We start from the raw sequence: 144,179 nt of genomic DNA on the forward strand, positions 1-144,179 counted from the left end.
TGGTAGTGGTACAGAAGTGATTTCCCACTGTCGTCTTTGTGGATTTTTAAAAATCTTAATAGAAACATCCCTGGGATGTTCTGGTGGTTTCTATCAAGGCCCAGTCTTGTTGATTTATTTTATGACAGCATCAACTGTCAGGACAGGTGGTGCCCTCAGTAGGATAGTGTGTACAGCATTATGATAATTTTAGTACCACTGATCAACAACTACACAATTTGTTCATTAGAGCTAACATTGGCTGGCTGATTCACTCATTCAGATATAAACCCCCAAATTAGGAATGCTTTTCCATTGCCCCAAATCTGATACTATTTTAGGGATGGGCAATCAAGGACCATGGGGTGAATGTAGCCACATCTCCTTCTTTATGAACTCCACCTACTCTCCCTTCAAAATACCATGTTGCATTTCCCTTTCCTGTCATTTTCAAGCAGGAACTACACATAGAAATAATCATTATAGTACAAAGCTAAAATAATTAAATTACATCTATTAAACTTATATGCCACCCAAAACTCCAGTGACTCTGGGCAGTTTAAAAATTCTTAAAACATTGGAAAACAAGAAAATAACACAAATTAAAAAGGAACAAAGTTGGCAGAGATAAGAAACTCAGATGGGAACAAAGAAAAAAAGAAGAAAAGGGGGCTTCAAACATGCTTGCCAAAAGCTTGGGCAAAGAGCCAGATCTTCAGGGCCTTTCAAAACACTAGTAGGGTGGGGGTTGTTTGAATCTTGGGTGGGTGGGGAACCTCATTCCAGAGGGCATAAACTTGTGTGTATGTGTCTATGTGTGTATTGAGCTTAATGTAGTTAAAACATGAGGAAGAAAATAACTTAACACCCCCCATGGGAAAGAGAGAAAGAGACGGAAAGAGGGAGGGAGGGAGAGATTAAAACTGAAAAACATGGGGAAGGAGAATAGAGAAGGCAGCCTTCTGTTCATCCCTCAGTTGTCATCTAGTAATTGTTGCCTAATAACCTCAGTTTCAATGACTGCATCCTACAGCTGTTCCCAAGCAAGGCCTATAAAGTTAGAGAAAGTGTTTTTCAAGCATTCTGTGTCGCTCAATTATTGAATTCCAACCTTTTCTCCCTCTTTTGTTGATTAGAGGCTTCAATTTCCATTTCTCTTGAATATAGCATTTTTTTTTTGGTTTGCTTGCTCCCTATCCCTCCCCCTGTTAAATAAATCCTAGTTATACTTTTTATATCCAATAATTTTTTCCCCCTGATTTGGAAGACAGTGGCTTGGAAAGCACATTTATATTTTTTATACATATAATATTTATATAATGTAACTCAAATGATGAAACACAGCAACATTCTTTGAAAAAATGTGGGGAAAAACGGGAGAAGGAGAGAAGGAGGGAGGGAGGGAGGGAGGAGGAGAAGGAGGAGAGAGAGAGAGAGAGAGAAGGAGGGATTAAAAGTAGTTCAGTATTTGGCCCCATTATCTTCCCACTGAGATGAGAATGTAGGTGATATTGTTCCTTCCACAAGACAGAATCACTTTGGCAAAATTGAACATATGTAATTTTTATTTGAGTGGTAACACTCAGAAAAAATGGGGAGGAATCAAAACCAGGATAAAATTATATTTCTTTTCAACATGTTCCTTTTCATCACGTGCCTTACCAAGAGAGACATTTCGCTGAGGTCTCCGAATACAGTGGAAAGTTACAATAAAAGAAGAAAAGAAAATATATACATATATTGGCAACCTCTGAAGATGCCTTACCTCATCTATACTCAAATACAGGGCCTAGGTATGAGTAAAAGGTTAGACCAAGTGGTTTAGGATCAATTTAGAAGGAAAACAAAATGACACGAATAAAAAGGGTGGTAGAGAAAAATTAGAGACTTAGCTTTGCCTCAACTCCTCATGCAATTCTTCAAATGTGACATGCATAATTACTGTTATTATGACAAACATCTGTCTGAGTTGCACCCACCACTGTATTCTGCCTTGTGTGGCTTAGTATAGGTAGAATCCAGCATGCTGGCTGGGCAATTCTGGGATTCCACACATCTTGAAACTGTTGAGGTCGAGACACACTGACCTAAAGACTCATACTGTCTCCCAATTAAAGAAATTTAATGGACAATGGGAGTTCCAACATGCTTGGACTCTTTCAAAGGATTTGCATCACTGCTGATTACATGTTTTTTTCTCAAGGTGTGTGCAAACACCCTCTCTCCCTTGGGAAGATCCCTTCTTTGAGACCGAAGGTTTTGTTTCAAGCCTAAGAGATTATGAACTAATTCTTACTAGGCCACTAAGTTGAAAAAGATTCATAAAGAGGCAGACATGCCTCACATCAGTTTCCAAGATGTAGGAATTTTCCAGCCTGTTTTTTTTTAGACAGTAAGGATTCTATTCAGGATATAAGTGCTCAAAGGCGATGTTGGCAGCTCTCCTTCCCACAGCTGGTACTAATGTTGGAAGAAGTCATAATTCTATATATGCTTTCCTACAATTTGGTGAAGATGAGGAAACCATTTATTGTGAAATTTTATGTTTAGGATAATAATAGCAGTTTTCCTTCTCTCTTGTGAGTCTTAGAGAGATATTTTTACCTGCTTGGAGTGTTTCATACCCAAGCACAATATTGACAAAGTTCAGACATTTTCTGAGCTGGGGAGAAAATTCAGAATGTTTATCTGGATCTCCCAAACTTGGATGAGAAGTGAGGATGTTTCACTTCTCATCTAAGAAGCTTCTTCAGTTCTGACTCAGAACCTCCAAGAAAAAACAAAGTCCAATTGCTTTTTGAAAACTGTTGTAGAGCGATGGTAAGGACGAGGCATGAAACCAGAGCATACAAGTAACAGGCTTTATTGCGATGAATAAAGGGTTGTCGCGTCCGCTAGCTAACTTGCAGACCAGCGGGCGACAACAGGCTGGCTCTGCCCGACAGCCGGCTTATAGAGCCGGCTGTCAAACGGAGCCAACCAATGGGAGCTGCTGGTGCTCCCGCTCAAACAGCGGACCTGGTTGGGAACTCCAACCAGTTCCACAGACATAACAAAAACCTTTTGGACAACCATGATCTGGATGACTGAGAATCTCCATATACATTTACATGGATCAGTGCTGGTATTCAAATAAAGTTGCCACCGGTTCGGTGGGTGTGGCTTGGTGGCCATGCTTCACGCGCCTGCACACTTTGTGTGCACGCGTGTGCTGGACATGCACTTTGCACAGGCGCAGAGGCATTCTAACTTACCTCCTGCAAGCCTGCACGATGCTGGTCGCTGCAGCAGCTACCACACGGCGCTATTCTGCGCCGTGCCAAGCAGCTGCGCTTTGAATTCTGGCCATAAAAGTGAGTATGGGAGCCCATGTGGGTGGGTGGGCCAAACACAGAGCAACGAAGAGAACCGGTTCAGTCCCCACTGCTCATCGCCGCTACCAGCTCTCCAGAACCGGACAGAACCAGTCGAATACCACCACTGACCTGAATCAAGGATAGAAGCAACCTGGAATTAAGGAGAAACTTCCTAACAGTGAGGACAATTACCTTCAGAAGTTATGGGTGCTTCATCAGTTTTTTAAAGAAGAGATTAGACTGTCACTTTTCTGAAATGGTATAGGGTCTCCTGCTTGAGCAGTGGGGCTGGTCTAGAAGACCTCCAAGATCCCTTCCAGCCCTATTCTGATTGGATCCTAAATTGGCCAAAAGAGTATCAGTGCTGCAAACTAAAAGAATGGAAAAGAAGGACGGGGATGAAAATGATGAGTTGCCCTCAGAGAGAAGCTGCAACACTTTTTTTTTCAAATGAAAGAATGCAAAGCAATAAATGTCTGCACGGGAAGGTGTGGGTTTTTTTTTTTAAAGCATTTTCTCCGAAATCCACTATATTCAAGAAAATGAAAAAAAACCAATTGTCTATTTTGGCTCTTGATTATTTTCCCTTAGTGAGTCCAAAATAATTTATGTCAGGATCACTCATTTCCACATTTTCATTTCACTGATTACCTTAAATGGTATTTCGGATTGCTGGTTGAAGAATTTTTATTGTAGCTAATTTTCCACCCACAGGAAATGAACAGTTAAAATCAAACAGGGAGTAAGTAGTTAGGAAATATGGTACATTACGCCATCCATGATTACTTAGCTATGCTCCATAGAAAACTGTTCACATTTTTCCTTCAAGCACGTGGGTTTTACCTGTAAAATGAAAATCATTACTAATTAAACAATTCATTACTAAGAAAATAGGAAAGCATTTCTGAGCTTCTTGACAGATTAGAAAATTAGGAAATGCAGTATTTTTTTACAACCCAGACCTTCAGCCTATAGAAAACTGTCCTGATGCCATTTATTTTTTCACTGACACAAAAGCTATTTCCCAAATTTTGAGAGGAGCTTTAGCATCCATTCACTCAAATTAAAAGTCCTCTCTGCTATAGAGAAGAGGGATGACTTGAGCAGTTCCTCCCTCTAGTTTCCCTCTTGCTTCTGAATAACTTATTGAACATTTCAGGTCTGTCATCAGATAGATTCCAATGGGATGCCAGTATGGATTCTTTTGAACAAGTCAGATTATAGCCCTAGGACCACATGCATGGACCATAGATTATAAAATTGGAAGGGATCACAGGATAATCTGGTCCAGGAAAACCAATCAAACAATCAGTGAAAGATGGCTGTTCACCCTTTCCTTAAAATTCTCCAATTAATGTATACACAGTATTTTTGATAGTAACACAGGAAAGAAATTTGACAATCCCTTTCAGTGTCAGTGGAAAGAACAATATGGGTCATTTCCAAGTCTACACAAGCTTATAAGCTTTGATACACTGCACAGGATATTGCTCCAAAACTTTGAGAAATATTTGTTGACTTTATAGTACATACCAAATAGGATGAGGTGGGCTATCAAAATCATCCAAAAATTATGCTGATTTTTTTCCCCCCTCATGAGCCAGAAAATTAACTTCCAGGAATGGTACATGACAGAAGCAAATGAAATAAAATGTAATGAAACATCTAATCAAGCCGGACAATAGTAATATATTTCCTTGCAAGCTGCTAATTTTTTAAAATCTGTTTTTCTTCCTTCTCTCTCCTTTTACAATATTTTTTACTTTTACAATGCAACAAAATTACAATGTTAATTTCATAGCACCTGTGTCCTTTGACAACGGATCATCTAGCTCTCAGCTTTCTGAGTCATTTCTACTGCTCCTGAAAGGTCAACGCTTTTAGGAGTGGGTGTAACATGTAGCATCCTCATTCTCTTCTATCGGTGGGGCTAACTGAGATCTGCGGGTCACTCACCTTCTGCAGTCTCCTTCTCCATGCAATGCAGAACATTCTCACAAAAGAGGGTTTCTTTGCTGTTCTAATGGAGAAAGTGTGTTTTCTGACCTAGATTCAGCCTGCCTTCGTTGAACAATGGCTTTGAGATGACCCCTCCATGTGAAGGCCTGTTCTCAAAATTATAAACAGACCAAGTGCGTGTCAAGGAGGGTTTGCCCTGCTTGCAAAATGATTTTCAATTAAGATTGTTCATGTAATAAAATACAATAGACTAGACTGCAATAACTGATGGCTTAAGATAGAGACTGATATTTCTCAGGTTCACTTTTTCTACTGTAGAGGCTCCATAAAACAAAAGGAAACCAAAGCCCCATCAAGATATGTGGGCTTTATATAAACCATGATTTTTGTCTATGCATTTATTATTGGTAAAGCCGTCCATCTCATAAGATAAGGCAGGGCCTCCCAAACTTGGCAACTTTGAGACTTGTGGACTTCAACTCCCAGAACTCTGGCTGGAGAATTATGGGAGTTAAAGTCCTTAAAGTTGCCAAGTTTGGAGACCTCTGAGATAAGGCGATTACTGAATTGCTGAAGACCGGATTGCTTTGTGCTTCCAGGGGATAGGCAAGATAGGAACTGACCTAAGATCCTTTAAGCACACAGAGCAATCTACTAAGTGCCAGACAAATTTTTAAAACAAAACTCTGGCTACTTTCTTTGTTGTGGAAGCTCTGGAAAGCATTTTTGGCTTGACAGCACCCTTACACAAGCTTCTGTAATGCAAAAGTTGGATGAGGTATTACAATGAAATTTCCAAGAAAATAGGTCTTCTAAGCCATCCAAAGGTCTTTCTAACGCCACAAATGGTCTTTCTTCTCTGTGACTATGATTTCATGGAAATGATTGGTGCATACCAAATATCTGACTTATCAGTAAGCTACTGGCTTTCTTGAAAACTGCTACTGGGGATGGTATTTTGGTCACCATAAGCACTGATGAGATCTAGCTTTTACTCACAGAAGAGAAGGGACTAACACACCATACATCTGGCAGCAGATCTAACTCAGAGTGACTCTAAAAATACTTCTGACTTTTGATTTGTTTATGTCTATGGATCTTTCCATAGTTCCCCAGATTGAACTATGTTTATGTCCCAGTGCCAACTGATTCAAAAGTGCAGTGTGTGGTTTGGTATGTATCACTCAGCCATTGCTTCAGATCCACAGAGTGAATCCACACAGCTCCCCCCAGTGTGAAGATGTGCCATTGTGAGAGATTCTGGGAAAGCCTAGAGTGAGTCAGTTGAATGTTTATCACAGAAACGAAAACTCAGACCAGGTAGGTGAAATTTAGGAAAGAAGAAAAAAGTTCAAAGCAACTTCTCCTTAATTATCTCACTATAATTAAGGTTGAGAAATTGCTATTATAGTTTTCAAGATTCTGTATTTACTTCAGGCTAACATAAAAATTGGTGCTCTTTTGGTTTCTTTGGTCTTGCTAGCTTCATCGGCCTTGACATCAAGCTACCATCTGCTGAGGAGATGTCCTCATGGCGTCACCCCTGTATCATTGACAGCACCTTAAGGCACCTTGAAGACAGATTTAGGTATTTTGGTGTGGAAATGGTATTTTCCATGCAAACCCAACACAACATGTTTCGTGCAGTTGGAGTAGAAGGATTGAAATGATACTGTGGGGTTGCCAATCTGTTCAGCTTCAAGAGGTCTGGCTGGTCTGTTTTGGGACTACCTCCCTTCATCTGGTCACTGGGCCCTGTGTCTTCTCAACCTTGCTATATTAGCTGCAAGGGAGACCAGAATTCCAATTCTGTAGCCCCTTTTTTTTAAATTTTCAAATTACTAGGTCACCTAAAACAGTTGCTTGGACAGGAACACAATCCTAAGTAACAAATGGATGACTACTGTCAACGCACCTTTTCTGCTCTAAAATACAAAATAGTAGTAGTGTTGTATTGTTGTTTCTGAGGGGATTTCTTCATGTATTGGAAATGGAGGTTGGCAATCCTCCCAGGTAAACCAGACAGAAAACACATGATGAATTAAGTCTACTTCATTGTAAGTCTACCTTAGCAGAATTTTGCAAGTCTTGAAGGCACAAACTTCCTGCCTCCATTTTTATTTATTTCTTTGTTTATTAAATGTATATGCTGTCCACTTCCCTGACAAGAAACCCTTAGCTGATTGATCCATAAGGGTTAGTCCTTCCTAATTTTCTTCCTCTAATCATTAAGCCACTGGGAGCTCCTGCCTCTCTTATCTGATTGTTTCCTTAGATTAGTGTTAAGATATCTTAGTGAAGCCCACGCAATGCTTGCTGCCTTGATCCCGGCCCAGCTGTAGGAGGCTTGACACAATTCTCACACACACACCAAATTCTCAATACGGTGATGATATCTAGATAGCACATATGAGGGTGGCTTCTATGTGGCAAGTAAGGGAAATGAACTTTTTGCTGCCATCTGCTGGTCATTAGTTTGATAGATTGTTAGCCCTTTGGCCCTTAGAACCTTGGGGCCTCATGAGGTTAGGATGCTGGGCTGATGATCAGCAGGCCTGCATTCAAGACTCAGTTGCTGCTACAGGACAGGGTGAGCTCCTGTCACATGCTTGCAAGCGACTGCAAGTAGATAAATAGGTATTATTTTAGTGGGCAACTTAACAAGGGTGTGAAAGGAGCCCCCCCCCCCCAATTGGGTATCTCTGGGCAATGGTGATGTCACCGTCCAAACCTTTCAACTCGGAAGTGCTTAAATGCTCTGAACACAACTGTAGTAGTAGTAGGCCCTTAGAAAAACATTTGATTCCAATAGATGAGAATCATTTGTAGCTCAGAGTTGAAGTGTAGGGTCCTGTCAGTGTTGGTGGGAATTGTGGTGTGCATGATTAGTGAACTGGTTGTTACACTGGCAGCATCCCACCACAGGATTTAGGATAACCAGGTGTGTGTGTGTGGGGGGGAAGGGGCTACAGAATTGGAATCCTGGTCTCCCTTGCAACTAAAATAGCAAAGTTCAGCAGAGACAGACCTGCCAGACCACTTGAAGCTGAATAGATTGGCAACCCCGCAATATCATTTCAATCCTTCTACTCTAATTGCATGGAATATGTATTAGCATTAGACCAACAATCAAGAGGAAGGGAGTGCCCAATTAGGAAACTACCAACTCAGATAAATGGGCTCAGGCAATAACCCAGTCAAGGAATCACCAAGACCACTGCCACCAACACTGACAGTTCAAGCCAGTAGTATATAAAATGAGAGCAAACCCTACTCCCTACTAGTACAGATGATGTTATCTAGTTTAGTACTGAAATGTCTGCAAGAAAACAACCAAGCTCATAGAGGACCACAAACATTTGACTGGCCAAACATTTGTACAAGCCCCATTCCAGCAAACATTCTGTAGTGGGTGCGGGACAGAATACAATATTTGTACAGAATAATAATAAAAAAAATTATAGTCAAAACTACTGCTCAAACAGGAGACCCTATACCATTCCAGAAAGGGGTGGGATTCAATTTTTTAACAACCAGTTCTGTGGGCGTGGCTTAATTGGTGGGCATGGCTTGGTGACTGGGTGGACGTGGCTTGGTGGTCATGTTATTGGCTGGGCATGGCCAACTCAATGTCATTCACATAGAGGCACCATTTCCTTGCTTGACCTCTCATGATTGTAGGGATGCTGCAACAGTTCTAAGTGTGAAAAATGGTCATAAGTCACTTTTTCAGTGCCATTGTAACTTTAAATGGTCACTTCACACAAGCAAAGTACCAGCAAAGGAGGGGGAAAAAACTCCAGAGACATTCCTGAGACAGGAAGTCTAGTCCAGCCAAGAATGTAATAAGGGTTAACGGAGAGGCAATTTCTGTAAGCAACACCAGAATGTTTCCGTCCTGCCTTCCTTACAGGATTAGCCCAGTAATTTCTTCTCACAACCGGTTCTTCGAACTACTTAGAATGTTAACAACCGGTTCTAGCAAATAGGTGCAAACTGGTAGAATCCCACCCCTGATTCCAGACAACTGGCTGTCTAAACTCTTCTTAAAAGCTTCTAGTGATGGAGCACCCAGAAGTTCTGGGGGCAAGATCTTTCACTGATTAATTGTTCTTACCGTCAGGAAATTCCCCTTTAGTTCTAGTTTGAATCTCTCTTTGATAAGCTTCCATCTATTACTTCTTGTTCTACCTTCAGGTGGAGAATAGGTCAGCCTCCTTTCGCTGTGACAATCCCTTAAATATTAGAAGACTATCATGTCACGTCTAGTCTTTCCCTTCATTCGATTAGACATACACAGTTGCTGTAACCGTTCATTGTAGGTTTTAGCTTCCAGTTCCCGAATCATCTTTGTTGCTCTTCTCTGCACTCTTTCTAGAGTCTCAACATCTTTTTTGTATCATGGTGACCAAAACTGAATGCAGTATTCCAAGTTTGGCCTTACCAATGCAGTATAAAGTGGTACTAACACTTCACATGAGCTTGATACTATCCCTCTGTTGATGCAGGCTAGGACTGAATTGGGGTTTTTTGGGGGGAGGGGCAGCTTCAGCACACTGCTACCTCATATTTAAGTGGTTGTCCACTAGGACTCCTAAATCCCTCTCACAGTTACTGCTTTTGAGCCAGGTACCAGCTATTTTATACCTATGTATTTGGTTCTTCTAACTTCTTACACTGATAGTTTTTCTATTGTTAGTGATGACAGAACTTCATCTTGGGGAAACTATAATCACAGCCCTTAGTTTCTTGAATATTTTGTTATCCTTAAACCTGGGCACCTGCAGTTTATGTACAGTACTGTTGTCCATTTATTGCAAAGTCCGAGTTGGCCAAGAGCTAAGTGCAGAGGATGCAAGCCAGAGCTGCCAGTGTGAAATAGCAAGCAGCCCTTCTTTAAAAAGAAAAAAAAACCAACAGAAAAGCAAACAAGGAAAATAATCTCCAGCATCTCCCCGCTCTCCCCAGCAAGAATTTGTGTACTTTTCCTGGTGTGCATTAATGTGATGCTTTGCTAAACAATGGCAAGTGTTGTGCAGCCATTCTCTGCCATGGGATGCTTTCAAGGAAGACTCCATTGTGAAGCAATTAGCAAATCTGTTGAAATCGCCAGCAAAGGTTCCTCTCAACCCAATGCCAGATTAACTTCGCTGGCAGGGTTTGTTTCCCATAAGTAAAAGCCCAGTGACAGTTCCATGCTAGGAAAACAGCATTCCTGCTGTGGAGGTTCAAAACAGAGCCAAGAGGTAGGGAACACAGCTTGTACATCTTCCAATAAGAAAACATATCGACATAGCACCAGAATAGTTCTGTTTGCATATGACTTGCATCTTTCACTAAGGTGAGGGGGAACTGAAAAGAATGGATTTCACAAGAGTGAAAAACAAGTGAGCCAAATCATCTACAACAGAGCCCCCCAGCTTTTGGGCACCAGGGACTAGTTCTGTAGAGAGAGGTTTTTTCCAAGAGCTGGAGGGGGCGTGGTTTCGCATGCTGCCCGCATCCCATTGATGGGGCTTTGCTTGTTTGTGCAGCTCAGTTACTGGCATGCTATGGATCAGTGCTGGTCCATGGACAAGGGTTGGGGACCCCTGATCTACAACCTAGGATATATGGTAGGTGTGGTTCCTGTCACCAATACTGAACGCTGTGCATATATGATCGGTTGTCTTCAAGCAGGAGAAAAATATACCACTAATTTAGTTAGAATGATTATTTAGGGATATTTTTGTCTTAATCCTCTCTCTCTCTCTCTGCATGATTGTTTCCTGTCCTATTTTCCCCAGTTGTCTCCTGTTCTCAATCAACTCCTCTTTGCGTCTTGAGATTTTTTTATTTTGTTGGTTGAAAAGGACAGTTTCTCATTAAAGCCATCATTAGATGCAAGACTGCACCTATCTCACAGGCTACCAAGAAGTTCATAGGTGTTTGCACAAGAATATATTTCTTTTTCTTCTAAAGCTAGAAAACCACCCCTTATATGAGGGACAAGAACTCTAAAGTAGGATAAACTAGAGCAGGGGTCACCAACCTTTTGGACCTCAGGGACAACCAAACTTATAATTTTAAATCCCACGGACCAGAAACCCTGGGAAAATCCCCAAAAAATCTGCAGGAAAATTCCCCACCCCGTTTTCCTACCGATCAATCATTCATTATTTGGGATCACAGGATACCGGCTTCAGCTCCGTTCTCGGGGGTAGAGAGAGAGACTTTTAGCTTCGTGCAAGGAAAGCAGCAGAAGTCTTTCCTTCTCTCTCCCAAATTCCGCCAGAAATGAGTCTTTGTGAGACTTGTCACACTGGCGCAGCCTCTTGGAGCAGGATGCCTTGCAGGGTCCCAAAGACTCATTTCTGGTGGAGTTTGTGGGGTGGAAAGAAAAACTTTTGCTGCTTTCCTTGTGTGCAGCCAAAAGCAGAAGAAGAAAGAAGTAGAAAGAAGCAATCTGGTGGCCAGATGAGATGCATGGGGCAAGTGGGGCAAGTCCCCCCCACTTTTCCCCTTCCCTCAATACCTCATATTGTTCGCAATGCAAGCAACACAAGCCTTGTGTTTCCATGGGCCATGTGGGTGGCGCAGCCTTGTGTTCCCGCACAGCCTGGATTAATTGCTTTGGGGGTGACATTTCTCTGTGGACCACCAAAATTTTCTCGCGGACCACCAGTGGTCCCTGGCCACTGATTGGCAACCACTGAACTAGAGTATGTCAGGAGGTTTAGCTTGATTGAGGTGAGCCTCCTGTAATTAACTGTCACTGGGAACCCTTGAAGGTAGGAATTCACCAATTAGATTTCAGTTACTGCTTTCACTTTTAGATGAGAGCTATATAAAGTTGATTAATAAATAAACTGCTCTCCCAATTCAAAAGAAGTCAATGTTAAGTTGGACTTAGTTCTGGACAGTATATCAGAGCCCAACAGAAGTGATCTTGGATGAAATTTATGAGAATCCGAGCTTTGGTTCTTCACACAGTCCCATCGATGGTTTTCTGTCTGGAGAAAATGGAAAACAGGAGCATTATGTATGCTGTCTGGAGGTATACAAAAATAAATGTCTATAAATATTTAAAATAAACAATAATGCTTTTTTATTCATATATTAATAAAACTCTTAATCTGGAATGGTTTTTTGAGGGTATAATGCAGTAATATAGATTGTAATTTTTTTAATGTTAGCAAACATTTTTGGAGTCTAGAGGCCATAATTATTTTGTTGCCTACATTCATTATTAAATAAAAAGCCAATTTTCTGTAAGTGGAAAATAAAGTGGTAATTATTTTTCTATCCAAGCAAATATAGACTCTGAAATTATCTTCCACCCAACCCACTCCCTATTCCAGGCTTTCAACTTCTGTCCTAGACTAACTCTTGCCTTGGGCAAGATTTAAGATATGATTCCATCACAAATGTTGAAGTAAGTTTCAATTCAATAGGTAAAATGGGGATTGGGTACCCTCTTTTTGGGGGGATTGGATGACTCCGGAAGTAAAATGCCAGTGCTAATAGGACAGACTAGAGCATCACAAGATTATAGATCTCCCTGTTGCAATGTTCCAATAGCACTGATAGCAGTGTTCCAGTATACAAGGGTCTGCCACAAAGAAAACCTATTTGCTTAAGCTCCTAAAGTCAGAACAAGAAGCAATGGATGAAAACTAATCAAGGAGAGAACCAACCTAAAACTAAGGAGAAATTTCCTGACAGTTAAACAATTAATCAATGGAATGATTTGCCTCCAGAATTGTGGGTGCTCCATCACTAGAAGGTTTTAAGAAGAAATTAGATAACTACTTGTCTGAACTGGTTTAGGGTCTCCTGCTTCAGCAATGGGACAGACTAGAAAACCTCCATGGTCCCTTCCATCTCTGTTATTTTGTTGTTACAGTTTCTAATCCTTGACTAACAGTTTACCTACTATGAATTCCAGGAAAAAGAAATGAAAATATTTGTTTCCTAACCTAGGCCTGGTGTGGCTCTGATCAGTGGTGTAACAACCGGTTTGGCGAGCGCACGCTTTGTGCGCATGCTCTACATTTTAAAAAGCCCATTTTCAACTGAATTACTTACCTTCTACTACAGCCCCGGTGACTGAAACAGCTGAGGTGTGGCAAACTGCTTTGTCGCGCGAATCAGCTGTGCTAAAAATCCAGGAAATAAAGCAGAGGAAATCCCCTGAGATTAAAAAAAAGTGACGCAGCTGCAGAAAAAAATGAAGCTACTTTCTGCTAAGTTATGGTAGGAGAAGGTATCAATTATTGTAACTGAATGTAGCCTGTTGTCTCCACTTAGCAGAGGAAAAATCATGTAACAAAGGCATTGTGAACATAAGGCCTTGAATGATGAAAATTCTCCTGTTGAAACTTAAAATATAGCTTGGAACTTTCAGTTGCAATACAGATTCCATTCCAGCATTTTCCATGCTCACATGCAGCGCAAGCTTTCATAGCGGGAGACCATTTTTTATGATGTTCTAAATGTTTTGAAATACTTAGGTTTTGAACTATTCAGTGGAACATATTTAGGGGAAAAAAGTCTGACGGATTCCTAAATATGCTAAACAGGTGCTGAAGAAAATGGTGTTGGATGACGTGAAACACCTTAATTTTTGAGGTCCACGTCAAATGCAATTATCGCACAACATTTCTTTTGGAATGTAAAATTAAGCTTTCTGGGCAGCGTGTGCTTGTGTGTGTGTGTATGTCTGAGAAACTTCACACTAGTTGTTGAAATATACCACCTTTTCGTTATTCACAGTACAATGTACAAACAACATCAATAAACATTATTATGCTTTGGTCAATAATTTAGCTAAACAAAGTTCCATAACCATTGTCATTGTACTCTTCCTCATTGCCTTATCTCTGGTCTTAGATTAACCACAGATATGGAAAGGATTGGTCCTTCTCCAGCTTCTTCTTCATAAGGCTGGGATAATCATTTTCAAATATCTTCTCTCTCTCCTTCTCTCCCTCCCTCCCTCTCTCTCCCTGGTCCAAAAATTCCTTGATTTTTCAACTAAGTTTAAAATGACACCCAGCAATATTACATATATTGTTATTCCAATTAGGAATGCACCATACATTGCCATGTCTATTCTCAAGCCTCGGTCAGTAGATGATAGAGACATAGCAAAGACAGACTCATTCCAGGTCTCTCTGCTTGTTTTCTCTACTGAAAATATAGAAACATAGATGCTTCAAAACCTGGTTATTGTCCTCCTGGACCATATCACAAAATGTTTAGGGAGAAGGGAAGGCGTTCTTGTGGATTGTACTCTGACTAGTGGAGAGAAGGCAGCGCTCATCTTCATTTCGAGGCCATGAGCTAGCGATGTCTAAAGACATCTCTGCAGTCATGTGGCCAGCATGACATCACAGAGCACTGTTTCCTCCCCACTGAAGTGGTACATATTTAGTGGTTCTGTGGGCATGGCTTGGTGAGCGTGGCAGGGGAAGGATACTGTAAAATCTCCAGTCAGAGGTGGTATTTGCCAGTTCTTCAAACTACTCAAAATTTCCACTACCAGTTCTCCAGAACTGGTCAGAACCTGCTGAATACCACCTCTGAACTTGACATGATAATAGTTATGCTAACCATTGCTAATGCTTAGCATTTTGCTAATATTTCTGGTTTCCTGAATTCCGGCTGAGAGTCACTCCTTCAACACTTTATCATGTGGAAATAGCAGAAGGTATTTGTTTTTATGGTGCTGTTACTGGATGATGAGCTAACATTTTCTAACTATGTTGAGATTCGGGAATCTGAGGCTTTACAAGAATTCAGATTACTGTCTGACAAATTGCGAGAAACTCCTGGGGATGCTAGAAATAGAATGCTACTTTTTCTATGTCAGAAAAAGCCAAAAAAAAAAAAAAAACCACCTTGTGGGTTCTATTTTCTAGTTCTATTTTCCTAGTTCTATTTTCTTTCCTTTGCATTACAAGAGAAACTCAATGTTCATAGTACCCTAGCAAATCTACTTTACACTTCTCCATGACCAAACCCCAAAAACTTTAACCTTAGACTGTCTACTATTGACCTCACCCCCTTCCTAAGAGGCCTGTAGGGGGCGTGCATAAGCGCACCAATAGTGCCTACCGTCCCTGTCCTATTGTTTTTTATTTTTCTTATAAGTATCTATCTCATGTATTCAAAACTATATTTATTCTTATGCCTGTATCTTGTAAGCAATTGACAAATCAAATAAATACTAAAAAAAAAAAAGTCAACATGTAATATATTTTGTTTATTTGAAATATATCTATTCTAGGCTTTTCCACATATATGTCCAAGTTTGTTCATATCAATTCTTGAGAAATAATGTGAAACACAGTCATCAAATAAAACTCAGAGTACCAAAGTCCATTAATAATTAGGCAGCTGAAAAAGATTTTAGAAGATCTAGCATGATTTAGGAATGGACTCTGAACCACCGAATGCCATAGAATGGTACTCAACTGCATTGTCTTCCCTGTATCCTTTAAATCAGCCTATTGCTCTAATTTGTAAGAAAAGTCAAACTGCCAGCACAGTTAATTTTTTTTTATATTTACCTTGGCCTGGCCTGCAAGATCTTGACTGGACATGTGGGAAAATCAAGTCTGGCTTCTGAAACAGGCGCTCTGAAAGAGAAAGAGAATGAGACAATGAGAATAAAGTTAATGTAGGGAAAGTCACTAACTCCCAAACCTATAAGGCAGGGCTGGGCAACGATGGACCCTTTACAATCTGTGGACTTCAACTCCCAGAATTCCTGAGCCAGCAGGGGCCATGGTTTGTTGTCCATCCCTGCTCTAAGGGCTTTAAAAATCAAACCTAGTTCTTTGAACTGGGCTCAGAAACCAATGTAAAGGACAATCAAAACAGAACTATTAATAGCAATTAGCCTTAGTCACGCAATGAGTGTTACATGGAGTTATTTATTAAATTTGTTAATATTCCAACCACTTCTGTGCCATATTCAATTCAACAAAAAATTAAATTCCAGCTCATCATCTACGTTCCAAGCTAGCACAGAACAACATATTCTTTAGAGAATTTCAAAATCAGTTTTAGACTCAAGAATTTAAAAAACTCACAGGAAATGTGATAGTCGTCATAAATTAATATAGAATTGTTAAAACGCATAAAATACCCAGTTGAAGTTTGCCTAGTACTGAAAGCTTCCTTAGAGGGAAGTCAAATTTATTGAGGGAGACACTTCAAAGTGAAGCAGCATAATCCCAGACAACCATTAATCTTGTCGTCACTGTCTAAACTTCAGAAGTCCTTACTGACAAAAGATTTGGGTTGACATTTTGAGCTCTGATTACATCATTGGAAATATGATACCACCTACAGTTGCTAAGCTCACTTTGAAATCCATATATGACAATAATAATCCCCTCCTGATTTCTAAAACCTCGTTGATTCTGGAATGTACCATTTCAGGTTGCAATGTTCTGGGTGTCCCCGTGTCTCTGTGCTGTGAAATTCCTAGGAAATCATTTCTCAGCTTAGGGACCAATTGTGTCTTCATAGCACCTTCCAAACATGGTACAAGCCTGACCTTGTTGCTGTCATTTGGGCACAGCAATGATTGTATAACTGAAGTGGCTCTGCTATATGGTGGAGCATGACAGTGAGTTGTAGCATGATGGGACAAGGAATGAACACAAAATGTTCAACAGATGACCTATCTTGAACCATTAAAACCATCTCCTTTTCTCAGGACGGTAGAGAACGTGGTCCCATCACCAGTACAGAAAGAAACTCTGCCCTAGTTGTCAATTGCTAGTGGGAAGGAGACAGCATCATTCTTCTCAAACATCCCAAAGCCTTGGTCCTGTTCTGCTTGACATCAATTCAAAGATGAACAAGCATCTCCCTTGCATATTACAACAAAAACAATATTGCAGGGAATTCTATAGCCCTAAACCTCCCCATTATATATATATATATATTAGTTTTATGTTAAGGGATTATATGTTTTAAATTAAAAAAAGATCAGGTAGTGTCTTGATCCATCATCCACTATTCAAGGTTTGCTATACTTTGGCCTCCTTCTGCGGGGTGACCGTCTAATCTTCAGATTGGAGAAGATTGGCCTTCTTCTGTGGGATGTCCTTCTGATCTTCAGATTGGAGAAGATTGTTTTACTCAGTGGTGGGTTGCAAAGTAGGTTGCCAGTGGTTTGGTGGGTGTGACTTAGCGGGCGCGCTTTGCACATGCGCACTCACTTTGCCTGCGTGCACGTGCCGGATGCACACTTTGCACATGCACAGAGGCTTTCCTACTCACCTCCTACAACCCTGTACTCTCCCTGTAGCTTCAGCAGCTGAAGCGCAGCAATCTGCTTATGCCGCGCAATGCAGCTGCGTTTCAAGAGCAGGGAATAAAGATCAGTATGGGAGCCCAACAGCAGCTCTTCAGAGAGAACCGGTTTGGTCTCCGCTGATCTTTGGTATGCCAGAATCAGGCTGAACTGGTAGAATAGCACCACAGGTTGTTCTTCATAGAAATTCATCTCTACCCTGAGATCAGGAGCCAAACAAGGTTAGGAATACCATGTCTGGATCTCTAAGGTTATCATGCTGGCATATATGGAAAACTAATTTTTCCCCTTATACTTTTTGCTGGGCAGCTGGATGCCTCCTGAATGCTCTTGTTGCTTTATAGGTTGACGCAGCCGTCTTGCATTTGCATAAATGAACTTTCCAGCCCTTGACTCTCGTGCCGTCTTCCAAAATCTGTTGCTCCATGCTCTCTGTAGCTTACTCCCCGAAGGCAGCATCACCAGAAGGAAAATATGCAGCCCCTCTCCTCCAATTCTTTCTTTGTGCCTCCCATTTCTATATTCTGGTGCTGGAGTTGGAGAGGCAGAGAAGCCAGCAGCGGCTGCTGCTATCTGGCCTCGAGCCTTGAACCGACCCACTAATGAAGGCCAGGTTTATTTCCAAGCCTACAGCAGTTGCCAAGAAGACATCCTTACTACAAGACGGGAAAAGAAATCCACGTCAGGCACGACTTCCCCTGCCTTTTAAGTTCAGCGAGTAATCGTAGGGAAGTATGTGAATCACGTTTCTTTGCACCCATTTTTCTGCATCATCTGCTGTCTTTTTTCAAAAAAAGTAGTTCTTCAAGACTGGTCATAATTTGCCATGAAGCTGAGGTTTAGGCTTAATGCGCATTAGCCTGGCTGCGGGGGTCATTCAAATGTTTGCCAGTCTTAGTCACTGTTAGAAAGGGTTAGGAAGCAGCCCCCAGGGTTCTCTCTCTCTCTCTCTTTCCCTCTCCCTCTCTCTCTTTCACACGGAATATTTGACTTTTTCCCAGTAGAGGATTGGGAGCACTTTTTAATGAAAATCTTTCCAAAAGGAATAGCAAAACTAAAAAGGCACTTGTGCACTTTAAGAATAGATTTCTTACTGCATAAACTTTGGAAGATGAAGACCAACATCTGGCAGGAAAGCATTTAGAGAGAAGGAAACTGCTCAGCAGAGGTCAGAGATAACAGACGAGCAATTCTATGAGCCTATAGCGGGTTGCTGTCGGGCTTTAGAAAACTTAGTGATCCAGGTTTAAGAAATTCCTGCTCAGTGGCTTTGGCAGCTCACCTATCCCCAGCACTACTTTCCCTCATGGAGTTATTCTCCAAGACTAAATGAGAATAATTCCACACATAATATGTGCGACTCCAATGTTTTGCCATATGAGGGGATTCAGTTTGGCCTAGTGGTTAAGGGAGCAGGCTGTAGAGTAGAAGACTGTGTGAGTTCAAGTCTGACCTAGTTGGGTGACTTTGAACAAGCCTAACACACCTCACAGAGCTGATGCTGTGGAAGAAGCAGTACTAGTACTAATAGGAAGTTGTTTTGGATATATTCTCTGCCTTGTTTTTTAGAGTAATAAAAGTTAGATACAAACAAACAAAAGCATGTAAAGGTTTATAGGTAGGTAGGTAGGTAGGTAGGTAGGTAGGTAGATAGATAGATAGATAGATAGATAGATAGATAGAGACAGATAGATAGATAGACAGACAGACAGACACACACACACACCTTTCTTCCCCTAATTTTTCCTTGGATGATTGAGCAGGTGATTTTGTTTCTATTTTCCCTAGCAAACTTCCAGCTGCCAGTCCCTAAGCTGCTTCTTAACAGAAGCAGCAACTGCCCCAATTCAAACCCAAGCGATGCACCTGGAAGGAACTGGAAAGGAAGAAATTGTGGGCTTTTGAACTTTTTTTTTTACTTGAATGTTCCTTCTCTGAAATGAATATTGGTCAGAGATATCCGTTTCTTTCATACTTCCATGATTGTGTTGTTGCGTTTCCTTGGTGTGAAAAGAATTATGAATGCCTTGTAGGACCAATATGTGAGAGAGAAAAAAACCAACAGCCCAGGTTAGGATTGGCTTTACTCAGTTTAACACTTTTTAGTCTAACTAACCTAACCTACAAGATTGCTGGGAAGATTAATGGGCAAACAGAGCAAGGTTATTCAGTAATAACCTAGCACTAGTATATAAATATAAACCATGATGTGTTACTGGGCTTATTTCAAGGTATTGATACCATTGGTGTCCTAAAAGAGTTCCACAGGGGGCACGATGGCTCAGTGGTTAAAGACACTGAGCTTTTGTCAGCTGGAAGATTGACAACCCCGGTTTGAGACCTGAGTGCAGCATGACAGGGTGAGTTCCCATTACTTGCCCCAGCTCCTGCCCACCCAGCAGTTCAAAAGCATGCAAATGTAAGTAGATAAATAGATACCACTTTGGTGAGAAGGTAACAGCGTTCTGTGAGCTTCAGGGTATAGTTGTGCTGGCTACGTAACCACAGAAATTCTTCGGACAGCACTGGGTCCCTCAGCTAAGAAATGGAGTTGAATGTCACTCTCCTAGAGTCAGACATGAGTGGCAGGGAAAGCATTTATCTTTACCTTTAAAAGAATTTCAGCCAAAATGTTTACATGAATTACCTCCAGTACACATGAACTATACTTATAGGGAGATTCATGAGGCCTTCTCACTTTGAACATGGAACATTTCTCACATGAACATGCCTGTTTGGTAGGGCTTTCGCAATGGTGTGTAGGTTTATGTTGGATTATAGTTGCCAGTGGTTGTTGGTGCACTTTCTTCTTTTAGCTTTCTAAGAATGGTTTAATTCTTACCCACAACTGATATTTGTCTGTCTGTCTATCTTGTGGAGCACTTTAGATCTTTTTTTTTTCCTAGTAGAAAGCAGAAAACAGCAACGACAATAATGCCTCCTCTATTGTACTCCCTTTCATTTGTAGAAGGGTTTGTGGAAATGCTGCATAAACCAAGAGATTTAGAGACTATTCCTCATTTTCCTGGGAAGTTCTTTCACTAGGGACCATGGTTGCTCAGCCAGTGATAGCATCGGGCTCAAAGCTAAGTAGAGATAAACCCGATGAATACTTGGATAGCAGACATCAAGAAAGCCAAGGGCTGTAGATAAAATGGGAAATTCAACATCTTGAAAGCAGCCATGGGTACAGCACTTCCCTATTGTTGCCAAGAGTCAAAATAGTGCCATCAATGTGGTCACCAGGGTGAGTCACAACCTCTGACAGACTTAGCACCAGCCTTGTTGTGATAAATTAAGCAAGGTCAGTTCTATTTAGTTCATACTTGGATGGGAGACCACTCAGAAATCCAAGGTCTGTAGATTAAACTGAGAAGTGGAATGAAGTCCTGGAACCTCTGTGAAACAGTGACAAGAAAACTAATGGGCAGCCCGAATTTGGCTGGAGAAGTTATTTTTTTAATGCAGGATTCAGTACACACTACCACTGCTCGGCAAAGTTTTGGGGTCCAAGGCCCAGTAAACTGCCCCTTTCTTTCCTTTCAGAATAGAACAGAACAGAACAACAGAGTGACCTTGGAGATCTTCCAGTCCAACCTCCTGCTCAGGCAGGAAACCCTATAGCTATAAACGGTTGCCCAATCGCTTCTTAAAAACTTCCAGTGTTGGAGCATTTACAACTTCTGGAGGCAAGTTGTTCCTCCGAGTAATTGTTCTAACTGGAATTTTCTCCTTAGTTCTAGGTTGCTTCTCCCTTTGATTAGTTTCCACCCATTGCTTCTTGCCCTGCCTTCAGCTGCTTTGTAAAATACCTTGACCCACTCTTCTTTGTGGCAGCCTCTCAAATATTGGAACACTGCCATCACCCCTGGTCCTAATGAAAATTAAACTAGACAAACCGGATCCCAGCAAACCTTTCTTTGTATGTTTTAGCTTCCAGTCCCCTAATCATCTTTGTTGCTCTTCGCTGCACTCTTTCTAGAGTCTCAACATCTATCTATCTATCTATCTATCTATCTATCTATCTATCTATCTATCTATCTATCTATCTATCTATTCTCAAGTTTTTGTGGGTACTTACATGTATTGCATTCAGCTTTGTTCGGGTATTTTCCCACGTCATTGTAGTTGGGCTTCTAAAGTTGTAGCAACGTTTCGGCAGAATCTCATCTGCCATCATCAGGCTTCTGTATTGTGTCCATCTGTATCTATCTATCTATCTATCTATCTATCTATCTATCTATCTATCTATCTATCTATCTATCTATCTATCTATCTATCTATCTATCTATCTATCTATCTATCTATCTATCTATCTATCTATCTATCTATCTACATTGTAGAGACCAGAGTTGAATGCCCTATTATTCCAATCCTTTCCATCCATTATCCGGGTAGCTTCGGTCTGATCCAGGGCAACAGCAGACCAGCTCCCTAGCTTCCCCAGAATTAATAGGGACTTTTAATGCAAGAGAGGGGAGCAACAGCTGGGAACGGGTCTCTCCTTTTCCCGCCTGGCTCCACCCCTCCCCCGAAGGAAAGGCTGCCAATGCGCGGGGAGGGGGCCGGGAGAAGGAGTGCTTGCGGTTGAGCGTGTGGCTGGACTAGAGGAGGGTGGGGGGGAGGATCGCCTTCCAGGTAGACGGCTACAAATTGTCTGCTTGGAATTGTTTAGGTCGCGGCCGCGTTTCCTCTGTTGGCTGATTGACAGCCCGCGCCTGGCTATATAAAGCGGGCGAGCGAAAAGGCTGGGGAGTCACTTCAAAGGCATCCATCCCAGCGGCTGCTTGTTCCAGTGCACTCGGCCGAAGGATAGTGCTTGGAGGGAGCCGGGCTTCGCGCTTCCGTGCAACGGCCGGACACGTTGGTCTCTTTGGTCTTGGATTGGGCAGCAATTAAACCCCCGCAGGTTCGTGGGAACGTTCCTGGGCAGGTAGGACTTTGGAAGCCAACTGCTTCTCGGAGAGGCGCACAGGAGGGAGCAGGGGAAAAAAAAAAAACCAACTTCAGAAAGTTTCCTGGTCGGGAAACACCGACACGTGGCTTTGGCTAAGAGTCTCTTCCTTCCTCTGTCTGCCTCAACGAAACTCCGGGAGGTGGTAACGCGCGTGTTGGAGGAGGACAAAAAGTTCTTGGGTTCCGACAGGCATCTCTCGTGCATCTAATTCACCGAGCAACTGTTTCGGTTCCTGTCTATTCCGATGCAATTCTTCGGGACCTGTCCCAGGGATATTGGGCCAGAATTAAAGTTTCTGTCTGTGTCCAGATCCCTTCCCCCCCTCCCCCCCCACCCCAGTACGCCGACTTTCTAATGTTATTAGCGCAGACACTTAGCTTGGTAGTAAGAATGCATGCCTTCCCTAACACCTCTTGTAAAAACGAGCGAGCTTTTCAACTGAGATTTTTTTAAAAAATCTATCCTTTTTTTTTGAAATCTATCTTTAGAAGTCATTAAAACACACACACACACACACACACACAAATAAATCCAGCGCTGGGGCGTTTTTCTTGCCACACGTCCTTTTAGATGGGAGGAAATGGGGGGCTATATGCAGGAGGAGGTAGTTGTGGGGAAGTCTCCTACCCCAAACTGACGCATTAAGTCTTTGGTCAGAACTGTCCAGTATCTGGTGCTGCGTGTGCAGAAGTACGCAAGGCAAGTAGACAAGGCTATACGTGTCTCTCTCTCTCTCGAGTCCGGAGAGTGTTTATGAAGGGAAGAAAGCTGCGTTCTCCACCCAACACAAGCCACCAGAGCATCTTCGGGTCACAGCCTCTGAAACAAAAATATAAAAATAATCCCCCGCGGTAGTTCGGTATAAGAATTTCCATTTATTTGATGGTCCTTTCTATCTTGGGAGAGGGACTTGATAGTTTTCCGATGGACTTTTCAGGAATTGCTGCTGAAACATTAGCAAAGTTGATAGCGTTCAGATGGACTTTCAGCACAACCCTTATCCTTACTGCTGGTTTCCTAAAGACAAATCCATGGTCCATAAGCCTTCCTCTCAAAGTATAATCCGGGTACAGTGTAAAATGCAACCTTTGCAGGAACTTGTATCTATATTGCCTATTTGAATAGATGTAGAAACAATATTAAATCTCCCAATTGGCTGAAATAGTGCTTAACTTCATCTTGTACGGAGATTATACTTGTAGTGTATGTGTGTATGTATGTTAATATGCCATTTTCTCTGTTTGTCAATGGCTAGGCTACGTTGTGTAGCTTTTCATGTTTGTCCTATCAACATTTTTGACTTGGGAATTTATTTTTAACTGGCTCTGAATTTTCCTGCTTTGATGTGGAATAAACACCCAGTTATGAGCTCTATAGTACCATCTTAAACAGAAGTAGTAAACTTATGTTCTACTTTAAAAAACAAAACAAAACCCTGCAGATCATATTAAAATTTCAATGCTGGAGTTAACAGTTTAGTTGTGAAACATTCTGTTAGCAATTAATTATTCAATGAGACTTCCATGAACTCCATATAGAACTGCCGTTGAAAACATATATTTATGGTTAGATCACAAAATCTAAATATTTTTATGAGTGAAGAATGCTGGGAACATAGAACAGATCAAAATGAAGTGTTTTATGCCGATACAATAGATACTGAGAGAAATAAGCTGTCTGCTATTTCTCCGGTGGTCAGTGTGTGTGTGTGTGTGTGTGTGTATATATATATACTGTATGTATGCATAAGTGTTTGGTATAGGCGAGAGAAAGGAGAATTTGTTGCTGAAGCATTAGCACATGATTATATATATATATATATACAGTATAATATTATCTCCCTGCTGGAAATATCATTATCTTCTAAGAATGTAACTCTGCAGCTAACCAATAATGGCTTTAAGAGATTCAGTAGCTAATAGACAATCCAGCACCCAGACGTCTCACAGAAAACTTTTGAAGGAATTCTGTCCATATCGTATATCTGCCTCCTTGAATATATTAGGGAGGGTTTTTCCCTGACTACTTTCCTTGCATTTCAAATGAGCCTTTTAACTAATGTCATAATCAAGCCCAGATCAAGTGATTAATTATGCATGCATGGCCAAAGTAAACATATCCCATGTAGCAGCAGAGTATTATATATTCCCTATATACAACCATTGAGAAATGTTATATTCTGTCACACAGGGGAATTTTCTTAGCTGGTTTTTTGGGGGGTGGGGGTGGGGAATGAGTTAAGTGGTTAAAATTAAAGTGGGTTAAAGAAGCCTCAAAAATGGATGCATCTTGGTTTGTTCCTAGGCATGATGTTCCAGAGGAGTTGGTTACTGGGGCTAATGGTCTATCTAGCTTTGTGGCTTTCATCACAGGCTCAAGGTAGGTCTTTAAATTTCCCTATTGTGTATTGAAGTTCTGCATTGTTTGAACAATTTAAAGCGGACAGAAACTTTAGTAACAATAGCCATGTCTGATGAAACGGAGGCTGTGGTTGTGTGCCCAGGACTTTGGCTTGCCCTTAAGAGTTCTTACTCAAGTATGCCTTTCCACTGCATGGCTAAAATATGAAGTTGGAATAGGCCTGTCTCAAAAGCTGCGGAGGCAGAGGAGGAGGAGGAGGGGTGGGTGGGTCAAAGAGATGGAGACATGTAGATAAGGAAGCTTTCTCCACTCTTCCCTAACCCCACAGCACAGGCATGATGTAATTCAAAGGAAAATCTGCCCCGTCCCCATGACATTGCCTTCATCTGATCACCAGCTGATAAAAAGTAATTATAACTGTAAACAATAGCACATTTTTGTGTATATATAACAATCATAGTAAACGATATCTGCTTATTCCAAGTCCTTGGGAAAGATTTGAGAGATGGGCAAAAATGCCAAATTCAGTCTGAACAACTGGCTGACTGGGTGACCAAACCATAATTTTTATTTATTAGATTTCTATTGCTGCCTATTCGCCAGTCCTTGATTTATGACCACAGCTGAGCCCAAACTTTCTATGGCTAAGTTGTTATGTGAGTTTTGCCCCATTTATGATGTCTCTCATCCCAGTTATTAAGTGAATTGCAACAGCTGTTCAGTTAGTAACATAGTTGTTAAGTGAATCTAGCTTCTCCATTGACTTGCTTATTGTACCCTATGGCTATTATTAAGTGTTGTACCTGATGATTCTTGATGAATGTATGCATTTTTTCTTTTATGTACACTGAGAGCATTTGCACCAAGACAAATTCCTTGTGTGTCCAATCACACTTGGCCAATAAAGAATTCTATTCTATTCTATTTGCTTGTCAGAAGGTCTCAAAAGGGGATTACATGACTCCAGGATACAGCAACTGTCAAAAATACATGCCAGTTGCCAAGCACCTGAATTTTGATCACATGACCAGGGGGATGCAAAGGTCCCAAAAATGATCATGTCACTTTTTTCAAGGCCATTGCAACTTCAAACGGCCACTAAACAAATGGTTATAAGTCAAGGACTACCTGTAATTCACTAGACTTGTATGGCACGTGCTGCCTTAGCTAAACTGGTGTCAGAGTTGGGTTTTCCCTCTTCTTCTTACACTTCCCAAGACCAGCCTCAAAGTCTGTAAAATCTGCTAAGTTTCTTTTCCTAACTTTGGAGCAGGGGTTTTCAAACTGGACATCTTTAAGACTTGTGAACTTCAACTCCCAGAATTCCTCCTCCAGTCATGTTAGCTCAGGAATTCTGGGAGTTGAAGTCCACAAGTCTTAAACTTGCCAAATTTGAAGACCCCTTGCTTTGGAGGGAAATGTGGCTGCTGCAGTGGCTTGAGAAGAGTCCATAGAGGCAGATTAGAGACTGATTGCTGTCATGCTGATGCATTTTTCTGCCAGCTGAAAAACTGATAGAGGGCACTTCAATCTGGTACTGGGCAAAGGCCCAATGTTTAAAACAGGGAACAAACCTAGATCAAACAGGGAACAAACCTAGGTCAAACCTAGGTCAAACAGGGAACAAACCTAGCTCAATGCGAGGCTTTAGACATCACATTAATTCATGATTAAAAGATCGCACCTCTTCTTCTTTCCCTTGAATTATTTGGCTAGTACATGTATTTATAATTTGATTCTCTCTGAGAATGAAGGCTCGGCCAATTGTTTAAAAAAAACAGCTCTAAATCTACTGGGGTTACTAGGCATTGCTTATGGGCTGCTCTTCTTTGAGAAGCTCCCAGGGGTTGTCCTTCGCTTCAACAGATGCTGCAGTGTTGCATCTTTCCTGGCAAGCCAGTAGATTTGGCTTGCATTTTTATTCAGTTTCAATAAGCACATCTTTTTCATATAGTTTAGCAAGAGACAGAAGCAGCTAGACAAAACCACTTCATGCCAAACGGCAGCAATTATTCATAGTAAGTGGGTAAACATTCAAAGCAAGGATGTCAGGCATGTCTTGATGTTACCATGCAGATGGTAAAAATGATATCATGATGATATCATGACATGGGTGGGATATTTAAGCCCCTCCATTCACATGGGAACATCACGAAGTACGAGTTGTCCGTGGAAATATCCTGGGAGGTAAAGTCCACCTGAAACAATGCAAAGTTACTTTTTCACATGCTGGGAGGACTCACACAGTATCTTATACCATATGTTGACTATCTACATCTGGACTATTCAGTAAACCAACTATAGTTTAGTGTGTGTTTAATGTGTTTTAAGTCTGGAGCTTGAGATGCAGTATATATGAGTATGAGCCTGAGTTTAAATGATACCCACTGAGTAATTCCCTAATTATTTATCCAATGCTGGCCATTGATAAGAGAAGTAGGATAGTATCAGAAAGCTTTAATGAACATATTCGGTTTAGGTAGCTGAAGTTTAAAACAAATAAAACCTTCAGTCTAAATTTTCCAGTCTATAATGTTGAGATATATATGTTCTACCTTATAGTTTTTTTGTGTGTGAGAATAAATGAGAAAATGGCTGCAAATTGCACTCCAGGTCATCCTTGACTTACAACCATTCCTTGAATGACCATTCAAAGTTATAACAGCAGTGAAAAAGGTGACTCATGACTGTTTTTCATATATATAACCACTGCAGCATCCCCACAGTTGAGTGATCAACATTTGGATGCTTGACAATTGGTTCATGTTTATGACGGTTGCAATGTTTAGGGGTCATGTGATCACCTTTCACGACCTTCTGACAAGCAAAGTCAACGGGGAAGCCAGATTTGCTTAACAACCGTGTTACTAATTTAACAACTGCAGTGATTCACTTAACAACAGTGGCAAAAATGGGGCAAAACTCACTTAACCACTCTCTTGCTCAGCAATGGAAATGTAGGGTTTAATTGTGGTAGTAAGTTGAGGACAACCTGTATAACTTTTAAGAGTAATGATAACTAGTTATGCTAAAACTGTATCAGAGTGAAAGATATATTGGACAGATGATTGGTCATTCCTCTGTTGTAACCATGTCACTGTTTGGCGGTGGCTTTGCAGATGGTGAGAGAGAGGATGGGACCTCTTTTGACTTACTGAAAATCAGCAACATAAACAGAAAGACAATCGGAGCAAAACTATTTCGGGGCAACATTTCTAATGTCCCAGCATATCGCTTCATCCGGTTTGATCGCATCCCTCCTGTTAATTCAGAGAAATTAAGACAGATTATTAAACTGATGCAGCAAAATGAGGGCTTCATACTTTCAGTCACCATGAGGCAGGATAGGAATTCCAAGGGGACCATTCTTGCATTGGAAGGTCCTGGCGTCTTTCAGCGACAGTTTGAGATTGTTTCCAATGGTCAAGAAAATACGCTTGAACTTTCCTATTGGATTGATGGAGCCTGGAAACGGCATTCGTTGGAAGACGTGGAGTTGGCGGATGTGCAGTGGAAGAATATCACGGTGCAAGTTACAGGAGAAAGTTACAGCATCTATGTTGGTTGTGACCTCGTTGACAGTTTGACCCTGGAAGAACCTTTCTATGAATACCTGAAAGCAGAGAAAAGTAACATGTATGTGGTCAGGGGAGCTACACGAGAGAGCCACTTTCGGGTAGGTATCCTACAAGACAGATGATCTATGAAGTAAAGGACTGGAAGTTGAGTGTTATTTATGTCAACTACCACTCATGGAGTCTTTCTCCCAGGGAAGATGGCATAAAATGTTGACTTGGAATCTGAAAAGTATGGTAAGTACGCTGGAAGTTGTATTATTTAGATCGGGGTGTCAAACTCATGTCATCATGGCATCATCAGGTGATGTATTGGGACTTTTCCCCCCTTCGCTAAACCGGGCAAGGGCGTGGCCGGCACGTAACGCATCTAGCCCATGGGCCGGGAGTTTGACAGCTCTGATTTAGATCAGTTCATGGCATAGTGGTCACTGAAAACTGCAATCATCTCCTCCCCTTCCTTCCTCTCCTCCTCCTCTTTCTCCTCCTCCCAGGGGCAAAGCACTTAATCTATATGCAAACTAGAAGTCACAGTGACTGTCTCAAGATTACTAGTGGGCTTTGGGGAGGAAAGACTAGAGGGGAAGGTTCATCTCCATTGTTCACTGCTTCAATTCAACCTTCTCCATACTAGTGTCCTGGACTAAACTTCCAGAATTCACAGCTTGCATAACCAGAGAAAACAATCCAACTGTGTTACACTTTCTGAAGTAGCATGTAAAATAGAAAATGACATATCCAGTATTTCTAAATGCTTATCAGATGAGCGAAGAAATAAGGTAAGAGTGGCCAGTTTGACCAAGAATTTCCTGGATTGTATGATATCTTCTTCCAATCCTTCATGTCTGATCTTTTGAAGCAGAATCAGCTGTCAGTTCACCATTTCCAGATAGTCCTCATCAAGCCACAATTGGGATTGGCAATTCTGTTGCTAAGTTGAAAAAAAAAAAAATCACACGACTATGCCAGATTTATGATGTCATTTACATTTCCGTACTTAAATAAATCACTGGGGTCATTAAACAAAGACATTACACTACTATAACTTGCAATTTTAGTTCTGTGCTCTCTATTAATTCTACTTGTTGGAACTGGTTGTGAAGCTTGCAAATATTAGTCATGTGGCTGTGGGATGCTGCAATGAACTATGTGAGGATTTCTCGCAAAGCTATTTTTTCAACCATCGCAGGTTCAAAGGGTTGCTAAACAAGTCAGTTGATAAGCAAGAACTACATGTTCAGAAAGCTCTAGGATTGCTTTTCTTTCTCTGTACTGGTATTGGAGAAGTAATGGCTGTCCAAATATAATTAGACTTCCATTCTATCCTCTTATGCTGATTCATGTTAAGGGGACTTAATATATTACCATCTCAAGGGTCTTAAATTCTTTAATTAAATCTAAATTAGTTTCTCCAGCACTGAGAACTTAATAATGAGCTCCATTTCCTGCATACTTATAGTTTTAACTGCACAATATTTTGAAATACTTCTCATGCAATTAACTAAAATGTCAACCAGATGAATTTCTGAAAATCCATTAGCTTGTGTAAAATGTCTTTAGTGAACATAAAATAGCTATTTAAAAACTATTGAGGATTGCTGATCACATGTTGCATGACACCAGGAAGCAGGGAAAGGCAACTTTAGAAATTTGGAGCTAAGTAGGAGCTATTGAAACAATAGCTTGCAAGGATTCCTTTGTTTCTTTGAATTATGGTATCATCTTAGAGAAGCACTTAAGACAGAGTTGTCTTATAGGGCAATGGGTGGCATATACATTTAATAAAATAAGGGCCGCTCAACTAGGGATTCTCTTTTGCAAAACATGAGTCCAGTATACCCATCTGTAATTTATCTATATCTGACTTATTATCTTTGCTTATCAAGAACTTGGGGCAATATAAACAAAGGAATTAAGTCATACATACAAGGATTTAACAGCACATATCCACAGTCAAGATGCTATTGTAAAAAATCCCAACACCCATAAATAAGATAAAATTGGTTTTGTTGCCTGTGCCAGAAGAAGCAGTTAAAGGACTTAGTAGGCTTTTCTGTGGAGGCAAAAGCTGCTCCAGATTTCAATCCAATGAAAAATTGAAATCTTATTCTGTCTTTCAATCCATAGTATTTCTTTGGCCCAGCATTTATTTGTAAATAATTGATCGTACTAGTTTGATTTTAAATAAGAAACAATCAGTTGGACTTTAAAAGTTGGGGGAGAGGAATAGAAATATTTATTTAATAAATTTATAGGCCATCCTTCTCATCCCCATGACTCTGGGCAGCTAATAATAGTCCAGTGGGCCACAGTTTTTAGGAAGCAAGTCCCAATGAGTTGAATAGAACGCCAAAAAAAATTACCTAAAGGATTGTAATCTTAGTAATTCATAGCATTTCTATACTGTGAGAATTGGCCTATAGAGCATCTCGTCCTGGGGTGTGTGCTAATTGACGGATTAGCAACAATTGATGGATACAGATGCTAACAGCTGTAATTTTTTTTCACCACAACAGTAGATCTATCCAAACTTTCGAAAGATGTTGAATTACACATTCATTCCATGTTAGTCACACTGAGGAGGAGACATGTATATCTTTTTTTCGTCAGTCTGCATCTGAAAGGGGAAAAAGGAAAATTAGAAATGGCCTTCCTACTCTCTAGAACATGAGTAACGAATCTGTAGCCTTCCAGATGTCCTCGGATTTAAACTTTTATTACACAGATCACTTGTTGGGCTGTAGATACCTTATTGCACTAATGAAGGGTGCAGATTGGAGGTGAATCTTCCATGTCTATTTTGTTCTGCTCTTTTCTTAGCTCTAAAAACAGATGGAAAAGTAGTTAACCTACTTAGATCTCAACTATTCAGCAGGAATATAATGTAATTGGGCAAACACACATTATTAATTTACAACTTAGATTGCAAATCCATCTAGAAGAAAGCATGACTAAAACCATCAAAGATAACTTCTTACTAACCTCTTCCCAAGGAATTCTGGAAACTATGATTTCATGAGGTTGGTAAAGACTGTTATCAAATTGATATTAGAAAATTTTCTGCATCATCCCAGGATATGGGTGTTAGAAGCCAATATGAGCCAACTTCTATATTATGAATGTTATCATATTACTCTGTAGCAGGGTGTCAAACTCAAGGTCCACGGGCTGGATCCCACCTATGGGATGCTTAGATCTGGCTTGCAGGGTCATCCTAGAAACAGTGAGAGGCCAGTCCGTGGTGCCTCTGCCAGCAAAAAGGGAGCTCGGGAGGGCTGTGTGTGGACCTCCCAAGCTCCGTTTTCTTTGGCAAAAGGTTGCAGGAGGCCGTCACAGCCAGAAATGGAGTTTGGTAGCCTGTTTTTGCTGGCAGAGTGCTTGGGCTGCCACAGGCATCCCAACACGATTGATGTTGAGCTGTCCATGAGCACCCTGGCCATACCCACCCTGGCCCCCCGAGGTCAAACACAACCCTGATGTGGCCCTCTGTGAAATCAAATTTGATACCCCTGTTCCATAGCACAGAGTACTTTTTATCATCTCCCCCCCCCCCCGGAATTCCATCATCTTATCATGATTTGTTTGTGATCCAGTGATCTAGATTACACCAAGAAATAATCATTTGACCAAGATCGTCTGTTAAAGTCCACATTAAGAAAGTCTTTAAATATTCTAATTCTAATTGTTTATTTCTCCTTTATTACTGGGTTTATGTATCATCACGAATATTAGAATTTTTGAAAATATGTTATAAAGACAGCTGGGGGAATATTAACTCTGTGTCAAAGAAGCACCTCTTTACCCATGAAGCAATGTATTTGAGAAACATTTTTACCATTATAAAGGTTGCATTTGTTCATCTATTCATTGTTAAATTCAGTTTAAAAAAAACAGGCAACAACAAAATATCCCTAAAATATATGATAATAATGAAAAATATTTCTGTCTGTTTCCAGGGTCTCTTACAAAATCTTTATCTGGTTTTTGGAACTACAGTAGAGGATGTTTTGCGCAATAAAGGATGCCAGAGAAGTCAATCAGGTAAGAAGATGTGGTATTATTAATTCAGGATTTATGCACATTTTTCTTCTCTATTAGGCTGAATCCAAAAACCAGTATAATAAGAGGTAAAAGGGGGTGGGGGATGGAAGTGTGTATGAATAAAATGAAAAGTTTAGTATAGTTGATAATAAAATTAAGCATGAGCTGTTCTGTTTGCTATACTTCTCACTACAACTCCTACCAAGCATGGGCTTTTGCATTTATTTATTTATTTATTTATTATCTTACCTTTATTATTTTTATAATTAACTCAAGATGGTGAACATACTTATTACACCTTCCTCCTTCCATTTTCCCCACAACAACAACTTGGCTGAGTTTGACAGGTCCAAAGTCTCCCAGTCAGATTTCACACCTATAAAGAAAATTTATTTTTATTTTTATCTTTTGTGTTATAATTATGTAAGTAGTAAAGTGGTGAGTCAATTTTTTAAAAAATTTATACCTCCTAAATATAATACCACATATCTCAGGAAGAATGAGCTGCAGGTTTTAGAAACCTTGGTTTCCAACTCAGTACTTCATTGATTGATTGATTTTAGTCAATCCTATCTCCCCAATTCTAGTTTTCAAAAGAAGTATGTAGGATTGATAAACTTTCCCTTTCTAAATATTCTCAATGTTGTTGGATTCTAATCCACCAAAGCTAGTGTGTCAAGAAATCAGGGGTGAAAAAAACCCTGAAAAGTCATAAGTAATTATCCCATGTAAAATAGAACTGGCAATTGACTGAATATTAAAATGTACCTTAAAATCAGTGTACATACACCCAATATGTAATAAGTTGGCATGTGATCTAGGATCTATCTGATATCTTTAAAAGTTTAGATTTTGTATTAAGTACCATTAAAACAAAATTGAATAGAGATGACATCTCACGAAGATATCATTTACTTGGAATATACTGTATTTTTGCATTAAGAGCTAAAGACAAAGATATATGAAATAGCCTTATCTAAGTACATATAAAAATCTTATTAAATGGACCCTTTAGAATTATCTTATGCAAATGATCAGAAGGAGATTCTGATATTGTTTTTTCCTGGATGTCAATTGCCCACAGGATTTTGTTTTGTTTTGTTACTGTTTGGACTGCCTTTGGATCCATTATGATGATTGCAATCTTAATATGCTTGGTCAAAACCCATTGAGGTTGATGTCATAATCTCACATTAATTATGTTGGATGTGGACAGCCTATTATACTTTTCTGTCAACATGGTAGGAAGATGTCATTTTATTCCATCAAGTTGACCCTTAAGCATATACTGTGCCACTTCCTGATCAATTTTCCATTATGCAATGTTGCATTTTTAGGGTTTCTAGTCTGAAGTCTTAAAATAGCCAAGTAATTCAAATTTCTCAGTGCTGGGAAGAATTCATAATAGACTTTGGAAGAGCATTTAGTTAGCTGTTGACGCCACAATTAAATTGATTAGTATCATTAGCAGTAAGCTTTTCCTCTGCCAAACAGTTTTTCTTTGATGAAAGTTGTATTTCGGATTATTCACAGATCAAATATCCATTTTCCTCCTATTTAGCCACACTGGCACTGTGCTATTATTATATTTACATTCTGATTTTCTGATTTTCACTACTATAACTAAGCATAACATGGTCGTGTCAGTCTGTTGCCTTTTCTCTACAATTACAATCTACAAGTAATGCAATTGAAGAAATACCAGGGGATTTCTGATCATTTTAAACAGCAACTTCTAGAGGGCAATAGCAATAACCTTTGTTATTGCCTTAGTTCTTATAATTTGCACTTTGCTTAAGAAAGATACCATTAGATGTCTAGACATGGAACATGGCTTAAAAGTTTATGAAATAAAAATAATTAATTAAAATATTCTGAAACAAGAGTTCTAGGAATGCTGTTTTCATTTCTCTTTATTAAGATACGTAATGCTAAAATGGAATGGAATGTACATGTGTTAAATTTTTCAGACCATTCCAAAAATTAGACATATACAACAACACAAACAATGGGCTTCCAAATTTGTTTCAAGGGAAGTGATTGTGTAGAGTACAGAAATATTTTTTTGGGAAGGAGGTGCAACGGCAAGGAAACAGTTATCAACTAAATGTTTGAAGAATAATTCTGTGGAAAGAAAGGATCAGCTGAAGGATGGATTGTGCAGTGGATTGTTCTTTATTAGATTTGATCAATTCAAGAAAGACATGGGGATCAATGTCTATTAGCCTTGATGGCAAGGTGGTTACCTCTGAAGGCCCTCTGCTGAAAAGACCAGTGGGCTTCCTTATGCTGTTTTGGTTGACCATTGTGAGAACAGATAGCTGGATAAAATGGCCCAGGTCACTGCTTAGGTTTTTATGCTAAGAACCTGGTATGGGCCATGCCAAAGATACTGTGGTTGCAACAATCTTGCATGGAGCAGGAGATTGGCTCTGTGATCACAAAGGCTGTTTGTTCTCAAGTCTAAAATTCTTGAATCTTAGTCATATTGAGAACAAGTCTCTTCCCTTGTAACTTTCAAACTTATGCCAAGAATCTGGAATTTAGGACTTGTGTCTCTGAATTTATCTTTTTTTTAAAAAAAACAAAAAACCTGCATTTGTTCTTTTAGCAAAAGTGTTGCCAAGAAGCATTGTGCCAGCATTAGGCATGCTCTGACAGAAATGCGCAGTTTTCTGCCAACTCAGTTTAGAAAGACTGTTGTCTATCCAAAAGGAGTGAAATATACATTGAAATAGTAACACTTAGGGAATCTTCATTTCTTCAATTTTGTGGAGTGGAAAATAGGGTTTATAGGATAAAAGAAGAGCAGAAAATCCACACAATGCAATCCTAGACCTGTTCTGTCAAGATTACTCTGTGCTTTTGTTAGGGAGGTTTTCAGTACACTTAACAGTCCCCACCCTTAATCTTATTTTTTGTACCTCGAAAGAGCCAAAGATGGCAAGCATCACTCAGGGCAAAATGTGAGAACAGATTTCTCTTCTCATGGTGGAGGTACTCTTTCAAGCCCTTGAAATATGTTTCAGAAGACTCTTCATCCTGTCTCCCCATCCATTTGATTTTCAAAGAGCCTAGTAAACTGCAGGAAGAGAATGGCAGCCCCATTTTCCATCCCATTTATCTTCCATTCTCTCAGCCTCATCAATGAGAGAACAGTGGTGAGTTTGCTCTTCTCCATAGCCCACAACTGTATTTGATGTTCCTGGCTGGAACATCAAAAGATTTTGGAATCCAATCCAAATGATTGCACTACCATGGTAATTATGCCAAGTTCAAAATTGGGGCCAACTTTCCATACCACATTCATCTCATTGGTGGTATCATAATTTCTTGATCTCTCTTCCAAGGGTGTCTGCAGGGTATAATCAAAGACAAGATGATGGCTTTGGCCACACCTTGTGGACACCCAGCTCCCACCCTTTCATCACAAAAGAGGGTACAATTGGGCAATGCAGAATTATTTTCCTAAAGCTACATGCCTGCTACTCAACTTTGTTCAGTGATGCTAAGAAATGTCTCCAATAATTATCAAAAATCTAAGTTTGTTCAAGCAAGTTGTTTGGTCTTTTAAAAGTCCTTACAAAGGATGATTATGGTATCTTTAATGTCTGTGCTTTAGCATTCCTCCTGTGCAGTCATTTCTGAAGGAAAATGATTAAGACTCAAACATTTATTTTAACTACATTACTTCTTTGCTTCATTTTTAAAATAAAATTCTGTCAGGAACCAGAATGTTGAAAAGACTTCAGAAGGGCAATGTTGTGTATGATGCATGTTATGACTGTAACTGAATTGCACAAATTTAACAGCTATCTGTGGTATTTCTAAAGAACTTTTCCATTACCTTCTGAGATAGGAGAGGATACTTCTTAAATTTGGGGTCTAAACTGTGGAAAGCAATAATTAAAAAGAGCTGGTATCCAACCACTTTTCTCCCTTTGACATGATTTGAATTGAACCTGTTCCAGAAGACATCCTTTTGAAATCATTCTAATGCATTAATGTATAATTTTAATCAAAGGTTATAATCAGTGGGAAACGGTTTGGGGTATGCGCATTCTCATGTTGTTTTCTTTCTTTGCAGCTGAAGTGAACACTATTAATGAGAACACAGAGATCCTGCATCTCGGTCCTTCAATCATGACAGAGTATGTTGGAGAAAACACAGAGAAGAAAGCAGAATTCTGTGATCGCTCTTGTGAAGAGCTTGGGTCTATGTTTGCTGAACTCCATGGACTACGAGTTGTTATCAACAGCTTGTCTGATAAATTGAAAAGTGTGGTAGGTGACTCCAGTCATTCCCGTTCTGAGTGGTTTCCAAGCCTTGGGTTCCCAGGATATAGTTGGATTACAGTTCCAGAAATGGGTGGTGGAAATTCTAGTCTACCTTCTGGGTTCACATGACTAAAAACTTTCAATAAGTATGAGGGTTCTGTCTGTCTGTATCATACAAATGCACTTATTTATTTAAAACACTGATAAAGATCACTGAGAATATCCTGAGGTTTGTGCTTGATATTCAACTAGCATTCACGATTAGAATTCCAAAGCACAGGTTCTTTCCTGTCCTTAAGCCAGAATACATAATACCTCAGAAGTCCCTCTTTGCTGATTCTAAGCTGTAGACTATGTAACATATTGTTTAATGAATGCGTCATGCTTTTCACTGTAGACTGGTTCCAGACTTGGTCAGACTTGAATTCAATTCACTGAAATCAACATAATAACTTACTCCACAATTTTCTATGAGCTTAGCAACATGTAAATTAAATAGCCAAAATACCCAGACCTTTTCTCTTTCCTGTCTTTCATTCAATCAGTCATGTCAAAGTCTAGGAAGCTGTCTTGCCTCGTCTCTGCAGTTTCCTTGGCAAGATTTTTCAGAAGTGGTTTGCCATTGCTTAATTCTTAAGGCTATGAGAAAGTGATTGATCCAAGGTCACCTAGCTGATTTCGTGCCCAAGGCAGGACTAGAACTCACTGGCTTCCCCAGTTCCTAGCCTGATGCCTTAACCACTATACCAAACTGGCTCTCAAGACAACATGAGGGTGGCTGAATTAGATGTGGGTTTGTATGTGTCTGTAATGGAATTACAAACGAAAGATGATTGGAAGAACAATTCTGATTGGATTTGGAATATTGAAATGACTTAGAGTTATTATTATTTTTTCTTGTTTTTGCTTGGTCCTGTTGGAATTTGGTGAGATGCAGTTTAGTTCCTGTCTGCCTTGATTCTTATCTGTTCTTCTTTTGAGCTCTTCTGCTGGCCTATTTCTCTATTCATTTGGCATATACTTTGGAAACAGTTGATAGGAAAGTATTTCAGCTGTCAAATGTATACCAGTTTCAAAATGGTTCCATCTTTTTAGTTGAGATTATAGCCAACTCTGAGCTATTAATTAAAACCGCACATTTTTATTTGCTTGCTTGTTGACTTATTTCTTCTTTTCCTCTCATACCAGAAACTGTCTTGCTCTGCCTTGTTGCTCTAATAGTGACTCTTTGAAATAGATGAAAATGACTCAGGTCATCCACTTAGTTTCTGTGGCTGAAAGTGGACTTCCAGTTGGACCTCCCCAGTCCTCTTCCAGGACCACACTAACTCTCACCACACACTTGAAATAGATCTGAAGTGGTCTAATGTGTATTAGATGAGTGCAATTCAATACTGAATAAAATTCCACCGGAGGAATAGTTTTTCCACAAGAACCTATTGCTATCTGCATAAGCTTGAAAGGCATGAATTTTAATATTAATTCATATTTGTCCCCAAAAATATGGCAATTGAATTATTTGCTTCCTTTTTGACTGATGCATTATCTGGGTACAAATAATGTCCTTTCTAAGTATTCTGCATTTTTAAACTAACTGCAAAAGTTTCACATTTGTTTGTTTATGGTGTATTCACTTATAATGGTTTGTCCTTTTATTGTACAGTCAGAGGAGAATAACAAAATTGTATCAGAATTGCTTGGTCCCAATAAAACACTGAAGAACCAGACTGCTTGCTGGCAAGATGGCCGTGAATTTGCAAATAGCTCACATTGGGTTGTGGACAGCTGTACAAAATGTAGCTGTCAGGTATGCCTTTTAAGACTCTTTTCATACTATACACTGTTTCCTTATCTCAGTCATGATATGTTTTTAAAGTCTGCCTTGATGTTCAGGATGAATTAAAAACCATCAAAAGACGGTCTTAATAAACTTCCATTTCTGTTGCTTATATGATTGAATTTTGGTCTAAACTGTTATTTTCACACACAGGCAAAAGAATGTAAAAGGAATTCAATTGATGTATTTTAAAAAAAAATAATATGAGAAACTATTATAGTGTGCCAATGTAGGATCTTGAGCAACAATTGTTAATAGGGTAAAGATAGTCTGTAATTCTAAGTATGCTAACCATGCTCTAAATCCCATTGCATATAACGTAGCCAATTCCAAATTTGATATTTAGCTGATGGAGTGATAGATTGTTGTTTTAAATGTTAATCAAACGCTAAGGTACCATGAACAGGAACTTATTTATGGGACAACCTGTCCCAATTATACCTACCCATCTTATTAGATCAAGCAGAAGAGGAATGTTATGAGGCCCGTAGAGAGCCTTTCCTGTTATTGCATCTGCTATATGGAACATCATCCACCTGTTACTCAGGTTGGCCCCAACAATAGCTGGGCTTAGAAGTTGGGTTGCCATTACTCATGAGATGGTTATTCAAATCATAGTTTTATTGTCTTTTTTAAAACTGTGGCTGCTAGTTGTGTATTTTATTTTCATTGTGGTTGTGTTTTTAAATTGTTAGCCACCCAGAGTCACTATGGTGAGATGAGCTGTCATATAAATTGAATTCAGTAAACAAACAAATGGGAATTTATCACAGGGAGTAAAATGTTTAGTTATAAAATGGTGGTGAGTTCATAATCCAGGCCATGTGAAATCCTTTGAAGAATAATTGTAATAGATCCCAGTCTTAGGCCACTGGAATTACAGAGCATCTTAATGTTACTATGGTAAGATTAGCCAAATAGGGTTCTTTCTTGCTAGACTGTTTTCTTTTATATCCTCCTTTATATTAGGATGAAAACCTTCATAGTGAAGACCATCTCCTCACTCTCCTTATACTCTTCACCTTTTAGTAACCCAGCTCCTCCTCCTTTCCACAACACCCTCATGCTATAGAAGTGATGGAATCTGGTATCAACAAATGGTTCTTTATACTTGGGGCAATTACTATTATTGATAAAACACTTCAGATTTTAGTTTTATCATGCCTCCATACTACAGTAGTAGACATAGAAGTAGATCCCATTGCTCAGAAGCTCCAAAGTGAGGATGAAAGGAAACATTTTGTCTTCTTCGACTTCTTATAGTGGGCAGGCTGTGAAATTTTGTTTGCCATCTTCAGTGGCCTAATGTGCAACAGGGTCTTCACTTACAGAACATCCACTATGGAAAATGGTACATTGGGAACTGATAAGAAGAGTGTGTATACATTAGACCAAGCCCAGAGATGAGACAGTGAGATCCAATCAAGTTCCACCCTTTATTTGCTTACACCTAATGGACAGAATCTTGCCAAATTACAGCTATAACCTTATAACCTACTATATGCATAGTTTCTAGGGTAGGACTATCCTGAATCTCTTTCTCTGTTCCTCATCCAACTTATCCAACATGAGTGAGGAGATTTCAAAAAAGCAAGATGGTAGATGCAATTGAAGCCCTACCTCTTTTATACATCCATCCATCCATCCATCATATATATGAACAACCAAAGATCCATATATATATATATATATATATATAATTTTTTTTTCTGAGGTTCTCGTGGGTATTTGTATTTGGATCTTTGGTTATTCGGGTTTTCTCCTGCGTAAGATTGGAAGTATCTAGGCAACGTTTCGATGAAGTCTCATTCATCATCTTCAGGCTTGTGTCTTCGACTCTGTGCTTCTCAGAGTAATGTGAGCTTGCAGCTGCTTCTTCCTTTTAACTGCTAGTGAGGGTGTGACTTGATTGGGTGGGGGCTTGGCTGTGTTCTGATTGGGTGGGGGTGTGTTCTCATTGGTAGGGGGTTTGGCTGTGTTCTGATTGGTTGGGGGGGTTGGCCGTGTTCTGATTGGCTGGAGGCATGTTCTGTTCAGGTGGGAGCTTGGTTGTGCTCAGGTTAGTCTTAGTTGCTGGGGGATTTGAGTTGGTGAGCTGTGATCTTGCTGTTTGACTTCGAGTTCGTGGTTGTGCCGCATCTTCATGGTGGGTGTCGGTTTGCTTCATGTATGGCTTGGAGAGGTTTGAAGTGGGTAGTGATGCAGCTGCAGTGTGGCTTCTGGTCCATGGTCATGTCTCATCTTCTGTGTGGGTGTGAGTCTGTTTTCTATGTGGAAGTGTGGTGGTGGCATCTTGTGTGGCTCTCATGGGTGTGGGTCTGGTGTCATTCTTCATATATATGCCATTCTTTATATATATGTATATATATATATATATATATATATATATATATATATATATATATATATATATATATATATGAATGCCATATATATATTTGTTTTCTTAAGTTTTCATGGTACTTACATGTATGGTATTCAGCTTTGTTCGGGTATTTTCCCACGTCATTGTAGTTGTGCTTTTAAAGTAGCAACGTTTTGGCAGAATCTCATCTGCCATCATCAGGCTTCTGTATTGTGTTTGTCTGTGAGTCAGACTTTCACAGCCGTTTCTGTTTTAAATTTGGGACTCGCTTCCTGCTGTGCCAGAATGGTTTTTTATTCATCCTGATTGGTTGGGAGTCTTGGTCTATTTTTACTGGTCTTGGAGTTTGCTGTGTTCTGCTTGTTTGGTATTTCTAATATCTTCTGTCTGTTTTGTGCCTTTTTTTTTTGTCTTGATTGGCTGGCAACATTGTGTTTTCTGTATTGGAGGCTTTTAGTGCAGCTTGGCTCCGAGTAAATGGACGGCTATCATTTATTAGGAAGCTAGGTTTCATCTGGGTGCCTGGTTGCGGTGTGTTTGAGCTGGAGGTATCGGGGGGGGGGGGTCTGCAATGAAAAAGCTGAAACACACTTCCTCACTAGTCCAACACATGAATGCAACAGGCCATAGCATCGACTTCAATGGCACCAAAACCCTAGCCACTATAGAAGACCCCAGCTACAGAATTATCAGAGAAGCCATAGAGATTGAAAAAAGACCTGAAAGCATGAATAGAAGAGATGATTCCACCAGACTGTCAATTATTTGGAAGCCTGCAACCACAAACAAAAAAATCTCCACACCACAAGCCAGGCAAACACCTGGGCACAAACAGATCCCCCCCGATACCTCCAGTTCAAATACATCCCAACCAGGCACCCAGATGAAACCTAGCTTCCTAATAAATGATAGCGGTCCATTTACTCGGAGCCAAGCCGCACTAAAAGCCTCCAATACAGAAAACACAATGTTGCCAGCCAATCAAGGCAAAAAAAAGCCACAAAACAGACAGAAGATATTAGAAACACCAAACAAGCAGAACACAGCAAACTCCAAGATCAGTAAACACAGACCAAGACTCCCAACCAATCAGGATGATGAAAAAACCATTCTGGCAGAGCAGTAGGCTGGCCCCAAATTTAAAACAGAAACGGCTGTAAAAGTCTAACTCACAGATGAACACAATACAGAAGCCTGATGATGGCAGATGAGATTCTCCGAAAAGTTGCTACAACTTTAAAAGCAGAACTATAATGACGTGGAAAAATACCCAAACAAAGCTGAATACCATACATGTAAGTACCCGCAAAAACTTAAGAGAACAAATATATATCTATGTCTATGTCTATGTGTATGTCTATGTCTATGTCTATATCTATCTATCTATCTATCTATCTATCTATCTATCTATCTATCTATCTATTTTAATCATACATGAACAGAAGGTTTGCATCATGATGGCTTTATCATGCCAACTTGGCTTTTTTTTTAACCCCTACCTTCACATCCTAGGGATGTTCTGGATATAGACTAAGCAACCAAGATTGTGAGTGAAAAAATGAATATAACAGAAGGACCAGGATGGAGATATTATCCATAACTCCTTTTGATCAAGCTTATTCACCCATGAGTTCTCAGTGATATCTCACTGGAGATATATATGCTACTGCATGAAAATAGCAAATTCTACTTTATATCTTTTGGTATACCTTTTTTATCAAAAAGAAAATCAGCTTACCCAATTCAGTTCCAATAATTTGCATGTTTCTACTTTTTTAAAGAGATGTCTTTAGTTGACTTCATTTCTGTATTATAATCTGACCCTGCTTTTTTTTTTTTGCATGTAGAACTCTAAAACGGTGTGCAATAAAATCACATGCCTGCCTGTGCATTGCGCCCGTCCAACTTTTATAGATGGCGAGTGCTGTCCTATCTGCTCCCACAGTAAGTATGCAACATTTCCCCAATTTGTACGGTGCGGCCTCACTGTATTTCAGATAAGCCAATAATCACTGTATTTAAGATAAGCCAAAAACAATTCAGTAACCAAAGAAAAAAATGTGGTTGCACAGGGAAAAGAGTGCAGATTGAAATAAAATGACAATTCCCCAATGGAGAACAAGGATCCTTGCCAACATTCTTGCTGATATTCTTGGGGTGTACTGCACCCCAAGAAATCATAGTAGCCTCACATTTCTGAGATCTTGGAAATCAGTTTTCAGCTGGTTCCCATGGCTCTTCCTCCAAAGAGATTGACAGCAAGTAGAAAGAAAAACTTCCTAAATCTGTAGGTGCACTGACTGTTTGGGCTGATCTTGCTGCACCACACAAGGCATGGATTATATTGTTTACTGGGTAGTATTTAATGATATATCTGCAATTATGAGTGTCAGTTTGGTGGATAAGCAAAACTCATTTAACAGAATGCAATAAAAGTATTTTTGATCTCATGAAATTATGAATCAGTGTGTAAAAATCATATATAATGTAAGATGAGAAATGATTAACCCTGTGCTTTATTCAAATACTTTTTTCTAATAAAGTATAATAAAGTCATTCAGCTAAACAGGTAATGTGCTTTGCTCAATCTTCCTTGATTTCATCTGAGTGAAGTTAGCCAATTAGAGTTCTGCTGGTTCTTCAAGGATACAGGGACACAATTGAGCATTGAGTGTATTGCGAATGTTGGATAAATTCTACAAACCTTTGGTATAGTCTTAAATTTGATTTTAAGACCATAAGAAATATCAGACTCTGCAGGCCTTTGATTTGGTCCAGGATTGCTCTGCTTAAGTTCTAAAGTTATCTTTGTTGTTCCATAGCAAATTCAAAGAAAGCTGAAGGGTGGAAAAGCTTGTATATTAGGCAATTGATTTGCCAATTTTCCTTGTCCTCAAAAGTGTTGACTATTTACCCTGCTTCACTTGTGTTGGATCCTGGTTATAAACAAACCAATCATACTGCAAAATTCAAAAGCCAGTCATCAAAGTTGCAGGAGAGAAGTGTTACTTTTCTGCCGATTTTACAGCCTAAAAGGGATTGTTAACTATGCTGAATCAGTACTCTATATTTTGTCAGCAACACATGAATTGTCACTACTTTCTCCTCTCTGAGCTCTTCATATCACAAATATATTTTCCTTTCACTGTGGAAAGGCTCTGAAGAAGCAAGAATATTGTATAGCATCAAAAGGAAGTGCAACAAGGCTGCTCGCTTCCAGGGGGGATGATATATTAGTGCAAACTTTGTCCCTTGTTTACTTTGTGTGTAGCACTATGGCACGCATGCAAAAAAGAAGACATTGTGGCATGACGCTGCAACATGTGTTTTGTCATGTTGGCATCATTAGTATTTTCCTGCTCTTGGTTCAATTAAACCCTGCAATTTGAAATAGTACAGCGCTTGAAACAGAAACTTCATACTGGGATTTTCTAACTTCAGTTTTTAGGGGTGTTGTTTATTTGAAAATTTCTCCATGTGAGATTCATATTCTAATTACAAACCAAAACAAAGGGATGTTTTGGAAACTGTGATGTTTTCAAAGGCCTCTTTAAAAAACAGCAATCTCTATGAACCTAGCACTAAATAGAGATGAGATAAAGTAAATTACACAACTTGTACAATAATAAGCATGTGTCATTGGGCTTTGGGCTGCATACCATTTTGGAAAGTTAGCACTTTACAGAGCTTTGTTTGCATCTCCTGTCCTTCTGATTGTTTGGATTTTCCATCCTTCTGAATCTTAACCTATCTGTAAATTATGGCAGGCTAATATTTGTAAATAACGGGACCGTCTCAGAGTATTTGTGTCTCCTGATTTGCAGCTGATGATAAGGAGGAAGGCTGGTCTCCCTGGTCAGAGTGGACAGAATGCTCAGTCACATGTGGACCTGGAACTCAGCAGAGGGGAAGGTCATGTGATGTTACCAGCAACACTTGCCGAGGCCCATCCATTCAGACCAGGACCTGCTCTCTTGGCAAATGTGACAATCGCAGTGAGTGTTATGACACATTATTCTACTTTTCATCCAATAAAAGGGAAGTAAATCTAGGATTAATCTTAAAAGAAGGATAAAGATGAGGTACCATGAAATTAATCACCTTTTAAGTCCTAAATACCTTCATAAAAAGGTAAAGGTTCCCCTTGCACATACGTGCTATTCATTTCTGGCTCTAGGGGGCGGTGCTCATTTCTGTTACAAAGCCATAGAGCCAGTGCTGTCTGAAGACGTCTCCGTGGTCATGTGGCCAGCATGACTAAACATGCAAAGGCGCACGGAATGCTGTTACCTTCCCACCAAAGTGGACCCTATTTTTCTACTTGCATTTTTACATGCTTTCCGACTGCTAGGTTGGCAGAAGTTGGGACAAGTAAAGGGAGCTTACTCCATTATGTGGTGCTACGGATTCAAACCACCAAACTGCCGACCTTTCTGATCGATAAGCTCAGCATCTTAGCCACTGAGACACCATATCCCTGCTAAATACCTTCATAGTTATCTTATTTTTTGCAATATTTTTAGAGGGTACAATAGCTCCGCTGTTAAAGACACTGTGCTTGTCAGCTGGAAAGCTTAGGTTTGAGATGGGGTGAGCTTCCATTACTTGCCCCAGCTGATTGCTGCCCACCTAGCAATCAGAAGCATACAAATGCAAGAAGATAAATAGGTAGCACTTCAGTGGGAAGGTAACAGTGTTCCAGCTTGGAGGCACATGCTGGATCCCTCAGCTAAGAAATGGAAATGAGTACTGCTACCTAGGGTTGGACATAACTGGGCAGGGGGAACCTTTACCTTTATTTTTTGCCAAGGGGGAATTGCTCAAATGGCAATTGATTGGTGAAGATATTACACTGTCTGACCCAGATGGGTGTTAATACAGCCATGTGTGCAATTTGTTGATAAGTCTGACTAAGAAGTAGCTGGAACAGTTGGAGATATAATTATAATTGTATTATTATTATTATTGTATTATAAGCCAAGTGAAATGGATACATACCTAGAGATAAACTGGAATTTCCTTTAGATTCTTTGAGGCTGAAGATGCAAGCTCATTATTATTTTTTCCTTCTCTTGATCAGTACGTCAAGATGGTGGTTGGAGTCACTGGTCACCTTGGTCTTCCTGTTCTGTAACTTGTGGAGTAGGCAACATCACTCGCATACGGCTCTGCAATTCCCCAATGCCACAGATGGGTGGGAAAAGCTGCAAAGGAGGCGGACGTGAAACTGAAGAATGCGAAAGGGACCCATGTCCAAGTGAGTTTGTTGACTGGAATCTCTATCTTGTAATAGAGCCATATGCATATGCATGAAAAGCATGGACTGCAGCAAAGCCTTCCGTGGGTATTATGAAAGAGTTCAAAGTCCACATGTTCTATAGTAGAAAGCATCTTCTATGATAGAAGCTCTTCATGTGATTTAGAGTGTGGATTTACCAGAGTCTCCAAATGCATAGAAGGCTTCCACAGATGAAATAGTCTTTTTTTAAAAAAGGTAGTGCATGGTATCAGAGCTAGTAAACTCATTCTTGTGCACCAGCCTTGCTTTTTTTAGGTCCACATGGAAAGTTTGCAAAAGAAAGAGTTGCATAATGAATAGCAGAGAGATACGGGGCTTATGTGAGATGCTGAGCACATTTTTTACATCACTATTGAAGTGTGCATCGTCCTAGTATGCAGCGTTATAGAAACTTATCCCTGTAATAAAAATATCAACAACAATAATTAAGGATAAGTTTTGAATATAACTCCGTGCCATTTAGTATGACTCATTTAATTTAATAGAAAATGTGCATTTTTTCTTGATTATATTTATCTTCGAAAGACAATTAAACTGTAGGTGTTTTAAATGCAGTTACATCATTTGAGAGGCCTGCATCAAATGCAGCCCGGACTCACTTTAATCATTAGGATAGGTGAATTATGATATACTATTAGTGAATTCCTCTGAGCATGCAAATCGGTGGTGAGATTCAATTTTTTTTTACTACTGGTTCTGTGGGTGTGGCTTGGTGGGCATGATGTGGTTTGGTGGATGTGGCTTGGTGGCCCATGGGCAGGATACTGCAAAATCTCCATTCCCTCCCCACTCCTGGGGGAAGGTTACTGCAAAATCCCCTTCCCTCCCCAGCCCACTAACCTGCTTTCCAGCTCCGTTCTCCTGTGCAGGGCAACAAAAGAAGACCCAGCCAATCAGCTGGGACTCAGGAGGCAAAGAATAGATGTGGGCAGGGCCAGTCAGAGATGGTATTTGCCGGTTCTCCAAACTACTCAAAATTTCTGCTACCGGTTCTCCAGAACTTGTCAGAACCTGCTGAATACCTCCTCCGATGCAAATTGTGTTTTGGAATATTGACAAGACCAAAAAAAAAGAAGAAGCTTTATATTAATCACACTAACAAAATGGCCAGTTAAGCCTGGTTACTGCAATCACTTATTGATTGAGTTTTGTTCCTTATGCTAAAATGTTGTTGTCTAACTTCTTCCAGTTAATGGTCGATGGGGTCCTTGGTCTCCATGGTCTGCATGCACAGTTTCCTGTGGTGGAGGCATTCGTGAGCGATCTCGTCTCTGCAATAGTCCAGAACCTCAGTATGGTGGAAAGGCTTGTGCAGGCGATGTCCTTCAACGTGATATGTGCAATAAACAGGATTGTCCAATAGGTGAATATGTCACATGAGTTCTAAACTAATGTACTGTATCCATGTGAGATACTGTATGTAGGAGGAGCTGCAGCTCGTTGATACCTTAGCTCAGGAGTGTCAAACTCATATTGTCATGGCAGTGTCATGTGATGAATCGGGACTTTTTTCCCCTTCACTAAACCAGGTGTGGGCATGGCTAGTGCACCATGCATCTGGCCCACGGGTTGGGAGTTTTACAGCCCTGCCTCAGCTGATTTACATGTAGAAGTCATCTGAATCTAAATGATTCCTTTTGCATTGTATATGCAGTAACATTGCTGCCCTGGGTCTTAGAAGAAAAGGGGAAACCAAATAATCTATGAACTGTTCATACAGCTTTACTGAATTAACAAAGAAACATTTTCTCTGACAAGAAGAGTACATCAGTTGAAAATGAGAGTAAAAATATTAAAAATTTAAATGTTATCATATTGGCTGATGTTTGGCATATTTGTAGACCAAAGCAAGTACGTAATATCAATTTTTAAATGACTAATCAACATGTGCTTTTAAATAAGCAATAAAATCTTGAGATTTATAATGACATTGATTCATTTAAACTTAGTAGATATTTAATGCTGCCTACTATTTGTAATTATTTATAAACCCTAAAGGAAAATAAAAGAGAAGGCCAAACTGTTATTCTCCTCCCCCAATTTTTCTTCTGCCTCATCCAGGCAAACTTAGAATAGAATCTAATCTAATTCAATTTCCAGATTCAAAATATTTGAGCTTGGAGCAGCTGTTTGGATTTAGTGGAAGTGATCCATGACTATCTTGACCACTCCAGAAATGTTCTAAGCTTAAATCAGCCTCTTTTCCAGCTTTGAAACATCTGTTCTGACATCTATAATGTTCTGGAATGTAGTTAGTAATGTCCACATACTTCCCATAAGGTCAGATCAACCTTTTTTTTTTAAATTGAACTCAAAACATTTAAAATTTAAAACATTTTTCGCACACCAATAGAAATCAAGGCTGTGATTAATGCAGAACACAAGAGAGAGTTAGAAGCTATTCTGAGGCTTTGAGGTTACATTGGGTATTGCAGAGAGGATGGGAAGCTACTTCTTCAGAAGCATTCATTTGGAATTCCCTTTTACTTCTGTCATAACAATGCATTTTTAATTGCTTTTTGACAGATGGCTGTTTATCCAATCCTTGCTTTCCTGGAACAGAATGCAATAGCTATCCTGATGGCTCATGGTCCTGTGGTGCATGTCCAGCTGGTTATTTGGGAAATGGAACCTTCTGTGAGGACCTTGATGAGGTAGATGAGTTTCTCTCTCTCTCTCTCTCTCTCTGTGTGAATTATATGGATTCCATCACAACTTTCATTGTTATTTGAAGTGTCTGATCAAAAAACTCACCGCTTCTTTTTGCACTTTTTACCCCCTGGGACAGTGTGCTGTAGTGCCAGATGTTTGCTTTAAATTCAATCAGAACCATCGATGTGTAAACACCAACCCAGGATTCCACTGCTTACCATGCCCTCCGCGCTACAAAGGAACTCAGCCATATGGGGTGGGCCTAGAGGCTGCCAGAACAGAAAAACAAGTAAGTGTCAGAAGATAGGGGAGATGTATTCATGCTAGAAGTCTTGTTGTTATAGAAAAGAATAAAAAGAATGGCTGTCCAATCTCTTCTTAAAAACCTCTGGTCAGTGGTGAGATTGAATTTGTTTTTACTACCAGTTCTGTGGGCGTGGCTTGGTGGGCGTAGCTTGGTGGGAATGGCAGGGGAAGGATACTGTAAAATCCCCATTCTCTCCCCACCCCACTAACCTGCTTTCCAGCTCTGTTCTTCTGTGCAGAGCAACAAAAGAAAACCCAGCCAATCAGCTGGGATTGGAAACCAGAGAATAGATGGGGGAGGGGCCAATCAGAGGTGGTATTTGCCAGTTCTCCAAACTATTACAAAATGTCCGCTACCGGTTCTCCAGAACTGGTCAGAGCCTGCTGAACACCACCTCTGCCTCTGGTGGTGGAATGTGGAGCACCCACAACTTCTGAAGGCAAGCCATGCTACAGGTTAATTATTCTCATTGACAGGAAATCTCTCCTTAATTTTAGGTTGGCTTTCTCTTTGATAAGTTTCCATTCGTTACTTCTTCTCCTGTCCTCCAGAGAATAGGTCAACCTTCTCTTCCTTGTGACAGCCCTTCAAATATTGGGAGGCTCCTATCATGTCACCGCCAGTCCCCTTCTTTGTTCAACTAAACATACCCAGTTCCCACAAGTGTTCATATAGAAAGGGTGGCTCATAGAAGTAGGTCATAGAAGTAGATTAAAGCAATGTTTTTCAACCTCAGCTACTTTTAAGAATTCTGAGAGTTGAAGCCATTACATCTTAAATTTGCAAAACTTGAGAAATACTGGATTAAAGGAAACAGTTTCAAGCTTGGTTTCTGGTGCCTGCACAAACATATCCAGAAGTAACAATATGCCAAATTGACTAAATAAAAATGTAGAGGCTCTGGTTTCACACAATTAGAGTATACATAATACAAGTCAACAACTATCCCAACTTCCAAGGTCCTTTTTGTGAAGCTGTTTGACATAGCCAGATACTTTTCTGAAATATCTCTCCATTTTCTAAAAAGCCACATTCCCCCCCACCCCATTTTTGTTATCTTGGATTTTATTCAGTCATTATCCATTTTATGACTTATACAGTTTATGAATTCTAAATGTAAAACTAATATTAAAAGTATGATATCAAAGTTATAATGTAAACCAATAACAAAGTAGAAACAGCAGCTTTGACTCATTCAAAGGAAATTGCTGTCTATTAGCTGTGTCTACGGGATCTTTAAAAAGGAATTTATTTGTTGGTTGCCTGCTAAAAAAAAGTGAATGTCATCATCAGTTCTGGTGACTTCGTGGACATGCCTAAGCAACGCTTTTGGCTACAGCCTGGAAAGCGCTTGCCATTCCACTTTCCAGATTTTCTTTCTTTCTTTTCTTTATCTTCCTGAAATTACAAAGGAAATGGATGGGGCTGAATATGCTTGCCTCACATAATACATTTTATATTGTTTAATTACATCCAGAAGTCTGCAGATGTGGGAGATAAACTTGTGAAGGAATATGTCATTCGACTTAAGGCTATGCTTTACTTAAAGAGCGGCTTATTCGTAATTGCTACATTGACAGCAATGCTTAACTTACTAGCTCCACCAGCAAATGTAGCTTGGGTCTTTGCCCAAGTTTTTAATGAAAGATGATTATATCTGGATCCAGCCACAAAACATGTGCTGCTCAAGGCTCAACAACTGATGGGAAATTAAAGCGTCTGTTTCTTTGCAGCTCTCTTAATCAGGAGCTTTGGGTGACCTATTTGCATAATGATCTGCTTTTCAGGTGTGTGAGCCCTCCAACCCATGCAAAGATAAAACACACAATTGCCACAGTTCAGCTGAGTGCATCTACCTGGGGCATTTCACTGACCCTGTGTACAAGTGTGAATGTAGGACAGGCTATGCCGGTGATGGATTCATCTGTGGGGAAGACTCTGACTTGGATGGATGGCCCAATAGTAACCTGGTCTGTGCTGCCAATGCTACTTATCACTGCATGAAGGTAAAGTATATGCAGGGGCGGGCTTCAAAAATTTTAGCAAAGGGTTCTCTGCCCAGTTGCTGAGTGGGTGTGGCCATGGTCGAGGTGGCCTAGTTGGCCTCCTACACCATGGTGGTGTGGGGGGTTTGCTCACCCTGGGCTCTGGAGGCTTTCCTTGAGCCTCCAGGAGGGCAAAAATGGCCTCTCTGGGCTCTGGAGGCTCTCTGGAAGCCAGAAATGGGCCATTTTTTTGCCCTCCCTGAGCCTCCGCATGTACCCTTCACTTACCTGCATCCAAAACAGGCCATGTGGGGACTCCTGAGAGGGAAGAAGCAGGGTGGGCGGAGCCAGCTAGGAGTGGGATTTGGAGGTTCTCTGAACTGCACAGAATCTTAGCGAACCCCCAGCAGCTCACCTCTGAGTATATGAAGTAGAGAGGTCCTAAATGTCTAAATTGAAAATAGGGTGTTATACTGTATTTTTAAATGGTCTTCCACAGGCCTGGCTTTATCATGGTGACTTTATCAAGCTTTATTAAAGCTCCAGTTATCATTTCTCTCCAGTTTTGAATTTTGAATTATTTCTCTTTTACTATGTGTTAGGCCACTATAGATAGAAATAACGTAAATGATATATTTCTCTCATGTCTATGGAGATTCTCAGTCATTCAGGTCATGGTGGTCCCAAAGGTGCTTTTTCAGGAGGCAACTGGACTTTCTTGTTTTTTCTCTGAAGATGTTTCACTTCTATTCGATTCTAAGGAATAGGGAAAAAAAAACTCCTCTCCCTTCAATCTTTCTGACTAATTTACACTCATTGGCTTACAAGATGGATGAAATTCATCTCTTAAATAGATGGAATTCTGATTTTCGCAATTCAGCTGTTCTTTGTTTTACTGAAACCTGGCTTAATCCACAAATTCATGGGGACAACACCATTTACATCCCAGAATTTCAGACATTTAGATCAGACAGAATTGAAGAGACATCAGGTAAAACAAAGGGTGGAGGATTATGTTTATATATCAACAACAGCTGGTCTCAGGATATAACTATAATATGTAAGTTTTGTGATGAAAACTTAAAAGTCTTTACACATCAACTGCAAGCCATTTTACTCTCCATGTGAAGTTCTCCTCATTTCTCCTAATAGCTGTGTATGTTCCTCCACAAGCCTGTGTAAACAAAGCATTACAAATTCTTGCAAATTATGGATGCTGAAGCCAAACACCCAGGTTCCCTTCCCATTTTAGGAGATTTCAATTAAGCAAATTTAAGGAAAGAACTCCCAAAATATTGTCCCACCAGAGGCAAAAATACTTTAGACCACTGCTACACAACAATAAAAGATGCTTATAGGTGTTTACCACGAGCAGCTGTGGGACACTCTGACCACTGCATGATTCACCTTGTACCTGCCTACAGACAAAGACTTAAAACCATTAAACCAACAATTAAATCAGTGAAGACTTGGTCAGATGAGGCAAAGCTGAAACTCCAAGCCTGCCTTGATTGCACTTATTGGAATGTTTTTGAAGATGGCTCTGCAGACCTAGATGAGCTCACAGATACTGTAACATCAGTTTAGCTTCTGTAAAGACTTATGTGTACCAACAAGGAACCGGCAAATATATCGTAACAGTAAACCTTGGTTCACAGCTAAACTTAAGCAGCTACATTGTTCCAAAGAGGAAGCCTACAGAAAAGGTGACAGATTGCTATACAACCAGGCCAGAAACATATTAACAAGAGAGATCAGAGCAGCAAAAAGAAGCTACTCTGGAAAGTTAAAGAATCAGTTCTCAACAAATGAACCAGTAAACTTGTGGAAAACTCTTAAAAACATCACTGGCTTCAGCAAACCTCCTTCCCAGGCAGAAGGAAATCAAGAACTAGCAGATGACCTGAATGTGTTTTACTGCAGGTTTGAAAAGAAACTACAGCCACCTATCTCCACAACCCACATCTTAAAAACACACCAACAACAGCCAAACCTCCTACAACTGGCCCCAATCCATTGGGCTCACAACCTTTGGTTATCACAGAAAAAGAAGAGCAAGATCTATTACACAGACAGAAACCAGAAAAAACACCAGGGCCAGACAAGATAACTCCTTCTTGCTTAAAAGTCTGTGCTGACCAATTGGCCCCCATATTCACCCAAAATCTTTAATAGATCACTAGAGATGTGCTATGTTCCTTCTTGCTTCAAATGTTCTACCATCATCCCAGTGACAAAGAAGCCCTCCATCAAGGAACTGAATGACTACAGACCATTTGATCTAACTTCTGTAGTTATAAAAAATCTTTGAAAGGCTAGTGCTGTCCCACCTGAAAATCATCACGGATCCACTGTTAGATCCCATGCAGTTTGCATACCAAGCAAATAGATCGACAGATGATGCTGTTAACATGGCTCTACATTACATCCTACAACACCTTGAATCTCCAAATACCTACACAAGGGTCCTCTTTGTACACTTCAGTTCAGCATTCAATACCATCATTCCAGACACTCTTCTAAGTAAATTAAACCAACTAGCAATACCTGAACATATTTGTAAGTGGATCATAAGCTTCCTAACAGATGGGAAGCAGCAGGTGAAGCTAAGTGGAATCACATCCGATACCTGTACAATCAGCACAGGGGCCCCCCAAGGCTGTGTGCTATCTCCACATCTCTTCTCCCTATATACCAATGACAGCATCTCAAACGATCCATCTGTTAAAATGCTGAAGTTTGCTGATGACACAACAGTGATTGGTCTCATTCAAGACAACGAGGAATCTGCATACAGACGGAAGGTTATACAACTTGCCTCGTGGTGTAACCGGAACAATCTGTAACTAAACACACTCAAAACCGTAGAAATGGTGGTAAACTTTAGAAGAAACCCTCCCATACTACCACCTCTTACAATACTAGACAACACAGTATCAACAATAGAGACCTTCAAATTTCTAGGTTCTACTATATCTCATGACCTAAAATGGACACCTAACATTAAAAACATCATCAAAAAAGCACAACAAAGAATTTTCTTTCTGTGCCAACTCAGAAAGCTCAAACTGCCCAAGGAGCTGCTGATCCAGTTCTACAGAGGAATTATTCAGTTTATCACCTGCACCTCTATAACTGTCTGGTTTGGTTCTGCAACCCAACAGGACAGACACAGACTTCAGAGGATAATTAGGACTACAGAAAAAACAATTACTACCCACCTGTCTTCAATTGAGGACCTGTATACTGCACAAGTCAAAAAGAGGGCTGTGAAAATATTTACAGACCCCTCACATCCTGGACATAAACTGTTTCAACTCCTTCCCTCAAAACAACGCAAAACAGCACTGCACACCAGAACAACTAGACACAAGGACAGTTTTTTCCCGAAAGCCATCACTCTGCTAAACAAATAATTCCCTCAACACTGTTCAACTATTTACAAAGTTAGCACTACTATTACTGTTAATCTTTTCATCACTCCTTATCACCCCTCCCCTCCCACTTGTGATTGTAGGACTGTAACTTTGTTGCTTGTATCCTTACAATTTATATTGACTGTTTCCTAGTATGATTTGATTGTACCCTATGACTATCATTAAGTGTTGTACGTTATGATTCTTGATTCTTAACAAATGTACCTTTTCTTTATGTATACTGAGAGTATTTACACCAAGACAAATTCCTTGTGTGTCCAATCACACTTGGCCAATAAAGTATTCTATTCTATTCTATTCTATTCTATTCTATTCTATTCTATTCTATTCTATTCTATTCTATTCTCATCCATGGAAGGATTTATATTCCGTGCAGACAGCTGATTATTTGCATGTTCTTGGTGAGCTGTTAAGGCACTTGGAGGTTCATCTGTGCCCTCTGGGTCACCTGAGTAGAGCAAATGGGGGTGGAGCCTTCTTGGTTGCAGGTTGGGGAAGCAGTTCTTTTCATTAGCATAGTCTAACTAATTAGGCTAATCTATTTGGAAGACATAAATGTAATGTTTTAATTATTTAGAAGGTAATTATTTAGAAGATACAGCTCAGCCCATAACTAGATTTAACCAAGATTTAAATGGCTTCCTTTGACAATCTACCAGAAACATCAAATAGTAGAAGATGTCATTTGATATTATGACAATTTAGCAATATTATTTAACACAACCAAATGCTGGTTTTTCTTAGTGCTTGAAAGTTTATAAAAAACATAAATACTTATATCTCTTTAACCATTATTACTTTAGAAATACATTCAGAACTTCTAGGCTGAAGTTTTTTATTGCCCAAAACATGGCATTATTATCTGTCTTTGAAATTAAAATATATACTGATCCAAGATCATTGTTTATACAGGATAATTGTCCTTTCCTGCCAAATTCTGGACAAGAAGATTTTGATAAGGATGGAAAAGGTGATGCTTGTGATGAAGATGATGACAATGATGGTGTAGTAGATGATAAAGTAAGCTCATATTTCCTACATTAAACTGTATTTTCCTTTCAGAAGAAATAAATATGGTAACTATCAGTACATGATCAGTTTTTTTGAGGTGTCTCAGTTTTCTATGATAATTTTTTCTTTATTGATATTACTGAATTTGCATACTCCATATGTAATATCCTAATTCTCAATGAGTTTGTGCCATTTTTTTATTATTTCATGCATATTACAGCATTCATCTGGGACTATTAAAATAATTTGTTTATTATTTATTTGTTAAATTTATATGCCACCTATCTCACTATCCAAATGATTCTGGGTGAACAATAACATTTGGATAATGACACCTAGGATAATTTATTAGGTTTATTTCCATAAGTAGTGCAAGAGATGCAGTTCTTGCCAAAAATATAGCATAGAATGAGACCATTTGCAAATCAATCATTCATTAATTTCATATACACCAAACTGACATGAGCCTAGGAATGTTTTCTAATTATTATAAATGGAAAATCCTTAAAATCTAGGAGCAAAAGTTATATTACATGTCAACCAACAGGTGTACGCAACCAAATTGTCAGAGCTTTCAAGAAAAACTATTTCCTGGATGGGGAGGGAGCAGGGGCATTAAGAGAAGTCCTTTATCCCATGGTGGGATTCAAACCTTTTTACTACCAATTCTGTGGGTGTGGCTTGGGGCCATGGCAGGGGGAGGATATTGTAAAATCTCCAGTCAGAAGTGGTATTTTCTGGTTCTCTGAACTACTCAAAATTTCTGGTACTGGTTCTCCAGAGCTGGTCTGAACCTGCTGAATACCACCTCTGCTATATCCCTTTTTATTACAAAAGTAAATCAAGTAGCCATTTGTAATTTCATGGAGGATGGTGCCATCTAGAAAAGAGTTTTCCACAATTTTTTTTCAAACCATTGGAGTGTAATATGTGGGGCATATTATTTGGTTTAGAGAAAAAGGAATTTTTTTTCCAAACTTGATGTGTACTCCCATGTTTATTCTATGATTTTGCTTCTTCTTTTAGGACAATTGTCCACTTCTTTTTAATCCCCGGCAATATGATTATGATAAAGATGAAGTTGGTGATCGTTGTGATAACTGTCCATATGTGCACAATCCTGCTCAGATTGACACCAATCATAATGGAGAGGGTGATGCGTGTGCAGTAGATATTGATGGAGATGGTATGCATCTACTCTACTCTCTTCCATTTTCTTTCTAGAAAGTAGTCTAGATTAACTTCCATTCCATATCAAGATATATTTCTGGAAACATCTGTAATCCAAGTACTTATACCCATCTTTTTCGATTGTAAAGATAATGTGCAATGTATGGCTGAAATTCAGAAGTGAATTATATTCACATTTATTTTATTCATTGTTCATATGCTAACATCTTTTATCTTTAGTTTTGGCTCATTCTTTTTGTAACTGAAAGGACAGATATTGCCAGCAACAATGAATGTTTTGACTGGTAGTGACCAAAATAATGATCAATCCATGATTTATTATATTGGTTTTATCAATGGGGGGTGAGAGGGAGATACATCTATGGAAGACTCTTTCAATCAAAGTTTTCCATGAATTGTGGGATCATTTTTGGCAATATCCCCTGAAACTGTGGGTTATGGTGATACTTATTGGACAAATAATTATGTAATACTGATGACACTTCATCATGTTTTCCAAGGTACTCTACTCTGAAATAAAATAGGCAAATAGGTCAGTTAAGCAACTCCTTATGGACAAAAGCTATATACAAACAGATATTTTCTAATACTATCACACTCATTTGATATCTAAACTTAATAAGAAAGGCAAGTATAATTATGGTCTGGCAATTTTTTTAAAGTTATTTCATATGTTTTTGTAGGCCATCCAATAATATTCTATGGGAGTTCACAAGAAATTAAAGAAATTAAAATATTTATGTAGAATACACTTGCATGAAAAACCATATTTGATGTGCCAGTCAAATAAATGTCTCCGCCTGAAGTGCTTGCCAAAATGCCTGGAGAAAAGAAAGGAAATTATTTTAGATCTTAGAATAATAAGGATCGTAAATTACATGTTTGGCTGAAAGGGAGAGAAAAATCAATGGTAGATATTTAACATTATTAAACTGGCAAATATAATCTGAACAGTAGCCCAGCTTTGAAAAATCTACCAACCCAAATAGCTTTGATATATTTTTAATGCCTTTGGGTTTATTCATTTTGGCATGACTTGCAGCCTGAAAGATTAATATCCTAAGGATGTTGTTGTAGCACTTCTTGGCAGCTGAATCTCACTTTCCAGTTTGGGCAAGATTAGAAAGCAGAGGAGATAACCTTTAAGCCTTGGATTTGGTTCAGTGAATATGCATATTGGATATGTATATCAGAAGAAATTTGAAAGTTTCCCATACATTAATGATTGGACTTATTTCTTGGTTGATGTTCTGGCAAAATTGCAAGAAAAAACAAACGAACAGAAATATAATTGAAATATACAGGAAAACCTTATCAACTTCCATCATTTTCTGGAAGTATATGTCATAATACCTTTTCAAGGAATATATTAACATTCAAGAATGGGCACTTCTGATTTGTAGTCAATCAGAAAAGATTTCTGACTCAATAATAGTTTTACAATGAGTCATTTATAAATTATCTACTGAAATAAAATGTGTTTGACAAAGATAGAACAGTGTATGTAAAAGGATTTATGTATTTATCTTTACATTCTGGTTCATATTCCTGAGTTTACAAATGATGGTCGTCACCAAAAATAACAACAACAATAACTACAACACACACACACACACACACATACACACACACACACACAAGCAAACACTAATATAGCTCATGTAAATGTGTTTTACATCTTGTTTTCATCAAAAACTGGCCTGGTAGGAATTTGGGAAGATACCTGATGGTTTTCTATCAACTGAGTTCTGAATCCTCACCAAAACATAGAGAGTCTTTTCAAAATTGATACCTTGAACTGATCAATGCCTTTGGCACAAAATTATTTGGTAGTATTCTTAAGTAGTATAACATGCAAAATTATGTATAGGAGAAATAGGCCATTTTAGAATGAACCTAAAAGTTGACTCAGTGATGTGATATCTTGAAGATATTTGATCAGCTTGGAAACAGAAAGCGCGATCCTATAGGTGGTATCTATAATGTTGTAATTTTTTTTTGACTGTGGGCTGTAATTTAGGGAAAGCATGGCAAAGCAAACACATCTTTAACAGACAAAGGAGACTACAATAGATATGTAACTGTTTTGCTCAGAATCTGAATTGACCTGTGGATTTCACTATTACAAGACAGTTGATGTCTAATAACTGGATGACTTTAAAACTGGAGGCATACGAAGATGCTATTAACTAAAATGATAAAAACTCCTGATCTTTCATTCTTGCAACCTCATGTCCCTGTGCATATTTCCTCACTTGCCCCATCGACATCTGGATGGGGTAGATGTCTTTCAGTCTGAAAGGTTCGCTGTTACCTCTGGGCTAGTCACAACATGCCTTCAAATACATACCAGTTGTAACAGAAAACCAGTTCAAGAGGGATACACCCAGGGGCGGGATTCAAATTTTTTAACAACTGGTTCTGTGGGTGTGGCTTAGTTGGTGGGCATGGCTTGGTAGTCATGTTATTGGCTGGGTGTGGCCAACTCAATATCACTCACATCGAGGCATGCATCTCCTTGCCTGGCCTCTTATGACTGTGGGGATGCTGCAACAGTCCTAAGTGTGAAAAATGGTCATAAGTCACTTTTTTCAGTGCCATTGTAACTTTGAATGGTCACTCCACACAAGCAAAGTACCAGCAAAGGAGGGGGAAAAACTCCAGAGACGATCCTGATACAGGAAGTCTAGTCCAGCCAAGAATGTAATAAGGGTTAACGGGGAGGCAGTTTCTATAAGCAACAACAGAATGTTTCCTTCCTGCCTTCCTTACAGGATTAGCCCAGTAATTTCTTCTAACAACTGGTTCTCTGAACTGCTTAGAATGTTAACAACCGGTTCTAGCGAATAGTTGCGAACTGGTAGAATCCCACCCCTGGATAGACCTCCATCTACAGCTTGCAGGCTACTATGAAAAACAGATTGCTGTCTAAGATAGGACCTGGCCTGAACCATTTGGTCTAGCAGCACCAAGTTCAATATATTCTTCATGTCTTGAGTCCAGAGTGACCCATGGGCTATGAAACATATGGGAGAATCCCAGGCTAATTACTCTCATTTGACCATCCTTCATTCAGACTTAGGGGAAGGGTAAAATGGGGTAAAAAAAAACCCCTCCATTCCTGTACTAACTCTTGAAAAAAATGTTGTTTTGACTGGAATCTGAACATCTGGTTTCATTTATATTGCTTTTTCATCCTGGCAGATATTTTCAATGATCGTGACAACTGCCCATATGTCTACAACACAGACCAGATAGATACAGATAGAGATGGAGTTGGTGATCATTGTGATAATTGTCCCCTAGTACACAATCCGGATCAGGTAAATGATGTACTTCTTCAATGTAGAAAGGGAAGATGTGGCCGTGATTTTAGGGGTTTGAATTATACTTTTTTTCATTGTTTCAGCATTGAATATCGTTCTTTTTCTAAACCCAAATTTGCAATTTAGGGTGCAAAAGGATGATAATATTGCTGGTTGTTTTACCCCAATTGCCCCCCCCCCCTTTAACATACTGGAAAAATTCCTTCAAGAAATAGGAAAATAGGAAAAATAAGTAACTGAAGAGAATTGGTAATTTTTGTTGGTAATAAAATATTCACCCAACCATCTTCATACTAGGGATTAATTTCTGTGGCAATAAATTATGATCATAAACTCAAGTTTGTTTATATACCTATATGCCTATATGATGATGATGTTATCCATTTAGTCATGTCCAACTCTTGGTGATTCTATGGGCCAGGTCTCTCCACATCTTCTGATGTTGTCCTAATCTATCTATAAATCTATTTATTTCTATCTCTCTATCTATTTCTATCTGTATTTCTACATCACTGTCTGTCTGTCTATCTATCTATCTATCTATCTATCTATCTATCTATCTATCTATCTATCATCTATCTATCTAGATTAGATATAGATGATATAGAGATGATATAGATAGAGATAATATAGATAGAGATAATATAGATAGAGATGATATAGATAGAGATCTATAGATCTATCTATCTATCTATCTATCTATCTATCTATCTATCTATCTATCTATCTAGATTAGATATAGATGATATAGAGATAGAGATACAGATCTGTCTGTCTGTCTGTCTGTCTGTCTGTCTGTCTGTCTATCTCTGTCTATCTATCATCTATCTATCTATCTATCTATCTATCTATCTATCTATCTATCTATCTATCTATCTATCCCATCCATCATCTATGAGTGTATACACAGGCATACACAGACATATGTATATATACTACATATATACATGCACACACAACCCACACACATATATACATGCATGCTTATATAGTGAATTCCAAAGTAACATATGGAGCATTCAGGTATCCTTCCTAAGCATTAAACTGATCCTCCTCTGTTTATGTACCCACAAAGTTTATCCTTCAATCTGCTGTTTTTAACTCACTACAGAAATTGTCAAGGCATAGCTCATGATACTGTCTAATTTGCATGATGGCAGCTGTTCCTTTTAGAGGCAGAAGAGAAGCTTGCTTGCAAGGGACATGAAATGTCTGTGGCAAATAAAAAGGTGGCAAATAAAATAATGTTCAGGCAATTTGCTCAAGCATTTTGCTGTACAATGTTCCTTTGAGCAACGTCTTAACAAACCTGGGTTGATACGAGGAAGACTGAGGAGCCCATTACGTTTATATGTGTAGTAGTGAAATGGATTGTGTGTTGGAGTGAGCTGGAGAGTTTCTCCATGTGTGAGTATGTGCTTTTTAAAAAAAAACTCACCAGAAGTTTTAAAATTAGTAACACGGGTGCCAAACCACAATGGTTTTATCACCTTGTCTCATTGGTGCTTTGTTCTACTTATTCATGATTTTATTTGGAAAGGAAAATTGCTCACTTTATATAAAATGAAAATTATTCTTTTCAATAACAGGCCACATGTCTATATTAAAAGCAAATATAATCAACAATCTGTATCTTGGAAATGAGCTAAATATTATTAAAGAACACCTTTCAAGTTTTCAAAGATTCAGCTGAAAATATTTACCTTTGATTTCAGCGTATGATCTGGAATTTCTAAGTGTATAAAGTTATTGCCTGAGGCTTCCTGTATTATTTCTTTCAAGGGAACATTATTCAAAGCAACATCCTTTCACATCTTAAAAACATTGCCCAGGCAATTTTTCACAGGAGCATGCATGCAGCACAGTTTCTCTCATTTGTAAGATCTTGCAAAGGGAACAAAGCCCAAATCCAGAATGGTTGAGATCAAAGTCTTTCCCAATTTCACTGACATACTTTTTCACCTCCTAATGCTCTTAGTAGATACTTTGGGGCAATGACAAATGATTACCCATTGTATCAGATGTAAGAAACGTTAATTGCTAGCAAACTTAGGACAGAGTGGCAATTACTGAGAATGACTTAGTTGGTGTCAAGGAGCCATGATGGTGCAGTGGGTAGAATGCAGTATTGCAGGCTAAACTCTGCATTCTCACTGCCAGCAGTTCAATCCTGACTGCCTCAAGGTTGACTCAGCCTTCCATTCTTCCAGGGTCAGTAAAATGAGGATCGCAATGTGCTGATCCTGTAAACTGCTTAGAAAAAAAATGATTATATACATATCCATGTTATTTCCTCATGGTTCTGCAAATTCTGCAGAGGTCAAGAATTTGAATGAGGGAGATTCATAACAATCCATCCCACACTAGGTAAATGAAAAGCTATTTCAGATTGTTATACTCTGCCTCGTGATCTGGTGGTATCTTACACATTCTGAATTAGAATGTATAAATGATATGTCTGTCTGTCTTCCTTGCCATAAATATATATTTGTAAGGAAGTTACTAGCCCTGTGATTTCATGGATTTTGTTTTGTCTTTATTTTTATTGCAAACACTTTCAAACTTCTTACCCATTTTCCTCCTTAGACTGATGTGGACAATGATCTGGTTGGTGACCAATGTGATAACAATGAAGACATAGATGACGATGGTCATCAGAATAACAAAGACAACTGCCCTTACATTTCCAATGCTAACCAGGCTGATCATGACAAAGATGGCAAAGGGGATGCCTGTGATCATGACGATGATAATGATGGTGTCCCAGATGACAGAGACAATTGTCGACTTACATTCAACCCTGACCAAGAAGATTCTGATGGTAAGATTATATTTTCCTACAACAGAATTTGTTTAAAAACAATCCACAAATCAATGTGCAGCTACAGTCAGTTCTAGTATTTTCACATAGAGTCTCTGTTTTGGGTACCTGAATAATACGAGACACTGGCTTTCTTTACTGTAGTGATTTCCAAACAGGTTGTGCTATAATTCCCAGATTCCCTTAGCCAAGAAGGGAAACTCTGTGTTTCAGAATGCCAACCAAATGTTGATCTTGTTATATTTGAAATGAAACTATTTAGTATTTTTGCCGATGACCTGCTTGGAGAATTCATGTGGGGTATCCTTCCAAAGATGTCATGAAGCTTAAAAGACTAACAATACCACATTTACTGAGTGGCAATAAAAATAATGTGGCAGTTATTGATTTATTATTGCTTGATTATAATTGTATTCTATTGGGGTTGTATTCTATTAAGGAATCTTATTCGTTGCTTATCCTGAGGGGGAAAAAGGGGGGAAATCAGAATTTGCCACCTGAAAGGAACAGAATCTTGAGACAAAGTTTGCACTAAAGAAAAGAGACTAGGAGTCATACTTCACTTTGGAAGGATAATTCTGATACATTTTCAATACATTTTTTCATTCATTACATTTTTTATATTTATTTTTAGCCTGGCAGCTCAAATTTGCCAGCTACTGAAGTTGAGTGTAAAAATTGTACTTCTTAATACAGATCTGGTATCCTAATTCAAGGATCTCCAACCTGGCCTCTTTAAAATTTGTGGACTTCAGCTCCATTCTTGGAGTTGATGTGCACACAAATCTTCAAGTTGCCAAGTTTGGAGACCCCTATCCTAATCACTACACAGCATTCACTACAGTACCCAGAAATCCAGGTATTAATCTATTATTCAAATTGGTAGGTGGTTAACTGTTCTATGAACAAGGATCTCCTGAGAGTAAGCTGTATCATTCATATTTGATTTTCAAGGCTCCTATTGTTAGAATTCTACCAAGAAATTAAACTGAATGCTATGTTTTTTTCTGTCACCTGAGGAACCGTTTTTCAACTAGCAGACCTAGTTGAAAAACAGGGTGAGATGCATTTCTAAATTACTGAAGGGTTAGTAGTCTTGTCAGCAGCAATCAGTGTTGCAAAAAAAAAATAATAATAATTAGGCAACATATAAACCAAATAATTAAAACCTCACTTGGACAAAGAAGTCATTTCTTTGAAGTTACCAGAGAGAATAAAACTGGAGACCTACACTTACCCCCTTAAGTGTTAAGATAAACACAATTACTGATCAGTATTTGGAATTCAACTTGGACAGCATCCAGTCAGTGAATGTGGGGCCATTTTCTCATGAAGAGCAAACTATGAAAAACTTGATTCTTACTATCTGTATTTTTAAAAAACTTTTTTTGATATTCCATGCCAAGTTCCTGCTGATAAATATTTATGTATATTCCTAAAAATGTGTGATAATTAGCTGAGAGAGTGTGGGAGGGAGAAGAGAGAGGTGGGAAGGAGAGAGAGAACAAATATAATGTATTGGAAGTACTTGATGAAACATCAGAAGTCGGAGAGTTAAGGAATCTTTATATAAATCTAACATGGTTAGCACAGCTTTGGAAAGAAATGTTAGACTACCTATAGGTATACATTCATAATAATAGATTTATGGAATGGATGAACATTTTATAAGTTGTTATTTAGTCCAGGAACTCAGAAATGTCAGTGTTGACATTTTTGTTTAAGAATTTGGCATTTATTTTAATGTCTCTTGTTTTTAACCTCAAAAACTATCTCAAACCATTATATGTATTCCATTATGTGACTGAGCTTTTCAACTATTTACCATAATGCCATTAGTCAAACTTTGTGTATAAGTGATTTGGGGGTGGTAGACTCTATTCTCTTGAGTGGTTTAGCCTTGAATGCCCCATTAATCAACCAAAATTTCAATACAGTCACATTCCAAAGCTTCAAGGAATGTCTATTTTACTTTTAGCTTATCACTACTATTTTTATGAAATAAACAATTTTCCCACATAAAGAAAGAAAGAATGGCCAAATCTATTTTATGTGATTTACTTTATTGTCTTCTTCACTCATTTAATACAGATGGGACAAAAATGCATGGCCAGTCTTAAGTACTCATAGAAAAACATTGCTGAACACATTTGATGACACAGAGATAAAAAAATAAAATCCCAAAGCACTTTTTAAATATCACATTCAGGATTTCTTAGGGTATAAAGGATTCACACCCACCCACACCCAAACAGCTCATAGTCCCAAGTCCCCAAACTTGGCAACTTAAACTCACAGAATTCTCCAGCCAGCACAAGTCTTAAAGTTGCCAAGTTAGAAGACCTCTGTTCTAGTTCATATGTATTTGTGGTATTACAATTTTCTCAGATTTTCAGCTTCATGATAATCTTACTTACAGTTTCCATTAGACCAGTGAACCTATAATACATGGTACTTTGGGAAGAGAAATCTACCAATGATTTCCCCCTTCTTTACAATTCATAAATGTGCAAGAACACCTGAAGTGTAAATTTAGCAATTAATCATTAACATGTATTAATAGGTATATAGCATATAGTAATCACTATATGTAATTTAGTATTTATAGTAATTTATAGTAATTTTTTGCATATAGCAAAAAATTTTTTTTATAAAGAGCCAGAATTTAATTATCATGTTAGGAATAATGGTTTGGTTCTAAAAAAGGGCTTGCTCATTAGATTCATTCTATAGATGGTTATACGAGTGCAAAAAGAAGGCTTTGTGATTCTACTTTGTGTAAGAAGAGGATGCTTCACAATATAGAAAGGAATTGTGCATCTCTGTGCATAAGATACAAGAGTAGCTATTAGAAAGGAAAAGCTCTAGCGCAAGTTTAAACCAAGAAACACGTAATGTGTGCTGCCTGTTGGTAATTGTTTTCTAGTGCTCATTAACTGTACTCCTTCGTTCAATAAAAGTATTTAAGTAACTTATGAACAGCCACATGTTAAGTTTGAAATACCTCTATATTGTTAATCCTGCATAATGTATTATACACTAGATTATTTGCAACATCTGTTCAAATTCTATGATTTTCTGAATATGGATTTTAATTGAATCCTAAGATATTATAGCATCTTTCACTCCCCATCTTGTGAGAGGCACCATTTAAGGCATTTCCAGGTTGAAAGGTAACATCACTGTTGCCCAGGGGACACCCATAGAGGCTCCTTCATGTCTCCATCAAGAAGCTGGAGCGAGTGACAGAAACTCACCCCACCACATAGGAACTCGGGTCTCAAACATGGGTTTGCTAACCTCTAAATCAGTGTCCTAAACATGTGAGCCACCACATTCTAATCTTTCACTTATCACTGTGTGAAGATGATTCTGATATAGCAGTTCAGGGATAAACATTCACTAGTAATTTTTTTTAATTTTTTTCAGAGTAGTAAAGCTGCTGAATTTGTTGCACTGTATTATTTGGTACTAATCAGCATTTAATGTATAATATAAATGTCCACAACTTCACATACAGAAAAAAAGTTGTTATTATGTGTGCTTTTAAACATTTATATGATTCAGGTGATGGCCGAGGTGACATCTGCAAAGATGATTTTGACAATGATAGTGTCCCAGATATTTTTGATGCTTGCCCTGAAAATGATGCCATTAGTGAAACAGATTTCAGAAAATTTCAAATGGTACCCCTGGATCCTAAAGGAACAGCTCAAATTGACCCAAATTGGGTAATTCGCCACCAGGGCAAGGAATTGGTTCAGACTGCTAATTCAGATCCTGGCATAGCTGTTGGTGAGTATTAGAAGCCCTTCTGAGTGAACTGTATTCAGAATGTATTCAGAATAATAACAGTTGACCATAGCTGTTATTTATTCAGAAGAATCTCCAAGTACCCTGTGGTATTTTTAGATTTTGTTTCTTTTCCATACCAGCTCCCATTGCTATATCAAGAAGTGCTTTTGAGATTCACCTGGATTATTTCATCAGAATTGGAAACTATCGATTACACAATCAAAATTCAGAATTCCAATAGGCCAAGATAATTCATTACATATTTCTCTGAAGCAGGGGTGGGATTCTACCAGTTCGCACCTATTCGCAAGAACCGGTTGTTAACATTCTAAGCAGTTCGGAGAACTGGTTGTTAGAAGAAATTACTGGCCTAATCATGTAAGGAAGGCAGGAAGGAAACATTCTGGTGTTGCTTAAAGAAACTACCTCTCTGTTAACCCTTATTGCATTCTTGGCAGGACTAGACTTCCTGTCTCAGGAATGTCTCTGGAGTTTTTTTCCCCTCCTTTGCTGGTACTTTGCTTGTGTGGAGTGACCATTCAAAGCCACTGAAAAAAGTGACTTATGGCTGCTTTTCACACTTACGACTGTTGCAGTATCCCCACAGTCATGAGAGGCCAGGAGAGGAGATGCGTGCCTCGATGTGAATGATATTGAGTTGACCAGCCCAGCCAATAACATGACCACCAAGCCACGTCCATCCAGTCACATGACCACCAAGCCACGCCCACCAATTAAGCCATGCCCACACAACCGGTTGTTAAAAAATTGAATCCTACCCCTGCTCTGAAGTAATGCTATTTATTATTACATAGAGCAAACATACATTGCAAACTCTTTGAACCAGGAAAGAAAATTTTACATTCAGTTTAATGATGTGTTTGAAACTTAGTATTTCTGGTTGTAGAACACTTTCCCCAAGCTCTTAAAAAATAACTTGTTAATAATCAAAGATAGAAAATTTAAAGTTACCTAATACAGATTACTTTTCTTCTAAAAGTCATGAGACCATGCATTGATATTCTGTGTTCACCATAAAAGAGATAAAAATTACTCCATCCCAGATTATATCTCATTTATTCAAGCAAGACTAGAATGGTAGCGAATTTAAGGCTAATATCATGTAGCTATTTATCTGAGATTCATAATTACTACAATAATTCCTATAGAAATATATAAGTTTGTAGAGTGATTGTACTCCCAGGGAGCCAAAAACATGGCTAGGTGACTCCATTATTGAGGCAGTCATTTTTATTTGGGGGTTTTAAATATCCATTACTATGGCTTCTTATATTTGTGTTCAATGTTTTTATATTTTTTAATCTATTGTGCAACACTCAGAATCATCTTCAATAGATGAATGGATGGCTAAATTAATTTGATAAATTAATAATATTGACTTGATTCTAAAACAAATGAATATATCAAATCAAATAATATTGACAATAGATGTGGGAAATTAAAATAATACCTGTGAGGACTCAGAATTTCTTTTCCATCTTGCTTCAGGCTATGATGAATTCAGTTCGGTTGACTTCAGTGGCACATTCTATGTCAACACAGACCGAGATGATGATTATGCTGGATTTGTTTTTGGTTACCAGTCCAGTAGTCGCTTCTATGTCCTGATGTGGAAGCAAGTGACTCAGACATACTGGGAAGATAAGCCAACCAGAGCTTATGGATACTCAGGGGTGTCCCTTAAGGTGGTAAATTCCACAACTGGTACTGGTGAACATTTAAGAAATGCTCTTTGGCACACAGGAAATACACTTGGACAGGTAACTAGCTGAAAACCCCCCTCACCAATATATTGTCAGCCCAAAGTTACCATGGAATTATGGAATCTTGTACTTCCCCTGCCCCCATTTAATCGCAGAAGAACCCTCCCATATTCAAATCATGTGATTAGTGAACAAATGTTAGGAATGAGTTACAGATTCTGGTATGTATTGAACTTTTCTTTCCTTTCTACAGCAGCTTTTGTTGACCATACTTTAACCTTATTTATGATCATTTTAACTTGCCTCATGTTTATTTTAATTATAAGTGCCTCAGGATTTAAAACTCATGTTGAAAAGTCATGGTAGCTTGCATGTCAAGACTAATTCTTCATGAAAGGTTTAAGCAGGAAAGTGCTGAAAATACTTTGAATAGGGGTCAGACCAATGGTAATTTATTGCTCAGGTTTTATTATTAAGGGCTCCGGAGGTTAAATCTGGGCAGACTGGTGGCATCTTAGGGAGGGGAGTTGTTTCTCTTTAAAAAAGCATCAAGATGAACTTTATTTGCTTTGAGCAGCTGTTTTGCTAATAGCATGTATAGAATCCTTGCTATCAGTCCAAATAATATGGCTGCTCTGCTGAACAGCAATGGAGTATTACTTCTCCATTTCACTTTTTGAGGGATGCTTAACTTAAAGTTCTGATAAATCAGTATTGAATATATGCATAGCCTAACCAAGTTATATTTGGTTTGCTAGACCCAAACTAGGCCCAAGTTTAGTTTTATCCCAATTACAGTCAGTTACTCAGTACACAATCTCTACATACAGCTAGTTACTCCCTTTGTATCAGTGAATCACAGCCAGCTGCTCTACATAGAACTAAGTACTTTGGAATATACCTGCTATGCTAATCTCCTCCTATCAGTTCCTCGTCTCATCCTTTCTCTACCATAGCAACATCTGCCTAAGTCATAGTATCAGAAGGGTGAAAAACTCTTTTGATATATAGAATAGGTCTATAGAATTACAAAATCAGAAAGCATCATTGAGGCCATCAAGTGCAACTTCCAACTGAGGTCAGGAATTCAAATTAAAGCATCCCCAGCTAATGGTTGTCTATCCCACTTAAATATATATTGTATAGGGAAATCCATCACCTTCCTGCGGGACTAGCTCTACCAAGAAACTACCAACAAACTATCTTACTGTGAAAGTTTTTTATTTTCTAACATTCAATTGGAATCTGTTTCCCATCATTTATATGAATCATTTTATATCCTGCACTCTGGAATAAAAGAGGAAGGGACTTGATTTTCTACATGAAACCCTTTCATGTATTTAAGGGGAGTGATATGAGTTGTAATGTGTTACTCATAAGTAGAGTGTAATGAGTGGATAAAAGCCAATTTCATGTATGCATGGGCAGTTGTTTATTCCTGATGTAACCCACCATTCTTCCTTAATCAAAGTTTAGATACCATAAGATATTGGTCAATTAGCAATAGCATGATACATGTAAGCCTTTTTTTTTCTCCCAATGTATGTCTATGTGTTTTATCTTTTTTACAGGTGCGTACCTTGTGGCATGATCCCAAAAATATTGGTTGGAAAGATTATACTGCCTACAGGTGGCATTTGATCCACAGACCTAAGACAGGATTAATAAAGTATGACATTTTCTTCTGATGCATTCCATTGCTTTTCCATCTGAACATAAATGTGTTTTATAATCCTTTGTAAGCAAATGCCAAAGTTATCACTTCATTTAGGGCAGCCTGTTTCTTTTTATAGTTGAAGCCTTTGGGGGATTTTGAATTCTTGTTTTCTCACTTTTCCATCTCATCAGATATGTTCAATTTATCCTGAATGGCATATATAAACAAAGGCAAAACATTATCACATTATTTAAAAGAAATAATTTTCCTCCAACTCTTAGAAAGTTATAATTTTACTATGAAATAATCTGGTTCTGGGTAAAAGGTGAGAAGAAAAGAAAAATGATAAAAGTAAAAAAGGGAGTCAAAGAAAAGATTACTCCTCTTTTCTTAAAATTAAAATGAATATAACTAAGGCAACCTTAAATAGCTTTTCTAAATAATCAGGTCCTCTGAAGAACATTTATTCAGAAAAAATATTTTAATAAAATATAAATGTAAAAAAGTTCTATTTATGTCACATATATTCCCACGAATGCAGAACAACAATAACAACAATAACAACAACAACAACAACAATAACAACAACAATAACAACAATAACAACAACAATAACAACAATAACAACAACAATAACAATAGCCTTTGGGAAATGTTACTGCATTTCCCCTTCTGTTTGCCCATGTCCGACACTACCTGTTCAACTTCTCACACATTTATGCCACGTGAATTATTGTGCCATGTATTTGTTTAAGATATGTGGGAATTCCTTTGGCCTTCAGATATGTAAACAATTCATTTTTTTGCAAATCATGACATGAATTTATCTTCTGTGTAAATTAATGTATCTCCATGCCTCCTGGGCTGTGTGTTTTTTAACTCCCAAATTTTGCAAATCTTGTTCCCACTCAAAGGAAAAAATAATCTATTAAAATGTGTATTATCTATTGGATTACTATTCTGGTTTATTCTGTCCTGACCCACCTTTACACAAAGATGGATACTGATCTTCCAATCATTCATGGCACAGTTTTAAAAAGTTTCAGTCCAGACATTGTCCTTGAATGTTGTTTAAGCGTTCATACTTTTTATTAATGTGTAATTTGTATTTTCTTAAATTGATAATTTTGCAGAAGCTGTACACACACTGTATAAAAGGACAAATTGCCATCTCAAAGAATGCATCTCACTTAGACCATGATTATTTTCCCCCTTACAGGGTTGTAGTCTTTGAAGGAAAACAGATCATGGCAGATTCTGGACCAATCTATGATACAACTTACGCTGGTGGACGATTAGGTCTTTTTGTCTTTTCACAAGAAATGGTGTACTTCTCTGACCTCAAATATGAATGTAAAGGTAAATTGAAATTTAAGATTATTGATGCAATCATAATTATACATTTTCAGTTTCCTTAGACAATTTCTGGAAAGATACAGCATGAAGAGGGGATATGAAGGAAGAATGCCAAATTGTCTGCTTCTGATGTATATGCTCATTATTCGGTTTCCAAATATACATTTTGAGAGCTCCCACCATGTTCACTACAGCAGTTGATGTGAATTCCTTAGTGCTAGATTTGTCATGACTCTTTTGCAGTGACATGTTTGCCTAATTTGTGGTCAACAATGATTATGCATGTCTGAGTCAACTTTCCAACTGAACATACATTCTGATTTGGCTTCTAATTCTTACTGACTGCTAATAATGCAGGAGAGGATGCTTTTTGCTATTCAAAACCTTCTAAGAAGTTAATAGGCTACATGGGCTAAAACCAGTGGAATATAATTGTGAATAAAATACATAGGAGCGGTATATTCATGTAGGCATTAATTAACTGGTTTATATACTATTCCAATCAATTTTTTTTAGTGGCTTACAATTCTCCAGCACAATAATTGGTTTGACATCATACTAAATAATAATTATTTTTAAATGGCTATAATTGGCACACACCCCACTTCATGGGATCAGTTCCTCAAAACTTTCCATCATCAACTCCATTTTCAAAGTGCCCCCAGGAGAGACAGGTTAATAGCTTTCTGGAAAACTAGTAGATATAGAAGACCAGCCTTATATCTAAGAGCAGTCTATTTCAGAGGCCACCACAAAAGATTTGTTTCCCTGATCCCTGAACTTGGCACTCCATAGGAGTTGGGATCCACAACAAGCTCTTTTTCTAGATCTCATTGCATAGACAGAATTCACTAAGAGACCGTGGGGGCAACCACTTTCAGTTACAGCTGGAAACCAACAGGCAACTAGTCATTCTCCTATAGGAGAGGTATATCATGGGCTAATGGCATTGAGCTGGTTATTATTTGGGCTGTTGCATTCTGGATTACCTGCAGTTGAAATGGACTTCAAAGATTCAGCCCAAGATAAAACAAACTGGAGTAATCCAAATAAGATGTGTCAAGGATGTCACACCTATGGATCCAGGATTTGGTTGTAACTAACATACAAGATGAAGATGTGCAAAGGGTGTCCTGTTTATTCTTCCTTCTAGCAGGAGGACCATATGTCCAAAAGAACCTCCCAATTGTGGATTTATTCAGTAACACAACCCTATCCAGATCAAAAGATGAAATTCTGTTGGAATCTATCAGCTTCCAATCAGTCACTCTGCCTTGCTTGGATGGAATTTAAGCTTGTTAACTTTCCCCATCCAAACTCTTACAGTATCCAGGTGCAGAGTCAGAACCTCAAATCCATCTTGGAGAGTGAAAATATATAATTGAATGATACTTCACTCTGGAAGGGACAATTTAGACAGGGAAGAAAAGAAATTATACACTGTGTACATTGTGAGGCCTGGAAAAGACATACTCTAATGGTTGAAATACATAAATTTAGACTCAGATTTCATGCAATAACTGGCAGATGTAGTTATGTATTAGAAGAAGCATTCCCACATACTAAATGCGATTAGGTCAGATATATGCATCAGAATAGGTACAGAATGGGAAAATTATCCCAAGTGCAAATAGCTTTTGGCTGTTTTTCAGAGGACATTAGAATGCGTGATTCATTATTGTGCAGATGTTGATTAAAGTTAAATGTGTTTCTAAATCACTTGCAGCACTTGGTTTCAAAAAGTATAAACAGCAGGAGTTATTGTTTAGAAGACCATGCTGCCTAAAAATTATGAAAATTGAAATCCAACAATTCTGGAAGATATTAGGTCAGATAGACTGATACAGAGTGATAAATTTGGGAAACCTTGTTTAAATTATCCCAAAGCTGTTAAAGTTAACCAGCCTTGGGCAAGATTAACTTAATCTATATTACAAGTTTGTTGAAAGGAAGAAATTTATGTAAGGTGCCCTGGACAGAAAATCAGGATGCAGATGTGATAAATATTAATCTATTGATATACTTGAGATAATCTGTTTTTAATCTTCATATTTTATTGTATTCTGATTATTTATTCTCCAAGGCTCCTTTGGAAGATGTTTTAGACAAAGAAAGTTTGCAAATGTTTCATATTTCTGAACTATAGTGTTTAAAATTTGTGACTCAAATTTTGTCCTCTTTAGGGTAGTCTTAATGAAATTAATAAGACCTCAACTATCTATGTAGAACTTTAGGTCCATTGAAATAAATGAGGTTCATATCTGTTAATTGAGCTTTAACCCATAGTTGACCTATGCTATAGTCCAGATGTGGCCATTGTACTAAACAATTGCTTTTTTCTGATGCAGATGCCTGAATTATTGCAGCTGTGTAAAAACCAATGTACTGTAGATGCCGTTCAACCTAGACACCTCTATACATCTTAGTACTTCATTTCCCTTACCTTTTTTCTACATTTCCTTGACCTTATACAACCCTGTTTCCAGGAGGGATCCTCCAGCCCTACACCTAAGTGCCTCTGAGGAGTTTGGATTAAACGTGACCATTGAACTCATTGCTGATGCAGAAAAATATTGACATGTGGATTGAAAACATGTCATAAATATTTGTTAATTTGCTTTAGTTTTTTTAAAATGACGTTTACATATAAAATGTAAAAGTGTAATTATATTGTGTATTATATAGATATAAATATGGCAGAAATAAGGTTTGGGGGAGCAGACAATATAGCAAGCAGAAGGAAATGGTTAGAGATAAGATCACCTCTTAAACCTTTGTAGCTTGTTCAGATGAGAGGTGGGCTTTGCTTTCCCAAAGGCTAAAAGATATACTATAACAGAAGGACAACCTTTACAAAATTTGCTCAGAGAGAAGCTGTGGGAATTTAAGTAGAGTAAAGAAGATGATACAGTGTTATTCAAATGTTAATAATTTCCTATCATCTTTTTAGACCAGCAATCTGCTTGGAGTTTTACTTTAAAGCAAATTCTCTTTTATAATCAATATTTAACATTTCAACTGGGTTCCATGGAAGAAATTACAGTCTTGGTTTCTGTTATACCAAAGCAAATTCATAAGAATTTTGGTTATTTCAGAATTTTTAACACAGTTCTCATGAGTTGCAGTTGAGATAGCCCAATATTTTAAAAGGAGAACAAAATCACTTTATTATTCCAACTGAGGTTTAAATGATAAGTATGCCTTTGCAAGAATTGCATGCAGTGACATCACACAGGCATTGCCATCATACCTATATTTACATGAAGGAAAGCAATTTTTGAAGGCCAACTGCTTGTGTGCATGAAGCTCCTGTGAAAATAGTTTGTGGCTGCATCTCACAAACTACTTTCCCACCTCTTCTACATGCTTGCACTTTGATTTCCAAATGCTGATAAACTAGGAATGCAGCCATTATCAAGATCTAGTAACATAGTTCCACTTATGAGGATACTGATGTTATTTACAGCTACATTCTCCAATAACTTATTTCAAAATTCACTGGAAAGTCCATTAATAATGAAAGATTTCAAAGAAGATGGCTAATGAATGCCTTTAATGATATAATGGGAAAATATGGAAGTACTTGCTCATATATGCAATTTTTAGTTGCTCTGAACTGTCAAACAAATAACCATTGAGACCTTGAAAATGAAACCTTGATATTTACGATTGCCCTCAATGCTTGTAATTTTTATTGTATGTGTGCTGTATATATATCGTTTCAAGAAAACTGTACTAAAGGTCCATCGACCCCTTTAGTCTAACCAGATACAAGTTATTCAGCTATAGGCTTAGTATTCTCATATTTATCATTTTTTTGTTTTAAACTGAACAAGCTTTCTCTGGAAGATATACTCAATTGGTATGGTTTGATTCATAGATGAGGTTTACATATAGAAAAACATAAGGCTTTGTCTCAATCCAAAATGCCATCATGTTATACCAAAAAAGTGTTGGTAGACATGTGAATGTGTGGAGTTTAGAGGATTTGCAAGTATAGCTGGCAGATGCCACTTCTAGGAACAAACTTCTGCTGAGAATTCAAATGTTTAACATTCTTGTTCATTTCCACACTCCAAACCCTATAAGACAGAGGTCCTCAAACTTGGCAACTTTAAGATTTGTGGACTTCAACTCCCAGAATTCTGGGAGTTGAAGTCCACAAGTCTTAAAGTTGCCAAGTTTGGAGACCTCTGCTATGAGATCAGGCTTAATCAACCCTAATCAACCCTGCTAGATCAGGCTTGGGAATTACTCATAATTTGATATCCAGACAAAAGGCATATAAAGAGAAGCGATTCGAACAAAGAACAGTAAGATCCAGATCATCCACAAGTTTGCCTGCAGCTATGAACGGTCACAACAACATTGTAGATGCAAACCTGTCATTTTCCTATCAATATGTTTAAAGCAGCCACTGGGGAATGGAAGGGTATATGTGTCTCTCTCCATTGCTGCCCCATCCCAATGGCTGTTCAAGGATCATCTCTTGAATTGCTTGAAGGATGTGATAGAGTAATCCACATCCAATTCCTCAGCTTTGCATACAGTTTTCTGTGGATTTGGAAGTTATATGCCTTATCAATAATCTGGGGTTTCTGGTTTTATTGCACATTCTTTGTTTTGTCATACTAATAGACATTTTAATGTTTTTTTAATGAGATTTGTGGAGGGTGTCTTTTGCAAATCATATTTTTAATGCATTGAAAGTATTGCTGTTAAGTCCCAGAGAAGAATTATTGAGGGAAACTTCATTAATGTAATCATGTTTTTGTATCTTTTAAATAAAAAAGGCATCAGTGCTGGGACTAAGATGTTAATATTTTGATTGTATCATAACTGCCTATGCTATGTAAATTATTTATGATGGTCTGTCTTTTCCTTTGTGTGTGGTGTGCTTGTATATCTGAGAAAGGGAGATTGTGTGTGTGTGTGTCTCTGTGTGTGTGTGTCTATGTGCATGAGGGGATCAATAAGACTTACATTTTATTTTGCTGAAGACTGTAAATAACTATTTATTGTTTGCTTGGACATAATATCACGATTTAATGTCCCTCATTTATTCATTTTTTATACAGTTAATAGTAGACAATAAACTATACAAAGGCTTAATTGAAAGTGTTCTCTTTACTTTTACAAAGTCTAATCTGAAGTCATAAAAATGAGAATGATCCTAAGTGGAATCCACATTTTGTTGAAACTGAATGTTTGGTTCCATTTGCATTGCTAGGAATGGAATGGAACCTTGCATATTTTATGTAAGCTAGATGAGTGGCTGATATAGCAAGGTCATTTCTTGTAATTTCTACTCATTTTGATGGCACTTGGGGTGGAGATTATCATAGTGGACTGCTTCTACTTTTTATGTTCCTTTAAACAAGGGTCAGAGTAGACATGTTTCTTGTCAAGACCAATGGTTTGTTTACAAATGTTAGGGCAGCATTCATGAATAGTTGCATAGATCACATCACCCTTATCACACAACCAGCAATCAACATGTACCGTGTTTCTCATATAATAAGGCTGGGTCTTATTTATTTTTTTTTGAGCCCCGAAAAAATGGCTAGGTCGTCTTTTCGGGGGGTGACTTAATTCCCCCCCCCTTGCATCTTCGGGTGGGCGGGTGGCGATAGCTTGGATGTTGACCTCGGCATTGGTGGGGCACTTTGTATCGCGGTCAACGCAGGCAGCACCATATCCGGGTGTGCAACAAAAGTACTTTGTAACGGCAAGCCCCCTCACCATTCCCCCCCATTTCACATGTTTTAATATAGGCCTTAATTTGGGGGGGAGGGGCTTAATTTCATTTCATGCCTATAAAACATGCTGGGACTTCCTATTGGGGGAGGCCGTATTGTTGGAGAAACAGGGTAGATAAAGCAGAACCAAAACAATAGTCAGGAACAATCTAAGAGGAAACAATGCAACCAACCAAACCAGGTAGACCAATCAGAAACAAGTATCCAAATGGTACATTCCCATGTATTTTATCAGGAAACAGATAGGGCAAGCTCCAAAAGAAACAGATAGGGCAAGCTCCAAACTCTAAATGGTTTGGCTTCCCAAAAGGATTATCCCATTTATTTGAAAAGTATAATAGATAGGACAGGCTGCAAAAGTGAGCACCCTGCTAAGCATACCAATGCATTATGAATCCCTTGGCAATTTCTATTTTTCCCTCTGAATTCATGGAGGTCTAACTCCAACTCTAAGTGTGTTTGCCCCCAATAGGACTTTATCATGCATTTTAACAGGTAACCTAGTTAGGGCTGGCTCCTCAAGGCACATTCCTCCTAAGCATACCTATGCGCTATCACTATGCTCATCAGTCTGGAACCCACATTACGTATCTGATATTAACACAATTGAGAAAGTCCAGAAATATTTCACAAGAAGAGTTCTCCACTCCTCTACTCATTGCAGAATACCTTATGCCACCAGATTTGAAATTCTAGACCTAGAAAACCTAGAACTACACCGCCTTCGGTCTGATCTAAGTATAGTATATAAAATCATACATAGCAATGTCCTACCTGTCAATGAATACTTCAGCTTCAACCATAACAACACAAGAGCAAACAATAGATACAAACTCAAGGTTAATTGCACCAAACTTGATTGCAGAAAATACGACTTCAGCAACAGAGTGGTCAATGTCTGGAATACGCTACCTGACTCTGTGGTTTCTTCCCCAAACCCCAAAAACTTTAACCTTAGACTGTTTACTATTGATCTCACCCCTTTCCTAAGAGGTCTGTTGGAGGCGTGCATAAGCGCACCAACATGCCTACCGTCCCTGTCCTATTGTTTCTTTTCTTTTATTTATTTTTTCTTATATGTGTCCATGTATTCATAACTATGTTTTTAATTATACCTATTATCTTGTAAGCAATTGATAAATAAATAAATAAATTCATTGGCAACCTCTACTTTGCTCTCCAATTTCATACAGACCTAATACTAACCTAAGTGGGTTTGACATCCCCCTATAGGATTTTCCCATGTATTTTACCAGGAAGCGTAATAATGATGAACTCCAAAAGTCAATGCTCTTCTAAGCATTCAGACGCATTACTTGGTGATGTCTATTTTCCACTCTGAATTCATGAGGACCTAACCCTTAGGGGTTAGTGGGTTCCCTACCTAAGTAAGTTTTTTTCCATGTATTTTATCAGAAAATGTATTAAGGGTTGATTCAAAAGTACGGTTTAGCCGACTTTTTTTTTCTTTTAAATTACCAGAAAGTAACACATGGTGTGGGTTCCCAATCTCTCACATATTTGGATTAGGGGAGGGGATAACAGGAAAAGAGTTCTTTGGAAGGAAGGTAATTTCACAGAGAACAGTGAAACTATATAGCACTTAGCAATAGCATTTAGACTTATATACCACTTTATAGTGCTTTACAGCCCTCTCTAAATAGTTTTACAGAGTCAACATATTGCCCCCCCCCAAAAAAAAATTGGGTCCTCATTTTAGCCACGGATGGAAGGCTGGGTCAACCTTGATCCTGGTGGGATTTGAACAGCCAATGGTCAGCAGAAGTGACTTGCAGTACAGTACTCTAAGCACTGCACCACAGAAGCTCTTGTTGAAATATATGTTGGCACTAGGATATATACAGTAGATTCCAGAAGAGAAGGAACAGCAATAACAAAAGCACTTAGACTTTTACGCCACTCCATAGTGTTTTATAGCACCGTCTAAGCAGTTTACAAATGTCAGCATATTTCCCCCAACAATCTGAGTTCTCATTTTACCAACCTCAGAAGGATGGAAGGCTGAGTCAACCTTGAGCTGGTTAGTGTCAAACTCTTGGCTGTAGGTAGAGTTAGCCTACGATACTGCATTCTGACCCCCATGGCTCAGACTCACATTTTAACCTTTCATCTCAGAGGTTCTGTTCTGCCATATTGTTCTCAATATCAAACCAGTGTTAGGCATGATGATATATTCAGCCTGATTACATATTCAGCAAGATTGTATATTCAGAGATTGTAAAACATGAATTACTTTACTTTCTACAGTGTTAACATTATTTGAGATAGCAAACTTGGCTTCATAGATTATGTACCATGAAAACATATATTGTAGATCTTTTAGGAAAATGAAATCTGATGATAGAAGAGAATAGCCATTCACAGCCACTTTGGCCATACAGGCCCACTTTGGCCAATATATTCTTTATTATTATAAACTTGGAAATTGATAAGATATTTGAAGAGTGGAGAAATCTTTAATAGCATCTGCTTTCATTTCACCGTGTGAAACTTTAACTTATAAAAGAAATGTAATACAGCAGGCTAGATGGTATGTGGAACACACAAAAAAAATGCAGACCAGCACATAATTTAACTCCAAGGTATGAAAGGAAAGTAATTTAGTAATCGTACAAAATTTCTTCACATCTTATTGTAAGATAAAGATGTGATAACATTACTGAGAGGTTGGTGGAAATAAGAGATGTAGCAACTGGACAGCCTCAGTTAATGGCATAATTTCAGGTGGCAGGGTGTTTAAATTTAATAAATGTAACCATCCTTTGTAGGATGACGCATTTCTCTTTCGATAAGTGAAAAAATACAGAAACTTTGTACTTAAGTCTCACACATCTAGCAATGAAAACTCTCTTGCAGCCCAGCACAATTCTGCTTATATTATTTTCAGCTTCTTCTCTATACTGGAGTCCTGCACATAACCATATGGGCTTCACACATGGCAACCTTATTTTAGAAGTGGTGGCAAACCAGAGCTTAACTTCAAAGGCAGACCATAATTCAAAAGCAAACCCACAGGAACTGAAGTGACTGCAGGATATAACTAAAATGTAGACACATTTCATCTTAATAGTAAATACAACCACCGGGGAACATTCCTGAAAAATTCTCAGAAAGAGAACTTGGTTTCAATAGAAAAGCCAATATTTTCATAAAGGAATCTATTGGGAGAGTGAGCATATGCATACATTCCACATATGAATTATATATGGCTGGAAACATAAGCATTACCCTCTGAATCCCAACTGATCACAAAGTTATCCTTATGTATTAAGCTATAAGGCCACATGTAGCCTTATGTCCTAGACATAATTTCATGTGGCAGTCAACTCCCTTTCCCAAGTATTTAATTCAGGGCTCTGCTAAGAGACATCTGTTTCATCTTTGGTAACTTCTGGAAAGTGAGGAAAGAGTGTGTTTGAAACAAACAACTGTCAACAAAAGGGATAAAAAGGCATCAGAAAGAAGTGTAACTTGCTTCACTTTTACCACCTTGGACAACTGATCCTGACAACCTTCAGCACAGAAACGGTTGCTCAACTTTATCTTAAGGGTATCCGGCCAAGAGGAGAATTCAAACCAACAATATAAAGAGTGCAGGGCTATACTGTACAGAAAAAAGGCTCTGAAGATATTGTTAGAGGGCTTCTAATATTAAATTATACTTTATGGAATGGAGTCAGGCTATAGTATTAAAATAATGTATTGCATCAGCCTGAACACAAGCTCCAGTCCAGTGCCTGGAATGTTTAAAATGCTACTGAAGAAGGTCTGGATCATATTATTTTGGATTCCCAAGAATCCCATCAGTTCCTCTTGGGAAATCTTTGAGGAACAGCTTTTAAGGGATGAGCAGAGTGCTCAGTAATCTTACTGCCATCCCTGCTGGTTAAGGCTATATAGCTTGTACATTAGTTTATCCCTTTATAACTAAGAAAACTATTTTAAGAGAGGAATAAAGCATCATATGTCATATATTAAAATATATCAGAAATTGGATAGCCATTGAGAAGCGTCAGATATCTTTATCTGTGGTTGTGTCCACAGCTGCTGTGTCACGTTCCCCTTCCATTCCAGACCAGCAGAATGGTGAGTTTTGGTTTCCTCAATGGCCAAAAGAGTATTCAAATATGAAGGAACACCTCCAAGAACAATTGGGAGGTGGTGATCATCCAAGAATCAATTGGAGTCAGGAGTACATGGAACATGTCATTCTTAGCATCCTCCTCTATGTTAATTAACTTGCCCTGCATTCTCCATGGATAGCATCTGGAGGTGGCATAAGAAGGAAAACATCCCTTCCAGAGTGATCTACAGGTATCCTTGAGTTTCAACAGCTACCGTGAACAATGAAATACAGGAAGCAGTTTGCCAGGATGTTCTTTGGAAACTAGATACCCTGAGAAAAAGAGGCTGTATGGTTTTCTGCTATGTAACAAAACAAGGAAGTGTTTATATTATTTAGAGTGGTGTTGATATTTGGCCACTTGAAGGCTGGGCACAGTAATAGTAGTAGTACATAGTAGTAGTATATTAGTAGTAGTAGCTGTTGTTGTTTAGTGATTGACAAGTCTTGTGACTTTATAAATAAAGTGAAATAAAATAAAATACAGTATATAGTCAAATTTCAGAATAAGAAAGAAAGGTGAAGAGTTCTTTTCTTTTAAAACAATGTTAATGGGGATAAATTTTTAACAAAGTAAAAATTGTAAGATAATAAAAATAGTAAACATTGGAAAAAATAGAAAAATGGAAAAGGAAAAGAAAGTGGGGAAAAGATTATAAATAAGTGGTTTCTGATCTTGACAGCAGTTACAGCTTCATTTATATTTTGCTCTTTCTCTCTAAAAGCATTCAGGGAAATAAGATTACTTTTTAAGTTTACTATCTGTTTTCAGACAAGTAATAATTGTGACAATTTTTCTGAGTGGCCAATGTATGTTCACAAAAGTTCAGATGTGCCCCAATCAGAAAGGTTTACCTACCCTGAAAGAGGTAATGTCAATATTCCAGGGAGTATCCCAGTATCTCTATGTGCTTCCTTTGGGCCATAAAAAATCCAACTTTTCCTTTGAAACCCACCACATTTGCAGTTTGTTTTAGTGTTAATGCATTTGCAATGCTTTTCCCATCTTAGAAAGCAGTCTTGGTGTGAAATCATTCTATAAGTATCTAGAATCCCCTCGTCCCTATAAATGTTCCAGAGACCAATTATAAAAACCTTGTTGGATATCCAAAGCTTCAGTTTACAATCCAGCTCTTTGATGAAATTTTCTTCCTCTCTCTGGGTGCTGTTTACAATCTGTTAGATTACTTAGCTAGTTTCAAACGGAATTGTTTGAAGGCTGTAATTGAGAGAAAATTAGGAAGGGAAGAAAATATCCTTTATTTTTAAAAAAATGCTTCTATGAAAGACTAAGGAAATAAACATGCATGCAGTTTAGTGTGTCTGTGTGTGTTTGTGTGTATGTGTGTATAGTCTATACCATGTCCTACATATGCTCATATGAAACAAGGGAGGGGAGTCTTCTGGATAATCAGAAAAGATAATGATTGTTCCGTATAATCAACCAGAGGAATTAAAGAATGGTAAATACAGACTGTTGAGGTAATTCCCTGTTAGGAGAATGAGTGCACACGGGGAGACTTAGTGAGAATGGTGAGGAATAACACATGACCATCACACAGATACACTGTATAGTGAAATTTAGGTTTTTACTTCCAGTAAATGGTTAAGCAAAGTCCAACAAACAGTCCAAGTCATACACGGTTAAAGCAGTCAGTTTCTCAGTCCAGGGATAATCCAAATATCAAAGTCCAGTATCATAAACAGTTCAGTAATAGACTCACATCAATCCAAGAATAACGACAATCAGCAACAGTAAATAGGGAAAAATTCAGGAACCAAAAAACAGCGAACATCAGAACATCAACCAACTAGCAACTATCAACAATAGGACTAAACAACCCAGGTTTTTGGCTCCATCTTATGGCCGTTTGAGGAACCATACCCAATTACAATTTTAGCATTCCCTTAAAGAGACAGTATTAAATGTCTATCCTGGTTTATATACTTCCAACCCAACTGTTAGGTGCCTATCAATTCCTAACACAGACAAATAAATAAATGGACTTTGCAATGCCAATTCAATATGTGTCACTCCCACTATGTGGGGGGAAGGAGATCACAGATAAGTCAGAATGATGTAAGCAATGTTACTTCATCATGATACAAACCACATCCTTTTCTATGTCTGTTGCAACACCACACACATGCTCCATACAGCAGAGATTGCCATGCAGCATTGTAGCACTGTGATAGTGGTTGAATCTTTCTGATAAAAGCAGCCAGATCCTGAAGACTTCCCTAAGATCAGTATGGTTTGCAACATGAGCTGATTGACAGAAAAGAATGAATAATTTCAGTCATTATACTGTATTTTTCACTCCATAAGATGCACTGGACCATAAGACGCATGTAAGTTTCAAGGAGGAAACAAAGAAAAAAATATGAATCTGGAGCACCATTCACTGTGCATACGAAGCAGAGAATATGGAGTAGCAGTGTAGTGAGGGCAAGAGGTGGAGCTTGAGAGGTCTACAGATAGGTATCCCCTCATGTGTCAGCTCTGCATATTGATTCCTGCACTCTGGTGGGGTTCAACACTGTAAAGGACCCCGCCGCCACAGCCCAGTTGCGCTATTTGCTCCATAAGACACACAGACATTTCCACTTACTTTTTTTTTTGGGGGGGGGAAAGTGTGTCTTATAGAGCGAGAAATATGGTAAGTTGCCATGAACTAAAGAGACTCTGTGGGTATCAAATAATAAATCAGAGGTTAATCCATTCATGAATTGGTAGAAATATGACTATGGATCTCTACTGCCATTCGGTTTTTCTAAATCTGAGTTTCTTCAATATACATCATAGGAAGATGAGAACAAGTACTCTGGTTCCTTTCCTCTAGCATAGAGGGTAAGTAGTATGGCATTGGTGTGCATTTGTGAGTGTGTTGTGCATCTGCATTGCTCTTGTACTTCCCTCCTTGTGAGATGATGAAACACAGAAGTTGAACATCTGAATACAGCTCTTCTGTATTATGTTTACTTGGTTATGAATGTTGAAAAGTTAAAAACTACTTTTTGAAAGAAAATATGTTTGTCTGAAAATCTGAACCAGATTCTAAAAAGAAAAAAAATGTCCCTTTTCCAAAATGCAAAAAACATGGCGGAAGCATTATGGCTAATACACAATAAGAAATGACTGGTTTAAAAATGGAACGAAGGCACTAGCAAGCAAAATAGAAAAACCATAAGAATTTAATTCAGTAAATTATACAAAGTTGTTTGGACAAGATTCAATATCTTTATACAGAACAGCCCCTGTTCTTTTTCAACCTTCCCCTCATCTGCTTTCCCTGCTATAGTTCTGGAAAGATTTGAGGTATCATTAGTCCAAAGCTATGTGCTATTCTGTAAAAGAAAGAAGTCTGCTGCTTGGGCCTTCAAATCCTTTTTTGCATTTTAGATTTCAGCTTGTATTGCCTGGTTTTTCTTTTTGTATCTAAGCTTCCTCTGTGTAGCTGTGTAGTTTATTTTATCTGCTATTGACACTGAATAGTACTGTTGTTATCATTATCCATAAATTATTCTGTCTTAGAGCTTTAGTTCTGAAGATGTTAAATTCAGTTAGTTTATTAAAGTGTAGAAATATAGGTCTTGCTAGTTTAATGTATACTTCCTGCCTTACGTAAACTATATTAGGCTCTCTATGGCATCTGGAATAAAACTGCTTTGAAAAAAATAGATTTCGATCATTTGACTAATTTTATAGACAGCTTTGCAGGAAGATAGGCTTGATAAAGGAGAGATAATACAGCAACAACAACAACAATAATAGAGAAGCTTTGGATGTAGGCAGATAGTTCATTTTTCTCATGTATCCCTAAAAGGCCTGTGCAAAATAACATCATTAAACTCACAGAGCTACTTCAAGTCAAACTGAAGAAACAACTTAATCTGAGCAATATTATTTTGCCTCAGTTTAAAAGAGTGAAGCCTGGAATGGGCAGCTTCATCTAACTGCTTCACTAGAAAGTATTTCTTTGCTCATTGTGGATGTTTATGTAGAAACCACCAGTTGCTTTGATGAGTTGTGGATGCACGGACTCTTTAGGGTGCTCTAGTTAACAAAATCAAAAGAACAACTGTTCATCTCACTGGTGTCACAACTGATCCCATATTACAAGCATATGTGGTACAATCTCATGTATTGAATGGCCTGGAATAAGATTCAACTACTTAGAATAACAGCTATTAATGCTGCTTGCACTGAAGTTAGAGTTGTGAAACCAGGTAGTATAAACCAAAATTAAGAAGTGAGAAGATTCAGACCGTTGAGATTTGGATCAACCAAGCTTTTCTACCATATTCTTTATGAAACAGATATTGAAATAATATATGAAATGTATGGTCAACAATGCCTTGGGTCTCAAAGACCTAGACATGAGTTTTCAAATCCTCTGATATGATATCATTTGCTGGCTCCCCCTGCCCTGACCCAAATGCAGGAAGGGTGCTTTCCAGAATGGTTTGGATCTTCGTCTCCAATTGGCACCCAGGAATTCCTAAGAATTATTTGCTTGAAAATGTAGCATATTCTGGAAGCTGCAATTTTTAAACATCTGAAAGGCACCAGTTAAACGATTCTAGTTATCTTGGCTGCTGGTGGTCTGAGAGCGGGGAAGGTGTTCCTTCAGCCTGAGAGCCTTATTCTCTGCTCTCACCCCCAAAACTGTCTAATGTAATCTAATTTATTGAAGGCAGCCATGTTTACTTACCCAAGCAATTCAATCATTTGAAAATCTTCAACGGTCTGAACGGTTAACCACTTGACAAAAAATGAGGAAAGGGGGAAGCAGTTTCTCAAGATAAATTTAGCTTTCTCCAGAAAAAAAAAACCCTTCTTCCAAGAAAAAATAAAATAATGAAAAAAGGTTATTTCACAGTTTCCTTAAAAATCCTTGTGAACGAATGTAATGTTTGGTCATGTTGTCACCTCTAAGCTATGAAGGTCTACCACAAACATCCCTGTCAAAACTGCAGAGCTTACCGCATGAAGCCAAATGCATAGGGAACCTAAAGGAAAGGAGGAAATCAACTCCAAATACTGATGATTGATGCTTTAGCATTTAGCACTCCAGCAGGCATGTGGTCAGGAGTTGGGCAAGGGACATGCTTACCAAACACAGATTTGAATACTTACTGCAAAATTTAAATTAATAGGTTTTTAGTTTCATTGTGGACAAAGAAAAGTAGATGTGGAACAACTTGCACAGACGTTTACAAAAGTGTTTTTCCTCTCATTTTCTCTCTGCAGGTCCCTTAGGATGTGGTTGGGCAGATGGATATGGACACATCTGTAGAGAAATCCTTAGTAATAATCTGTAGGGGAAAAAGGAAAAAAAAAGTTATGTAAGAAGACACAATATTATTTTCAACCAGAGGAGAAAATGGTACATAAATGTAAACATCTTAGATGTTCTACAATATATAGCATATAGTTTTTATTTTTGGACAAAAACTGTTTTAGGTTGAGTACTCATTATTTCGGCAGAAAACTGATTTGGTTCCATCAAGGTGATGATAAAACAAAGAGACTTTAAGAGTTCCTCTGAGAAAGTTTTTTTTTAAAAAAAAAAACAGATAGAGATTATACTGACATAGCACAAACAATTGGTCATATGAGCTACCATATTTTGTTTGTAAGAAACTTAGCACAATATTGGTGTATTCCAATTTCCTTTCTTGAATCTGCCTTATTGGGATTGGTTTTGAATATCATGGCTCCATCTCAGCCTGGTTCATGTGGAACCAGCTTTTCTTCTTGATTAAAATTCTGATGGTCTGGATATGAAGCATGTTTGTATCATTGCATTCATGAATGAATCACTGCTTGGCAGCCTTTTGGGTGATCTGGAGGTAGAATAGGCAGTGCAATTCAGAAAATCTATCCTATGAGATTGATGGATCTAAATGAATTCTTGATGCCTCTGGAATATTTTCCTGTCACTTTAGTAGGTGGGGTTGTCAGCTTTAGCAGTCCTTGAATGTTTCAAGTCAATTATGATGATTACTTTTCTGCTGAGAAAAGTCAGATAGACTTTGTGGTTTTCAAGGAGTTTCAAATAATGAAATATTGGAAGAGTGGGCTCAAAATGATTTAGAAGAGAGTCCCCAGGCAGTGACAATGGACACACACACACGCTCAGTTGTTTATTTCAAGTCTGGCAGAATGGAAATTTGTCCGGCAGGATGGACTGTTCAACAACTTGGATTTATCCTGATGTGTGCATTTGAGGCTAGACTATTTGAAATACTTTAGTCTTCTATGGGCCCATTCAATTATAGATCCCCCCAATTTTTTTTCTTTGTTTTGTGTGTGTGTGGGTGGGTGGGGGGGCTGTGCAAGAAGGTCAGTAAGAGTGAGAATTATTCTGGGATGTAGTCTGAGGTTCTGGAAGTGTCTGCAAATGGAAGTCAGGGGAATTCAGTTATCCTTCTATTGGGAACAAAATATAATTTATTTGGGTAAGTTGTTAGCTTTATGGAGTTGGGCATTGGAAGTGGGTATTATTTCTTTCATCTGGACAGAATTTATTTGATGGGCTGAGATGTTGATAAAATGATGTTATTGTTTGTGGGCATAAATGAAATTTGTAGCAGATAGAACAGAGATTTCAAGGAAGAAATAAACTTATGAATGCATTAAAGCAAACTTCTGTGATTCAGCTAAATGAGAAAGATGTTTTTTAAGTGTTTATTTTACCTGTGTTTCTAATATATGTAAAAAAAAAGTTTACAGAGGAGAGAGATTTGTTTCTCTTATTGATTGACATAGAAGGGAGGAAAGACGATTCTTAGAGATGTCCCTTCTGGTGGAAAGCTAGTTTAATTAAAATAAATATTATAGAATCTGGAAGAAATTCTGCTTGGAAAATGTTAATGGGGAAGCATCTCTTGAACTCAGTACCAGCCTCAATGCTGTAACTGGGGTTATAGTAATAGGATGGCACTAATTTATGGCCTAATATCTAAGAATTCTTTTCTCTTAGATCTCCAGTTGAAAACCTACCTAAGCAACTCTCTTTCTCCTTTTATCCCTTCTTATTTAGCTACTTCTGGACAAGAGAAGGAGAGAGAGAAAAAGAGAGAGGGGTAGAGAAAGAGAGAAAGATCATATTTTAGACTCATCTGGTTTTACTTTTTAATGAGCCTTTTCAATGAGAGTAACTTTTCTTTAAAACTTAAGAAACTTTCCATGATCTTTAAATCTTGCCTCCTGCAGAATGTTAACTTGTAAGCTGGAGGTTAAAAAGACACATTACAGATTTCAAACTCTTCCAGCCTTTTTAGAACAAATGTTCTGAGTGATTTGAAACAGCTCTGAAAAAGGTGACAAAGACTATTTTCTTCTCAACCAAACCCAAATAGAATGCAAATACTAAACTAAACTAGCAAATAAATAAATAAACAAACCATACTTTCAATATTTGAAAAGAATATGATACTAATGTATATTCACATAGAATTATTGAGGAATTCACTGCAGGCATGTTTCTTAATTCTGAGAATGGAAAAATAAACATTTTTTTTTTAAAAAATTACTAAGTATAGAATCAATCATAGAATATAATGATTGGAAGTCACCGTGGAGATCTAGCCAAACTCACTGGCCAGTGCAGGCATCTGCTACTGCAACAAATCTGACATATGGTTTCCACTTCTTTCTTTAAATATGTCCAGCAAAGGAAAGTGCATCACCACCAAAGGCAGACAGTTCCACTGCTGAATATATTTAAATCATTGTTTCTTGCCCTGTCACCTGGATCTATTCTAAATGTTATGTCCTGAGAACTCTAGGAGTTCCCACTCAGGTCCACTCACTGTGAGTGGGCGTTCTTTCCCCTTTCCTCATTGGTTGGTTCTCCCCAGCAGCCAGCTATAAAAGCAGGCTGCGGGGTCCAACCAGTTGCTGATTGCTGCGAGCCAGTTCCAGGCGTGGCAAGCACGGTCAGTCCTTTATTGCTATAATAAAGTATTGTTGCACTCATGCTCTGGTTCAGCCTCTCATTGCTCAAACTTAACACTGGCGACGAGGATGGGATGGCTACCAGAAGCACCATGCAACCGCTGAGTCACTAGCCGCCGATCCGCAGCCCAGAGAGAGCGATCGGCGGCGATAGGAAACGCTGATCCGCAGCCAGAGAGAGCGGTCAGCCAACAAAAAGAGCAAACAAAAAGAGCAAACGCTGATCCGCTGACAGAGAAAGCGGTCAGCAAGCGATAAGAAGCGAACGCTGATCCGCAGCCAGAGAGAGCGGTCAGAATCGAAAGTTAGAAGCGTCTGTAGCCGCTTGTTAGCCCAGCTACAGGGAAAGTGAAGCGCTGCGAGCCACAGCCGCTCAGTATCAGGCGCGAAATTCAAACGGTTGTCATTTGAATTTCAAACCTAAAAGGTACAGCACAGCGCTGTAGCCAGTCACTGACGCCCACACAGGCGCGAATCCAAACGCCATCAACGGCTAACAGCCTAACGTGGTTAACCCAGAGAGAAAGAGAGGATTTAAAACAGCCTCTCCTGAGCTGAAATCACTTGCCCACCACGGGCACTAAAACATTGTCTGCTGCCCCAGAGAGATTTTTCCTCAGGTTGTTCAACCGGTCCCAGCACCATGAGTTCCAATCCAGTCTTCCCGGCGTTTAAACCAGACGAGGAGAAGTGGGAATCGTATAAGAACCGCTTCAATCATTATATCGATGCAGTTGGCCTGGCGGATGTGGGGGAGCATCGGAAGAAATCGTATTTCCTAATCTACTGCGGAGCCACCGTCTACGATACTGCCACAGCGCTCGTGGCTCCTCGTGAGTTGAAAAACGTTCCGTGGTCTGAGTTACTTGAAATTCTCACTAACCACTATTCCCCCAGGCCCTCACAGATTGCCAGGAGATTCACCTTCCGTATGAGGAAGCAATCGAGCAAGGAGACCATCAATCAATATATGGCCGCTCTCAGAACAGCAGCACTGCATTGTGGGTTTGGAACCTACCTGGAGGACATGCTCCTCGATCAATTAGTCTGCGGGGTCAAGGACCTCCACCTGCAAAGGCGACTTCTCGCAAAAAAAGACCTCAACCTCGCACAAGCAGTCGAGGAAGCCTTGGCAGCTGAGCTGGCAACAAACTCAGCCACCGAAATCCAGGGCCCAAGCGCCAAGCTGACATCACTTCCAGTCCACTCCGAGGAGGTGGTAGCAGAGGAACCCATCAGTGATGAAAACGAAGTCCACCGCCTATCCAACGACAGACGGCTGCAGGTAGGAGCCAAACAAGAAAACATTGGTCCATCCAAGCACATCACCCAGTGCCTAGCCTGTGGGGGATCTCATCAGAGGGCCACCTGCAAGTTTAAAGGAGCTACCTGCAATAACTGCCATAAAAGGGGACACATCGCGAGAGTCTGCCAAGCCCCCCCAAAGCGCAGCACAAAGGCACCCTCCCTCGCACTCGGGACCACAGAGGCAAGTATTAAACTGTCGCACGCACCACCGTGCCAAGCACACTTGCCACACTGTTAGTAAAATTTCTCTCTCCGTTTCCCTAGAAGGTAAACCATGCCGCATGGAGGTTGACACAGGGTCAGCGCTCTCAATTATCTCGTGGAACACCCTTAAGAGGCTCCAACCAAGCCTATCCACTAGCTGGCTCCAGAGATGCCAGTTTGGCCTGAAGGACTACCAGGGGAAGACCATTCCTGTAATCGGCAGAGGCAAGTTTCTTGTCAGTTTTAAAGCTTTTAAAGGTCACCTACCTCTAGTGGTAGTTAACGGCAATCTACCCACCTTATTGGGGCTCGATTGGTTTCCCCATCTCGGCCTAGGGCTAACAGGAGTCCATGCTGTCTCAACCTCAGACACTGACTCCTTATTCGCTGATTACTCAGATGTATTCAGCGAAGAGCTGGGGTGTTATAACGGTACCCCATCTCATTCTCAGTTGACCCCAAGCAGTCCCAATCAGGCTAAAACCGCGTAGGGTCCCATTTGCTATTCGGCCAAAACTAGATGCAGAATTGGATAAACTATTAAAACAAGGGGTCATTGAGCCAACAGATTTTGCCAAGTGGGAGACGCCCATTGTCACACCCCTCAAAAAAGACGGTAGCCTGAGAATTTGCTCGGACTACAAGACGACAATCAATAAATTTCTACAAGTTAGCGCTTATCCTGTGCCCGTCATCCAGCACTTATTACACACATTCGAACCAGGCAGCATTTTTGCTAAATTGGACATGTCTCAAGCATATCAGCAGTTCCCTGTAGATAACCAAACAGCGGAACTCCAGACAATTGTCACTCACAGGGGTGCCTTCCGATGCAAGCGTCTCCAATTTGGCGTAAGTGTTGCCCCGGGTATTTTTCAATCCCTCATGGAGCGGATTTTGCAGGGCCTCCCTGGTGTAGTACCCTACTTCGACGACATCTTAGTCTCGGCCAGGGACAGACCCCAACTCTTCCAAAGAGTTCGAGCTGTGTTAGAGAGGTTCAGACAGCATGGCCTCAAGTTGAAAAAAGAAAAATGTGCCATTGCCACTAGACAGGTGGACTTTCTGGGTTATAAAATTGACGCCTCTGGCATTCACCCCCTGGAGTCCAAGGTTAAGGCAATCCACGAGGCACCCACTCCAACCTCCAAAACAGAACTACAGGCGTTCTTGGGGCTATTGAACTTTTACGCATCCTTTCTGCCCCATAAAGCATCAGTAGCTGAACCCCTACACAGATTACTGGATAAAAAGTCACCATGGCACTGGGGGCACAAGGAAGACCATGCCTTTAACGCCATCAAATCACTACTCACGTCAGAGGCGGTACTTATTCAATTCGACCCTAACCTCCCTTTAGTACTGGCAGCAGATGCCTCCCCTTTTGGAATTGGGGCGGTACTAAGTCACAGGCTTCCCAATGGCGCCGAGGCTCCCATCGCCTTTTTCTCAAGGACGCTCTCTGCTACGGAGCGCAATTATAGCCAGATCGATAAGGAAGCCCTAGCAGCCGTTGCAGCCGTGAAAAAATTTCACGAATTCCTTTTTGGCCATTTTTTCGAGCTGGTCACGGACCACAAACCCCTCCTGGGCCTCCTAGCCGGGGACAAGCAGACCCCTCAAGTCCTCTCCCCTAGGATGACAAGGTGGACTCTCTTCCTAGCAGCCTACTCCTACAGACTGGTACACCGCCCGGGTAAAACACTGTCCCACGCTGACGCCCTCAGTCGCTGCCCCTTGCCTGCCCCAGCTGAAGACCCTGCTCCTGTCCACGCTATTTTCGAGATCACCCAGTTGGACCTACCCATCACTGCCCTGGACATTGCTGCTAAAACCAAGACAGACTGAACACTCGCCCAGGTGCTCGACTGGGTGAGGAGGGGGTGGCCGGGTGGCAATGTTGATAACAAATTCACACCTTTTAAGACTCGCATGCAGGAATTGTCAAGTCTGCAGGGCTGTCTACTATGGGGCACTCGAGTGGTCATCCCGGCCTCACTGCGTACCCGAGTTCTGGAAGCATTGCACGAGGGACATCCTGGCATCGTGAGAATGAAAGCGTTAGCACGCAGCTACGTGTGGTGGCCGGGTCTAGACGAGGACATTGTCAATTGGGTAAGTTCCTGCAACATTTGCCAGGAATCCCGTCCTGCTCCCCATTGCCACCCCTACTAGATGGGAAAACGCCAGCGCTCCTTGGTCCAGAATTCACATCGACCTAGCGGGCCCTCTGCATGGGAAGATGTTCCTGGTGGTCGTGGACGCCTATTCCAAATGGATTGACGTAGCACAGCTATCCACAACCACCACACTAGCAATCACCAACGTGTTAACACGCCTGTTCGTTACGCACGGGCTACCCGACTCCATCGTCTCCGATAATGGCCCACAGTTCGCATCGACTGAGTTCAGCCGCTTCGCTGCCAACCTGGGTATCCGCCACATTTTCACAGCCCCATTTCACCCTGCCAGTAACGGACTGGCTGAAAGGGCCGTCAGGACCACTAAAGAAGCCCTGGCAAGGTTCAACAAGGATGACTGGCACCACAAACTCTCACGATTCCTGATGAGCCAGCACTCAACTCCTTGTTCAGTCACCAATAAGTCCCCAGCTGAGCTCCTGATGGGCAGGCGCCTGAGGACTGTATTGGACAGACTACACCCACAATACTGCCCTGACTCTCCCCTCGCTTCCTCATCGGGGGTTAGACATTTTATCTTACAGGAGCCAGTTTTCGCGAGGAACTTCGCTGGAGACCCCCTGTGGATCCCGGGCGAGATCGTAGCCATCACCGGGCCGCGGTCGTATCGGGTCAGACTGGAGGATGGCCGCGTCTGGAGAAGGCACATAGACCAACTGCGCAGACGCCTCAGCACCATCGCCAGCAGGGACCCAGAGGCACTAGACGAGGGGAGGCTTCATCCTCAGCCTCACATCCACATCACGCCTGGCGATCAGCTCACACCTACAGCCGGTTCCGAAAGCCCGAACACGGACAGCGGCGCCCAGACAGTTGACCAGCCCGATCCAGCCTTCGAGAGCACATCCCCAGTGAGCAACCCGATGAGCCCAGGGCAGGCCCAACCCGAGGGGCACACTGGTGACACTTTGCCGACTCTGCCTGCCCAGGCAGACCCCGGACGGACAGACGATGTTCCAGAACTACGCCGTTCCGGGCGCCAACATAAACCTCCTGCCTACCTCAAAGACTATGCATGTTCACAGCTGGGGGGAAGGGGTGTTATGTCCTGAGAACTCTAGGAGTTCCCACTCAGGTCCACTCACTGTGAGTGGGCGTTCTTTCCCCTTTCCTCATTGGTTGGTTCTCCCCAGCAGCCAGCTATAAAAGCAGGCTGCGGGGTCCAACCAGTTGCTGATTGCTGCGAGCCAGTTCCAGGCGTGGCAAGCACGGTCAGCCCTTTATTGCTATAATAAAGTATTGTTGCACTCATGCTCTGGTTCAGCCTCTCATTGCTCAAACTTAACACTAAACAATTCATCTTCTACACAACGGCTCCTCAATAGTCTTCTCTTTTGTTCTCTTCCTAAAATATGGTGCCCATAACTAGTCTGAATACTCAATGTATGTTGCAATCGGATACAATATAAAACAGAACAAAAAATTATTCTCACAGGCTGGATTGTGCAATCTAATCTTATCCTGAAGTTCTTGAAATCAGCCCTTTCCTCTGTGACTTAGTGAAGAATTCATTGAAATATGGCCCCTAATTTTTAATTAATATATGCATATTGTATTTATATGGGACCAACTGAGATGCCATTTTGCCATTCTGACATCTCTAGAAAATCCTTCAGCATCACATTCCAATGACACATAATTAATGATTTGGGGAATTCAACAATGGTTTCAAAAAAGCATTATTCAAGTTTGGAAGGTACATGAACCAACAAAGGGAGCCGCTCTTGCCCATGAAATGCAACTCCATTTTGGATTTGAAGAGGAACTGAGTCTGTGGGAATATCCTTCCATTCATCCATTGAATACCCCGCACATTGCTTGAATGCATGCAGGAGAAAATAAACCTAATTTAACTGCTCCATATGAATCTTGTTGGTTCTGGAAGCATCATTTGTGCATCCAGTGTAACATTTGAATTTGGGGGGGGAGCGGCGGGGGGAGAGAATGGGATTGTAAACACATAGGTAGGAAGAAAGCAAAAGGGATAAGGACTAACATATGGATGTCCAAGTTGGAGGACTTTATTGTTGTCAAGAGTTCTGGGCTTAGTTATTTCTCATTGTTTCAGTTATACACTGCCTTGAAGGCCTCGTTGAGCAAAGTGGGATAGGCTTTGAAAAGAAATACACATCTGGGTTGGCCCCCTGAGCTTCTTGGCACTTTTTATACCTCAGAATATTGGTCTATTTGATGCCTGTTGTCAAAATAAGACCCCTGGTTCTGAACTGGAGCTTCGGCTATTTTTTTTTCCATAAGGCACACAACAGTAAAAGCTGGAAGCAAGCAAATGGCACCCCTCTGAAATATTTTGTGGCTCAGTTGCAGATCCCTCTTTCTTTTTGAAAGATGTGTTTTTTCTTCTCCCAGCTGTTTCTTTCAATTAAATCCATGAGTTTGGCTGAGCTGCAGAATGAGGAAAACAGATCCGACTCTGAAAGTTTCAAAGAGAACTCTGAGAAAACATTTTTACAGTCATAGTATGGGAAGGTATATTGCCAGTTTGGCTGAACCCCTGGACTACTGAGAATGTATGTTTCATTATTATTTATTGACCAGGTTGGGGGTATTCTGGCATTACCTATGCTTTGCTTTCCTCACATCAGCTTATTTACTTGGCCATGGCAAAAGGGGTCTTTTTTAGACACCAGTTTTGATTTTTGGTGCCTCTGGGGCCTTGATATTAAAGGGCATTAAAGTCAAATTGATGGGATTATACCCTTCCATTCCCACATGAAAATTTCCCCATTCTTACAATATATTTTCTGCTATTTGCTAAGGCTTCTTCCAGGATATGTAAATCTTGTCTCCTTAGCAATGAGGCTCTTTTGTTCCTTAACGTCTGCTGCCAGAAGGTGCAGCCCTCCTGGGTTTTTTGCTCATCAGATCAACTCTGCTGAAATAAAATGGAACATAGCATACATTTCACAAATTGGTTGGTTTTCCTGGTGAATGGAAAGCAGCCATAGTGTATTTTGGAATTCCTAACTGAAGTCATATACTCATCCCTGGCCGAAACCCCCTTATTCTGATAGTGGTCCCTAGAAAGGGATTCCTAGCAAGGATATAAGTTGCATATGGAGAAACCTAATTGCAATCATATGGGGAAGAGTTTAAAAATTAGCTAACCCCCCATGGTCAACTTGTGTCCAATGTGACATTTTTCCCTTTTTGCCTCATGGAATAAAAACATTATTGGCAGCTCTTATCATCTCATTTTGCTGAAGTACACATATGATATAGCTTCTTGGATAAGTGTATTTCCAAGAAAGGTTGTGCCAGCAGGGAAGATATTTCATTGTAAGTGGCTCATTACTAAGAATGGTAGGATTATTCAGATCTATAAAAAAAAGCTGCTCCATTTTTTAATGTAGATTTTCAATAGCATTTTTGTTCAACGATTTAGGCAATTGAGCTACATTTGGTATATCAGACTACTTGGGGAGACGTTCCATTTTTCTTTTCTTTAGCTTTGAATATATTGGCGTAATCATCTCAGCTGATTGCATCTTCGACAACATTTCATTGATTGTCCATTTGATTGCACACAAAGAATACCTCATTTTGAAAAAAAATATGTGGGATGTTCCTAATTTTGGGAAGGGTTGGGGGTTTTTTTTTGGTATGATCCAAGAAGCTATGCAGTGCATGGCATATTATGTTGTTTTTAGTATATTCTGATATTCAGCTTACTGTGAAATTCTAACTTTTAAAAAATGAATCCCATTCTAATTAAAATAATTGCTTTCCAGCATGACAGGTAATTGTCATGTGCTTCTACACTATAGTTTGAAATAAGGTTTGAAATTAACTTTCTCAGTCAGGTTTTATTTGCAAATAATTCTTAAAAAATGATGTTGAAAATAACTTTTGACATTATCCTGAAATTTTTTTTATATTTTGATACTCAGCATCCATAAGGGGATGAAAAAAAAGGGGGAAAGCTGATTTTCAGAATTACAGGAAGGGAAGAAAAGATGCCACAATAGTGTACAACTCAACCTTAACTAATGAAATTGAGAATTTGAAGTCAAAAACAATGTCATATCTTAGCACTTTCATAGAGTTTAGCAATTTCACGGAGCAAAAGGAAATATAACATCCACTGAAAATGCCAAGAAATGTCTAAATCATCATATCTTTTCTGAGTTTGACGTCACCCTATTTACTCTTCTTCACTTGCACAAATTAATTTCAGTCAATGCTATGGAATGTGGTTAAGGGATCAAAACCTTCAGAAACAGGAAATATTCACAATGGCTGAAAAAAAAAATTGAAGAACATTTGGAATAATTAATTCAATATCCAGAAGGATAAAATTATTAGTCACTTACAGCAAAAATAGCAGAGCTATTCCTAGAACAGTCCTATTAAGTTTGAATATCAGATCCAAGATTTAAACCAGACACTTTTATGGAGGATTCAGCTATCAATGGTTCCTAAACTTAATAGAATAACTAAGTTGGAAGAGACCTTGGAGGTCTTCTAGTCCATGGCTATATATATTCTGAATCACAGGGAATACTTATGAAGTATTAGCATCTTAGTAGAACAACATTAGAAGACGGTCATTCATGCTCTGTGACATTCCTGGATCCATCCAGTTGCTTACTGAAGCCTTGCCTTGGAAAATGTCTAGCTTATATCTTTAAATAGAAAAAAAAAAATAAAAGCTGTAATTTTTATAAAAGTCTATAGAGATTCTCAGTCATCTAGCTCATGGTTGCCCTAAAGGAAAAAGTACCTTTGGGACTGTAATTTTTATATTTGGTCATAGTACTTTCTTCTGAGAGGTCAAAGTTATCACGTTTTCAGAAAAACAAAGGAAGTTTTCATTCTGGGAGAAAGGGAAATGGGGAAGGTATGTAATTTTCATATTATGGGTTTTGTGGTGAACTATATAAAATCAACTTGATCCTAGGTAGTCACAAAGATGTTTTTACCATGAGGCAACTGGGCAGTCCAGTTGCTTCTTGAAAAAGCACTTTTGGGACAACCATGATGGATTGGTTCTACAACCCAACAGGACAGACACAGAGGATAATTAGGACTGCAGAAAAAACAATTACTACCCACCTGCCTTCAATCGAGGACCTTTATACTGCACCAGTCAAAAAGAGGGTTGTGAAAATATTTAAAGACCCCTCACATCCCGGACATAAACTGTTTCAACTCCTACCCTCAATACGATGCTATAGAGCACTGCACACCAGAACAACTAGACACAAGAACAGTTTTTTACTGAAAGCTATCACTCTGCTAAACAAATAATTCCCTCAACACTGTTCAACTATTTAGAAAGTCTGCACTACTATTACTATTAATCTTCTCATCACTCCTTATCACCCATCTCCTCCCACTTGTGACTGTATGACTGTAACGTTGTCACTTGTATCCTTACGATTTATATTGACTGTTTCCTAGTATGATTTGATTGCTTATTGTACCCTATGATTATAATTAAGTGTTGTACCTTATGATTCTTGACTCTTGATGAATGTATCTTTTCTTTTATGTATACTGAGAGCATTTGCACCAAGACAAATCCCTTGTGTGCCCAATCACACTTGGCCAATAAAGAATTCTATTCTATTCTATGACTGACAATCTCCATAGACGTTTGCCCCTAGGTAAGTAAATGCAGAAATTCTGAAAGACAGATCCACTTTTCTGGAAAGGAAGTTGTTCCCGGAGGGGAATGTCCTATATTTTTAGTGTACATCATAGAGGTTCTCCTAAAGTACCTGCAAAATTTAAAAATGCTCATGGGCACATTTAACAAGGTTTGAGGAGTGAAAATATTTAAAGAGTTTTCTGTTTTCTGCTCAGATGAGAGCAACTGAGTAATTCCATTCATATCTGTCCATAAACTCTGTAGAATTTAGGGCATGAGGTTATGGAAGATAAAATTTTTGTAGTTTTGTTTGGTAAATTACCAAGGTTTTCAGTGGTGATCAAGAACTAGCTTATAATAAACAATTTGAAAATTGATATCCTCTTGTAGTCTCATATTTGAAACTAAGTGGCACTGTTTTTCTACCCATATTGATCTATATCTTTAATCAATATAAGAGACATATAGAAAACTACCTGCTTCTTTCTTTATCCTTTAGGGAAAAAAAGAGCTGCAGTTTTGGAAAACTGATATGCTTATTTACAAAGATTTACTTTGCTTGCAAGTTTACCTTGGCTACTTATGTCCACTAAGAGCTATTTGAGATACAATGATGGTTTTCTCTTCTTATGTACCCATAGCTACAAGGTGAAGGAGGGCAGAACTAACTTCCTAAAGAAAGGCTGCTTTGTTCAGGCTGACTCAACTCATCATACTTATCTGAGTCTTATAAAGATTTTACCTGGTACTGATGTTTCTGAGGCATCATAACACTGGTGACTGTGCCATCTGACTTCCCGATTTCATCAGATTGAGAGCTAGAGTTTTTGGACAACACTATTTATTCTTTTAAATACATGAACTGATATAACTGGGTATGTATAAGATCAGGATCCTTAATATTGCTGTTAGGGAATGTAGAATAGAATAATAGAGTTGGAAGGGTCTTCTAGTCCAACCCACTGCCTAGGCAGGAAACCCTACACCACTTCAGACAAATGATTATCCAACATCTTTTTAAAAACTTCCAGTGTTGGAGCATTTACAACTTCTGCAGGCAAGTTGTTCCAATGATTAATTGTTCTAACTGTCAGGAAAATTCTCCTTAGTTCTAAGTTGCTTCTCTTCTTGATTAGTTTCCACCCATTGCTTCTTGTCCTGCCTTCAGGTGCTTTGAAGAATAGCTTGACTCCCTCTTCTTTGTGGCAGCCCCTGAGATATTGGAACACTGCTATCATGTCATCCCTAATCCTTCTTTTCATTAAACTAAACATACCCAGTTCCTGCAACTGTTCTTCATATGTTTTGCTCTTCTCTGTACTCTTTCTAGAGTCTCAACATCTTTTTTACATTGTGGCGACTAAAACTGGATGCAGTATTCCAAATGTGGCCTTACCAAGGCATTATAAAGTGGTATTAACACTTAACGTGATCTTGATTCTATCCCTCTGTTTATGCAGCCAAGAACTGTGTTGGCTTTTTTGGCAGCTGCTGCACACTGCTGGCTCATATTTAAATGGTTGTCCACTAGGACTCCGAGATCCGTCTCACAGTTACTACTATTGAGTAAGGTACCACATATACTGTACCTGTGCATTTGGTTTTTCTTGCCTAAATATAGAACCATACTTTTTTCACCATTGAATTTCATTTTGTTAGATAGCACCCAAGTTTTTAATCACACCTTATAGTGGAATTGTAAGGAATGGCACAATTATACATTGGAGAAGATTTATTTCCTTATAGGCAATAGAGTACATTACTGCTGTTGCAATCGATGCTTGTAAAGTTATTCCTGCAAGAAGTACAGACTCTTCATTTACATGGAAATGGATATCACAATATCCATAAAGGGTAGTGGAAGAATCTGGGCAGCTCTGGCCTTAGGCTTTATGAAGTGATCATCAAAGTGATCCCTTCCTATCCAAATTTAAAGTAAATAATAGACCCAAGGCCAACCAAATTATTTTGACTGCAAGTCTTTCTTATCTCCATGGCAAAATAATAGCCCTAACAGACTGAATAGGTCAAAATTTTGCCTTTTTCTGCTCTTCTCAATCAGCTGCCTTGTATAATCATTTCACTCTATCCCATGGTAGTGCTGCCCCTAAATGGAAAAATATTTGAAATATCTCAAAAAGTATTCCTAATGCATATTTCTAAACCAAAATAATTTGGAATAGGAGCCAGGGAGGGGAACACCCACTGATTCCAAATTGACAAACCATGTCATCTCTATTATAGAAAATATGTCAAATCACTTTTCCCTTCAGTGTTAAGATTTTACTACCTATACTGCTTTAAAGTATAAGAGAACCAAATAGCAGACTATAGCATTTGCTATTCTTCAGATAAGTCTTCAGGTGATGCAAAGCAGAGCCTCTCCCACTATATATCAATGGAGATTGTGTGGAAAGAGTTCATAGTTTTAAATTTCTAGGAACTCATATTTCCAACAACCTTACTTGGTCGATCCACACTATGGCCACTGCAAAGAAGGCCCAACAGTGCCTGCACTTTCTGAGGCTGCTGAAAAAAAGTGGTCTGGGTGAGAAGTTGCTGGTTACTTTTTACCATTCTACCCTCAAGAGCATTTTGGCATACTGTGTAACGGTGTGGTATGCTGGATGCTCTGTAGTGGATAAGATGATGCTCCAGAGAGTTATAAACACAGCACAAAAAAATCATTGGTTGCTCTCTTTCTTCTTTGGAAGAAATTGTGAAGACCAGACTCCTCTCTAGAGCACAAAAAATTTCCACAGACTGTTCGCATCCTGGTCATTCATATTTTGAATAGTTACCATCAGGAAGACATTATAGGTGTCTTAAAATGAGGACTTATAGACTGAGAAACAGTTTCTTTTCCAAGGCAATAATTGTCTTGAGTCAAACAGTACATTTGTGATTTAGTTCTATGTATGAAGAGGCATTTTAAAACTATCTAACTTAATATATGTTTTAAATAGGTTTTAGACTAGGTTTTTAATTATTATTATTACTTTAATTATTTTACTTTTTAAATACTGTGTAGTGTGATTGTGATGTGGAATTTGGGGCACTGTGCTGGAGTAGCTTTCAAATTTCATTGTAAAGGTATTCTATTCTATTCTATTCTATTCTGTTCTGTTCTGTTCTGTTCTGTTCTATTCTATTCTATTCTATTCTATTCAAGTCTCATGAGATGGTATTACTTTTATTGAATATAAATGAGTATCTCATTTCTCTAAAGGAACTTGTTTATTTTTTAACACGAGTGGATTTCCTGGTCATTGAACAGTCCCACAAGGAGGTTATCTGCCATCTCTACCATTTCATCACATGAAGAACTTAATCTTTCAAGTTTTATAGATAGCTAATTGCTCACAAACTACTGTTTACTAAAACCAGAGCTGGTATTCAGCAGGTTCCGACCAGTTCTGGAGAATCAGTAGCGGAAATTTTGAGTAGTTTGGAGAACCAGCAAATACCACCTCTGTCTGGTCCCACCCACATCTCTTCTCTGCTTCCTGGGTCCCTGCTGATGGCTTGGTCTTCTTTTGTTGTCCTGCACAAGAGAACAGAGCTGGAAAGCAGGTTAGTGGGGTGGGGATGCAATGGGATTTTGCAATATCCTTCCCCTGAAGTGAGGTAGGAATGGAGATTTTACAGTATCATTCCCCTGCCACACTCACCAAGCCATGCCCACATAACTAGTAGTAAAATATTTTGAAACCCACCACTGACTAAAACTTATGTGGGTCTCCACTCCCTTATTAGACATTGTATAAAATTGTTGGGATAGGCTGAGTCCTCAATGGAATATATTTTCAAATGTGAGAGCTTATGTTTGAATTGCACATAATGTGGACTTGAAACAAACCAAGTAAAAAGGTACAGAATGTGAAAATATATGGTTAAATCATGTTTTAGCAGGAGAACAGAGAACTGAACTCGGCTTAGTAATTTCAGGCTATTGTGTTGAAATTCTGACCAGTCTATCTTCGTCAAGTTGAGTTAAACCAGCTCATTCAAATATTTCTAAAATTTGCAATAAATCATTATTAAAACTTTCTTGGGCTTCTCTTTTTCCAGCCATACAACTTTAATTTACACAAGTAAGCTGTTCTTTTGAAAAGCTGTCTCTGAATGTGTGTCTCTTTAAATCTATTTAGGAGGCCTTAATTTACATAACATTCCACAATATTATTGATTGAAAACCTCAGAACCAAACAGATAATATTCTACTGACAGACAATTATAAATTTAAAGAAAGTCATATTTGGGCACAGCAAAGCCCACCCATAGAGTTCAAGAGATGTAATTCAAGGCATAGCAACTAGAATTCCTTTTCAAAATTATGTACAAAGCAGCTGCATCATTCACTATGTTTCACAGAGCCAAAATAAGAAGTGGATCCATCTCCAAACAGGTAAAATAAATGAGTTTTACTCTGACCAGAACCCAAGGATTACCACCACCACCCACCACCAAATTTCAAGAGCAAGATGTGTTGTTTACATGTGATAAAGAGAGGGCAGCCTTGGTGCAGCTGATTGTTGGGGCTAAGGGTTTTTTAAAAAAATATTAAGACAAATATGCATCATTATGGAGGGAGGGGTTTTATAGCTTTCATGAATTGAAAAATAATTCAGCTAATTTTTTAAAATATAACTGTTTTGGCAGGAAGGAGAGTTTTCTTGCCTAAAGATGGAAGCATGACTGTGCAAGATAGGTGTGCATGCCAGATTATAGGATTAGATGCACAACACCCACCCACATGAGTGAGACATAGATGCTGGTCTTGTGTACTGTTAAATAATCCCAGGCTTTCTCTTTTCTGGAGGTTTGGCCCTTTTAAATTAAAGATAAAACTCAGTGGAAATATGTAATCCAAAGGGCTTTCCAACTTCCCAGAAACCCTGATTAACATTTTGAAATCCCTAAGAAGCTGGAGAAGTTCAAGTAACTCTACTCCATGCACTTCTGCTATGAAAAGAAAACATACCTTTTAATTGCTAAAAAGGCAGAACAGCTTTTGAGAGAGATTTTTGTCTTCATGCATATTAGTTGCGGGATTTGGTGTCAAGTGAGGTGTACTGATAGTGGCAGGAAGAACTGCAAAGTGGGAGTCCTGGAAATGAAGCCCCATGGGACTTCTGAAAGAAGCATTTTAGAATCCCACCTCTCCTAGCTGAAGGGCTCAGTCATTCACTACAGGAAATTTCAAATTGTGATTTTTAAAGGAGTTTTAAGGGGGTTTAAACCTATACTGCTTGATAACAATGTGGCACTAGTTTGCCAATGTCTTCTTCAGCCTCGAATTTTTTGATGGCTGGGAGGCCATTAGCGGTACCCATGCATTAATTTGCTCTGGATCTGTTTAGCTTTTTAAAGTTCAACAAGATTAACTAGGTGTAACTTCCTTTTATAGTGACAAGCAATGGGTCATTTGCCCTGCTCCCTAGAGCTGGCTAGAACACTCTGGTAAGTCCACATACCTTAAAGTTGCCAAGGTTGGGAAATCATTTGCCCTAAAGGTTGGGGATCCCATCCAAACTATGAATTAATCAGATTGTTCCATATTTAACTAATTTAAAATATAAACCCTTATTGGAACACACATATTGAAAAGCCATATCTTATTAACTAGCAAAAATTGTTTTGTGAAATCTGAGTGCTCAGATTCCTTAAAGTGGTTTTGTAAAGAAGTTTCACACAAGAAAAAGAAATTTCCCACAAGATTCTTGGAAGTTGATGAACTTCAAAGGCTCTGGAAGAACTAACCTCTTTACAATCGCCCTCAAAAATTGGGAATAAGAGGATTGCATATGAATGAACAGGTGGAATGCATTTAAGAGTTCTATTTCTCATTCATTTCCACGGATGAGAAATATATTGATTAAATGCATTCCAGCTATTCACTCATATGCATTCATTTAAATGTAGCCATGATGAAGAAACAACATTGTGCAACACTCAATGTGCACTTTAAAAACAATTTCCTATCAATGTGTTAATTTTAGACTTGAAAAGGAGTAATTAATACAATCCACTCTAAACAAGGGGTTGAAAGTGCTGAACTCAGATGAGGTTAGGGACTTATGAGTGGAGCTGTTGTTTTACCCTCCTTCTTCCTTGTAACCATAACATTCTAGTCATCATTTTTCTCTATCAAAATATCCTGAAGAATACCCTCTCTCTGAACTTGGCTTCTTCCATAATGGTTTATGCCCTTCCTGCCTAATCCTTCTCCTCTTGTTGGCCTCATCCTCCCAGCAATGCCAGAGAGCTGAATCTAGCCGCCATTTCATTTCCTATCTGTCTGCATTTATATTAAACTTAGCATACCTTACTTAGAAATATTTCAGTTATGTTGCATTATTGTTTTATTATATATTGTGTTATTTACACTTTATGTATTGCTAGCCACCCAGGATCACTAGGTTGAGATGGGTAGATACATAACATTCTCCACCAGAGAATGGTCAGTGACAAAAATGCATATTTGTCATACAACTGTATGTTTCATTGTACCACAGAAAATCAAAATATACCACACATAAAATATGTGTTTTCCTTTTCTACTGTAAGAAGGAGGCTCCAGTATAGATTAAGATTACTATAGAAGGAAAAGGGGAAGCTTAATCTTTCCAAGCTATCCCTTAGTTAGTAAAATTCATACATGATAGCTGTTTGGGTATTTTTTTTAAAAAAAAAAATCCTTTGCCTTCATTAGAATTTATTTATGGTTTTGGGGCACAATTATATTTTTTTTTCTTAAAAAAATGTGTCTGGGGAAGAGATGAGAAGGAGACTGTTCCTTTTTCTCCAAAGGACAGTCCTGAAGTAGATCAGGTCTCCATGCATTAACAAAATATTAAACAATTTTATAATAAATTAAAATACAGAGCAACATGTCACATACTCTATGTACTGTATAGTCTGGCTCTCAGTTCTGTTTTATGAAACTGCATCCTCTGTGAGATTGGATCACCCTAACTCGGTTAGCTTTCTGGAAGATCTTGAAGATCTGGCTTGGTTTGCAGGCCTTGGCGCTAGATATTAGGAGCTCAGTTGCATTGTATTATTGATTTATTTCATATTGTGTTATTTATGGTTTATGTATTGTTCCCCCTGCCCCAGGTCACTAGGCTGAGATGGATAGATATATAAACAAAGAACATCATGCAAAATACCAAAACAAGTATGAAATAATAGGTTGAATAAAAAAATAAAAAGTGTTAATTTGGTAGGAACAGAAACATAGGTGAAACTAATTCATACCAGCAGCATTCATTATACTTCTTCAAACCTTTCTATTTTTGCAAACTATCCTTCTGTGTGTCCATACATCAGTCCATTAAATGGTTTTCATTCTTTAAACATTTGTTATCTCTTAACTTAATCCAGGCACACCTTTCTTGGCATTTCACTTTCTCTCAGCCAATTCACTATTCCTTTACAATGTATATCTATGTTACAATCCATTGCCTTTGTATGACCAAATCTTTGCAACATCCACTTGTTAAACTGGTCACTCACTTCTACACTGCAATCTACATTCATTCTTTACCCAATCATCCTTGATCTCTTCTGTTCACATATCTTGGTCTCATTCATAAATATTATAAGGTTTATTTCCCTCCATTCTTCCCTTTTTTTCCTACCTTATGCCACTTGCAATATCTTGTCTGATAAAGTGAAAGCTGATACATTTCTGAACTTTGAGTTGATTCATTATGCAATGTTTAGATTATGTAAGACTATTTTAATACTTTTGCACATCAAGGCAAACTGCTGCAACTTTTAAAGAAGGATTATTTGAGTCTGGCAGAAGACATATAGAGAGATCTTTCAGTGGCAATGGAAGGAATCCTGATGCCCAATTGGAAGAAATAAAAGGGATAAAATATTTCCTGAATTATTGTGCAGAAAATGAAGATGGCTTGGGGTAGCGAGAAGTAAATAATTGTGAGAAAATATCCCTCAAGTTCAGAGTCTGCCAACAAAAATAAAGTGTTTATTATTAAACTCACAATCTGGAATGGTTTAATTCATTAAACTTTTTAAAATTGTCAATGGATTCTAAAGAAATATACATGAAGAAAATGATGGATGGAATCTACTAGCATTGTCTTGTCTGTTTGGTTATAAAATATGTGAGCAACCAATCTCTTTCTGAGCAATTAAACTTGTGTAGCTTGCCACGTCTGCCACATATGCTTTCCCTAATTTTCTTGGAAAGAATCAGTTTTTGGCTGCAAGGAGAACTATTTAAAATCATTTATATCATAGAAGTCTTTCCCCTAAAACATACAATTGCTGAGAACCAATACAGTATACCATACCAACCAAATTTTTTAATCAAATCATTAAAAGATAGTGAATATTGCACTAAGGTGTTTTTTTTTTGCAAAACAAATATTGTAATGCTCTCCTATCACTTTTACCAGGTGTTTTTCATTCTGAATCTATTGAAAAATGTTCTTTTGCAATTTTATTTAGAAGAACTGTTTGTCAATCTTATGACAGGTTTTGGACATATAGCAAATTGGAGGATTCAACAAGAAAGTAAGGAGATCCTGCAAGCTTGAATTCTGCCCTTCCTGTAGCCTCAGTTGCAGAAACTCACCATATGGTTTTTACTCAGCCGTATGAAATTTTAAGCATTTCATAAGATCCCTGCCAAGAAAACCTAAAAATGTAACAATTATTTTTACAATAAACCCCATTCTTTCCATGAAGCTACTCCTGCAGTTTAAGGCAGCCCACAAAGCAATGGCATTTTTATTACTGACTTTGAGGATAACATGATGTATTATAACCATTTATATTATAGTTTCTCCAGTTCTCCAGAAGTATAATGAGTTTATTTTTATGTACTTATTTATAATGGGCCATAGACCAAGGATGGGGGAATAAAAATTGCCTGTTTTGCAGTAATTAAAAGTAAAAAACCAAAAACACATTAAGCAGCAATATTTAGAACACAACAAAAGTAACTATAATGAGTAGGTCAAACACAGCAAAGAGTGAAGTATTATAACGGGTATTGTGGTTCGATGCACAGATTAGTGGGAGGTCCTGGAACAAGGCAGTCAACAGTTATAAAACAGAAAGATGAAAAGAAAAGAAGTTTAGCTGGTTGCAGGCTAACTCCCCAGTTTACGATGGCTGTAACCATAGCTAGGATTCTTGGCTATTTTGCTGAAGACATTTTGCAATAGCTGCTTTGTAATTGTTGATTGTGATAGGTGGGGAGGCTTGCTATTAATGGTTCTGGGAAAACACAGTGCCAGTTCAGCTCCAGTTGAACAATGACAAATTTACCTCATAATTAACTATACTCGAGTATAAACAACAGCTTAATCCATTTAGAGGAAATTTCATCAAACACAACTGAATCTCGGTAGAACACTGACTTCCTCCAATCAGGTAGGAAAATATTGCATAGTTGTGATTGAAATAATTGTTCTCCTCTCTCATCCTTGTATGAGAATTTTTAATTTAACATTTCTCTGAGCTTTAAAATCTTGTGACTGACTCAGTATATTTAGCCATGTGGTATAGGGATGTCTGGTCTCTATGTACAATCTCCATTCAAAATACAATTGTGTTGAAATTTTAGGTATTTTCTAGGATTCACACTTTCTAATAAGTCTAAAGAATGAACCTGTAAATATATGTGATGATTTCCACCATTGTAATAGCAATGTTGAATCTTTTTATTACAAGCTGTCTAAAATGTATTATTATTACAGCTGTATTAAAATGATATACACAGGAAGAAAAATATTATACTAATGAATAAAAGGTGCAGAAAGAAAGGCAACTGATATAGCTGATCATGGCCAGCAGCTTATTTTTCATGAATTTAATCTAAAAGAATGTAAATCTTATCTGCCTATAGTTCTTCCTTTCATCACTTTTCAATCACTCATTCATTGGTTGAATTTATAATTATTAGAGATAAACATAAGGTCTTATCTATCATACCTATACCTGTGATGGGTATTTTGAGGTACACAGATAGCCATCTAGCATTGATTTGATGCCTCATCCAAAATCAAATGGAGAACAGCAGGTTTCATTGAACCCTGACAAAATGGAGTGACTCTGGTTTTTAGGTCTTCTGTTTCTGGGATTTTGCCATCTTTGATACTGGATGGGGTATGCAATTGCCCCAGACAGACAAGGTGCATAATATGGGGGTCCATCTAGATTTAGATCTCCTGCTTGAGAAACAGGTGGCAGTCATGGCTAAGAGGGTCTTTGGATTGTGAAGGTCTTCTCAAGTCATTCATGCCTGTTACCTTCAGAATGGAATGCTATAACATGCTCCACATGGGGCTGCCCTTGAAGAGCATCTGGAAACTTCTGCTGATGGAGAATGTGGCTATATGGAGAGTTAGGTGTGCCCTTAAAAGGACACACATTACATCTCTATTCCATGAACTGTGTTGATTGCCAGTTTGCTTCTGGCTGCAATTGAAGGTGCTGGTTTTGACCTTTAAAGCCATACTGTACATCACATGGGACCAGGTTATTTCAGGGACTGCCTCTTCCAAGTTGCATGAGAGACGTGGTGGCCCAGTGGTTAGAATGCAATATTGCAGGCTAACTTTGCCGACTGCCAACAGTTTGATCTTGACCAATTCAAGGTTGACTCAGCCTTCCACCCTTCCAAGGTCAGTAAAATGAGGACCTAGGTTGTAAGGGGGCAATATGCTGACTCTGTAAACCTCTTAGAGAAGGGTATAAAGCACTATGAAGTGGTATATATGGTAAGTGCTATTGCTATTGCTACATGTACCCATCCCACGACATCAGTCAGGAAGAGTACATGGGGTCCTGGAGCTCCACCTGGCAGGACCCAGATGGTGTGCCTTTTCTGCTATGGCCCCCATCCTCTGGAACATCATTCCCCCTGAGATGAAGTTAGCCCAATCTCTGTTAACCTTTTGGAAAGCCCTTAAAGCATGCTTTTTCATCTGCAGTACAGATCTCAGGGAGAGTTCTCAAGATGGTCCTATGAGGTCTAATGATGGCTACATAAATATGCTAACTAAATAAAGTGTAATGTAGCTATTTCACTCCTCAAACATCTCTTCAAGGGCAAAATCACATCAGTGATGCTGGTTCAGCAAGCTATAGACTCACTCCTGTGGCCTACAACCACTGTAGACATGGAAATGTAATCCTTAATAAATGAAAAGGTTGCTGTTTCCTGCCTGTCCGACATGGTTACTTTTCCTAATACAAAAGTATGTTCTTCTTGCTTGCTTGCCCTACAATAGCTTTGTAGATATAGTAACCAGGCGAGAACTGTATGGGTGGTCACACCATGTATTTATATAATGGCACTAAATTAATGGCAGTTTTATTTCCAGTCCATTTCCTAGTGCTTCCAGAAGGGAATCTGTCTAAAAAAACCCACAGCTGCATACTGGTTTAATATTTTTATTGGCCTCTGTCCATTACAATCCAAGATTCCCTTTCTGATCAGATACTGCCAACTCAGAACCATTTGTATATGTGTGAAACTGGTATTTGTTTATCCAAATGTGCAAGTCTTACATTTATTTGTGGGAAGTCACATTTCTCATTTGTTGCGAAAATGAATCACTTTGCAATTCCTTCTTTTCTTTTTTGCTTGGTTGAATCATCAGGTAACCTCTGTGATCTTGGCTAGAGCTATCATTATATCTGAACAGCAGTAAGATGCAGAAGAGCTAGATGGAAGCAAAGAGAGAAAGGAATCTAGATTTTGCAATCCAGATTGGATCTCACTGTTTTTTCCTGACTCCAGGTGGTAATGTATGATCTACTGTAGAATGTATTTTTGGACCATCACAAACTTATTTGAACCTTGACAACATTCTCAATTTACATCTGTTTAACCCAAAACCTTTAAGCAAAGTAAGCAAGCTTTGTTCAGAGAGCTCCTGAGCAGTTTCTACTGCTGGTCCAAATATCACCTCAACATGCCCTTATTGAAAAAGAAGGCCCTTCTGGGAACACGTCTGTTACTAATAAATAGTTCTGCTTCTTTGGTATGTACTTGTTGAGTTGGACTTTGAAATTACAAGTTCTACTACTCTCTAGCCATGTGTTAGCTCAGCTTACAGTCCAATATCAGAGAAGAATCAGTTTGCATCCCAAGGAAATTGTTCCAAGAGCTTGTTCTTTGGGAAAGAAACTACTCCAGTACTCATTTTCTGAGATGAACTTGTTATTCCAGTTCAGGAATCTCTGGTTTTTCCTCCAAATCATGTACTCTGGTAGGGAACATTATAACAACCCTGAACAGATCACAGAAATAGACCCTCTCTGAAGCAACAAAGAAATATATGCTGGCGGAGGAATTATGGGAGTTGAAATCAACATATCTTAAAGTTGCCGAGAAATCCTTTCCTAGCCACTTACTCACTCTCATACATGAAAGTTCTGAATCAGATGAAGTATTAGTTTCCTAAAACACTGACCAGTTATTATTTATTTATTGGTCTTTTAGCCCTCATAGTCAAGGAGACTTTTAATGATTTACAGTATTTGCATAAAAATACAATAAAACCCCCTTGGTTGAACAAATCAGATAAAACAAACAGAAGACAGAATAAAAGTTTTCAAAGAACCAATTGGCAACTGGGTGGATTAAATTAATTACCTTCTTTTCATGATCCTATGATCCAGTGTTCCTTACTAGAACCAGATGAACTCAATTTAAAACCCCCAAATTCCTATCTCTTTAGATCTGGAAAATTTCACCCTTGGATCCAAACACTGAGTCATGATACTATAATCCTTCCTTGTTTATATTCTCTGATTTCACAGTGTGGGTCACTGTCTTAAGTCTTGCTATAGATATCAGAATGGAATTGGTTTTGATTGCCTGACTGGAAAATATTAACCCGAACACTAGTAACTGTTGTTTTTGACTCACTGTTACCAAAGGGAAAGGGGATAATTATATCTCCCCTTTGCTGGACTTCCACCAAAAGTGTGTTTGCATAATGTAAAGAAGATCTGGGAGATTTTTCTCATATTATCTGTTTATTTGGCCTAGTAGGCAACAACCAAAGTTCTCTGGGTTTTAAATGCCTTTACTTTTTAAAAAAATAAATAAATAAGATGGTGATGATGATAAAATGAGTAATAACAACATGTGCACATTGTTACTTGTGTGGCTTGACTGGATTGATGCCCATACATATATTTGCCAAATTAGTTCTTCTAATTGAAAGGTATCCATTTCCTTCATCAACAATATTTACAATTCTTCTCCATATCAAACCTTATTTCTCTTATCTAACCATTTATATAACATTTCCCAAACCTCATAAAACTCAGACTCCTCTTTACCTTTTAGTTTTCTTGTAAGTCTGTCCATCTCGGCACAGTCAAGTGTTTTATTTATTACCATATTTTCTGAGAGCACATCATCTATTTTCCAGCTTTGGGCATAAGCAATTCTTGCTGCTGTTAATATGTGTTGTATGATATATTGGAAATGTTTCTTCAGGTTTCCTTTAATCATAAAAAAGCTTCTGGCTTAAATTCAATATCATACCCTGTAATTTCTCTTATCCATTTTTTCAGTTTTTCCCAGTATTTTTTTTAACTTTGGGGCATTGCCACCACATTTGATAGTATGTTCCGTCTGTGAGCTTACATTTTCAAGATTGCGGTTTCATATTTAGGTATATTTTGGCCAATCTCCCCGGTGTCAAATGCCATCTATAAAACATCTTGATTAAATTTCCTTTATATGCTGTTGATAACATTAATTTGCAGTTTTTGGTCCAAATTTTCTCCCAATCTTTTAACTGTATACTGTGACCTACATTTTGTGCCCAAGCAATCATTGGGCCCTTAACTACTTCTTCCTCCATTTCTACTTGGACTAAATAATTATATGTTCTAGTAATAAATTGTTCTTCTTTACCAGTTAAAATTTGGTCTAATTGTTGGGGTTTCTTTTCTATTCCAAATTCCTCAATATCTTTTTTATGCCTAGTTTTTATCTGCATATATGGCCACCAATCTACAGTTATACCTTGTTCTTTTAATTTTTTCCATTGTTTTTAAATTCCCCTGATTATCTAATAATTTCTTATATCTAATCTTCTTTTTGTTCTCTGTTGTATTGGGGTAAATCACTGCTTCTGTTGGTGACACCCAATCCGGTATTTTGATGTAGTGCTTCTTCCTTAATTTTTCCTATATTGTTATTGGTGACTCTCTAATTTGATGACAGTAAAAATACGAATGGATCCTTTCCTGTTTGTTCCATAGAAAGACATGCCATCCTTTATGGAGATCATGCTAATATCCTAATACTAATATCCTCTAGTTATTTAAATTTATCCAATCTTTAATCCAGAGCAGTGACACTGCCTGATAGTATAGTTCCCATTTTGGGAGTCCTAGGCCACCTCTACTTCTATTATCTTGTAGCATTTTTATATTAATATGTGCTTTCTTTCCTAACCAAATAAATTTAAGCATGATTCTATTCAAATCTTCAAAGAATTTTCTGTCTAATTTTATCGGAATTGTCTGAAAGAAGTATAAAAATTTTGGTACTATGTTCATTTTTATTGTGGTAATTTTGCCCATCAATGATATTTGCAACTTTTTCCAGCTTTCTAAATCTTTCTTACATTGTGACATCAATTTCTTGTAATTATCGTCCTTTATAGTCGAACTTCAACTTGTAAGCCATATCCCTAAATATTTAATCTTTTTCTCCACTTGTAGTCCCGGTTCTTTCTAATCCCTTTTTTTGTTTTTCTGTTAATTTTTTTACTAACATTTTTGTTTTTTGTTTATTAATTTTTAGTCCTGCCCCTAATCTATTTTGTCCAATTTGTCCGTGTTTCCATCGGTTCCTCAATAAAAAACATTAAATCATCCATGAATGCTTGGGTTTTCTGTTCCTGATTTTTAATATTTAATTCTGTTATTTCCTCATTTTGCCTTATTTTGGTTAGAAGTACTTCTATTGTTACCATATTTTCTGGACTATAGAGTGCATCAGAATATAAGCCGCACCCACTAAATTTTAAAAGAAAAAAAATTTTTTTTTACATATATTAGCCGCACCAGACTATAAGCCGCAGATATATACGTTGTGAAATGAGATATTTACACAGAAAGAGAAGAATGCGCTTCGCATACGGCCAGATGTCTCCAATGTCTCACCATTGATTCATTAATGCAAAGCTTCCGTGCAGCAGCTCAATTTCTTTCCTGGATAGACAGATCGATTTCTTTCAACTTAAAAGCTGCATCATATGCTTTTCTTCATGTACTTTCCATGATGAGGGTGTAAAAAATATTTTGCATTCGTGTGTGTCGTGCTGCTTGCGTCAAGCGCACCGAAATCTACCAGTAGTGTCTTCTTCTTTGCATTGACCTCTTGCGTCTGTCATGTTTTTGCGCCCCTTGATGGCAGTTAGCAAAGAAAAATCTATAGATAAGCCGCATTGTCGTACAAGCCGCAGGGTTCAAAGTGTGGGGAAAAAGTAGCGGCTTATAGTCTGGAAAATATGGTAATATAAAGAGTAGAGGTGACATAAGACATCCTTGTCATACTCCTTTTCTGATTTGAAGTGTTTCAGTATAATCTCCATTTACCATCACTCTAGCTTTTTGCCTGCCATATATTGTCCTAATCATACTCTCAAATTTAGTTCCAAAATGCATGTTTTAAATTTATTGGATCAAGAACTGCCAATTAAGGTTATCAAATGCCTTCTGTGCATCCAGAAAGATTAGTGCTACCTGTTTCCTGGGATGTGCTTCATAATATTCTAAGATGTCCAAAACTATATTGTTTCTAATTTGTCTCGTTGGCAAAAAAACGTTCTGGTCTGGGTGTATTATTTCACTTAGCACTAACTTCAATCTTTCTGCCATTATAGTAGTAAAGATTTTATAGTCAGCATTTAACAGCAAGATTGGCCTGTAATTTTTGATATGCATATGGTCTGTATTCTCTTTTGGAATAAGAGAAATGTAAGCTTCGGACCATGAATCTGGTATTTTTGATAACTCCAATACATCATTGTACGGTCCCAACAATACATCTCCAAAGCATTCATACAAACATTTGTATACCTCTGCCAGAATTCCATCTGGCCCTGGAATCTTGTTACTCGTTTGTTTTTCAACCGCTCTTTCTAATCCGTGGGTGTTATCTCTCTATTTAATATTTCCCTTTGGTCTTCTCTCAATTCTGCCAAGCCATATCGTTGTAGGTATTGTTCTATGTTATTTATATCTATGTTTTCTTCCTCATATAACTTTTCAAAATAGTTTTGAATTAATTTCTTTTTCTCTGTCATTTTATATTGTATCTCTCCATTCTCATCTTCCAGTTCCTAGATCAACTTTTTTTCTTTTTCTTTTTTCAGTTTATGGGCTAGCCAGCTCCCTGATTTATTAGCATGTTCAAAGTAATTTTGTTTTGCTGCTTTTAGGTCTCTCACCCTCTCCTCTTGATTTACCATATTTAATTTGTTTAACTAAAACCATATCATTTTTCACTCCTTCATTTTGAGATTCTCTTTGTAGCTTATATTCTAATTCTCTAATCTCTGTTGTTAATTTTCCTTTCTTTGTTTCTTTTTGTCATATATGCTATAGTAATACCCCTAAAATATGCTTTTGCCTATCTGAAATGAGGTATCTTGATTTAAATTATCCTCAAAAAACATTTCCATTTCCTTTTTGATCCTCGAAATATATTCTTTTTCATTTAAAATTTGGGGATTTAATGTCCATCTTCTTACTTTATTTTCATATCCCTTACAAATTATTATTAATGGATTATGGTCGGCCCTTGTGTTTGTCCTAATTTCTATCTTATCCACCTCATTTCCTAATTCTCCATTCATCCAGGCCATATCCAGGTGAGACCACAATTTGGGGGAATTTAAGTAAAAAGTATATTCCCATTTTTTAGGATTAATCTTCCTCCATTGATCCACCAAATTTAACTCTCGCATAATTTCAAAGAATGTGGTTGGTAACGTTTTCCTTTTCTTTGTAGCCAAATTCCCTATGTAATCTTTCCTCGGGTCTACTACTGCATTGTAGTTGCCTATAACGCATATATTATCATTTTCTGTGCCTATATTTTTTGTGTGTAATGTCTTGTAAAAATCTTTTTGGTTTTCATATATTATTATCAATATCATTGCTTTTTGCCCAATTCAATTATCAAGATCTTTCCATTTTTGTCTGCATATTTTAGCTTTGTTTCTAGGTTTCCTTGATATAAACTGCTATATCTCTTTGTTTATTTTTTTGCTAAGGTGGTATATAATTTCTCTAACCTGGGGTATTCTAGACAGTCCCTATATTTGTCCTTTATATGGACCTCCTATAGGCAAACAATATTTTTCTTTGAGTAACCTTTTTAACACTTGATTTCTTTTAGCTGGAGAGCTTAGCTCATTAATATTTATAGATATTAGCTGAATTTCTTTATTCATTATCTTATTGGTGATTTGGTCTCTGTCTTCTGTTTATTAAATAATCCCTTTGGGGTCTTCTCTTTCTTTTTTCAGAAAGATCGATAGAGGGAATGCTGAATATAGAGAAACAGATTATAACGCTAAACACAGAGACTATGCAAAATACATTATTGTCTATCCTGGAAACTATGTTAAAAATGCAAGAGACGATGTCCAAAAATCAGGCTCATCTGAAAGGGGATATTAATAAGTTGGATTACAAGGTATAAACTATACAGCAAACAATGGAGAAAAATGAGCAAAGAATAAAAGCGGTGGAAATGAGGACAGAGCAGACTGAGAGAAAGCTAGAATTGGTTGATAAAAAAAATTGGAAGGAATTGGAAGAGCAAATTACACGCTTAGAGATGGATAAGGCTTCTTTCTACTTGCATTTTCAAAATACTATAGAGGAAAAGGAAAAAGACCTGGGTGCAATCATAGTCAATCTAATTGCAGGAGCCATAGGCAGGAAGTTGCCTATGAAATTGATGAAGTCTATCGCATACACACCAACAATGCAATATAAGTTAGGGACAACATAAATTACCATGAGAGGTACATGTAAGGTTCGCTAAGAAAAGAATGAGGGACATCACATATAAAATTATGAAGGAAGAACCACTTGTATACAAGGATAAGGAACTTCAGACATTAAAGCAAATCCCAAAAAAGATAAGAGAAACAAGGAGGGACTATCGCTTTCTAGCAATACAGCTGAATAAGGGGAATATACTATTAGAGATGGTTGATACTGGAAGGGAGAAAAAGAGGATCAGAGTAGAGAATATAGATAAAGTGAGAGAATTTTGTGATCAAATAGCAGGGAATGAAGAAGATAGTAGTAGGGAAGAATTAGAACCTAGGAGCCAGGAAGATCAGTTACAAGAGACAACAGAAGTAGAAAAGGAAGGAGGTAGTATGGAACGACAGAAACAAAAGGGAATAGAAGAAAGAAAATTTCTCTATATTCAGCATTCCCTCTATCGATCTTTTGGCTGATGGTGATGGTGCTGCTAGTGCTGGGTTCGATGTGATTTTCTTTCCCGATTTCAAAGTTCTAGTTGTAATACTCATCATATTTCTTAGACCTCTAATCCAATCCACCCACACTACCATCCACTTCCTACTTCTCTAAGACAGTTAGTGATTAACTATAGTATGTTAATATATTTTCCAAATTACCCCTAACTATATTTTCTTGATAATTATTCCCCTCTATCTGTAACAACCTTATCAAATATTAAAGTATATTATATATTCTTTCTATTTAATCCAACTCTAACTGTAACTATAAGTAAATAAATCTAACAAAATACAATACAAATACAAACTGTTAATTCAAATTCACAGTTCTTTCTATATATCATATAAGTCTAAATATTGATGTTAACTCTGCAGTTTAATTAAGGAATATGTATGATTTAATAATTGGATTATTGTGTGTAAATCTCTCTACATAAGATTCCAGGCAGACAGATGCCAGAAAGGTTATTATACAGTGCACTTTCATAATTTTCACAATGAACATTCCCATGATTTTAATAATATAAATGACTTGGCATTTATATGTCAAGTCACCTTCTTCTGTGTAAGAACTTCACTGACCCAGATTATTTTTGCAAAAAATATTTAAATAAATTATAAAATGGCCATTATTCAGTAATTCTTTTTAAATGTATGATTCAGATGTATAATCTCAGTGGTTGTCTGGGAATGCTGCAGGAATTTGAATTTATGATATCTGCTCCACAAAAAGTCATTGTGCCCTTGGTCAATTTAATGTACAAAAATATCTTGCTTCAGATTGAATCTAAATTGCCTGAATTCTTGCTTTTGACACAGGAAGGAATTATGTAATACTTATTGTTATTACTGCGTGGCATAATGTTAATGTCAGTCTGTGCTCCATTCAAAATCCAAGAAAGAAATACTTAGACTCCATAGATTAGAGCAAAGGTAACTTTTACTGAAGTTCGAAGTGGAAGCTACAGGTAGAATTCTGAATCTAAGGATTTAGGCACGCAGATCACATATACAAAGGGACCCCCAAAGTTCAAAAGATTCTTCCAATTAAAAGTTCTGAATATGATCATGTGGGCATCTTCAGGCCTCTGTCCGTTGACCTTGACATATTTTGATAAAACTTCGCAGCTGCGCAAAGGAACGAAGGCTAAGCAAGGAAATAGAAACTTAAGAGCAGGAATTTATACTCCCCCCGACTTCTCATTTATACAACACAAGAATGTAACACCTCCAGCTCTCATCCCAGATGCAACCCCTCCTCCCCCCGTTACTCATGGCAGCCGAAAGATGCGAAGCAGTAGAAAAGTAGAAAAGATCTTGAAGGCTGACAGTTTATGATGCTGCCTATGAAGAACCTTCAAGTACTCCTGAATTGCTCTGCAATTACCAGATGCCATTAAAAAAGAAATCCAAGAAGTCTCTTGATAATCTGGAGAATATTTCACCAGCTGTTTTGCAGTCCACTCTGACCTGTGTCAGAGAAGAGAACTGAAAACATTCTTCCTTCTCAGGCATACATAGGGGAAGGGAAGAAGTTCCTTCTTCTCCTGATTATAACAAAAAAATCAGATAGATATGAACTCCTAAAGAGATAAAGTAATAGCAATAACACCAAGACTTATATGCTGCTTCATAGTGTTTTGCAGCCCTCTCTAAACAGTTTACAGAGTCAACAATCTGGATTACTCATTTTACTGACCTTGGAAGGATGGAAAGCTGAGTCAACCTTGAACCAGTCAGGATCAAACTGCTGGCAGTTGGCAGAATTAGCCTGCAATATTGTATTCTAACCACTGAGCCACCATGGTTCATATATACTGAGAGATACTGATAATTGCTCTACATGTCAATAGGGAATTGGATTGAAGGATGTTATTTTAAAAAAAATGCTTGTTTTTTGTTTGCCAATAATTCATTTTGTATGATTTTTATGTGTTATAATTGAACCAAGTGAGCCCGCTAAATTCATTTTTTGAAAAACAGAAGATAGAATGCTCTTCCTTATCTTGTAGGTTCCTTGTTTGATCCTTGATGTCTAAAAAATTTAAATGGGAGTATAATTGTTAGTGTTTGCTAAAATAGCCAATCCCAAAGACTTTAGATAGCTCATCTCAAAATAAAATAGAATTGACAATAATGAAAAGAAAAATATCCTTAAATAAAATAACAAACTATTAAAATTAGAATGTAATTCTAATAATAATTTTGTTTGCAAATTCTAGTTTTATGATGCTGTAGCATCACTGAAGTGCATATTTTCTTAAGAACTTCAATTCGATGCTTTTATATCTAAGAATAAATCCCACTGAATTTAGTGATGATTACTTCTAGGTAAGCCTGCATAGAACTGCATTCTGAAGTTTCAATTGCTTGTGATCTTGATTATTGATCAAAAGATTATGTGCCATTAAGTTGTTTTCAACTTCTAGCTCTCACGTAGATAAATATTTTTTGTGATCTTACCTCTTCATTTAACAGAAATCACTTCTAAGTAAGCTTGCATAGCAGTGTTTCTCAATCTTATTCACTTTAAGATGGGTGGACTTCAACTCCCAGAATTCCACAGCCACCCATGCTGGTTGGGGAATTCTGGGAGTTGAAGTCCACCCATCTTAACGTGGATAAGGTTGAGAAACACTGATGCATAGAATTGCTTTGGAATGGAATCTAATCTTCTTTGCATGTATTTGTACATCTCATGTAAGCTGATGAAAAGGAAAGAGGGTAATAGTGAAGAGCAATTCCTCTTGCTTCTTCTCTTCCCCAAATAGTGCTCTTGTTTGACCTATATAGATTTTGAAGACAGGAAGGGAACCTCTCATTTTGTTGATAGAAATCTGCTAGCAAAACATTGGACCCCCCCATATTTGGAATGTGAAGTTTTTCACTGATTTATATTTAACTTCACAGTTATAACAAAATTTCCCCCTGGTAAGTTTGTTCTATGTGGAAAATATGGATAATATGCTCCTTAAGTTATGGTTTAGAAACATTGTTTTGGAACAATATATATCTCTGTTCATCACTAGACATTGCTTTAAAGCCTAGTTGTGTGCATATTATTTGGGATACTTTAAATACCATTTTGAAACAATTAAAATGATTTTTTTCAGTAATTATAATTTGCAATGACCTAATTCTTTTCCTATGGGGAAATCACAGGACCTTGGTATCCAAGAAATAATAGCATGTATAATTGGAAGGGTGCATTGAGCCATTGAATCTAAGCTCTGCTCAATGCAGGAATCCAAACCAACCACTCCCGATAGGTGATTATCCAGCCCCCACCTGAAACAAAGGAGAGCCTATTCCTCTCTGGGGTATTGGTTCTGATATCAAATTGCCTTTTCTTTAGGATTTTTTTAAAACAGACAATTGAAATCAGCATGAAATCCATAATTATTCCAGGCCCTATGTTCTGCAGTATGATGGCATAAATTTTGACCTATTTTCTATGACATCCCGTTAATATTCTCAGGGCTAAATATACCCCGCTTCTTCAATATCACTCTGGGGTCCTTAATAGTTTTGTTGCTCTTCCATTTACTTGTTCCAGTTTCTTTTAATCTTTCTTCAAATGTGGTGACCAGAATTAGACACACAAAAATATACTTGGATCCTTCAGGAAGATTCTCTGTTTGTTATTGCTCTGCAGTACAAAACAACTGTCCAGGGCACTTGTGAGCAATCCCAAGTCCCTTCCTTGTTCAGAGAGGAATCACAAAAAGCCAGTCCATTTGCTGGTTCTTCATCCCACTGTAGTTGTTGACATTTTGACATTTCACTTTGATGTTTCTTCCATAGAAGTCACCTGTTTGTCAACTTCTTTTAAAGACAGATTATTCTTGGAAATTTTCCTCTATATTGCAATGAATGGGCCCCCAAATGCTTATATGTCAGAGCTTTTCTGAAGGTTATATTTCAAAGGAAGGAGTTATAGAGAATTCTGAACAAGGAAGGGACTTGGGATTGCTCACAAGTGCCCTGGACAGTCGCTCCTTTTGAAGAAAGTGTAAAACAATAGTCTCCATCTGGTTTAAAACTCTGGGAGTCAAAGAAATGCCATCTCTACCCAAAATGTGGTTGGTGCTTTTATGGATACCAGGTTCACATACTTCCTTTTGTAATTACTTTTTGGAAATTGCTTGCTAACTACTTTCCATCTACAACACTGAGTTTCCTTCAATCCTTAAGGAAAGAAGTTTTAAGTATAAGTTTAAGGACTTAAAAAAAAAACTCTTTTTTTTTTTGAATAAACAGCAAAAGGGTGATTAGGACATTGACTTTGAAAGTTACAAACAGATCAGGGATCTAAATTTTCATTTTTACACTTTCTACACTTTTAGTTTTTTTTATTTTTAATATTTACGAGAATTACTATAGATTAGAAAGAAATTGGCAAATGGATTTAGGTTAAAAAATCCTAATTAGATTTTTTTTTAGTCATCTATCCTTTTCTTCCATTCCTCTTCTTTTTTAAAAAAGGCAGTTGTTCAGCAGCCAATTTTCAGACTGTTTAACTTATTTTGAGGCTGATTTAATATGTCACAGGTGGTTGAGCACTTAAAAAAGTGATTAAGGAATATACTAATCAAATCAGATTTCTTGCCTAACATGTAGGATATACTGTATTGGATTCTTCCCGCCCCCCTCATTTTAAACTATTTAATGAAAAAGAAAGGAGTGGAGCACAGAAGGTGGGTGGGGTTTTGGAAACATGTGGCAATTTAGGAAATGTTCCACCCATATAGCATTCATTCTATATTCATTTTGACATGAGCAATGTAGAATGAGATTCAAACAATTAGTTAAGCCCAGAGTATCCTGCAAAGTTCATTGTATGGTTAGTTTGAAGTAGCAGGTGTGACATGCCTTAGTATTAAGCGTATGATCCAGAATCTACTCTGGGACTGCCAAGTATAAACCATCATACAGAAGACTGAAATTTTTTAGTCTCTTTATATACGATTTTGGCCCTTTTGCCAGTGTCATTTGCCAGATAAAATAGTTATTACGTGTATATATATTTGTTTTTAATAGTAAAATGATAAGGTCTTCAGTGGAAATTTGCTGTCCATGGAGGGATGAATTTAGGCTTCCTTTTGTACTAAAAGGATAAAGTTACTAGAGGTTTCATCCCAGTGATGGGATTCAAATTTTTTTAGTACCGGTTTTGTGGGCGTGGCTTGGTAGGCATGGCAAGGGAAGGAGACTGTAAAATCTCCAGTCAGAGGTGGCATTTGCCGGTTCTCTGAACTACTCAAAATTTCCACTACCGGTTCTCCAGAATTGGTCAGAACCTGCTGGATACCACCTCTGTTTCATCCAGCAATGTCCTTTATACTAGTAAAACATACCCTGATATTGGATCAGATTCTGTTTCATCTTGAAGTCTCCATATGCCTCGAAATTTCTATCAGAATATTGTGTTGATATATGTAAAGTACATACATGGAGGTGGAGTATGGGAAACTAGGGTGGAGAAGGAACGCATAATACTGGCTTTAGTTTAATGGTATGGTTAGTAATATTAGTAGTAATATTAATACCCCTTTCAAAGCTAGCCATATATGGCCAAATAAAGCCTGAATATGAAAATACCTGAATATGTAAGATTTCATGTGGCATTCCTTGTTCACTAGGTTGAATTTCCTCTTTAATTGAAGAATTTATGGAAGTGTTTCAAACTGCTACCTCTTCTAAAGCAGATCTTTCCATCATTCATCTATCTAAGAGGTCTCTTTTGCTTTCTTATTTTCTTCTAAACAGGATCGTGCCAAAATCATGCTAGGCTTTTGTGCCATGTCGTCGAATAAACCCACATCTTGGCTACAATTAATGCTTCTCTGTATTTTAGGGAATTGCTACATGGTTGAATCCAGCATTTATTTTTGCATAATTTCTGACACCTAACTGGCCCTGCTTACCTTCTGAGATCAGCCAAGGTCAACTATTAGTTTGTGCCAAGAAAGAAAGGTCATACTAATTTAATGGCATAAATTAAAAACAAAGGCACTTCTTGCTAGTGCTTGGTTGTCACAGGAGAGGTGGTGGTGTTGCTATCAAAAGCATGAATCCAATAGCGCCTTATTGTTGCCTCTTCCAACAGAGTTCTTTGTGCAAAAACATTTGCTCTAATCTTTGTCCCTGCACATGTATCAGTTTAGCAGGTTTAGCAAGTAAGCTATGGTTCAGCTAAATAGGACTTGCTTGAAGTCCAGGTGTACACCCAAGACAATTCATGCTATATATATTTTTTTTATTTAGAAAGCTAAATTCATTAAGCAGCATAACTGAAAACAAAACAAAACAAAAATACAGTGTTATTACCAGTTGTATTTGAGAACTGAATTGCCTGTGTTTTTGGATGAAGATATTACTGGATGGTTTTCCACAACATCTGTAGCTGATTAAATGTATGTTTCTAGACACTTTCCCTCCACATTGATGTATTTTAAATAACAGAGAAATATGGTTTATTTCCACAGCTTTTTAGATTAGAAAGAAGAAAATAGTGAATGACATAACCACTTTTGCTGAGAGGAGACCAAAGTAGAGGGAGAGATTGTGACTGATCTGATAAAAATAAAAATGCTAATAGCCCAAAGTATTGCGGTTACGACAAAGATGTATCAAAACATAGCAGCAAAAGAAGCTGATTTGATTTGATTAGGTCAAATTAGCTATAGTCTTGCCACATCTCCCTCACATCTTTATAGAAGGCTAGCAAAAATGAAAGAGAAATCTTTATTTACAGTCTCCAGCTCAAGATGAATACTGTATCTATTAAATGTGCAGTGTAGTTTGATCTTTGCTGATTATGCATTCCAAGGTTTTGGAATGAATATGAATCACTCTCCTTCAAATCACTACCAACCATGAATCTCACTGCATTTGGTTTCAGTCATGCTAAACAACTGAGCCACTCTACTCCTCCAAATATCCAACAAAGTGGAGGAAATTGGTGTGTATATTGCACAGGATGATGTATATTTGCTGTAAATTTCAAGATGCATACTTTTTCTTTTCCCTTTAGATGTGAAAGATGTGCAGACAGATGGAAGAGATGGGAGAAAATTGGTTTTGCTTTCTCTTACCAGAGAACCTCTGAAGCAGCTCCATGCTCCTCTGACAATGATTAATGATGCACAAATAGGTATTTGGGGAAGGAAAATCAGCCATTTTTCATTAGCAGTGGGGAAAAAAAACTACTTTTGGCTGATGATGGAACTATTCAATCTACCTTCCATGGCTACAAATTAATGAGGGAAGAGTAAATAATAGTGAATTTCATGTCATTATCAGTTGTCAGGCCAACCAAATATTGACGGAGGTGATCTGGGAACATAGTTAACCTTGTTTTTAAAAAAGTGTAAAGTACTTGATAAATGAGGTGTCTGATTTCAGTTACAAGGGAGGAACTAGAAACAAGAACTTCGTGCATACATGCTGCTGACTCACATTAAAAATGTCACACCTGTGCTTGAACTCAGTCACATACATGCTATCAAACAACCCTAAGCTGCTTCTGAACTTGATAGGAAGTATAGCTAAAAGATTCATTGTGACAAGTCAGACATATTGATATACAATATGAGAAGATCCTCATTAATATGAAGACTACTTTTTGAAATAGTTTGAGAACTATATTGACCAAATACCAGTTTTGACTGGATGATTCTACCATTATCTCTGCAGACTGAATATTTCTACTCCTCTATTCTAATACATTTCATCTATAGCATAACACTAAAGATAGCAAATGGATACCATCCAATCTTGTAGGATTTTTAGCTACTGCTTTTTGTTTTTATTCATCCTATAAGAAATCTCTTCTAATGAACCTAACAATATATGCTGGAAAAGAGGTCATTTCTGGTAAGTGCTTGGTGCCCCCAAACTGTAAGAATAGGATACAAGTGTAAAATATTTGATGGTCTTTTTTACTTGATGCAATAGTCATATTACTGAATTTTTATCCATCATCCAGATTTTATGTGTGCAGGAGTTGGGAGGAAAGCAAATATTGGATTTTCTTAGGAAAAACCTTTGAAAATTAATTCTCATCATCACTTTTCATACTAGTGAATAGTAACTTGGATAGTATTTTGTCTCATAGCTTTGGAGAAGAAGATATTGCTATAGGTAGAAGCAAGTGATAGAATATTTGTATTAGGATGCATTCTACTGTAATGGAAATTATGTTGGTCAAAGAGATTTATAAAAATGCATTAATATTCATCACGGCAGGTTCTCAGAAAGACTTATTAAAAACCAATTCATCGCCATGTGTCACAGAGAAGACGGGATCAACCTATTTTCCAAATATCCTGAGGCAGGACAAGAAGTAATGGATGGAAGCTTATCAAAGAGAGATTCAATCCAGAATTAAAGAGAAAGATCCTTCAGTGAGAACAATCAATCAATGAAAACACCTTGCTTCCAAAGTTATGGATGCTCCACCACTCCACCACAAATGGTAGTTTTTAAGAAGAGAGTGGACAGCCATTTGTCCAGAATGGTATAAGGTCTCCTGCTTGAGTAGGGGGTTGGACTAGAAGACCTTCAAGGTCCCTTCCAACTCTATTATTAGGTAATTCTATATATCTATTTTGACTGATATCTACTAGAATGTATCTGGTAGAAAAAGTTCACTGCTGCCCTGCTCACTACATATCTCCCATCAATATAGGAACAAAAGTAGGCCACTTATTCTCTTCGTTTTAGGAATTGTCTTAATCTAGATTCCTGAGCCTGTCACTGTTGCATCCACAAAGCTGCATGTTGGCATACTTTAATTATTCACCAACAGATAGGCTTTCTAAGAATTATGAATTGTTACTGCTTATGTTATGGCTTGGAGAACCAGATATTTTAATAACATTAAGCAAGCCTATCTGGTATAGTTTTTATATTTAATATTATTTTCCCCAGAGATTTCTATAAGAGCTGATGCATATTTTCTGGATATACAGCAAGCATGACTATTTTTAAAGTATGTTTGCTAGATTGAATAGCCCTTCAATATTCAGCTTTGTCTCACTATAGGTAACAACCTCTGAAATTCTCTCTTCCAAGTAAGCCATATTATTACATTTATCATGCCATACTTCATGTAAAATTTTGAAAAAGAAAGGGTTGTATGATACAACATACTCTAATTCTGTTTACCTTTAGAAAAGCCATTAAAACATATTTTTTTCTCTGCAGGCATTTGGGTTCTCCAGGTGATTGTTTAATTTTTATATTCAGATGTCACTGTATATTTTTTAAAGTTATAAGGTTAGGGGGTGTTATGGTTTTTTTTTTTCTGTTTTTTGTACACCAACTCAAAGTCACATTGGTTGACTTTAATGGTCCTATAAATCTGTTGAATGGATGAATGAAATAGATAGATAGATAGATAGATAGATATAGATTCATTCACTTCTTGGAAGAACTAAGACGATTTATGACGATAGTTACTGGAAGCCTGTGTGCTGCTAATGAATGGAGATGCGTCAGTTAACAAAATATCTGGTTAATCAGAACAGCCACATCATCCAGAAATGATCTGTTTATATAAAGGCACAGCCAGGTCTCTTGGAAGATGTTTGCAGTCCAGGATGCTGCAGAGAGGCATGGAAAGACTTCAATAACAAGCATATGGATTTTAGCAGGAGGAACAATTGAAAGGAATTGTTGGCTGGGAATTATATGTGTTTGATGGGCCTGCAGCTGCAGTTTTTCTAAAATTCGGCAATTCCCAGAACTAAAAATATTTTCTTTTTTTAGTCACTGGGTTATAAGTAAGGGTCAGTCATGCCTGAGAGCCCAACCAGAAGGAAACTCAGTTGTAGTTTCAGAAATTCTCCAATGTTTGTTAATGTTTAATAGTGCGAGTAAATTTTATTCCTGGCACCATATCCTATCCACCTGCAGGTCACATATTTGGGGGAGAGGCATATTTCAGCAACTATTTTGTCAGTGTTTTAGACTTTGTGTTGATCCAAAAATGCACAAACGTTGTGGTCACAAGAGAAAAGGGCAGCTCTTTTCAGTCACTTTTCATTGTTAGCTAAACAATTAATTACTATTTTCATGGCAACTACCATTTAAAAAGTGTTGACATTATTAAAGAAAATAGATTCCCTTTGCTTCACTTGGAAAAGCTCCCAAATTCACACCTGTTCATTTAAAACCAATGTCAGAATCCTACAGATGGCGGAATTTATAGCCTGCATTTGATTTACTTTACAGAGATGAAGGAGGCGACATTGTTAAAATAGAGGGTGGGGGTAAGAAATTCTTATACGCTCAAGGGCCACGCCAATTTCCAAGACATCTCTCTCTCTCTCTCAGAACCAAACAACAATTCAAACGATGGACTTGTCTTCCATTAGCCTGTGCCTCTATCTGCATAGAGGATACAATTGTCTCTCCCTCTGTCTTGTTCCAAGAGCAGAAGTTATAAGATAGCAGGAAAGGTTTTTAATCTGTGTTTCCCCTGAATGAAGAGGTTTTGTTGATCACATCCAGCAGTGAGCCAGAGGTCACAAGTTCCTACAGGTCCTGAATCTGAGGTGACATTTCAACCTACTTAACTGGTTTTTTTTTTTTGTCCCACTGTCCATGTGTTCTTACCAGTGGTGAAATGTTACTGGTTCAGCCTGGTTCAGACAAACCGGTAGCAAAAATTGCTACCGATTCAGTCAAACCGATAGTAAAAAAAAGCTTCGACAATCAGCTGAGAGGAGAAAGAAGAGAAAAGCGCAGGATCGGCTCTCTGACCTGCCCCTGCACTTTTTTGTTGTTTATCCTCTCAGCTGACTAGCGTGGCAGAGCCTCAGCTGGTGTTTGGAAAGCTGTGTGTGTGCGTGCATTAGTTGTGCATGTGTGTGCACGCACAAAATGCACGATCACCAAACCAGTAGGGAAACTGGTAGAATCCCACCACTGGTTCTTACATTATTCTTATCTTTACTACTCTGCTGCTTCCTAGATGTGTTAGGATTGGAACTAAAGTCCCAGCATACCTAGAGGATAGCCACATTGCAGAAAGCTGGTCAAACCTCCTTAAGTTTCATCTACTATATCAGGAATGTCTATGGAAATTCTCAGTCATCCAGGCCATGGTTGTCCCAAAGGTGCTTTTTCATGAGGCAACTGAACTGTCTTGTTTTTCTTTGAAGACGTTTCACTTCTCATCCAAAAAGCTTCTTCATCCAAGCTTCTTGGATAAGAAACAAACATATTCAAAAGATAGATAGTTAGCTATGCAGAGCCGAATACACTTTTTGAATGAGAAGCAAAATGTCTTCAAAGAAAAACAAGAAAATCCAGCTACCTCTTGAAAAAAAAACCACCTTTAGGTATATCAGGGATGGCAATTGGGAAATGAGTTTCCAGAGCCCCCAAGAATCGTGTCCAAAATCATTACTAAATATTGTTACTAAACAAAATTTGGTCAGTAAAATTCAGTATCATTATTGTTATTAGGATTTTCATGGAAAAGAAAAATAGGATTTGTTTTATTTGCTGTCAGTTTGGGATATGTACATAGTGCATGCTTTGTGGTAAGTGAACAGAGATGATAAATAAGATCAAATCAAGCACCGGAATTATTTTCACAGTATAGAGGCTTGTACTAACTTTGGAAACATTAATAAAAAACCACCAACACTGAACATTTCCAATATGCTGAAACACAATTAATACCATCATTCATGCATGGATCATATATCATAGACTGATTCATATTTTTGATTCATATTTTTACAAGTAAAACATAAGGGGAATTCTAATTTAATATGCATTTATTTAAAACTTAAGTTGTGGAGAACATATTTCACTCTCATTGAATGAAAAATGAAACCATTAAAATAAAGAACTTGAATTAAAATATTATGAATACAATATTATTATAATCATGGTGTCAAAGGTATATTGTTTCTACAGCTGTAGAACTCATGTTTTTTTTTTAAATTATACTTTAAGCTATTTCAGTAGCACCTTTTCTTGCCAGACCAAAAATATGAAAATTATTCAAGCCATTTATTTATTCATAAGTCAATCTTCGAACTCTTGGTTTGAGATTTTGCAAACTTTATATTTGTATGCAAAGTATGTGCAGGGAATCAATTTTTTATCTTTACTATTCAAAACTTATCACTGTTTATTAATTTTATTATTTGCATTTACAATTAAAAATGGCAGCTGAATTGCATGTCACAAGTCTGAATGGCTGCATGTCTTTCAAATGACTTTGAAAAAATTCCTTGTTTGGGTGCAATTCTTCCCTGTTCATAAGTTATCACATTCCCTGTTCTCTCTGCAGCACCACTCTTTGCTTTCTATGTAATTCATTTTATGTTGTGGGCAGTGCACCATCAAGTCAGCCTGTGATTCACATTATGAAGCCAACCAGTATCAAACCTCTTTCAGACAAATCTGGTACTGACCGATCTTTTATAGCAGTGATTCTAAACTTTGTCAGCTTGATGATGTGTGGACTTCAACTCCCAAAATTCTCCAGCCACCATGGTTGTCCGCATCTCTTAGATCAAGAAAATTGAGACAAAAAGCTTAGGTATGAGTTTATTTTTAAAAGGCACTGGGAGTAGCTAATGCTATTTGGGATTGTGGATGCTATGATTTATTCTGGAACTCACCTCCATGATTTCAGTCCTTCATTTTCATTGTTTGAAAGGTAGAATACCTAGAGAATTTTATGTTGTTGTTGCTGTTAGTCACGAAGTCATGTCCGACCCATTACAACCCCAATGGACAATGTTCTTCCAGGCCTTCCTGTCTTCTACCAGGGTCCATTTGAGCTCATGTTGACTGCTTCAGTGACTCCATCCAGCCACTTCAATTCTCTGCCATCCCTTTCTTCTTTTGCCCCCAATTGTTCCCAGCATTAGGCTCTTCTCCGGTGAGTCCTTCCTTCTCATTAGGTGGCCAAAGTAATCATCTTCAGGAACTGGCCTTCTAAAGAGCAGTCAGGGTTGATGTCCTATAGGACTGACCGGTTTGAGGACTCGCAGGAGTCTTCTCCAGCACCATAGTTCAAAGGCCTCAATTCTTTGGCACTCAGCCTTCCTTATGGTCCAACTTTCACAGCCATACATTGCAAACTTCCATGATTTCTTGACTATATGCACTTTTGTTGGCAGGGTGATGTCTCTGTTTTTTAGTATGCTGTCTAGATTTGCCATAGCTTTCCTTTCCAGGAGCAAGCATCTTAGTACTTATTCTTATAGTGGTGGGTGTGACCTACAAAAACAAAACATATAGCTTTTCTAACAATAACCAACAACAATAAAACTGTTGCACAAAGCCATGACTGATCCTGGAACAGGTCTATTAGGAGAATTAGTCTGACCTTCCAATTTACAAACTTACTGGAATTTTGGACACAAAAGATATAAACCTCTTTTTAAAATTACTATTACTGATTGTTCTATTAAAATATTTTAAATGGTATTCTAATAAGGTGTCTGTATCTGTCTCATTATTCCCCATTTTTTATTGCCACTCATCCTCTGAGCTCCTGTGCAAATAATTAACCTGAACTGTCTCTATTTCCTCTTAAGACAAGACAACTTGAGTGTCTCTTTCCAACAGTTAAATCTTGGAAGTCAGGTTGTCTAGGTATGCAACTGTCTTTTTTCTATGTCATTACGTTTCCAAATAATAAATTAGAACAACCTGGCAATCTGGTTACTTGATTTGGATGAAACATTCGTAGCAAAGTACAAATTTAAGAAAACATCCAACTTTTCTAGCATTCCAAGTTGAATGGTTCCAATCAACTTGCTGAAATTCCTCCAACTTCCACCAGAAGTACTATTGCTTGCACAGTTAGTGTATATAAAGTTAAGTATCAATTTGCACAAATGTGCTAATGGGCTATGCAATAAATTAGTGGAACTTTGGTGCTTAGTGAATGTAGAATCGAATAGTTGTCAGCTAAGTTGGGCATACTGATTAACTGTGTAAGCTGGAAGATGTTTGCTAGAAGAGATCAACAAGAGGAAGAGAAAAAAGAGGATATAGCTTGAAAGTGTTAATTGTAGATAACTGAATGATTGCTTCTTTCTGAGTTAGCAGACAGTCTAGGAGGAGCATAAGGAATTTACATTCCAGAGTACAAATTTAACAAGTAAGAGATGAGGAGGAACTAATAGTATAAGGTTGGTGATAATAATTTCTAATCAATAATGTGTTCTTGAATAACCTGAAAGATTAAAAAGGAACAAGAAGAAATAAATAGCAATAGCACTTAGACTTATATACACTTCACAGTTCTTTATAGCCCTAAGTGATTTACAATGTGGTGATATTGCCTCCAATAACCTGGGTCCTCATTTTACTGACTTTGGAAGGATGGAAGGCTGAGTCAACCTTAAACCAATCTGGATTGAATGGCTGGCAATCAGCAGAGTTAGCCTGCAATACTGCATTCTAACTGCTGTGCCACCACAGCTCTTCTATAATAAAAGGCTTCTGTTGGTGGGTTCCTTAAGACATATCAGCGAAATTGAATGGACGTGGGTAATGGAAATTCTAGGGAAGAAATTAAGAAACTAGAGGCACAACTGATCTTTTAATTTATTCTTTCAGTTCATAGAAGAAGCTTGGAAAGAGAAAAAAGGAATACTGTAGTGCAAGTAAATGATTGGATTTACATATAACACCGAGGGGAGAATTCTCAGGGATCATGGTTTAACTTGCTTAAAATGGGCTGTTAGCATTTTGTAGCAGTGGTAAAATATGTTTCACCAAATGCTGCTGAACCTGATCAGAAAGGCTTAAAACCAAATTTGATAAAAACAAGGAATTCTTTAAACTGGATAATAAACTCAGCAATTTCATGACTACCCTTACCTTCAAATGCAAATGCAAAAGGGGGTTAATTACAACAAGAAAAATGTAATCCTATATGCAGATTTGGTGTATTCAGATTCCAGAAATGGATTAAATACATAGCAAAATGATTTAAGGAGAGTAGGAATTTACTAGGGTTGAAGTATATGCTGTTTACTGGAAGCATGAAATGCGATCTTGGGAAATAGGACATTAAGAAAGATTAAAGAATTTGAAACACTTATATAGAATCAAGACTACCTTTTACAATGCATGTATAAACTGGTATTTAGAACAAGTACACATTTGCACAATAAAGGGGATGCAAAATTTCAAAGAAACAATACAGTTACAATAGTGGGAGCTATTATGGGGGGAAAACAATAAGTAATTCCATAAGAACTTTACTACAAGTTCTTACTTAAGGGAATAATATGCATAAAATATAAAATATTTTACAGATGATATATAACTACACACACACACACACACACACACACACATATATATTAACAAAAATGTTGGAAATGTCATAATAAAAAGAAACATTTTATCATATGTGGTGGTTATGTAAAAAAAAGAATTGGAAAGAAATACATAGCATAAAACAAAATTCTAAAAATAAATTCTGCATTGAAACCTCAAATATTTTTATGAGAAATTGTTCCAGAATATATAAACAAGAAATACGGCAAGCTGTTAAGATATATTGTATATTGATGGCTGCAAGGTTAACTATGGTACAGGGTTGGAAAATAGGCATTTTGCTGACCATACCAGTTTGGGAAACTAAACCTGGGGAAAATCCAGCAATAATGAAGCTAATAGTATATAGTCATACACAGAAATTTAACCAAATTCAAGAAAGAATGGCAGCTTTATGTGTCAAATATTGCACAATGTGGTAAACTTAAATATATTGACTGCAGTTAACAATCATAATACAACAGGGGGGCGGAATATAATTTGCAAGCAAGTAGTTTCTTAATAATGTTTTGTTGGTTTTTCTTTTCTTCTTCTTTTGTATATTAATAGTCAGGGTTGTTTTTTTAAAAAAAGTTTATTACCATTCATAATTTTATGAATATTGAAAAATTATCCTTTGTTTATTCAGTTGATTACGTTCCTTCACCTTTTTCTCCCTTCTGGTTATATTATTTTTCCCCAAACCATCAACAAAAATGAACATAAAAATATTTTCAACTGAATTATGTGCGGATTGAAGGAAAAAAACCCTGATGTAAGCACCTGGTAAGTGTGCATCCTGTGGAAAGATGCTGAGTAATTTTTGTATGTGAGACACATGCTGTGGGACTCTCTGACCACTGCATGATTCACCTTGTGCCTGCCTACAGACAAAGACTTAAAACCATGAAACCAACAATTAAATCAGTGAAGACTTGGTTGGAGGGGGCAAAACTGAAACTCCAGGCCTGCTTTGATTGCACTGATTGGAATGTTTTTGAAGATGCCTCTGCAGACCTAGATGAGCTCACAGATATTGTAACATCATATGTCAGCTGCTGCAAAGACTTATGTGTACCAACAAGGAATCTGCAAATATATAGTAACAATAAACCTTGGTTCACAGCTAAACTTAAGCAGCTACGTTGTTCCAAAGAGGAAGCCTACAGAAAAGGTGACTGAATGATATACAATCAGGCCAGAAACATATTAACAAGAGAGATCAGAGCAGCAAAAAGAAACTACTCTGAAAAGTTAAGGAATCAGTTCTCAATAAATGAACCAGCAAACATTTGGAAAACTGTAAAAAACATCACTGGCTACAGCAAACCTTCTTCCCAGGCAGAAGGAAATCAAGAACTAGTAGATGACTTGAATGTGTTTTACTGCAGGTTTGAAAAGAAACTACAGCCACCTATCTCCACAACCCACATCTCCAACACACCAACAACAGCCAAGCCCCCTACAACTGGCCCCAATCCATTGGGCTCACAACCTCTGGTGATCATAGAAAAAGAAGTGCAAGATCTATTACACAGACAGAAACCAGAAAAAGCACCAGGGCCAGACAAGATAACTCCTTCTTGCTTAAAAGTCTGTGCTGACCAATTGGCTCCCATCTTCACCCGAATCTTCAATAAATCACTAGAGATGTGCTATGTTCCTTCTTGCTTCAAACGCTCTACTATCATCCCAGTGCCAAGGAAGCCCTCCTTCAGAAAACTGAATGATTACAGACCAGTTGCTCTAACATTAGTAGTTATGAAAACATTTAAAAGGCTAGTGCTGTCTCACCTGAAAACTATCACAGATTCACTGTTAGATCCCATGCAGTTTGCACACCAAGCAAATAGATCAACAGATGATGCTGTTAATATGGCTCTGCACTACATCCTACAACACCTTGAATTTCCAAATACCTTTGTAAGGATCCTCTTTGAAGACTTCAGTTCAACATTCAATATCATCATTCCAGACATTCTTCTAACTAAACTAAATCAGCTAGAGATATCTGAACACACTTTAAGTGGATCATAAGCTTCCTAACAGATGGGAAGCAGCAGGTGAAGATGGCTAGAATCACATCTGATACCTGTACAATTAGCACAGGGGCCCCCTAAGGCTGTGTGCTTTCTCCACTGCTCTTCTCCTTATATACCAATGACTGCATCTCAAATGATCCATCTGTTCAAATACTGAAGTTGGCTGATGACACAACAGTGATTGGTGTCATTCAAGACAACAGTGAATCCACATACAGACGGAAGGTTATACAACTTGCCTCGTGGTGTAACCGGAACAATCTGGAACTGAACACATTTAAAACCATAGAATTGGTGGTAAACTTTAGGAGAAACCCTCCCATACTACCACTCTTACAATACTAGACAACACCGTATCAACATTAGAGGCCTTCAAATTTCTAGGTTCTATCATATCACAAGACCTAAAATGGACACCTAACATCAAAAACGTCATCAAAAAAGCACAACAAAAAATGTTCTTTCTGCACCAACTCAGAAAGCTCAAACTGCCCAAGGAGCTGCTGATCTAGTTCTACAGAGGAATTATTCAGTCTATCATCTGCACCTCTATAACTGTCTGGTTTGGTTCTGCAACCAAACAAGACAGGCACAGACTTCAGAAATTAATTAGGATTGCAGAAAAAACAATTACTACCAACCTGTCTTCCATCGAGAACCTGTATACTGCATGAGTCAAAAAGTGGGCTATGAAAGTATTTACAGATCCCCTCACATCCTGGACATAAACTGTTTCAATACCCTCAAAACAACACTATAGAGCACTGCACACCAGAACAACTAGACACAAGGACAGTTTTTTTCCCAAACTCCATCACTCTGCTAAAAAAATAATTCCCTCAACACTGTTCAATTATTTACAAAGTCTGCACTACTATTACTATTAATCTTCTCATCACTCCTTATCACCCATCTCCTCCCACTTGTGACTGTATGACTGTAACTTTGTCGCTTGTATCCTTACGATTTATATTGACTGTTTCCTAGTATGATTTGATTGCTTATTGTACTTATTCTGACTTATTAGGTGTTGTAACTTATGATTCTTGACTCTTGATGAATGTATCTTTTCTTTTATGTATACTGAGAACATTTGCACCAAGACAAATTCCTTGTGTGTCCAATCACACTTGGCCGATAAAGAATTCTATCCTCTTCTATCTATCTATTGGGTCTTCTTTTAATGCAAAATCAGGAACAATGATTATATTTAATTGAATATAGCAAAGTCATTGTGGAAAAGTGACCAATGATGCTAGAGTTCTAAATTTTTAGATTTTTGAAAGCTGAGGAAATATATTTTAGATTTTTAGTTTTAGTTTTGCAATAAACTTGGAGCAATGATAAATAGCATTCCATAGCAGTAAAAACTGCTTATGATTTCATGGAGGGAGTTAAAATTAAAAATAGCAAAATAAATGTGTCTATTGAAAGGTATAATTAATATCTGGGAGAAATAGGCTCAAGAGCACACCAGGAAATAATACAGACAAGTTATTGAGAATTGTAGAGAGAAGAACTATTTTATGGATGGTAAATCATTGCTTGATTATAGCATTACCACTCCCAGAGTAAGGTATAGATCACTTCCCAAATTCAGTTTGTTATGATCTCTTTGGATCACTGAAGGAGCCAAGAAATGAGGAGAACAAGCACACAAGTGCGTAAGGACAGCCAATATACCATACTATCCATTTCATTGGAGTCCATTTGGTGAAATGGTTCGTGTGGTATATTGATCTGAAACTATCTTGAATGGCATGGCAGAAAGTTGCTTTAGCCACCACAACCACAAAACCAAGAGTTTAGTAAATCTGAACAACTTTATTAGTAAAATACTAATATAAATAATCATAGCAGACAGGAGTGAGATCTATCTATAACTCTTTCTGTAAAAGGATATACAAACAATCAAAAGTAATATGCTACAAGGAATAATGGCTGAATTTATTAGATCACAGGGGGCCTTTCAGTAAAAATTTACTGGGGACATGTGTAAGAAAATGTTCTTATACTCAAGCCTTATTTGTGAACTTTTTAAAAAATTAATGTCTGCATTATTCTGTCATCTTGTATCATGTCAAAGTGAATTGGTGGACAATTGATGGAGTTTTCTTTGGTAGTACATTATTTATTCCTTGAAAGTTGAATGAATTATTTTGTACATGATATTGAAGTGTATCTGTCTAAGTGGTTCAATGATTTTTTTAGCCTCTAACCCTGGAAAGACCAGTTTATTAAATTGCTAAAACTGTAATATCACAAGGGACAAGGTTCAGTTCATTCAGTTACTGAAGCTTGTATCTTTCCAGTTTTGGCAATGCTTTGTACTAAAGCAAAGTATCTAAAATTCATAACCTCTGGTGATTTCAAAGAGTCCAATAATGATATTAAAGCCAACATGACCAAGTTGCCAATTTTAAACTTAATGATGTTGAAAGTTTTCCAGCACAGCAAATATAAAATGGAAACAGTAAAACAGGAAAAAGTGGGGCAGGAGGAAAAATAGTAGATTTTATTGAACATTTCTAGAAGGAAATGATTATTCTTTTCATAGAATTTTTTTTTAACTCCATAACTGTTTAATTTACAATAAAACTACTGCAGGTAAGGCTAATAAAAATATAGATGAAAAATTAGCTAATGTTATATTTAGAAACTGGGAAAACTGTTTAAGTAAAAATTGCAATCCACTCAGTTTAAATTTTATCTATTTTATGAAAAAGTCAATACCACACTACACATTTACATGTTCCTTTTTAATCTTCTCTTCTCTTCTCTTCTCTTCTCTTCTCTTCTCTTCTCTTCTCTTCTCTTCTCTTCTCTTCTCTTCTCTACCTTCACCTAAGATCATTTCTGAGAAGTGACAGTCCAACGTTCCCTTTTTAAAATTATTTTCTTATATCTTGTACTGAAAGGTCTGCCAGCTCCATCCAAATTGGCTGAGCTGATGGGTTTTGTTGTGCAATAGGTTCAGAATGTATAAAGTTGAAGATCAATCCATGTGGCCTTTATTTCCATTTTGCTTAATAGCTGAGACTGAAATGCCAAGAAATGCAGTAATAGAATAATCAGGTAACAGCAGATAGCATGTGGGAGTTACACAGTCAGACAGATCTGTCTTTAAAAAATTGAATTTTTCAATGATATGTGTCCATTTCTATCTTAGCGGGCCATTGATATGACAAGGGCCATATTAATAGCTCTTGGGTCTTTTGATGTTCAATGTTTCAAGTCCGGGCATGAGAAGAATGGTCCCTTAATAAGTTTTGTGGACAATTTTGTTTGGGCTTGATCTTTCAGTAGTATTCAAACCATTGATCAGACTATTGTTTTGGGCTGTGGGAAGTTAGGAGTTGGAAACACTGCTCCACAGTGGTTCTGCTCATTCTTGGTTGGGCAGTTCCAGTCAGTGTTTATGAGGAGAAGTTGAGCCCTTGCATCTTCTGGTGTTCAATGTCCTCTTCTTCATTTCCTCATTTGAATGGTTGTCTATCAATGGAATGGCTATCTTGATAATATCCAGATTTACTTTGGGCCAATCAGGAGATGCTGTGGAAGTCTGACTAAGTGCTTGGTGCTTATATAAAATCTGTTGGAATCTGCTCATAGTGAATCAGATTCACCCCTTTCTTGATGTTAAAAGAGAAGTTCTCTGAATGCATGGTCTCTTGGTCACAGCAGACTCTGGTTATCTTTTTTGTTTAAAATGACTGCTTCCTTAACATTTTTCAGAAGGCAGTAAAAGCAGTAGCGAGTCTGGAGAAAATGAGATGACTGGAAGAAACTAGGGCAGCCCTTCTCAGCTTTAATGATTTTAAGATATGTGACATGCTAGTTGGAGAATTCTGGGAGCTGAAGTCCACATATCAAGGATGCGAAACAATGAATTAGAGGATATATATGGGGCAAATTCTAAGGGTTGTTATTGTATCTCCTTGCCTTGATTCATTATGGATTTATTCTTTTGTTTTTAATGGTATATACTTATTTTGCTGTAGAGTCATTTGATAAGGCAGTATGCACATGATAAAATCAATGTAGGCATAAATAAAGATCCATCCTCTGATATCTATTTATATGGCCTTTTGGCTTTGGATTCTGCTGGAATCATCAGCCCCTTTGCTCCTTGCCATTCTTGGCTCTGACATAATGATATTCTTAGCCTAAGTCAAAAAGTCATTCTATCTTCAGGCTTCCAAGATCAACTTTATTTTTTACTAGATAAAGTCAAAAATTGTGCAAAACAATGATACATACACCTGGAAAAATTAAAGGAGAGAAGTTGCCATAGGAATTAAAAAGAAAGTGTAGACGAGCCACTGGGACAAATTCAGAGATTTATTAACTCCCAAAGGGTTCTCTTTTGAGAAGATAGAAATAACTAATCCAGACTTTATGGAATGGGGGTGGGGGTGGGGGGCAAATTTGCCTTGAAAGGGCTGAAAAGCTTGCCATTGGAAGAGAATCTTGGCTAAGCTAGCTCATTTCACTTCCAATGAAAAGATTGGCAGCTCCTTTCTCACATCTTCACTTTGCCTTTTAATACTAGAGGAATATATTGCAAATGGTAGCTGCCAACTGGGCTGAGGTTCTTGTAGCGCCCTCCAGAGATCCCCAACTTGACAAATCCCATTCTTCAGTTGGCGCCAAGGTATTTGTTTTCATTCAAAGCTTTTCCTTTTTCAGCTTGATCCCCCTTTTCCCATTCCTCCTCCTTTCTGAAGCCAAAAATAATAAAAAGGAAATGCAGCACTTTTTTGTGGAAGATATTTCATTTTTATTTTAGCATACTACTCACAACATTGCACCACCCAACCAAATGTTTAGGTTGTTCTCAGGAAAAGTACATATCAAGATTTCAAGAAAGAGTTCTTCAGACTTTAAGGCACAGACCACAAAATGTCTAGATCAGGGGTATCCAACCTTGGCAACATAGGACCAGTGGTCCCAAAGGTTCTTTTTCAAGAGGTAACTGGACTTTCTTTGTTTTTCCTTGAAGACGTTTCACTTCTTATCCAAGAAGCTTCTTCAGAACTTCATCCATTTCTTGGATAAGAAGTGAAACATTTTCAAGGAAAAACAAAAAAAGTCCATTTGCCTCTTGAAAAATAGCACCTTTGGGACAGCCATGATCTGAATTACTGAGAATCTCCATAGAAATTTAGGACCTGTGGACTTCAACTCCCTGAATTCACCAGCTGGTGATGCTAGATTTTATTTATTTGTTAAATGTCTACAGACTGTCATTGTTCAGTGATAGATAAAACCCATATGACATTGTAGTTTCATCAATTCCTCCTCCTTAAAATAGTTCCTGTAATCCAATGATTTCATTCATATTTTGACAAAGTAAGTGTCAACATGAATGAATAAGATAATGTCCATTTCATATGCAGAGCCCAGTTGAACAGGTTTTTGAAACTTACTTCAACAATGGCAATAGAACAGATTCTTTCTGGCCTTCATCACACCATAAGGTACCAGTCTACCAGTCTATGGGAACCTCACCACTTGGCAATTATCACTCTGATGATTACTTTCATTAGGATGTGGAAGGTTCTTTTGGAATTCTTAGCTTGCTTGTATACCACTGATCATGATATACTGTTAGACTACCTGGGAGGATTCAGAAAGGAATTCGTTTTACAATGTTTCTGCTCCTTTTGGGATAAGTGTTTCTAGTCAGTAATGGTAGACAAAGAGATGTCAACCAAAGGTTGATTTCTTATAGGGTACTTCAGTTTTCAAGTCTCTTCTCCATTATTTTTAACATCTATGTAAAGCCAGTGAGAAAGATTCAATTCACTATATTCAAGTACACAACAGTTCAGTTTCAATGAACTAATCAATCAGAATAGAGCTGGAAGGGACTTGGAAGGTTTTCTAGTCCAACCTCTGCTCAAGCAGGAGACCCAATACCATTTCAGACAAGTGGCCATCCAGTCTCTTCTTAAAGGCCTCCAGTAATGAAGCACCCACAACCTTTGAAGGCAAGCCATTCCACTGATTAATTGTTTTCACTGTTAGGAAGTATCTCCTTAATTCCAGGTTGCTTCTCTCCTTGATCAGTTTCCATCCATTGTTTGTCATCTTGCATTCTAGTGCTTTGGAAAATAAGTTGACTTCCTCTTCTTTATGGCAGCCCCTCCAATACTGGAACTCAGTTTGGCATACTCAGCCATTCCTTGCCATGCCACAAATATGACAGAAGTCTTAACTCACTGCCAGAAAGTTATGAGAATTTAGATGAGGAGAGACAAACTGAAGGGGCATTCCAGAAAGTTAGAGTGGCTGTTTTTCCAGGAGCCATCTGTCTCTCTATCTGCTCTAATAATAACTTTGGATAAGATAGCACTTTCCCTTAAGAAAGTCCATGATGTGGGAGTTCTTATAGACTCATGATGACTGCTAGACAGGTAGGTAGAAGCTGTGGTCTATTTGCCCGCTCAGGCCCTCCTAAGAACAAGAGGCCCTAATGATAGTAGCTCATGCCCCCATCAACTGCCCTGCGATTACTGTAGATGTCCTTTATAAAAGCTGTTTGGAAGTCTGATGCAAAATGTACTAATTCATGCATTGACAGGAGGGAGATAATATACTTTTTTCACACCAGCGTGGCTAATACTTCACTGTTTGCTGGGTGGCTTCTGAATAAAAATTAAGGTGCTGCTTTTTGACTATAAAGTCCATTGTGGCTTAGTGTTGCAGTGTTTAAGACCATTTTTTTTTAGTAGAACCTACCCATCCATCTAGCACATCCAGTGTTGGGGAAACAGACAAGGTTGGTGGGAACAGGCAAGAAGTTGTTTTTCAATGATGTTTTTCATCTCTCTGGAACTTCTTGCCCTTGAAAGTCCATCTGGCACCCATTAAGGAAGGCAGTGAATACCGAGCTACTTAGAAGGGTTTAAAATTCTTTTCAAAAACTGGGTGGTTGCTTCATATGCTGCTTTTGAATTTAGCTGGAGTCTGTTGGATCATGTTGATCTACATCAAAGTTTCCCAACTTTGGCATCTTTAAGATGGGTGGATGTAAACTTTCAGAATTCCTCAACCAGCAGGCTGGTTGGGAAATTCTGGGAGTTGAAGTTCATCCATCTTAATATTGCTGAGGTTGAGAAACATGGCTCCAAGTGATCAGTTTTCAAAAATGCACTTTTTGCAGGTGCGTCTCCCTGATTCATGTCCTGAACTTTCCACGATACTATTCTGTAAGTAAGTTCCTTTTCCTCCAAACCCTTTAGTTTTCCTTGACAAAACATTTCAGAAATGCAGAGTAAATATTAGCCAACTAACTCACATATTTGTATTTTTGGGGTGAGAGAAGTATACATTAATGACAGATATTTTCAAAGGGGCTCCATTAATCACTGTTGTATGAAAATGTAAATTCAAATCTGTAATTAACTCAAGTGTTTCGAGGCAAAGCTCATTCATTTTGAGGCAAAGTAAAATAGCTGTTCAAACTGAAAACACAGATAAAGGTCTTCTCAATTATCACCATCTGGATTTCCATAGGTTAGGACATTCCTCATGACAATTTTTTGCAATGTAAGAATTTCTGCCTTAAGAAATTCAAGGCCAGATGAAGCACATTTCTGTGGTAGCTAGAAGATAATCCCTTGATCTCTTTGGCAAGTATGTGCACATAGATCGTTCTACACATGGAAAGAGAACATCACAGGCTAGAATTTAAACCATATGCCACATATACTTCATATGAATTAACTCACAGATCTGCATACCAGCCATAAGACTGCCCTTAGAAAATGAGAAATAATCCGGATAACACCATTGCAAAATCCTCAGCTACTTTATTAAGCCTAATGACTGATTCTATCAACAGGCTGCCATGTTTCCTGCATGGGTTGCTCAAGAGACATTCTTGCTGCAGACAAGATATATAATTTTATTTTATTTTTCCTGTTTAAACTTAAAAGCTCTCTAATATAAACCAGGTGTATTGTGATTAATATTTAACTGCAATCAATTACTAGATTATGTTGGGAAAACAAACATTTCAGACATACTTATCTAATTCAAGCATAGATCATCTTGAAAAAAAATGCTGATCTGTAAATATATGCCTATATGTAAAGAATGTGTAGGGGGAAACACACTGCACACAAACCAGCTCAAAAAGAGGTTCATTTGTGAGGGAGACAGTGCATCTGAGGACACTTGGTGTATCATTTTGCCATCTTCCTTTTCTAAGCTGTCCTGTTATCCAGTTCAAATCACATTGGAAGTGAAGATGCTCCAGGCAACCTGAGAACAAGACTGCCTTAATTACAGTATTGTAAATTTATAGAGGTGGGGAAAGACTCTGTAAGGAGAAAGAAAATAAAAGTGAAAGGGCAGGATTAAAAAAGAAGAGAATATAAGAAAAACTCAGCTCCCTTTTTACCCAAGTCTCAGGGAAACAATTCCAAGGAAGACAATAAGAGTTTCGTTGATCACTACTACCTGTCAAAGCTATGTCATGTGGGATATTCTCTTATAGTTTTTTTGTCTGTCAGTTTTCATATATTTAGCTGAAAGGGAATTTGCTTTGGACATTTCTTATAAAAGAGTAAAGAATGTCAGTATGTTGTTTTTCACACTTATTTCATTACGGGTGACATATGTGTGATAATCCTTTGTTGCATTATACAATCACCTCATCAGCCTCCTTGGTTTCCCATGCTTTATTGAAACCTAATGGAAAGCACCTGGAGTGAACTTTGGTCTTTGGGCTATTTCAGGTTTAAAAACTCCAGTGAAGCTCTGAAGTGAAGGAAATGTAACAGCAATAGTGGTTATAGTACCCTTTGTCAATAATACATGCCAAAACACAAGGAAGATTTTTTTAAAAAAACAAAAACATTTAGGAACCTGAAAATAAAGTGGGGAAAAAAACTGAAGCCTCTTCTGAGAAATTGCAAGACAGGTTTTATCAGAGCATTTGTTCAATGGTCTTCTAAGCTGATTCTTTAGGCCAGAGGCCTCCAAACTTGGCAACTTTAAGAGCTGTGGACTTCAACTCCCAGAATGTCAGCTGTCTGAGGAATTCTGGGAGTTGAAGTCCACAAGTTTTAAAATTGTCGAGTTTGGGGACCCCTTTTTTAGGCAGAGAGAATTGATGAGGTCAGGTTCTCTGGGAAACTCCTTATCAGAAACATTGTTTGGAGAGTCATATGTTGTGTGGAGAAACAATGTACCATTTCAGCAGAGGGTGACATTTATAGCCACATTAATAATGTACCTTTGGATGACTGGACATTACAGAGAGCAAGTTAATTATTAATTAATCCCCCACATTGTCATAACTGGATGGGAATGCATGTCTAACATCCATTGATGATTTTAATGGGTAGTTGGACACATATGTATGTATACAGACACACATGCAGGAAATATGCTTGGGTTGGACCATTGGATTTCTTGCTTTTTAGCTAATCTTTAGATCTTTGGCTTTGCTTTTAAGCAGAGCCAAACCTCCCTTAGGACTGAAGCTTCTATTATTCAGTGCAGACTCAGG

General features: G+C 38.2%; 1 protein-coding gene across 2 annotated transcripts; it reads left to right on the forward strand.

Annotated features, from left to right (window-relative positions):
- The first annotated feature begins 22,357 nt into the window (after positions 1-22,357).
- THBS2 (thrombospondin 2) lies at positions 22,358-76,694 on the forward strand. Of its 2 annotated transcripts, none has more exons than XM_026705134.2 (22): positions 22,358-22,540; positions 24,869-24,943; positions 28,045-28,601; positions 32,457-32,541; positions 36,629-36,825; positions 38,483-38,626; positions 42,869-42,965; positions 44,846-45,016; positions 46,102-46,278; positions 47,510-47,683; positions 48,847-48,974; positions 49,109-49,261; positions 51,067-51,285; positions 55,614-55,721; positions 56,739-56,898; positions 60,108-60,226; positions 62,816-63,050; positions 66,618-66,845; positions 68,355-68,626; positions 70,141-70,238; positions 71,446-71,585; positions 73,931-76,694. In XM_026705134.2, exons 2-22 carry the CDS (start codon positions 24,871-24,873, stop codon positions 73,936-73,938), a joined length of 3,543 nt encoding a protein of 1,180 aa, XP_026560919.1. In that variant the 5' UTR covers positions 22,358-22,540; positions 24,869-24,870; the 3' UTR covers positions 73,939-76,694. The 2 variants fall into 2 exon arrangements, with proteins under 2 accessions (XP_026560919.1, XP_026560920.1); XM_026705135.2 differs by having other exon boundaries at positions 22,360-22,516.
- The last annotated feature ends 67,485 nt before the right edge of the window (positions 76,695-144,179 follow it).

The sequence above is a fragment of the Pseudonaja textilis genome, chromosome 1, assembly GCF_049901715.1.
Source record: "Pseudonaja textilis isolate UNSWEBS1 chromosome 1, rPseTex1.2, whole genome shotgun sequence".
Taxonomy (NCBI): domain Eukaryota; kingdom Metazoa; phylum Chordata; class Lepidosauria; order Squamata; family Elapidae; genus Pseudonaja; species Pseudonaja textilis.

Bases quoted from the DNA above. Each gene is read 5' to 3' on its own strand.
- THBS2 (XM_026705134.2), top strand. From the start codon at position 24,871: ATGATGTTCCAGAGGAGTTGGTTACTGGGGCTAATGGTCTATCTAGCT. The intron at 24,944-28,044 runs GTAGGTCTTTAA...GTGGCTTTGCAG, and splicing joins GCTTTCATCACAGGCTCAAG to ATGGTGAGAGAGAGGATGGG. The intron at 42,966-44,845 runs GTAAGTATGCAA...CCTGATTTGCAG, and splicing joins CTGTCCTATCTGCTCCCACA to CTGATGATAAGGAGGAAGGC.